Consider the following 111,396-nt stretch of genomic DNA (forward strand, 5'->3'; position numbering starts at 1 on the left):
GGCATAGCGGGCTTTACCCAGGTCCATGCGCGTGTGTTTAACAGGTACGTTCTGCATAAATTTCATGTATGAACTATGGTCGGTGAATATAGATTACAGAGTGTTACAACTGATTTAGGTTAATTTTGCATCACTGAATCCAAAAATGACATCCATTTCTCTTGTGCAGGTCATGTTTTTATGCCAAGTTGTTAAGTTTATTAATCAAATGTTACAAACTTTGCCTACTGCAAATTTAATTGTAAACATTGATAAAAGTACCTGTTAATTGAGTGTTACATCATCATTGCTCAGAATTCAGGGCATGAACCTCCGTTTATTTGAACCTCTAAAGCGAAAATATCTACACGTAAACAAAAACGTGGCCACAGTTCAAAAAGTTGATTTGGATTCAGCACATCAAAACTGTCCAAAATCAGCAAAAAAAAAAATCTTAAGACAAATTTGTCGACAAGTGTGATTGCAAAGCATTACCTCTGCCTGTGATTAAAAAAAATAAAAATTACAGCACTGAAACAATAACGTGATCAGCGTCGAGTCGAAATCGACTCAATTTAGTGTCGACTTACAAAATCTGAAGTCATGCAACCTGGTCGCCAGTCCATCTTCTCACAATAAAGCTTCTTGAAAATAAAGACTTTTCTCCTATATTCGCAAATAACTTTTCTATTAATATTATGACTACATTTTTGTAGTGTTCTGTCTTTTTTCACAAATCCTCAAGTGAACAATTTATTCTTTTCCTCTTTCCCTTTTCTATAGCGCCTGTCTTCATTAGCATCGCAGGTGAGCTGGAGCCTATCCCAGCTGACTTTAGGTGAGAGTCGTGGTACACCCTAATTTTCTTCTCATAACATGACTATGAAATGACTTTTTTTGGTTGGTATTATTAAAACTTCATTCTTGCAACACAATGACTTATTTCTTGTAACATGACTTACTGTTTTACTTTCCAGTGATGGGCTGAAACTGCTCTGTATACTGTGTTCTTTCCACTCTGTACTTAAAAAAACGTGGCTGGAGAAGAAGCGGCATAGCAGTTGAAGAAGCCTCAGTGTGTATGTACAGTAAAAAATGATGAGAGAGTGTCACAGTTTATACATATGGTGATGAGTGTATTTACGCATTGCTCTTCTGGACATTGTCTTCGTTTTTCAGGAGTGTCTTATATTAGCGACTCCAATACAGTTGGTATGTGTAGTCCTAGCACAGGTTCCTTCAACACTTCATTCGCTAGCTTGCAATCAAATGTACATCTGAATATGCAGGGAGAGGATATTAAAGTAAGCAGCATCTTTTGAGGGGTTCCCAACAAAGAGTCAAGCTTGAAGTAGGTCGTGATCGTGGCCTTCAGGGCTCGACCGCTGCATCTGGACCACCACGGTCTCCACATTGACCTCCTCCTCGCTGTTGCTGCTTTCGTCCAGCTCGTCGTCCTCGTACTCAGAAGAGGAAGACTCCTGGCCGCGGTCGGAGCGAGATGCCGCCGACATGGTGCCGAAGGAGTGGGCGCTGGTGGAGGCCAGCGAGCGCAGCAGCGGGGTGCTTTCGGACGCCTCGTCGTTCTCTTCGGCGCCGCTCTCCTCTGAGTCGGAGTCGTCCTGCGAGGGGACCACCTTTTGCTTGCACACCGGACACGTTTTCTTGGTTTTGGTCAGCCAGGGGTCCACGCACTTGCTGTGGTAGGCTGTGGGGACAAATGCTCATTAAATGTGGTTCTTAACTAGAACTGCATCAAAAACCAAGGGAATGAGCTACACTTAAATTGACGTCAACTTGTCGAAAATAACCCTCACCCTGAAGAGAGGAAGAGACTGTGCGAAAAAGGTGGTACGGATCTGTTATTTTGGTTCCCTAAAAGTATTCCCAAGTGGAACACAAATGATCGGAACCAAACTGAACTGTACTACTTGGTGACAGGCCTTGAGAGAGAGTGCCAAAAAGTGCAAGGGTACCCTTACAAGTGTTCCCAATGGAATCATACCGAACTGTACTCTAGAGCAGGGTGCTCAAAAGTATAGTACAGTGCAACCTGTTTTTTTTGTATGCCCTAGCTTTCGTACAATTTGGTTTGCCACAATTATTTTGTCAAAGGTTTTTGACACAGATTTTACAGCCACTCCATTCATTTCTCAGTATCGATCCGTCCATATCCGAGGCATTTCGTAAATTATGTAAAAACAAGGAGGCATCGGTGTAATATCCTGTCCAAAGTCAGACCTTCAAAATAAAAGCATGCAGTATAATCAAACAGTTTTACCACGCCTTCTTTGGCTACATGGGGGCTTCAGTGCAATTTAGCTGTTGCACAAACAAAATGGTTTGAGCACGACTGCTAAATAAGCCACCATTTAGCTGAGGTACTTTTATTTTGAAGGCCTTACCTTTGACAGACTGTTACACCAATGTTGCTCCAACTTGACCGGGAAAAGCTTGTTATTGCTTGGAATTCTTCATAAAAGCTGACATTAAGTCTTCAATAAAGGTAAAGTCATTAATTAGTCATTGATATCTATGGAAAAGTAGTTATTCTATGTACAACCCCAATTCCAATGAAGTAGGGACGTTGTGGTAAACATAAATGTAAAACAGAATACAATGATTTGCAAATCATGTTCAACCTATATTTAATTGAATAAACTACAAAGACAAATTATTTAATGTTCCAACTGAGAAACTATTGTTTTTAGCAAACAATCATTAACTTAGAATTTTATGGCTGCAACACGTTCCAAAAAAGCTGGGACAGGGTCATGTTTACCACTGTGTTACATCACCTTTTCCTTTAACAACATTCAATAAACGTTTGGGAACTGAGGACACTAATTATTGAAGCTTTGTAGGTGGAATTCTTTCCCATTCTTGCTTGATGTACAGCTTCAGCCGGGGTCTCTGTTGTCGTATTTTACGCTTCATTAGGCGCCAAACATTTTCACTGGGAGACAGGTCTGGACTGCAGGCAGGCCAGTCTAGTACTCACACTCTTACTACGAAGCCACACTGTTGTAACGTGCAGAATGTGGTTTGGCATTGTCTTGCTGAAATAAGCAGGGGCGTCCATGAAAAAGACATTGCTTGGATGGCAGCATATGTTTCTCCAAAACCTGTATGTACCTTTCAGCATTAATGGTGCCTTCACAGATGTGTAAGTTACTCATGCCATTGGCACTAACACAGCTCAATACCATCACTGATGCTGGCTTTTGAACTTTGCGTCCATAACAGTCCGGGTGGTTCTTTTCCTCTTTCGCGCGGAGGACAAAACGTCCACAATTTCCCAAAACAATTTGAAATGTGGACTCGTCGGACCACAGAACACTTTTCCACTTTGCATCAGTCTATCTTAGATGAGCTCGGGCCCAGAGAAGCCGGCGGCGTTTCTGGGTGTTGTTGATAAATGGCTTAGAAACTTAGTAGAGTTTCAAGTTGCACTTACGGATGTAGCGGCAAACTGTATTTACTGACATTGGTTTCTGAAGTGTTCCTGAGCCCATGTGGTGATATCCTTTACACATTGATGTCGCTTTTTGATGCAGTGCCGCCTGAGGGATCGAAGGTCACGGGCATTTAATGTTGGTTTTCAGGCTTGCCGCTTACATGCAGTGATTTCTCCAGATTCTCTGAACCTTTTGATGATATTATGGACCGTAGATGATGAAATCCCTAAATTCCTTGCAATTGTACATTGAGGAACATTGTCCTTAACCTATTCGACTATTTTCTCACCCACTTGTGCACAAAGAGGTGAACCTCGCCCCATCTTTGCTTGTGAATGAGTGAGCAATTCAGGGACGCTCCTTTTACACCCAACCATGGCACCCACCTGTTCCCAATTAGCCTGTTCTCCTGTGGGGTGTTTGATGAGCATTCCTCAACTTTCTCAGTCTTTTTTGCGACCTGTCCCAGCTTTTTTGGAACGTGTTGCAGCCATAAAATTCTAAGTTAATGATTATTTGCTAAAAACAAAGTTTATCAGTTTGAACATTAAATATCTTGTCTTTGTAGTGTATTCAACACAGATGATCAAACTACACTATTCAGTGCCAAAAGTGCTTAAAGTGTTGAAATCCTTCAGCTTATGTGTCCAGAGAGTGTACATGGAGACTGGACTCACCATGAGAACATGGTAGGACCCGGAGTTTGTCTGCTTCTTCGTACTCGTCCAGACAGATGGCACAAACATCGTAGATGTCTCCTGACAAACAAAGCACATTTTTTAATTGCTTTACTGGCTTCCACTAACACACTTGGTGTTTTCCATCCGTCCATTTTCTTAATCGCTTCGCCTCATACTGACAAGGATGACTTTCCAAGCACAAAGTGAATATGGAACTCATAGAAACTGATTTGAGAGTAGGGTTGGGCAGCGAGAATGGATTGGAACCGGGACTAATAGTAATTTCGGTTCCCAGTTTCGATGCCTAGTCCGCTGACCCCGAAGAAGCGGCGAAAACCAACGAAGAAGAGCACGCACGAAAACATGCTTGTGCCCAACGGCGGCAAACAAAAGTGTGTCTTAACTTTGTGAAAATGAATGACCAGTTGACTCAGTGCAACACTTGGAATAAGAAAATATTGTGCAAAGGAGGCTTTCACGATGTGTAGCGTCTGACGGGCTCCTTCCCACTCCCAGCCTCAACCTACACCGCCCGGATCTTCAATTAAGTCAACTGTCAGTCAATTGGGTGAGTGAAACAATAAAATACGTCTGTGCCAACATTGAGACAGCTAACAAGGTAAACGGTTGGTTGCACTTTTGCATTGATGGTTTTTAGCGTTTATTTTAAAACCAAACGTAAGAGCCGATGACAGAAAAAATAGCTGAACATTGAGCTAAAACTTGACCGTAGCAACTTTACATCACAATGAATTGGGACAAAATCCACACAAACATCTCACAGTATCACAAACACTAACCTTGTGCCTCATCGGTGGGTAAGGAAAGGAATAAACGTTTTATAGCATTTGGTAAGCATTGGTGTTTCAGTGGTAGAATTCTCGCCTGCCACGCGGGAGGCCCGGGTCCGATTCCCGGCCAAATGCAGCTTGACTGTTTAAAGTTTTCTCCGGGCACTCCGGTTTCCTCCCACATCCCAAAAACATGCATTAATTGGAGACTCTAAATTGCCCGTAGGCATGACTGTGAGTGCGAATGGTTGTTTGTTTCTCTGTGCCCTGCGATTGGCTGGCAACCAGTTCAGGGTGTACCCCGCCTCCTGCCCGATGATAGCTGGGATAGGCTCCAGCACGCCCGCGACCCTAGTGAGGAGAAGCGGCTCGGAAAATGGATGGATGGATAGCATTTGGTTCCATCCATTAAAAAAAAAAATCACCAGTGCCGTGTGAGGTTACTTTCCGTGCCAAAATGCTGAGTTCCGGTGCGTACCCTTCAAAATAAAAGGCTACAAGCTTAAAACAGGAAGTCAAGTTAAAACTTGCACATATAAACCATTTGATGTGATAAAACAGTCCCAAACAACGATTTTAACAATGCTATATTTAACTTTTAGCAACATTAATTAATGAATATTAAGTCAATTGGGTTAGTTCCACCCACACTGCCTTTTAGTTCATAGGTTTGATATTGATACTGGTTATAAAGAACCCAGAGTCAAATGTTCATTTTAGTCTATGCTGCGGGCTGCTAAGAAAATAGATGTTCATAATTTGGACACCCTTTATGAAAACGTTTTTGACCCAGCCCCCTAAAATAGTGGAATCGAGAATCGTTTGGAACCGGAATCGAAATAAGGAACTGGAATCGCTCAAATTCAAATGATGCCCAACCCTATTTGAGAGTCAATGTTTGGATCATCTCATTTGAGATTCATTCATTCATTCTCATTCAAAATAAAATGAGTCAAATCAAACCATAGCTCCACTGTCATGGACACAGTCCAAGCTACTTTGAGCAAAACTGTGGTAAAAAAAAATGTTGAGTGATGCTATTAGACGTAGTCGGATTGTACAGAGCGAGGGACGAGGGGCAAGTGGGGTGTGTGATGGTCATTTTGATTGATCCATGCGCTGGTCGACTCCCAATCTCGGTATTACTTTTCCGAACAAGCCTCTTGAAGAAGTGAGTTTAAGAATTTACCAACTCACTCCCTTTTCAAATTCCACATTTTTTCCTGGACCGGGCTTAAGGGAGGGTGGACTTTTGTGAGCTGCTGTGTTTACGTAAGCTCCAAGTGAGCATGTTTTCCTCTGGTGCCCTCGCCAGGGCCGCATTTGACCTTATATGGACGCCCAGTCACATCCACCACCACCTTCCTCCTCTATCTCCACTTCCCGTCCTCCTTTTTTCTCCCACTGACAGCAACTGAAACTTAAAGAAAAAGTTTTCACTTCATCTATTATTTTCTTTCAGCTCACATGGATCCCTCATACATCTAGGAAGTGCTGAATTATAAGCACAAAGTACAAGACCAAACGTAGCGTTTCAATACCAATGATAAGACTATCCACTGGAATGGATCTCGGCTCTAAATTAACTGATTTGTTGGTTTTCCGTGTTTCAGTTTCATTTCCTCATGAGAAAAAAAACAGTGCAACTACAAGAACATATTCACTTGCCTTTTTGGACCGAGGGATCAAGAAGACTACCTAAATTCCTCATATCGTGCTCAGTTCTTTACTGAGCAAATCAGGCATTTACACACATGGACAAAATTGTTTGTACCCCTCTGTTCATGAAAGAAAACCCCACAGTGGTAACAGAAATAAATAAAAGAAAATGAAAATCAGTCATTGCTTTTGAATTGTGGTTCAACAGAATTCTTAAAAAAAATAAAATCTCATGAAACTGGCCTGGACAAAAATGATGGTACCCCTAGAAGAGATTGAAAATAATTTGACTCATGGCTGTTTTAGCTCAAAAGGGTGCTTCTACTAAATACTGAGCAAAGGGTCTGAATACTTATGGCTGTGTGATATTTCAGTTTTTCCTTTTTAATAAATCAGCAAAAATATTATGGGTTTTTTCTGTCAATATGGGGTGCTGTGTGTACATTAATGAGGGAAAAAAATCAACTTAAATGATTTTGCATGTTAACAAAGAGTGAAAAATTTAAGGGGGTCTGAAAACTTTCCATACCCACTGTATATCAGTGTCAGATCACACCATCTGTCGTCGTTTGAGCCAAACTGGACTTCATGGGAGACGACCAAGGAGGACACCACTGTTGAAAAGAAATCATAAAAAAGCGAGACTGGAATTTGTCAAACTGCATGTTGACAAGCCACAAAGCTTTTGTGAGAATGTCCTATGGACAGACGAGACAAAACTGGAACCTTTTGGCGAGGCACATTAGCTCTATGTTCACAGACGCAAAAATGAAGCATACCAAGAAAAGAGGACTGTCCCTACTGTGAAACATGGAGGAGGCTCTGTTATGCTCTGGGGTATCCATGCTGCATCTGGCACAGGGTGTCTTAAATCTGTGCGGGGGACAATGAAACTGAAGACTATCAAGGTATTCTAGAGAGAAATGTGCTGCCCAGTGTTAGAAAGCTTGGTCTCATTCGCAGGTCATGGGTCTTGCAACAAGATAATGACCCAAAACACACAGCTAAAAAAAAACAAGAATGGCTAAGAGTAAAAGATTGGACAATACTGAAGTGCCCTTATTTGAGCCCCAATCTAAATCCTACTGAACATCTGTGGAAGGAGCTGAAACATGTTGCGGGAGAAAGCACCCTTCAAATCTTAGACAACTGGAGCAGTTTGCTCCAGAGTGGGCCAAATTACCTGCTGAGAAGTGCATAAGTCTCATTGAAAGTTACATAAATCGTTTCGTTGCAGTGATTAGCTCAAAAGGTTGTGCAACAAAACATTAAGGGTCACATCATTTTTGTCCAGGCCTGTTTCCTGAGTTTGTTTTTTTAAATAATTCTGTTGAACCACAATTCAAAATCAATGTCTGATTTTCGTTTATAATTTTCTTGAAATGTTTATTTATTATTAGTTCTGTCAAATTCAAATTATTTCTGTGACCACTGTGGGTGTTTCCTTTCATTAACAGAGGGTTACGAACATTTTTGTCCATGTGTATTTGTTCAAATATACAGTATATTTATAATAATATTGTATATTACTATACATTTTTGTGTATATGTTAACCACAATTAAATGGATTCAAATTTGATAAATTGCAAAAAAATAAATACAACGCTGTGGCATGAAGCATTGTGAACTCTGCAACATGCAAAATGCCAAGATCAGCTTTAACACTCCACGGAGAAATTGTTAACATGAACGGACTTAATTCAAAGATACCCCCAAGCATCTGCTTGAGGTGACATGCTTACTTGTGAAATGAGGTAAAAAAAATAAATACCACATTGCCTAAAACTGCGGCGTCCACTATAATGGACACCAGGTCTCACTCTCAATTAATCCCTGGTTGCGTAATACACTCAACATAAGCGCCTTTATCCCCAAAGGATAAAAACAGGCAGCAACTGCTGCTATCTCAGTTCATAGGTGCTATTGTTTACACAAGGACATTTAAAAGTTAACTGCATAGCCCATTTGAACCATGTTGCTAACCAAAATACCAGCACCTAAGCAGTCTGTTGAATTAAAATGCGGAGTCTTTGTCATGAACGGAACAGAGGATAGGACCCAAAAATGTACGACTCCAAAACAAATGGACAGTTTAAAAAAAGAGAGGTTTCATATACGGGCAGAGGTCGGTACACAGGCAGGCAATCCGAAAAAGGCAACAGTATCCAAAAATGTGAGGCAAAAAGCGAGGTCGATAATCGGAACAGGGTCTAGTCTTACTGTGAGTCTGTGACGTGGAAACAAGGAATGCGACGACAAGGTACAATGAACTGGCGACTAGAAAGAATGAGACACGAGGTTAAATGCAAGGGGTAATTAGGGTGAACGAGGCACAGGTGGTGAAGATGCTCTCAGGAGCAGGTGTGTATGAGACAGTGGGGAAGACAACAACCGGAACACACACACAATTAATCATTAATAAATTAATCCTAATAATAATAAGAGAACAATAAAACATGAATTAAAATGGCAAATGTATGGCAACAATGTTATAATCACGTTCCCTGTGATCATTTTACGTGTTGAAACCTAATTTCTAATATTATCCACAAAATTGTATACATTTATTCCGAACAGAGTATTTTCTGCATTTTTTAGCATTTCTCTTGGCTGCACAATTTCCATCCAGTAGGATGTTCGATTTTTTTGTCTGACTTTTAGCCTTTATGTGTTGCTGCCTTCAAAATCAGGAGTGACGGTTGATGTAATTTAAACTAGTATACTAGCAATGGGACCTTATCTTGTGCGAAATGAGAATTGTTAAGTACAATTTCTTAACATGTTTTCTTATGTAAAGTCATGGCTTTAAAGCCATCAATACACAAACATCTTCTGCAAGCATTGCCGCCACCCCCCCCTGTAAAAGCACCCGAAGACAAATACAGCAAGTTGACATTGATTAAACCTGCCCAGGCTTTCTTAGGACTTGAAAAACTGGTCTGGGGCCTTTTTTAGACTGGGAAGGAATTATAAGATGAGAGTGCTCTAAAACGTGTAAATGCAAATACAAGACATGAATATGTAATAATAAAATAATAATTATATTATATAATAATAATATAACATACAAACACGTCACTGTCCATGCATTTTACATTTTCTTTCGCCACAAGCAGGGTTATGTACAACCCCAATTCCAATGAAGTTGGGATGTTGTGTTAAACATAAATAAAAACAGAAAACAATGATTTGCAAATCATGTTCAACCTATATTTAATTGAATACACTACAAAGACAAGATATTTAATGTTCAAACTGATAAACTTGATTGTTTTTATCAAATAATCATTAACTTAGAATTTAATGGCTGCAACACATTCCAAAAAAAACTGGGATATGTGGCAAAAAAGAGGAATGCTCATCAAACACCTCTTTGGAACATCCAACAGGTGAACAGGCTAATTGGGAACAGGTGGGTGCCACAGTGGTAAACATGAGCCTGTCCCAGCTTTTTTGGAACGTGTTGCAGCCGTAAAATTCTAAGTTAATGATTATTTGCTGTAAACAATAAAGTTTATCAGTTTGAACATCAAATATCTTGTCTTTGTAGTGTATTCAATTAATAGAGGTTGAACATGATTTGCAAATCATTGTATTCTGTTTTTATTTGTTTAACACAACGTCCCAACTTCCTTGGAATTGGGGTTGTAAGTTGTGAAATAATGGCCATCGTGGGGGGGGGAAAGTTAGATTGTATAGTATTCCATTAGATCTAATTATATCACTTTTTCCCATTTTATTTGTTGTGATTTAATTTGCCAATTTAAAAAGCTGTCCTTCACTATCTGTATGCAATCTCAGAAGGCATCTTGGCAACATGTAAAGCTTTCAAATTCCCGGTATTCCTGAAAACAGAACAATAAAAAGGACATACTGTACATCACAACTCATGTCCCCTTCTTTTTTGTTCTTTATTAATCAGCTAGCCTTCCAGCAGCGTCCTCGCATCTCTGAGGAGCCACGCTGTCCCACTGAACTTCAGATGAGCAGTGTGAAGCGTGCTGGCAGAGACATGACACTCAGTGGAAGACAGGCCGCCAGAAACAGCCAAAAGTGTGCAGAGTGGCGCTGAATGAGAGAGCTGTTCTGTGCCCCCAGCCCTGAGAAACTGCAGCTGCTCTGTTCACTGCAGGTTTGTGCGCGTGTGTGTGTGTGTGTGTGTGTGTAGGCATCAGGATAGAAGTCAAGAGTTGAGAAGGAGGGGCTTCCAAATACAGGCACCTCCAAAATGATTGGAACAGCAAGGTCAATTCCTTTGTTTTTGTTTTATACTAAAGACATTTCGGTTTCAGATCAAATGATGAATATGAGACAAAAGTTCAGAATTCCAGCTTTTATTTCATGGCATTTACATTTAGATGTGTTAAACAACTGAGGACAAAGCACCTTTTGTTTGAACCCACCCACTTTTCAAGTGAGCAAAAACGTATTGGAACAGACATTATTAAATAAACTGGAGTTTGCATGTTCTCCCCGTGCCTGCGTGGGTTTTCTCCGGGTACTCCGGTTTCCTCCCACATCCCAAAAACATGCGTGGTAGGTTGATTGGACTCTCAATTGCCCATAGGTGTGAATGGGAGTGTGGATGGTTGTTTGTTTCTATGTGCCCTACGATTGGCTGGCAACCAGTTCAGGGTGTACCCCGCCTCTCGTCCGAAGATAGCTGGTATAGGCCCGCAGTATGCCCGCAACCCTAGTGAGGATAAGCGGTACAGAAAGCGGTACCCCCCTTGTTAAATCATTAATTAACTGTGGCTAATCACAATTTTTGGTTAATTTTGACTGACCACACCTTTGGAAGGTGTGTGTCTCGTTACATCTGGCATAAATGCAGCACAGCATTTCAGAAAAAGAACATCATACCAACAGTCAAACATGGTGGTGTTAGTGTGATGGTCTTGGATAGCTTTGCTCCTTCAGAATCAGAATCAGAATCATCTTTATTTGCCAATTATTTCCAAAAAACACACGAGGAATTTTTCTCCGTTAGTTGGAGCCGCTCTAGTACGACAACAGACAGTCAATTGACAGGGAACACTTTTGAGACATAAAGACATTGACAAAAACAGTCACTGAGCAATAAAGGGTTGCTAGTTATCTGGTAATCCCGGTACATTATTATGTTTTTTTTGGACAATTGTGAAAAATGATGCAGAGTCCTCTAGCACTTAGAGCAGTACGAAAGACTAATATAGCAATAGTCCGGTGCAATGATCATTGTGCAAAGGGCACCGAGACTTCAAGGAATGTATGCAGTTTAAAGTGACTAGTAGTGCGATAATCTGGGACAATGTTGATTGTGCAAATGTTGCAGATACTCCTCAGTCAGTGTGCAAGTGGTGCAGATGCTACTCTGGCATGAGTGGCCAGTATTGGTCAACAATAGATATGCAAATAGTGCAGCGTGGCGAGACTACTACAGTGAGTGCACGAATAATACATAATTGACCTGACAGAAATGTGACAACAAACTCAAGACAAATAAATAAATAATTAAAAATCGGCGGCGGCACGGAGTTCAATCCCCGGTCCCGCCTGTGTGGAGTTTGCATGTTCTCCCCGTGCCTGCGTGGGTTTTCTCCGGGCACTCCGGTTTCCTCCCACATCCCAAAAACATGCATTAATTGGAGACTCTAAATTGCCCGTAGGTGTGAATGTGAGTGCGAATGGTTTGTTTGTATGTGCCCTGTGATTGGCTGGCAACCAGTTCAGGGTGTACCCCGCCTCCTGCCCGATGACAGCTGGGATAGGCTCCAGCACGCCCGCGACCCCAGTGAGGAAAAGCGGCTCAGAAAATGGATGGATGGATGGATGGATGGTATAGTATTATACAATACCCTGTTTCGATAACTTGGCACAATTAAAAAATATATAATTTTTTAGATTAGACAGATCATTTTTAATGGCCAGAAACTATCACACTGGCACACATTTGTCACAAATCATTCTTGTCGACAATGATAGAAATTATTGGCTGCACGCTTACACAACACTGCATACACTTTTGTTTGATACATCAAACAACTCTTTTAACTTATTCAAGGCCATGGACGGGGAATATCTTGCTTTTCCTAATCTATCGCATCATTGTTGTTACTGATTCCTTGTTGATGTTCCTCCATGCTATTGCTGTTGTTGTTTTTTTGCCTTAAAGATCTAAATCAATCAAGATCTCAAACCTAATTGACTACCTCACTCTATTTCCGTCTTTTTTTTACATCGTGTCATCATTGTGGAGGGTATCTGTTTTAAATGGAGGTAGTAAAAGTTAAAAGTAGTCAGAAAATACTCAAGTAAAACATACCTAAAAAAAATCTACTTAAGTACAGTAGTTATACTGTGTTACTTCAAAGACTGTATAATTAGGATGCCTTTTAAATGAAATCTGAAAGTGTCCACTATAATCACATTGATTTTATTTCTAATCCGTCGTGGCGCGGCATAAAGTCAAACTCATAAAACTAACGAATAGTTTCCATATACAGTTCTGCAGCCACTAGTACTACTTGTGGACCGACCAGTGGAGTTGTTGCGCAGATTTTTTAACATATCAACTATAAAGACACAGACGTAACAGTTAACATCAAAGACATCGAAGAAAGAGGACACGTCGTTCATCGCTGAACTCGTGCTTCCGTCCGAACATTGGTGGCAACGTAACAACACTCTGGCCTTTTACCTCCACCACCCGACAGGCAGATGAAGGTATTTGAGCTCTGTTCTAACGAGTTGCGCTTGGCCACGTAGCCATTCTCGGCGCGAGTTACCTCGATAGCAGTTCTGTTCGATTTCGTGCATCGATAGAGTTGATGACGTTCAAAATGCCGCCTTTTTTTTTTAGCGCAACCTTTCACTTGTACCCTTTTTTTTGCGTGGAGTCCACTTAAAAAATGACTTGCGAGTAGTACAAACATGCTGAAAATGTACATTTTTATTCACATAAAAAACAGTTAAGTGTAGTACTTTGTTATAGTTAAAAGTGTTGTAAATACAAAGGACAATGTGACTCGTGTTCTAGAAAAATCACTGGGCGTAATGGTACTTCTATGTCAAAAATCACACGGTAAAGTAGGTCGTTCAAACACGAATGTATTCATCCGCCGTGTGCTATATTACGCAATGAAGCAGGGGGCCAATCACCATCTTCGCGGAGTGATTTAGTCAGGGCTACACCCAAGCCCTTGTCTGGCGGTTGTGGCTTCTCTTGGTTGGCGAGAACAGAAGAAAGCCGGAGGACTTGACAAAGCAGGGTTTTTCCCCCCCCCCCTGCTTGCTTAAGCCACTGACAGCTATTCTCCTGCTTCCTTCGTCGCTCGAGAAGCGTCTGTTTAACTTTCTTGACCCGACTTCCTTTTTATCTTCAGAAAACATGTCCTGGAAAAGCTACGTGGATAAGCTGATGGACGATGGTCTCGCCTGCCAGGACGCGGCCATTGTTGGGTACAGGGAGAACCCATATGTCTGGGCATCATATTGCGGCGGCAAGTTTGGCAGCATCACGGTTAGTTGGCTCATTCTCCCATTTTCTGGGCTCATTCGATACGAAAATGAGCACAGCCGGGCGTGTGCTTTTCTTATGAGCAGGCCTGATCGGACCCTGTAGTTCACAGTTTCCTGTGCTCGGTCTTGGTGTCCCAAAATCTTGTTTTGTTGTAACATATCGTAATTTTTTTTTTTTTTAAATGGGTTAATTGTCAAGTTTTGCGCTAAATGGCACTGACGCGAGCTTCGAAGCGAGTTAGCTCCCTCGCCGAGGCGTCAGCCATTTAGCGTTCGCTAGCGCTTACTTTGCCGGAAGCTGAGAGAACGCATCCAATTGTGCTGACTTTTAACGAGTATGTCGTTGGCGGACAAAGTATACTTTAGTAGCGTGGCAAATGTAACTTTTGAGTAGTCGTTGGTTTAAAGCAGCGATCTGCTAAGCGACATTTGGGCAAAGTTGTCAAATGTTTCTGCCTCCCGCCCGGTAGAACGTCAATCTGCCGCCCCACATCTTCCAAGATGGCGCTTCCACTCAGGTTTTTTTTTTTTTTTTTCTTCTTCTCTCGTTCGGCGTGGAGGCCAAAATCAAAAAGTTTCCGCTGTGGATAGACTTTTTCTTGAACACTTGATAGAATATCTTGTCTGTGGTGTCTGCCTTCTTGCACTTTCTCACTCGTCTTTTCTGTGCGTTGCTACCCAGGAACGACTTTTCAACGGTTTTCGATCCCCAAAAAAACTATCCATCTTTTTGTTAAAAATAAAAATGTGCAAAGCTTTTAGTTATTAAAAATTACATTTATAAGTAACGTGAGAGCTGCTCCCTCTTATAAACCATGCAAGCAGTACTAGCTAACAATAGCGCCGGGGCGTGGAGAACGCTAAGGTTTATGTGAATGTTATTTTTAATAGATAATTGTTATTGAATGAAAGGACATATTTTGACTGGCCACTGTGGAGTGACCTCAAGACCTCTTTATACTTCCGCGGTTGTGCAGGGGACAACGCCCGCATTGCATCACGTGACAGACGAATTGCCCTGCGTAGCTTGATGCGCACATGCCAAAAATTGTTGCTGCGCGTCGAACGCCGCGGAGATAATCTCTCGTGGTTGGTCCGTTTTTAACCTGCTGTGATGACGTACTCTGCGTGCCCCTTGGTTCTACATACATCTACGCTGCCGTCTTCTCGATCGATTTTGCAGCATAAACGTGTCATCTAGGGCCATTTGTTCGAGCAGACACTGTTCCACGGTCACATTGTTGCTTTGTTCCTTTTTACTGAAAGGAAAGTAAAAATGGCTACTGGAAATGGCCAAAAAAAAGCAGAGGAAACTCCAACCCGTGGTGTCCTAACCAATACCAGCCATAACGACACCCCCACCCCACCGACTTGGTGAACTGCAGTACATTTTCAAAACTCTGCGTGTGGGTTGTGCTAGAGTATAAAGGCAAACAAAGTATAAAGAAGCCTTCATGTTTGGCCCCACTTTGAAGCCTGTTGTGTTGCTAACCTCAGGCTAAAGGCTTCTGTATACTCGCAGACAGCGACCGCGCTGACGTCACTGTGGCTATCCCGCACGTAGTTTGTCTTTATACTCGAGCGCAACCCACGCGCGGTTTTGAAAATGTGCTGCAGTTCTCCAAGTCGGGGGTGTCTCTACGGCTGGGATTAGCTAGGACGCAACAGGGTGGAGTTTCGTCTGCATTTTGTGGCCATTTCCGGTAGCCGTTCTTAATTTCCTTTCCGTACCAAGGAACAAAGCAGCGACAGTGGAAACGTCTGCTCGAACAAATGGACCTAGATAACCAAATTATGTTTAATTATGCTTCAAAATTGACCAAGGCGGCGGCGGCGTAGGTGCTGTGTGGAACTGGGAGGAACGGTTAGTACGTTATCACGTGACTAAAACGTACCAATCATGAGATGATCTCCGCCGCATTCTATGCACAGCAATTTTTTTTGCCGTGTGGCGTCAAGCGACACAGAAGGGGCCGCACAGGCCAATTCGTCGGTCACGTGATGTAATGCGGACGTTGTCGGCCACGCAGGCGCGGGACTATAAAGAGGCCTTAACGCTTGGTCGAACTTCCGCTTCCCGAATGCCGCCTGTGCTGCCCTATGACTTTGCACTTCTGTTTGTAGACTTGAGCAGGGCGAGGTCGTTTCACTCGAGTGGGAACTCTTGTTTTTGCACGTTCAACATTGAAGATCCATGTTTGTGCATGCACATGTTTGACAGTGTTCTGTGTGAGCTCAGATTGATACCAGGGGCCTTTACAAAAAGCATAACTTGGCACTTGGAAAGAAGCTCGGTGACTTGAAATGCCAAAGTTGACCCATTTTTTTCAAAAACAATGACATTTTCTTTGGCCAGTATTTGTTGTGAATGTTATAAATCGGTGGGTCTCAACATTTGTCAGTGTGTCCCGCCATTTCCTATTGTCCGTAAGTACCGATCCACTAAATTGGGAATAAAGAGAATTTGCTCAGAAAAAGTCTCTGAAAACAGTCCAAATTTAAATGCATCTGCACACCATGTTCAATGTGCCTTTCAGGTAGGGTAGTCTATTTTTCAATTGATTATTCCCATCAAGTAGTCAGATGTAAAAAAAAAAAAAAAAAAAAAAAAAAAAAATTCAGATTATGGTTTTAATAACTGATTAAAGGGTATGTGCTACCATCTTCAGCATTCAGAAAAACAGATCAAAGCCCTTCCTTCCGGTGTGGGTTTATGGTGGAACCTTATAGCAAGAGACAGTCAAAACACCTGTCGGAACTTTAGATTTCTACGAGCTCTTTGGTTTTACACAAGATGTCTTTAAGAGCTACCAAGAAAACAATATCTGACTTTGTTCGTGTTTACATATTTGCGTAAATAAATGCTATACTTGTATGTAACAGACACCCGCCATAGCAAGTTCGGCTTCAAGCCATGGCATCAACCTGTAGTTATAGTCGTTATCGCGACATACACAGGAAGTCCGCTGATCACGTGGTGTTCTGCAGGTAGCGGATTGTTGTTAGTTTGGTATTGTTGAATGCTTATAGAACCAGGTAAACAACAATTCAGCAATATATGAGAAGGAGTGGTGTTGTATTTGCCAATCTTTCTGAAACAGAGCAATACTTCTTGGGTAGTATTGAATGCAAATGGCTACTAGTTCAATATACATTTCTGAGGGTGCTTCAGATTCAACTACATCAATTGCAGGTTATTCATACTATGGCTGTAAGTAACGATTATTTTTCATAATTATATTATACAATCTATTTGTTTTTCTGTAAATTATGACTGTTATTGGTTTACCCCTCCTGGAAGCCGTCACCTTATCTTGGTGGATAACCAAGATAACTAAGTCCACTCAACATGTTCCATGGGGGAACTTGCTATGGTCCAAAGGTGTAGCATTACAAGATCTAACATTGCTTACCCGTGCCTGTCGTTCTTATTTTCTCCAATAAAGACTCCGACCTGGGATGCATGTGCACAATACCAGTTAATTGCATGCCATTTGTAACCTAAAAATGTCAGCACAGTCATAAATTGAGCAGCTGTAATTGTTTTTGTTTAAATAACCACCTATCTGAAACCCAGAATCACTAACTTGTATTTTTCTTTTGCAGTCTGAAGAAATTGACACGTTGACAAAGGATCGTTCCTCTTTATTCATCAACGGGCTGACCATAGGCAACATAAAATGCTCCGTAATCAGAGATGGTTTGGATGTGGATGGGGATTGGACGATGGACCTCCGGACAAAGGATGCAGGAGGAGGGCCCACATACAATATTACTATAGGCAAATCTGGCAAAGGTACGTGCTGAGATAGGTTGGACTTTGGCTCATTCACAGAAGCCATGATAGCGTTCTTTGATGTCAGCCCAATCCTGATTCTATCCCTTAGTCCTTCCCCGTTCGTCATTCCCCTTAGCCCTTCCCTTGGAGGGCCTTGATGAAGGGGCAAATGGCCCTAAGAATTGGGACAACACGTCAACACCCCTGACGCCCTGCTGGCTGTGTCGTGGGCAGATGTGACGATTACATTTTAAAGATGCCATCTCGGGTCAAATGAATGTTACTATTACAAATGACTTTTTTGTCAGTTTGTGCAGTTTCTAAAGGTGACTGGTATTTTAAAATTGTTTCCTACCGCGTGACGGGGGGGCATTTCTATATTTCATTATCTACTCAAAAAGCACGTTTTATAGAAGGAACATATTGACAAACTGACTTTATGGCCTAACGGCAGCCAATAAGTAGCACCAACAACCATCACAAAACCCATTACCAAACATTTGTAAACAAAAACATCTCAGGATACAATACAAAATAACTGCCACTGTTACAGGAACAATGTATATTAGTTTGGCATTTCACAATTTGTAGCGTTGATAAGACATGAGTACAGTTATCAAATAGACACTTATTATACAGTTATTGAGATTTGGGAGAATTTCCAATTTATATAAAAGTAATGTGGTTATTTACATTTAGGTATTGGGGTTTTCCTTCAGAAAATTTTAAAATGTGTATATAGGAAATGTATCGAACATAAATGCATATGAAATAGAGATGTAATCTAACCACATTTAAATGCATATCTACATTTGAACTGGAAAGCTGGAAGAAAAAAAATTGCTTCAGTGTCTTGGTTCATATTCCTTTAAAAGGAACTCTAGAATTGCAGTTTTGCACTGGGGTTGTAGTTCTGGGGTGTTCTGTGCTGTTCTAGAAGATGGTTGTCTTGTGTTCCTGTGGAGAAAAAAAGCGTTCGGTTATTACATTGACCTCGTGTGTTAAATAAACCCGATGTCTGCTGAGGATATTCACAGATAAATGGTTCATGACGATGAAATACTGCATGACATTTTAAGGCTACACTTTAACAATATGGACAGCGAACGTGACTGTATACTCAGAAGCCACATTACTAGCAATGGTACATTAGCTACGTAGCTTCTGAATGTGACTGAGCTGTCTAATAATTCTTTCCAGTAGTTTAAAAAACTAACCAGTCGGCCACCGTGCCGCCCTTCCCTATATTATTGTAGGTAAATGATACAATCACCGCATAAGTGAGGTGTCTTCACTTTGCTGAATGCATGCAGCTGTCTTCGTGTGTGTTTAGTCTGTAACCTTGTTACTGGGTAGAACTGTCCTGGAACAATAGCAGAAGCTGCTTTCATCACTACCTCCTGTAGCAACAGCAATGACGTGAATGTCAATTACACAGCCCTCATTCACCCTTAAACACTGTGTCTGGGGTTCCTTCTTTCAAAGCAAGAAATTCAATCACAGCTCTGCTTCTGACAGGCATCGAACGACCTCATTTACAAAACTGCTGACAGGAAGAGAAAAAATAAAACAAAAGCAAGTACTTAAACTATAAGCTGAAAATTTCAGAAAAAGTCAATTGGTAGGTTCATTAGGGCTCATTAGTTTTTGACTGCTCCTTGTAGAGAAATTAAAGAAATCATTCCCAAAAGTCGTCTTGGGGTTGTAAGGGTTTTAACATGCTGTGTTGCTATTGTTTTTTTAGTTCATTGTTTTTGTTGGTCCTCTTTGTGCTACAGCATTGGTTTTCGCCATGGGGAATGCAGGTGTCCATGGAGGGAAGCTCCAGATGAGAGTACATGATATGGCGGATCACCTGAGGAAGGCTGGATATTAAAGTGTCCTGTGCCACCACAGCCAGTCAACCCACCCACCCACCTACATACCGTCTACCTACCACCCTGTTTCATTTCACTTCCTGTTCTAGTTGCTAGATACTTTTCTTCTGCTCCCTATTCCTCGCCCAAACCATCTTAAGTTGATCCATAGCCAAGACGAGCTGATGCCTAATGATGTCACTTGACTAAGACCAGCAAAAAGAAAGCCAAACACTTTTTCTTTGGTGCCCACTGACACAAGTCCCACAATATGTGCTCCCTTGCAGAGCAGCCAATGCCTTCTTTTGATTGGGGCGCTTTCGCAGTAGCTCATCACGTCTTCCTCCTCTCACAATTTCTTTTCCCGCTGTTTTACACTGCTCCTTCAGGAAAAAAGACCTTCCCGTTAATAAAACATTGGACACCCTTCCTCACATCTGTGCACCCACATCCTTGTCAAGGTGTAGTTTGGATCAGTTAACAATCATAATGCGGAGTGTTACTGTGCCTGTACACACACCAAAAATCAAATGGACATTCCACAGTTACCGGCTCAGGCACTTAATACTGTTTTTCTTTTGCCAGCTCCTGTAATGTATGAAAGGCTATCATTTTGTAGAACAATAAATCTCTCTCTTTCTAACCATCTGGAGTCTGTTCTTTAGTTTTACCCCAGATGGGACCAAGTACAGTAAAAGCTCTGGTGTTGATAGAAATGTGGTGAGCATGGATCTGGTGTCTTGTTCCCCACGGAAGCGTCACTCAATTTGAAGAAAATCATTTTTCTGTGTTGACAACTAAAACTGGAGTTGCCTTTTATCATGCACTGCGCTCAGTCCCTAAACTGTAACGTCCAACTGATAAAGTAGTGACACTCATTAAGAGATGGGTTGCTTGGAGCCAATATTTGCTGTTTATTGGATAGTGTATTCTTGTGCCATGATGTAGAGATTAATTTTGCCCACCCATAACTTGCCCTTCATTGGCTTTGTTTCTTCTCTAGCTTCAGCTCCACTGTTCAGGCCTTGTGTACTCATCAAATGTTTGTTGTCCTTGCTGATTTCTGTTCACTAGTTTTCGTGCATCTGGGATACACTTTGTCAATGCATTGAATTAATTATGCATAAAACCAAGAATGCCATATATTGATTTATCACCTTGTTTACAGACGATCAAAATAAATTTATTCCAACCAGAGAAGTGTTTTTGTCCTGCCGTTTCGTTTGTTCTCGTGTAGCAAACTGTGCAGTCAACGCGCTCACACTTTGTATACTGGTTAGCAGCCATTTATTTGTTTTGGAACTGTAAATGTACAGTTGACACCAGATGTTTACATACCCAAGTAAAAGACTATATAGACAATTTCATTAGTTGAAATCTGTGAAGTTTATGTACAGTATGTGTCTAAACAATTTTGGGAAACCCAGCTGTTGTCTCCAGGTTCTGATTGGTTTATGGTCTTGACAAATACAGCTACATTTGTGGATGGTATTTGAACTAGGAACATCTGAAGTTGCTTTGTGTAACACAGGAAAGTCAGAAGAAGTCAGCAAAGATATCAGTATATTATTGAATTGTGAACTTGCAAAAAGTCTGGTTCAACCTAGGTTGCAATTTTCAAATACCTGAAGCTACCACGATCCTCTGTTGAAACAATTATATGCAAGAATAAACCCCATGGGAATTTCCAGCGATCATACCGCTCAGAAAAGAGAGTGGTTCTGTGTCCCAGAAAGGAACGTGCTTTAGTCTGAAATGTGCATTTCAAAAGGTAAAGAACGAAAGCAAAAGACCTTGTGATGATACTAAAGCTGTCGGTGAAACAGAGTACTGTATGCTCATGGGCTGATAGGCCACTCAGCCATTATTTCAAATGAAATGTAAGCCAGTTAAGAGTTTCCAAATGCCTTATTTTTGGGACAAATGTCCTGTAGTCTGATGAAATTAAAATTAAAACTGTTTGGCCATAACTGAGCATCGTTATGTTTGGTGGAAAAAGGGAAGCTGGCAAGTCTGTGCTTGAACACCATCTGAACTTTGAAGTACAAGGGGGCAGCATCATGTTGGGGGTTGTTTTGCCTTCAGGAGTGAGTGGATGGGTTAAAAAAAAAGACAAGACTATCAAAAGTGGAAGGAGAGCAGGGAAATATTTCACAACACACAGGTCCATGATTTTCAAACACTGCAAATTCCCACCATGCAGAACCCGCTGCTGTGGTGGCCTCAGAAGGTGGACAGTTAGGCCAAGTTGTGCAATTACCTGGCTGTCCCAGTGGCAAGCACAGCAAGCTTGAGGATTTGATTCTCAGGCTGGAAATACCATCATGGCATAGCGGGCTTTACCCAGGTCCATGCGCGTGTGTTTAACAGGTACGTTCTGCATAAATTTCATGTATGAACTATGGTCGGTGAATATAGATTACAGAGTGTTACAACTGATTTAGGTTAATTTTGCATCACTGAATCCAAAAATGACATCCATTTCTCTTGTGCAGGTCATGTTTTTATGCCAAGTTGTTAAGTTTATTAATCAAATGTTACAAACTTTGCCTACTGCAAATTTAATTGTAAACATTGATAAAAGTACCTGTTAATTGAGTGTTACATCATCATTGCTCAGAATTCAGGGCATGAACCTCCGTTTATTTGAACCTCTAAAGCGAAAATATCTACACGTAAACAAAAACGTGGCCACAGTTCAAAAAGTTGATTTGGATTCAGCACATCAAAACTGTCCAAAATCAGCAAAAAAAAAAATCTTAAGACAAATTTGTCGACAAGTGTGATTGCAAAGCATTACCTCTGCCTGTGATTAAAAAAAATAAAAATTACAGCACTGAAACAATAACGTGATCAGCGTCGAGTCGAAATCGACTCAATTTAGTGTCGACTTACAAAATCTGAAGTCATGCAACCTGGTCGCCAGTCCATCTTCTCACAATAAAGCTTCTTGAAAATAAAGACTTTTCTCCTATATTCGCAAATAACTTTTCTATTAATATTATGACTACATTTTTGTAGTGTTCTGTCTTTTTTCACAACTCCTCAAGTGAACAATTTATTCTTTTCCTCTTTCCCTTTTCTATAGCGCCTGTCTTCATTAGCATCGCAGGTGAGCTGGAGCCTATCCCAGCTGACTTTAGGTGAGAGTCGTGGTACACCCTAATTTTCTTCTCATAACATGACTATGAAATGACTTTTTTTGGTTGGTATTATTAAAACTTCATTCTTGCAACACAATGACTTATTTCTTGTAACATGACTTACTGTTTTACTTTCCAGTGATGGGCTGAAACTGCTCTGTATACTGTGTTCTTTCCACTCTGTACTTAAAAAAACGTGGCTGGAGAAGAAGCGGCATAGCAGTTGAAGAAGCCTCAGTGTGTATGTACAGTAAAAAATGATGAGAGAGTGTCACAGTTTATACATATGGTGATGAGTGTATTTACGCATTGCTCTTCTGGACATTGTCTTCGTTTTTCAGGAGTGTCTTATATTAGCGACTCCAATACAGTTGGTATGTGTAGTCCTAGCACAGGTTCCTTCAACACTTCATTCGCTAGCTTGCAATCAAATGTACATCTGAATATGCAGGGAGAGGATATTAAAGTAAGCAGCATCTTTTGAGGGGTTCCCAACAAAGAGTCAAGCTTGAAGTAGGTCGTGATCGTGGCCTTCAGGGCTCGACCGCTGCATCTGGACCACCACGGTCTCCACATTGACCTCCTCCTCGCTGTTGCTGCTTTCGTCCAGCTCGTCGTCCTCGTACTCAGAAGAGGAAGACTCCTGGCCGCGGTCGGAGCGAGATGCCGCCGACATGGTGCCGAAGGAGTGGGCGCTGGTGGAGGCCAGCGAGCGCAGCAGCGGGGTGCTTTCGGACGCCTCGTCGTTCTCTTCGGCGCCGCTCTCCTCTGAGTCGGAGTCGTCCTGCGAGGGGACCACCTTTTGCTTGCACACCGGACACGTTTTCTTGGTTTTGGTCAGCCAGGGGTCCACGCACTTGCTGTGGTAGGCTGTGGGGACAAATGCTCATTAAATGTGGTTCTTAACTAGAACTGCATCAAAAACCAAGGGAATGAGCTACACTTAAATTGACGTCAACTTGTCGAAAATAACCCTCACCCTGAAGAGAGCAAGAGACTGTGCGAAAAAGGTGGTACGGATCTGTTATTTTGGTTCCCTAAAAGTATTCCCAAGTGGAACACAAATGATCGCAACCAAACTGAACTGTACTACTTGGTGACAGGCCTTGAGAGAGAGTGCCAAAAAGTGCAAGGGTACCCTTACAAGTGTTCCCAATGGAATCATACCGAACTGTACTCTAGAGCAGGGCGCTCAAAAGTATAGTACAGTGCAACCTGTTTTTTTTGTATGCCCTAGCTTTCGTACAATTTGGTTTGCCACAATTATTTTGTCAAAGGTTTTTGACACAGATTTTACAGCCACTCCATTCATTTCTCAGTATCGATCCGTCCATATCCGAGGCATTTCGTAAATTATGTAAAAACAAGGAGGCATCGGTGTAATATCCTGTCCAAAGTCAGACCTTCAAAATAAAAGCATGCAGTATAATCAAACAGTTTTACCACGCCTTCTTTGGCTACATGGGGGCTTCAGTGCAATTTAGCTGTTGCACAAACAAAATGGTTTGAGCACGACTGCTAAATAAGCCACCATTTAGCTGAGGTACTTTTATTTTGAAGGCCTTACCTTTGACAGACTGTTACACCAATGTTGCTCCAACTTGACCGGGAAAAGCTTGTTATTGCTTGGAATTCTTCATAAAAGCTGACATTAAGTCTTCAATAAAGGTAAAGGTGATGTTAAATATCATTTAACCACTTCATTAGTCATTGATATCTATGGAAAAGTAGTTATTCTATGTACAACCCCAATTCCAATGAAGTAGGGACGTTGTGGTAAACATAAATGTAAAACAGAATACAATGATTTGCAAATCATGTTCAACCTATATTTAATTGAATAAACTACAAAGACAAAGTATTTAATGTTCCAACTGAGAAACTATTGTTTTTAGCAAACAATCATTAACTTAGAATTTTATGGCTGCAACACGTTCCAAAAAAGCTGGGACAGGGTCATGTTTACCACTGTGTTACATCACCTTTTCCTTTAACAACATTCAATAAACGTTTGGGAACTGAGGACACTAATTATTGAAGCTTTGTAGGTGGAATTCTTTCCCATTCTTGCTTGATGTACAGCTTCAGCCGGGGTCTCTGTTGTCGTATTTTACGCTTCATTAGGCGCCAAACATTTTCACTGGGAGACAGGTCTGGACTGCAGGCAGGCCAGTCTAGTACTCACACTCTTACTACGAAGCCACACTGTTGTAACGTGCAGAATGTGGTTTGGCATTGTCTTGCTGAAATAAGCAGGGGCGTCCATGAAAAAGACATTGCTTGGATGGCAGCATATGTTTCTCCAAAACCTGTATGTACCTTTCAGCATTAATGGTGCCTTCACAGATGTGTAAGTTACTCATGCCATTGGCACTAACACAGCTCAATACCATCACTGATGCTGGCTTTTGAACTTTGCGTCCATAACAGTCCGGGTGGTTCTTTTCCTCTTTCGCGCGGAGGACAAAACGTCCACAATTTCCCAAAACAATTTGAAATGTGGACTCGTCGGACCACAGAACACTTTTCCACTTTGCATCAGTCTATCTTAGATGAGCTCGGGCCCAGAGAAGCCGGCGGCGTTTCTGGGTGTTGTTGATAAATGGCTTAGAAACTTAGTAGAGTTTCAAGTTGCACTTACGGATGTAGCGGCAAACTGTATTTACTGACATTGGTTTCTGAAGTGTTCCTGAGCCCATGTGGTGATATCCTTTACACATTGATGTCGCTTTTTGATGCAGTGCCGCCTGAGGGATCGAAGGTCACGGGCATTTAATGTTGGTTTTCAGGCTTGCCGCTTACATGCAGTGATTTCTCCAGATTCTCTGAACCTTTTGATGATATTATGGACCGTAGATGATGAAATCCCTAAATTCCTTGCAATTGTACATTGAGGAACATTGTCCTTAACCTATTCGACTATTTTCTCACCCACTTGTGCACAAAGAGGTGAACCTCGCCCCATCTTTGCTTGTGAATGAGTGAGCAATTCAGGGACGCTCCTTTTACACCCAACCATGGCACCCACCTGTTCCCAATTAGCCTGTTCTCCTGTGGGGTGTTTGATGAGCATTCCTCAACTTTCTCAGTCTTTTTTGCGACCTGTCCCAGCTTTTTTGGAACGTGTTGCAGCCATAAAATTCTAAGTTAATGATTATTTGCTAAAAACAAAGTTTATCAGTTTGAACATTAAATATCTTGTCTTTGTAGTGTATTCAACACAGATGATCAAACTACACTATTCAGTGCCAAAAGTGCTTAAAGTGTTGAAATCCTTCAGCTTATGTGTCCAGAGAGTGTACATGGAGACTGGACTCACCATGAGAACATGGTAGGACCCGGAGTTTGTCTGCTTCTTCGTACTCGTCCAGACAGATGGCACAAACATCGTAGATGTCTCCTGACAAACAAAGCACATTTTTTAATTGCTTTACTGGCTTCCACTAACACACTTGGTGTTTTCCATCCGTCCATTTTCTTAATCGCTTCGCCTCATACTGACAAGGATGACTTTCCAAGCACAAAGTGAATATGGAACTCATAGAAACTGATTTGAGAGTAGGGTTGGGCAGCGAGAATGGATTGGAACCGGGACTAATAGTAATTTCGGTTCCCAGTTTCGATGCCTAGTCCGCTGACCCCGAAGAAGCGGCGAAAACCAACGAAGAAGAGCACGCACGAAAACATGCTTGTGCCCAACGGCGGCAAACAAAAGTGTGTCTTAACTTTGTGAAAATGAATGACCAGTTGACTCAGTGCAACACTTGGAATAAGAAAATATTGTGCAAAGGAGGCTTTCACGATGTGTAGCGTCTGACGGGCTCCTTCCCACTCCCAGCCTCAACCTACACCGCCCGGATCTTCAATTAAGTCAACTGTCAGTCAATTGGGTGAGTGAAACAATAAAATACGTCTGTGCCAACATTGAGACAGCTAACAAGGTAAACGGTTGGTTGCACTTTTGCATTGATGGTTTTTAGCGTTTATTTTAAAACCAAACGTAAGAGCCGATGACAGAAAAAATAGCTGAACATTGAGCTAAAACTTGACCGTAGCAACTTTACATCACAATGAATTGGGACAAAATCCACACAAACATCTCACAGTATCACAAACACTAACCTTGTGCCTCATCGGTGGGTAAGGAAAGGAATAAACGTTTTATAGCATTTGGTAAGCATTGGTGTTTCAGTGGTAGAATTCTCGCCTGCCACGCGGGAGGCCCGGGTCCGATTCCCGGCCAAATGCAGCTTGACTGTTTAAAGTTTTCTCCGGGCACTCCGGTTTCCTCCCACATCCCAAAAACATGCATTAATTGGAGACTCTAAATTGCCCGTAGGCATGACTGTGAGTGCGAATGGTTGTTTGTTTCTCTGTGCGCTGCGATTGGCTGGCAACCAGTTGAGGGTGTACCCCGCCTCCTGCCCGATGATAGCTGGGATAGGCTCCAGCACGCCCGCGACCCTAGTGAGGAGAAGCGGCTCGGAAAATGGATGGATAGCATTTGGTTCCATCCATTAAAAAAAAAAAATCACCAGTGCCGTGTGAGGTTACTTTCCGTGCCAAAATGCTGAGTTCCGGTGCGTACCCTTCAAAATAAAAGGCTACAAGCTTAAAACAGGAAGTCAAGTTAAAACTTGCACATATAAACCATTTGATGTGATAAAACAGTCCCAAACAACGATTTTAACAATGCTATATTTAACTTTTAGCAACATTAATTAATGAATGGGGGGCACAAGTCAGTGCAAACTGTAGGCCGGTCCCAAGCCCGGATAAATGCAGAGGGTTGCGTCAGGAAGGGCATCCGGCTTAAAACCTTGCCAAACAAATATGAGCGTTCATCCAAAGAATTCCATACCGGATCGGTCGTGGCCCGGGTTAACAACGTCCGCCACCGGCGCCGTCAACCTGCAGGGCGCTGTTGGAAATTCAGCTACTGTGGGTCGAAGTCGAAGTCAAAGAAGAAGAAGAAGAAGAAGAGGTGGAAAGCGGGTTCTTCGGCAGAAAGAGAAGAGGAAAACACAGAGCCTAGAACTGAATGTGGGGACTTTGAATGTTGGGACTATGACAGGAAAATCTCGGGAGTTGGTTGACATGATGATTAGGAGAAAGGTTGATATATTGTGTGTCCAGGAGACCAGGTGGAAAGGCAGTAAGGCTAGAAGTTTAGGGGGAGGGTTTAAATTATTTTACCATGGTGTAGATGGGAAGAGAAATGGAGTCGGGGTTATTTTAAAAGAAGAGTTGGCTAAGAATGTCTTGGAGGTGAAAAGAGTATCAGATCGAGTGATGAGGCTGAAATTTGAAATTGAGGGTGTTATGTGTAATGTGATTAGTGGCTATGCCCCACAGGTAGGATGTGACCTAGAGGTGAAAGAGAAATTCTGGAAGGAGCTAGATGATGTAGTTCTGAGCATCCCAGACAGAGAGAGAGTCGTAATTGGTGCAGATTGTAATGGACATGTTGGTGAAGGTAATAAGGGTGATGAAGAAGTGATGGGTAAGTACGGTATCCAGGAAAGGAACTTGGAGGGACAGATGGTGGTAGACTTTGCAACAAGGATGCAAATGGCTGTAGTGAACACTTTTTTCCAGAAGAGGCACGAACATAGGGTGACCTACAAGAGCGGAGGTAGAAGCACACAGGTGGATTACATCTTGTGCAGACGATGTAATCTGAAGGAGGTTACCGACTGTAAGGTAGTGGTAGGGGAGAGTGTGGCTAGACAGCATAGGATGGTGGTGTGTAAGATGACTCTGGTGGTGGGGAGGAAAATTAGGAAGACAAAGGCAGAGAAGAGAACCATGTGGTGGAAGCTGAGACAGGACGAGTGTTGTGCAGCTTTTCGGGAAGAGGTGATACAGGCTCTCGGTGGACGGGAAGAGCTTCCAGAAGACTGGACCACTGCAGCCAAGGTGATCAGAGAAGCAGGCAGGAGAGTACTTGGTGTATCTTCTGGCAGGAAAGGAGAGAAGGAGACTTGGTGGTGGAACCTCACAGTACAGGAAATCATACAAGGAAAACGGTTAGCTAAGAAGACGTGGGACACTGAGAGGACCGAGGAGAGGCGAAAGGAATACATTGAGATGCGACACAGGGCAAAGGTAGAGGTGGCAAAGGCAAAACAAGAGGCATATGATGACATGTATGGCAGGTTGGACACTAAAGAAGGAGAAAAGGATCTATACAGGCTGGCTAGACAGAGGGATAGAGATGGGAAGGATGTGCAGCAGGTTAGGGTGATTAAGGATAGAGATGGAAATATGTTGACTGGTGCCAGCAGTGTGCTAGGTAGATGGAAAGAATACTTCGAGGAGTTGATGAATGAGGAAAATGATAGAGAAGGGAGAGTAGAAGAGGCAAGTGTGGTGGACCAGGAAGGGGCAATGATTAGTAAGGGGGAAGTTAGAAAGGCATTAAAGAGAATGAAAAATGGAAAGGCAGTTGGTCCTGATGACATTCCTGTGGAGGTATGGAAGCATCTAGGAGAGGTGGCTGTGGAGTTTTTGACCAGCTTGTTCAATAGAATTCTAGTGCGTGAGAAGATGCCTGAGGAATGGAGGAAAAGTGTACTGGTGCCCATTTTTAAGAACAAAGGTGATGTGCAGAGCTGTGGCAACTATAGAGGAATAAAGTTGATGAGCCACACAATGAAGTTATGGGAAAGAGTAGTGGAGGCTAGACTCAGGACAGAAGTGAGTATTTGCGAGCAACAGTATGGTTTCATGCCTAGAAAGAGTACCACAGATGCATTATTTGCCTTGAGGATGTTGATGGAAAAGTACAGAGAAGGTCAGAAGGAGCTACATTGTGTCTTTGTAGATCTAGAGAAAGCCTATGACAGAGTACCCAGAGAGGAACTGTGGTACTGCATGCGGAAGTCTGGAGTGGCAGAGAAGTATGTTAGAATAATACAGGACATGTACGAGGGCAGCAGAACAGCGGTGAGGTGTGCTGTCGGTGTGACAGAAGAATTTAAGGTGGACGTGGGACTGCATCAGGGATCAGCCCTGAGCCCCTTCCTTTTTGCAGTGGTGATGGATAGGCTGACAGATGAGGTTAGACTGGAATCCCCGTGGACCATGATGTTTGCAGATGACATTGTGATCTGCAGTGAAAGCAGGGAGCAGCTGGAGGAACAGTTAGAAAGATGGAGGGATGCACTGGAAAGAAGAGGAATGAAGATTAGCCGAAGTAAAACAGAATATATGTGCATGAATGAGAGGGGTGGTGGGGGAAGAATGAGGCTACAGGGAGAAGAGATGGCAAGGGTAGAGGACTTTAAATACTTGGGGTCAACCGTCCAGAGCAATGGTGAGTGTGGTCAGGAAGTGAAGAAACGGGTCCAAGCAGGTTGGAACGGGTGGAGGAAGGTGTCAGGTGTGTTATGTGACAGAAGAGTCTCTGCTAGGATGAAGGGCAAAGTTTATAAAACAGTGGTGAGGCCAGCCATGATGTATGGATTAGAGACAGTGGCACTGAAGAGAAAACAGGAAGCAGAGCTGGAGGTGGCGGAAATGAAGATGTTGAGGTTTGCTCTCGGAGTGACCAGGTTGGATAAAATTAGAAATGAGCTCATCAGAGGGACAGCCAAGGTTCGATGTTTTGGAGACAAAGTTAGAGAGAGCAGACTTCAATGGTTTGGACACGTCCAGAGGAGAGAGAGTGAGTATATTGGTAGAAGGATGATGAGGATGGAGCTGCCAGGCAAGAGAGCTAGAGGAAGACCAAAGAGAAGGTTGATGGATGTCGTGAGGGAAGACATGATGGCAGTTGGTGTTCGAGAGGAGGATGCAGGAGATAGGCTCTCATGGAAAAGGATGACGCGCTGTGGCGACCCCTAACGGGACAAGCCGAAAGGAAAAGAAGAAGAAGAAGTCAATTGGGTTAGTCCCACCCACACTGCCTTTTAGTTCACAGGTTTGATATTGATACTGGTTATAAAGAACCCAGAGTCAAACGTTCATTTTAGTCTATGCTGCGGGCTGCTTAGAAAATGGATGTTCATAATTTGGTCACCCTTTATTTAAACCATGAAAACTTTTTTGACCCAGCCCCCTAAAATTGTTGCAATCGAGAATCGTTTGGAACCGGAATCGAAATAAGGAACTGGAATCGCTCAATTTCAAATGATGCCCAAACCTATTTGAGAGTCAATGTTTGGATCATCTCATTCGAGCATGGAATGTCCCCCCCCCCCCCCCCCCCCAAAATAAAATGAATCAAATCAAACCATAGCTCCATTGTCATGGATACATTACAAGCTACTTAGAGCAAAACTGTGGAAAAAAACTGTTGAGCGACGCTATTAGACGTAGTCAGATTGTACAGTGAGGGACGAGGGGCAAGTGGGGTGTGTGATGGTCATTTTGATTGATCCATGCGCTGGTCGACTCCCAATCTCGGTATGACTTTTCCGAACAAGCCTCTTGAAGAAGTGAGTTTAAAAATTTACCAACTCACTCCCTTTTCAAATTCCACATTTTTTTCCCTCCTTTCTTCCTGGAGCGGGCTTGAAGGAGGGTAGACTTTTGTGAGCTTCTGTGTTTACGTAAGCTCCTAGTGAGCATGTTTTCCTCTGGTGTCCTCGCCAGGGCCGCATTTGACCTTATATGGACGCCCAGTCACATCCACCACCGCCTTCCTCCTCTATCTCCACTTCGCTTCCTCTTTTTCTCTCCCACTGACAGCAACTGAAACTTTAAGACAAAGTTTTCACTTCATCTGTTATTTGCTTTCAGCACACATGGATCCCTCATACATCTAGGAAGTGGTGAATTATAAGCACAAAATACAAGACCAAACTTGGGTAGTGTTTCAATACAAACTGTCAATTTCAGTAAATAATCAGTCAGTCGGCCTATTTAAAGGGTGACAACTAATCACTGCTGTTTGGTGACATGGTGTGTACCACACTAAACATGGACCATGGAGGAAACGAAGGAGAGAGTTGTCTCAGGAGATTAGAAACAAAATTATAGACAAGCACATTAAAGGTAAAGGCTATAATACCATCTCCAAGCAGTTTGATGTTCCTGTGACTACAATTGCACATACTATTCTGAAATTTAAGATCCACGGGACTGTAGCCAACCTCCCTGGATGTGGCCAAAGGAGGAAAATAAATGACAGATTGAAGAGATGTATAATATGAATGGTAACAAAAGAGCCAAGAAAAACCTCCAAAGATATTAAAGGTGAACTCCAAGGTACAGTGGGTACGGAAAATATTCAGACCCCTGAAATCTTTCACTTTTTTTATATTTCAGCCATTTGCTAAAATCATTTAAGTTAATTTTATTACACATGAATGTACACACAGAGCCCCATATTGACAGGAAAAAAAAAACGGAATAGTGAAATTTTTGCAGATTTATTAAAAAAAGAAAAACTGATATATCACACAGCCATAAGTATTCAGACCCTTTGCTCAGTATTTAGTAGAAGCACCGTTTTGAGCTAATACAGCCATGAATACTTACGGCTGTGTCATATTTCAGTTTTTCTTTTTTAATAAAGCAGCAAAAATTTCAACAATTACGTTTTTTTTTCTGTCAATATGGGGTGCTGTGTGTACATTAATGAGGAAAAAATCTCCTTAAATGATTTTGCAATATAACAAAGAGTGAAAAATTTAAGGGGGTCTGAAAACATTTCCTACCCACAGTATATCAGTGTCAGATCACACCATCCGTCGTCGTTTGAGCCAAAGTGGACTTCATGAGAGACGACCAAGGAGGACACCACTGTTGAAAAGAAATAATAAAAAAGCGAGACTGGAATTTGTCAAACTGCATGTTGACAAGCCACAAAGCTTTTGTGAGAATGTCCTATGGACAGACGAGACAAAACTGGAACCTTTTGGCGAGGCACATTAGCTCTATGTTCACAGACGCAAAAATGAAGCATACCAAGAAAAGAGGACTGTCCCTACTGTGAAACATGGAGGAGGCTCTGTTATGCTCTGGGGTATCCATGCTGCATCTGGCACAGGGTGTCTTAAATCTGTGCAGGGGACAATGAAACTGAAGACTATCAAGGTATTCTTGAGAGAAATGTGCTGCCCAGCGTTAGAAAGCTTGGTCTCATTTGCAAGTCATGGGTCTTGCAACAAGATAATGACCAAATTACCTGCTGAGAAGTGCATAAGTCTCATTGAAAGTTACACAAATCGTTTCGTTGCAGTGATTGGCTCAAAAGGTTGTGCAACAAAATATTAAGGGTAACATCCTTTTTGTCCAGGCCTGTTTCCTGAGTTTGTTTTTTTAAATAATTCTGTTGAACCACAATTCAAAATCAATATCTGATTTTCATTGTGTAATTTTCTTGAAATTTGTATTTATTATTAGTTTGGTCAAATTCTCATTATTTCTGTGACCATTGTGGGTTTTTCCTTTTCATTAACAGAGGGGTACCAACAATTTTGTCCATGTGTATTTTGTTCAAATATACAGTATATCTATAATAATATTGTATATTACTATACATTTTTGTGTATATGTTAATAACAATTAAATGGATTCAAATTTGAAAAATTCCAACAAAAAAATACAACGCTGTGGCGTGATGCATTGTGAAACCCTGCAACATGCAAACTGCCAAGATCATCTTTACTACTCCACAGAGAAATTGCTAACATGAAGGGACCTAATTCAAAGATACCCCCAAGCATCTACTTGAGGTGACATGCTTACTTGTGAGATGAGGTAAAAAAAATAAAATAACACATTGCCTAAAACTGCGGCATCCACTATAATGGACGCCAGGTCTCACTCTCAATTAATCCCTGGTTGCATAATACACTCAACATAAGCGCCTTTATCCCCAAAGGATAAAAACAGGCAGTAACTGCTGCTATCTCAGTTCATAGGCACTTTTGTTTACACAAGGAGATTTAAAAGTTAACTGCATAGCCCATTTGAACCATGTTGCTAACCATAATAGCAGCACCTAAGCAGTCTGTTGAATTAAAATGTGGAGTCTTACAGGCTTCCACTTGGATAATAATAATAATTCATTTGATTTATAGGCGCCTTTAAGGTCACAGAAACATCGTAAAAGAAAACAAGCAGTACAATAAAATAACAGAACAATAAAACAATTAAAATGGCAACTGTATGGGAACAATGTTATTATCATGTTCCCTGTGCAGTTTTAGAGATCATTTTACATGTTGAAACCTAATTTCTAATATTATCCACAAAATTGTATGAATTTATTCCGAACAGAGTATTTTCTTCATTTTTTAGCATTTCTCTTGGCCGCACAACTTCCATCCAGTAGGATGTTCGATTTTTTTGTCTAACTTTTAGCCTTTACGTGTTGCTGCCTTCAAAATCAGTAGTGACGGTTGATGTAATTTAAACTAGTATACTAGCAGTGGGACCTTATCTTGTGCTAAATGAGAATTGTTAAGTACAATTTCTTAACATGTTTTCTTATGTAAAGTCATGGCTTTAAAGCCATCAATACACACACACACGTCTTCTGCAAGAATTGCCCCCCATGTCCCTTAAAAGCACCCGAAGACAAATACAGCAAGTTGACATTCATTAAACCTGCTCAGGCTTTCTTAGGACTTGAATAACTGGTCGGGTGCCTTTTTTAGAATTATAAGAGGAGAGTGCTCTAGAACTTGTAAATGCAAATACAAGGCATTAGCCTCACTGCCCATGCATTTTACATTTTTTTTCTCCACAAGCAGGGATATGCAAGTTGTGAAATAATGGCTCTCGTGTGGGAAAAAAGTAAGATTGTATAGTATTCATTAGATCTAATTATATCAATTTGTCCCATTTTATTTCTTGTGATTTAATTTGCCAATTTAAAAAGCTGTCCTTCACTATCCGTATGCAATCTCAGAAGGCATCTTGGCAACATGTAAAGCTTTCAAATTCCCAGTATTCCTGAAAACAGATCAATAAAAAGGACATACAGTTCATCACAACTCATGTCCCCTTCTTTTTTGTTCTTTATTAATCAGCTAGCCTTCCAGCAGCGTCCTCGCATCTCTGAGGAGCCACGCTGTCCCACTGAACTTCAGATGAGCAGTGTGAAGCGTGCTGGCAGGGACATGACACTCAGCGGAAGACAGGCCACCAGAAACAGCCAAAGGTGTGCAGAGTGGCGCTGAATGAGAGAGCTGTTCTGTGCCCCCAGCCCTGAGAAACTGCAGCTGCTCTGTTCACTGCAGGTTTGTGCGCGTGTGTGTGTGTGTGTGTAGGCATCAGGATAGAAGTCAAGAGTTGAGAAGGAGGGGCTTCCAAATACAGTCACCTCCAAAATGATTGGAACAGCAAGGTCAATTCCTTTGTTTTTGTTTTAAACTAAAGACATTTGGGTTTCAGATCAAACGATGAATATGAGACAAAAGTTCAGAATTCCAGCTTTTATTTCATGGCATTTAAATTTAGATGTGTTAAACAACTCAGGACAAAGCACCTTTTGTTTGAAAGCCACCCACTTTTCAAGTGAGCAAACTTATTGGAACAGACATTATTAAATTAACTTAAAGTGAATAAAATTTAATATTTGGTGGCATAACCCTTACTTGCGATAATTGCATCAAGCCTGCGAGCCATTGATGTCACCAGACCATTGCATTCTTCATTTGAAATGCTTTTCCAGGCCTTTGCTGCAGCCTCTTTCAGTTCTTGTTTGTTTTGGGGGTTTTCTCCCTTCAGTCTCCTCTTCAGGAGGTAAAATGCATGCTCTGTTGGGTTAAGGTCCAGTGATTGACTTGGCCAGTCTAAGACCTGCCACTTTTTCCTCCTGTTGAAAGTCCTTTGTTGTGTTGGCAGTGTGTTTTGTGTCATTGTCTTGTTGCATGATGAAGCTCCCCCCGATTAGTTTGGATGCATTTTTCTGTAAATTGCCAGACAAAATGGTTTTGTAGACTTCAGAATTCATTCTGCTGCTACCATCATGAGTTACATCATAACTAAAGACTAGCGAGCCCGTTTCAGAAGCAGCCATGCAAGCCCAAGCCATGACATTACCTCCACTATGCTTCACAGATGAGCTTGTGTGTTTTGGATCATAAGCAGAGCCTTTATTTCTCCATACTTTGGCCTTTCCATCACTTTGGTGGAGGTTAATATTGGTTTCATCAGTCCATAAAACTTTGTTCCAAAACTTTTGTGGCTCATCTCTGTACTTTTATGCACAATCCAATTTGGCCTTCCGATTCTTTTTGCTGATGAGTGGCTTGCATTTTGTGGTATGGCCTGTATATTTCTTCTCTTCTTCTTCGAGCAGTGGATTGTGATACCTTCACCCCTGCCCTGTGGAGGTTGCCAGTGATGTCACTGACTGTTGTCTTTGGGTGTTTCTTCTCAGCTCTCGCAATGTTTCTGTTATTAACTGCTGTTGATACCCTTTGCCGACCTGTTCAATGTCTGTTGTTCAGTACACTAGTAGTTTCTCTTTTTTTCAGGACATTCCAAATTGTTGTATTGGGTATGCCCAATGTTTGTACAATAGCTCTGATCGATTTTCCCTCTTCTCTCAGCTTCAAAATGGTTTGTATTCTCCCGTAGACAGCTCTCTGGTCTTGTTTGTTCATGGTTGCTTAACAGCAAATGCACGTTTCACAGGTGAAACCCAAAGCCAAAAACAAGAACTATCTAATATTTAAGCAATCAATCGAAAAGGCAACACCTGAGCAACTAGAAACACCCATCGGTCACATGTTCCAATACTTTTGCTCACTTGAAAAGTGGGTGGTTTCAAACAAAAGGTGTTCCGTCCTGAGTTGTTTAACACATCTTGATTCTGAACTTGTATCTCATCTTCATATTTTGATCTGAAACCCAAATATCTTCAGAATATAACAAAAACGAAGGAATTGACTTTGCCGTTCCAATACTTTGGAGGGGACTGTATGTGCCACAAGCTCTAGGTCTTGACAGAATTTGATGGTGATTCTCGCCACCAAAACTGAGCGCGGATGATGCAAGGCCCTGCAATCACACTGGAACCAACCAAGCTAAAATGGCAGAGTGACGCTGACAGGCGCAGCAGCTGCTGTTACATAATTCTGTATATTGATACAGATCCTTTGTCTCACGCTGCTATTGTGCACCAGTTACTTGGACAATATAGAGTTCACTGTAAACCATCTTTAGACTGTACATTATCTATGGACATGTGAAGCCTATTTTGTCAAATTTATTCAAGCATAATATGAAAATCATATCCATCCTTGTTCTTTTTTGACCATACAGAAGTGATATAAATTTGTATTTGTAGGTTGCACTGCATCATACTGAGAGCGCTCTCAAATAATTGTTTTTTAGTGTCACGTGAAAGCCAAACTTGGCGGCTGTGGCACAGTTGGTAGAGAGGGTCATCCAGTGACCGAATCCCGGCTCCGACTGTCCGCATGTCAAAGTGTCCTTGGGCAAGACATTGAACCCTAATTTGCTCCCAGTGGGCCTGGCAGCGCCTTGCATGGCAGCAGCCGCCAACTGGTGTATGAATGTGTGTGTGAATGGGTGAATGTGAGGCTTTGTAAAGCGCTTTGGGCACTGTGATAGTGTAGATAAAGTGCTATATAAGTGCAGTCCATTTACCATGTAAAAAAAACATTGCGGCACGTTTGAAGTTTGCTAAAGAGCACTTGGATGTTCCACAGCTCTACTGGAAAAATATTGTGTGGACAGATGAAACCAAAGTTGAATTGTTTTGGAGGATCACACAATGCCATATGTGGAGCAAAATGGCACAGCACACCAACATCAAAACCTTATCCCAACCGTAAACCGGTGGAGGGCGCATGGTATGGTATGGGCGTGGTTTGGTAAATCTGGACAGCTTGCTATCAACAATTTAAAAAAAAATGAATTTGCAAGTTTATCAAGATATTTTGCATTAGAACTTGAGGCCATCTGTCCAACAGTTGAAGCTCAAAAGAGGATGGGTGTTGCACCGGGACAAGGATCTAAAACATAGAAGCAAATCAACAACAGAATGGTTTCAGAAGAAGAAAATTCGTGTTCTGGAGTGAAGCAGTTTAAGTCCCGACCTCAACCCGACTGAGATGCTGTGGCATGACCTCTCAAGTGCTATTCACACCAGACACACCAATAATTTTGATGAACTACAACAGTTTTATAAGAAGGAATGGTTCAAAATTCATCTTGATCGTTGTGCACGTCTAATATGCAACTACAGAAAAAGCAAGACCGAAAGAATGTTTGTTTAAAGGTACTGTGAACACTCTGCCATGTGCCGCTGATTCTCTTGTTTGATTGGCTGGTATGTTTGCTATGATGTCTGTTTACATAGCTGACACATCAAGCTTGATCAGGCTTTACTTGAGCTGAACTGTTCCACTTCTGTGTCACCATACAACTCGACTGTTTATCCTCTCAACAGCAAGAAACCACTTTTTTCCCAGTTTGGCCTGAGAACACATTCTTAACCCTCAGTCATGTGTCCACTCTCCACACAGAATACCTCTGATCATCCAGGGAGAGTTTTGAAAGAAAAAAAACCAAACATTGGAATCTATAATAATCCGATTAGCGCCAAGGTGGAAGAATGACGTGTCAATGCACTGGTTATCATGCTCATCTGGGCCAAATTGTGAGAAAGCACATGGAGTATAAATATAAATCCCTACAATAACAGGACAAAGAATGGGAGAGGTACTTACCTTTTTTAAACTTGTGTATCGGAAGTTTCTTTAACTGATCTTTGCGCAGGCGGCTCCTCCGAGCCCTGTGTCGATCTTGGACAAACTTTGTGATCTAGAAACAATGAGACCATAAAAAGTGTCCATTATCTTATCATCATATCATATTGCTCCAGTAGCGCAGCCAAATTGATGAGGTTTGACCTTCTCTGAGGTCTAGGTCAGTGCAATGCGGACCAAAAGGACATTGGTGTTGGATGTGTCTCATGGTTTGTATTTCTTCGCATTGGAAGTTCGGGACATTTGCATATTCCCATTAGTGGAACCCCGACTTATGAACACCTCAATTATCGAACTATTTTATTTACAAACCACAGTACAAACAATATATTTCCCATTGGGCGAACCCTATCGCAGTGGGCATATGTTTCATTCATCACGTTTGGGCTGGGCGGTGCGCCGATTGTGGGGAGGCGATCAAAATTGGTCCAAGAAAAGCAATGGACAAGTGTGGCAAGAGGGAGGGACTATGGACTAAAAAAAAGTACAGGTACTGTATATCAATGGCGCGTAAGTATAGAAGAAACAAGTCCAAAATTGGTTTTTTTTGCTGACATGGCCAAGGGAGTGAATTATCTTCGAAAGGACCAAGAGAGACTTCTGCGCCAAGTTGAAAAGCTGTTGCTTTTAAACAAAACAAAAACACAGCTAGCGAGAAATTTGCAAGAAAGCGAGGCACAACACAGACTTGTCGTCAATAAAAGAACCTCCAAGCTGCATATTTGTAGAAACCTTTTTTTTAAAGTTGAGGGTTTTGTGATGTCCGACTGGCTGTGCGTGTCGGCAGGCAGCTGCATTTGAATGAGAACAGTTCTGCTTGTTGTTGTCGATAGAGATTTTTGATTGAACACCCCTTGTCATGTTTCATATAAAGTACTGTATAGCCTTTAATCGTGTTCAAAGTGTGCAAAGTTTACAAAATAGGCACTTGTTGAGGCTGGAACCAATTATTTACTTTTACATTATTTCTTATGGAAAAATTATGTTTAATTTACAAACCTTTCAATCTACAAACCCTGTTCAAGAACCGAATAAGTTTGTTTATTAAGGTTCCACTGTATGAGTGGCAGGCCACGCATTTTCATCTATTGTTTGTTTCTCTCTCACACTTCTGGTTGCTATCTCTCTTCTGATTGGTGGTGGTACAATCGTGGCCACTCAGTGGGGTTAGGTTGTAGCATCCCTGCTAGTATTCTGCATGTTTTGTTCAACTCTCTATCAGACTTGGTCGCATCTAGGCCTGTCACAATAACTACTACATTGACTTATTGTTCAATAGATAAAATGGACACGATTGTTTTTCCGGACTTGATAAACTGCCATTGTTGTGGTGAGCCGGTGCGCGGCTCACACAGTGAGCCGATGGTGAGTTGGATGGCTGTGTCATTAGCCACTAGTGGGCTCGTGGAACGCCAGCGGACCGGTGTTGGCTGCGTCCATTACTCCACAGCCATGCTCCAAGTACAGTGCGTAGCACACAACAGAGACACTTAGGGGAGAGTTAAATATTTATTATGTTGGCTAGCCCGCAAGCTAACAAGCTAGCAAGCTAAGGAGCTAAACAGTCCGGTCCACCACAGCGACATCATTTGAAACATCACCGCCTTGCTCCAAAATTTTGTGTGTGTTGGTCCCTAATTAACACACGCACACACACACACACACACACACACACACACACACACACACACACACACACACAGGAAAGTTAACTGTTTATTAAGCATAACCTCAGCAGCACACAACCAGTAGTTGACTACAGTGAACTTATTTGATGGACGGGTGAAGGGCTTTTCTCCAGTGCCTTCAGCAGACCAACCACAGTCTTGCAGCTCGAGGACGGGCCTTATTCTTCATGATTTTGGAGGCATAAAAAACAACAACGATATCATTTATCATGATAGTTTTTTGAAAAATGTATCGTCCTAAAAAATATCTTATCGTGACAAGCCTAGTGGCATCACATGAACGGAAGCATACTGGTGCACAATACTCTGCAGTATAGTAGCATAAATCAAACACAGACTGTTTTAGAGTCAGAACCCCAGGTTTTCTACATTCTCTTAAAGGTTAGAGTTCGATCTAGGGTTACCACACATTAAACTGGATGGGTGACATTCTCCAGTCATTATTTAATGATCCCGTAGTATCCATTTATTTCATCTCAACTGATTTTCTGACTTTATACAAGGCTTAATTCCTTTAAATTAATTCTACTTCTTGACAGTATTGGACTAAGCATTAAATAAACTGCAGTTGCTTGATTTTCTAGAGTCTGATCTACTGTATTAGATGAGGTGTGTTCCAACTTGGAATCTGGACAAGACACCTACCATGAAGACAACAATAAGGATGAGGCAGATTCCAACTATAATGAGGAATGGGATCAAGTAGTACTCTAATGGCAGGCTGAAGTCTGGCATGAGGATCACATGGCCCCTGAAATAGATACAAATTCAAAGAGTGAAGGCCTCTTTATACACCCGCGGTCACGCAGCCGACAATGCCCGCATTGCATCACGTGACCGACGAATTGGCCCACGCGGCCCCCCTGTGTAGCTTGACGCACACACGGCAAAAATTGTTGCTGCGTTTCGAACGCTGCGGAGATCATCTATTGTGATTGGTCCATTTTAGTCACATGCTGTGATGACGTACTCAGCGTGCCCCTTGGTTCTACATACCATCTACTCCGCCGCCTTCTCGATCGATTTTGCAGCATAATTAAACGTATCATCTGGTCATCTAGGTCCATTTGTTCTAGCAGACACTGTTGCACGGTCACCATTGTTGTTGCTTTGTTCCTTGTTACTGAAAGGAAAGTAAAAACAGCTACCGGAAATGGCCCAAAAAATTCGGAGGAAACTCCCCCCTGTGGTGTCCTAGCCAACGGCAGCCGTACCGACACCCCCGACTTGGAGGTGAACTGCAGTACATTTTCAAAACTGCGCGCGTGGGTTGCGCTCGATTATAAAGGCAAACTACGCGCGGGACAGCCGCAGTGACGTCAGCGCGGCCTCCGTCCCCGCGAGTATAAAGAAGCCTTGAGCGTGACAGACAACAACCGTTAATATACTCTCCGTATATTACAATTAACATCAACGTACCCTTTGTCAAACAGGTAGTCGTCTTTCAGAGAGGTGGCTGTATCTTCGCTTACAAACACAGAAGGAATATCAATCTGCTTCATCACGTCCACTGGAAACAAGAAATGGAAATTTAAAAAACAAATGAGTTGAGTCCCCTTCAACTTTATCACACTGGTTATACTGAAGTCCTATGCTAAAACAGGCATTAGTTAGGTGGTGAGTGGTGCATGGCTTCCTCCACACATTGTTTGGATTTGAAGCTCGAGTGTCACCGGTTCTGCAATTATTTCTTGATCAAGATGTCAAACTTAAGTTATTTACATGCATTCCTGAACAGAAACAATACTGTTCAGTGGTTGAATATTATTCTTGATTAATTTCTAATTTTTCAATTTCGAGCATAAAAAGGTGAATTCATTTTGAAATTCCTCATTCGTTTTGCGAAATGGTAAAGATGTCAAGAGTTAACTCAAATTGAGAGTCCATCCATCCATCCATCCATTTTCTGAGCCGCTTCTCCTCACTAGGGTCGCGGGCGTGCTGGAGCCTATCCCAGTTATCACCGGGCAGGAGGCGGGGTACACCCTGAACTGGTTGCCAGCCAATCGCAGGGCACATACAAACAAACAACCATTTGCACTCGCATTCACACCTACAGGCAATTTAGAGTCTCCAATTCATGCATGTTTGTTGTGATGTGGGAGGAAACCGGAGTGCCCGGAGAAAACCCACGCAGGCACGGGGAGAACATGCAAACTCCACACAGGCGGGGCCAGGGATTGAACCCCAGTCCTCAGAACTGTGAGGCTGACGCTCTAACCAGTCGGCCACCGTGCCGCCAAAATTGAGAGTCCACATTAAAGCAATTCATCATGCTGGATGGTCACTTGAAAATGTGTAAAGAACTGAATATTGTCCAAAAATAAGCTCAATCTAAACTGTAAATTTATTTTGAATGATATTGAATCAATTAGAAATAAAATATAAATTGAAGAGTTATGATCGCGGGCTCATGTTGAATTATCAAATGTTGGAAATTTTTTAACATGAACCGAATAAAACGGCCTTGAATGCGGCGGTGGCAGCAAGCAAAGTGAAGAGCATATAAAGGAAGTGATGATCTGTAATTAACCGTGTAATTATTGGCCTCTGCACAGCAGACCAGCCGCTATACATGAATTTCCAGCAATTGCAGGAGCTTCACTTTCAGAAACTACCAGGAGCTGTCAGGCAGGAGTGAATGAAGGGATGATTAAATGTGGCATGACTCTACTTAGGTACAAGAAGAAACATGCCCGGCAGGTATGCAAAAGAGGGTGTGCCGTATTTGAGCAAAAAAAAAAAACACTTCCACAATGATTCATGACTCAACTGCGCACCTTCAAGTGAGGACAGGGGACAGATACTATCACGGTGACTAAAGTGGGCTGTGCTCAGCTGCTGCGGGGCATTACAACATTCCAGGAAACATCTTGGGACTTGAGAGGGATTCCTCAATTCAACTATCCTAGGGCTTGGTAAGCAAGCAGATGTGGAGGATGATGCATGCTTATGTACGGAGCAAGGAGAAGGGAGTGCAAGTGCACTTACGATCATTGGAGCCCATGCTGATCAAGTTTTCAGAGTCCACATTATGAACAATGGCTGCCTTGTACCCAGCTTTCTGTGCATTGAGGACCTGGGAGAAGACATTTGCATTCTGGTTAGCAGAGAGATTTATCTACAGTGCATCTGGAAAATACTGACAGTGCTTTATTTCTTACACATTTTGTTGTTACAGCCTTGATTTAGATCTAAACCCTTTCCCCATCTCAAAATTCTAAACACAACACCCCAGAATTACAGCATGAAAATCGCTTGAGATCTTTGCATATGTACTAAAAATACATTTACAAAAAAAAAAGAAATAAAATGTACACGAGTATTCACAGCCCTTGCCAGGAACCTTAAAATTGAGCTCAGGTGCATCCTATTTCCACTGATAATGCTTGAGATGTTCCTCTAGCTTAATTGGAGTGCATCTATGGTAAGTTCAGTTAATTGGGCATGAAATGCACACACCTGTCTATATTCAGTTCCACAGTTGACAGTGCACATCAGCACACAAACCAAGCTAGAAGGCAAAAGAATTGTCTGGAGACCTCTGAGACATGATTGTCTCAAGGCAAAGATCTGGGAAAGGCTTCAGAAAGCTTTCTGCTGCTTTGAAGTTCCCAATGAGCATAATAGCCATCATAATTCATAAATAGAAGAAGTTCAAAACTACGAGAGCTCTTCCTGGAGCTGACCGCCCATCTAAGCTGAGCAATCGGGGGACCTTTGCCAGGGAGGTGACCAAGAACCTGATAGTAACCCTGTCAGAGCTCCAGCATTCCTCCGTGGAAAGAAGAGAACCTTCCAGAAGGACCACCATCTATGCAGCAATCCACCAATCAGGTCTGGATGGTGGAGTGGCCAGACGGGAGCCATTCCTCTCATAAAAGGCACATGGCAGCCCGACTGGAGTTTGCTCAAAGGCACTAGAAGAACTCTCTGACCATGAGAGACAAAATTCTCTTGACTGACGAGACAAAGACTGAACACTTTGGCATGAGTGCCAGATGTCATGTTTGGAGGAAACCAGGCATCACTCATTACCTCGCGGAAACTATTCAAACAGTCAATCCCTACTTTCCAGATGCATTGTAAATATTCTATTGCAAAACTGGTGACGCAGGTGGCTATGTAAAACCAAACGGGCTGAAACCATCCATATGAACTGTCAAATTATAGCATTTTGCTGAGAATTAGGTAGGCTGCCATTTTACAAAAGTCCATCCATCAATCCATCTTTTGTAACGCTTACCATCACTAGGGTGGCGGGCATGCTGGTGCCTATACCATCTATCTTTGGGGGAGAGGTACACCCTGAACTGGTCGCCAGCCAATCGCAGGGCGCACATAAACAAACAACCATTCACACTCACATTCACACCTGTGGGCAATTTAGAGTCTTCAATTAACCTACCATGCATGTTTTTGGGATGTGGGAGGAAACCGGAATACCCGGGGGAAACCCACGCAGGCACGCGGAGAACATGATGCAAACTCCACACAGGCGACCCGAGAACCCCAGAACTGTGAGGCAGATGTGCTAACCAGTCGTTCACCGTGCCGCCAGGTGTAAAAAGTCATGAAAGACTATAGTGATGCAGGCAGCCCATTCCCCAAGAGTCTGTACAAGAAACAACATGTTTGGTTCACACACACCCAAGACCCAGGGCACTCTCTTCGGCACAGTAAACAGTCAACCTGCCCTTACATGTCCCTACTTCACTTGTCCCCTCTCGAAGCCCAGGAGACATTCATTGAAGAAAAGCCATGGATGCTCTTTTGGACCGCACGGAAAAACAGGACTTTGACATGCAGTAAAGCTTAAGCTTCTTATATTAGCTTTTATTTCCCCAGTTACAAATGCATTGGAAAACTACACGTTATATTCCCCCCCCCACCACACGCATACACACACACACAGCGGCTGAAATTAGCATTGAACACGTCACCATTTTTCTCACTAAATATACTTCCAAAGGTGCTATTGACCTGAAAATTTCACCAGATGTTGGGAACAATCCAGGTAATCCACACATACAAAGTAGAACAAATACCGTAATTTCTCATGTATAATGCGCACCCCCAAAGTTGACCTCAAAATTCTGGTAAATCCTTCAACCAATATATAATGCATTTTTACAATGCATGATTTTGCTTCTACCGATATGATCATAACGAAGTATTATCTCTATTTTGTCAGTTTTTTTAAAGAATTGAAGCTTTATAGGTGGACTTCTTTCCCATTCTTGCTTGATGTACAGCTTCAGCTGTTCAACAGTCAGGGGTCTCCGTTGTCGTATTTTACGCTTCATAATGCGCCACACATTTTGAATGGGAGACAGGTCTGGACTTCAGGCAGGCCAGTCTTGTACCCGCACTCTTTTAGTACAAAGCCACGCTGTTGAAACAAGTGCAGAATGTGGTTTGGCATTGTTTTGCTAAAATAAGCAGGGGCGTCCATGAGAAAGACGTTGCTTGGATGGCAGCATATGTTTCTCCAAAACCTGTATGTACCTTTCAGCATTAATGGGGCCTTCACAGATGTGTACGTTACCCATGCCATTGGCACTAACACAGCCCCATACCATCACAGATGCTGGCTTTTGAACTTTGCGTCCATAACAGTCTGGATGGTTCTTTACCTCTTTGGCCTGGAGGACACGACGTACACAATTTCCAAAAACAATTTGAAATGTGGACTCATCGGACCACGGAACACTTTTCCACTTTGCATCAGTCCATCTTAGATGAGCTCGGGCCCAGAGAAGCCGGCAGGGTTTCTGGCTGTTGTTGATAAATAGCTTTTGCTTTGCATAGTAGAGTTTCAGGTTGCACTTACGGATGTAGCGCCAAACTGTACTGACATTGGTTTTCTGAAGTGTTCCTGAGCCCATGTGGTGATATCCTTTGCACATTGGTGTCGCTTTTTGATGCAGTGCCACCTGAGGGATGGAAGGTCACCGGCATTCAATGTTGGTTTTCGGCCTTGCCGCTTACATGCAGTGATTTCTACAGTGATTATGGACCGTAGATGATGAAATCCCTAAATTCCTTGCAATTGTACGTTGAGGAACATTGTCCTTAAACTGTTCGACTATTTTCTCACGCACTTGTTCACAAAGAGGTGAACCTCTCCTCATCTTTTGCTTGTGAATTCAATTCAGGGAAGCTCCTTTTATACCCAATCATGCCACCCACCTGTTCCCAATTAGCCTGTTCACCTGTGGGATGTTCCAAATCGGTGTTTGATGAACATTCCTCAACTTTCTCAGTCTTTTTTGCCACCTGTCCCAGCTTTTTGGGAACGTGTTGCAGCCATTAAATTCTAAGGTAATGATTATTTGCTAAAAACAATCAAGTTTATCAGTTTGAACATTACATATCTTGTCTTTGTAGTGTATTCAATTAAATATAGGTTGAACATGATTTGCAAATAATTGCATTGTTTTTATTTATGTTTAACACAATGTCCCAACTTCATTGGAATTCGGGTTGTACATGGTTGTTATCAGACAGCAATGTCATGAAAGTCATCTTGTTTTTTTATGGACTAGGTTGATTTCTACTGACTGGAGCCTTCAAACTCTGCCTTTGCTCAGACCATTTTCTTTACGCAAAATTACCATGTTGTGATACAAAGTAATCCATACAGACCTGTGACGGGCCTATGTGCGTGTGTGTCCTTGCATGTACGAAGACATGCTCGGACGCTTAGGTAGAACAGTCCTGTCTTTTGTCTGCGCCATGTCACTGCAATTGTATGAGCGTGCACGCATACGTGAAGCCCGACTGCCATACACACTAGGAAGGGAAACACGCACACTTCTAGGTGTGTGTGTGTATTTGTGTGCGTGTGCGATTTGATAAGGAGAGCTGACTAACACCCTCAGTGTTGTGTAATTCCATAGAATGTATAAAGATTAAATTAGCTTCATTGAAACACGGACAGATAATGTTCATTTGCATACCATATATTCTTCTATCATTAGATTACACAAGCGCCATTTGTGCACTCTGTCTGTGCAAGAGGAATTCAGCCTCTGCGGAGATATGGACATTTGATACATTCTTGAGACTGAAGGGGTGAGGCTCAGAAAGGAGAGCAGAAGTGAGAGACCAAGAAAATGAGAAGTGGAAGTTCACAGAGGGAAAGAAATAGTGAATATGAGACTAGAAAAATTCATGCAATTCTGCATTGCTGCTTTTCCACTTGCAGACTAGCATATTTCATTAGTGTCAAGTTAGCACAACAAAATGTTTGCAGGAACCCTCGGCTGGGTATACATTACATTATTAACACTGTCATACTACACATGAAACATACCTTACAAGGTTTGATTGAATAACCAGTTTCCCTAGTAGTTTTTCACTGCTATAGTAAGGCCTAGATCATTCTTCATCCATCTCCTTTGTATTAGAAACAAGCTATGACAGACAACATAACTGATTGCCTTCACTTTGGTTAAATGGAGACAACCTTGGATTAAGAACGTGAATGTTTTGATGAGACGATTGACAGTAAAAGATACATTTTCACTGAACTCAATCTGATTGATGCAGTCAGCTAAAAATGAGGTGTCTAAATTTACCATTAATGTATGAATTGCACGGCTTTCAATGTAAAACCAGTCAGCCATTGACACCATTATAAGTACTTTTCCACTGGAAGTGTGCAACAAAGGGAGTCCATTTGTGCATTTGACTTTCAGCTGTTTGGAGGGCGTCACCCTGGAGGGCGTCACCCTGCGACTGTCTTTCCATTCAGGAGTTAATGTAAAAGTAAAAGTTAAAGTAAAGTTACCCAACAATGAACCGCTTATCCTCATTTGTCATGAAAATAAAATATCTTGGTATAATGGCAGAGGGATTACTTTTAGGGACTGAGGGCCCGTTTCATCAGATCGTGGTCAGATCAGGTCAGGGAACATCAGCAAGAGCATCGCTTTGCTGTGTCTATCATGTGCCTCAACTAGGGTTGGGAATCTCTGGCACGAGGCCGATTCGATACATACTCAGGTAGCGATTCGATTAAAAAAAACAAAAAAACGATATCTTTACGGGTGGAACGAGTCGATACGATTCGATTCAGTATGGGAGCGATACGATTCTCAATTAGATTCGGTGCAGAAAAAATTTGATCGTTAACATTTGCACATGTGCTAACCATAAAGAACCTTGACTTGAACCAATTCTATAAAATTACATTTGTCTAACCTTATTTTCAAATATGTACAGTATAAGACCACTTAATCATGAGCATTCTTATAAATTATATATTATTTTATTTAAATAGACCACAACAATACAACAATTAATTTTAAAGATTTTCTCTCCACAAACTCTGCACAAACAATATTTAAAGAGCCATGGGGTGTCTCGCACACCGTGCCATTCTAGCTAGGACCAACACTGCACACACGCACTGCTTTTTTTTTTTTTGCTGCTTACTGAGTGCTGACGGACTTTTAGAACTTTTACGTCGTGTTAACTAGTTTAGTTCAACTGCCGATTGTTGTCTCAGTTTCGGGTCACACCTGGCTTTGTGTCCTCTCGGTAGTTTCTTTTTAGGGTTGCACAGAGCAAGAGACCTCTCGCGCTTGTTTTATGAGATGAAAACCATAAAGCCTCAGGCAACCGATTCCTAGCCTCAAGATATCCATTCTGCAGCCCTACAACCGATGATTACTGGCAAATTTTGTATCGATGGAGTCTGCTACTGATACAGTCGTATCTCTCACCTTTACGAACGGCTAGCCGGTCGCATCAGTTCATCGTTCCCAACCCTCGCCTCAACGCCAGGGGATCCCAAAGATGGCACACGGGATCACAACACGAGAGGTCAATCTGTCCCAGCCAGGGGTTTTGTGGGTGCTCTGTAAGCAGCAACCGCCGATAAAGTGCCCTAGCAGAGAGGTATCGACAAGTCTCAAGCCCTCACATCGTGCTGGACAAATCATAACACTGAGTTTGTGAAACTTTCCTGAGTTTGTGGGATTTGAACTGGCTGAGTCGGCAGGTCAACTTTACTACTTCGCATCGACATTTAAAACTTGAGGTCAACAAATTGCTAATTACAGGTTTTTGGCATCTCGTCTTACAATTGGACAATTTACAGAGGACTTTCAATTACCCGTTGCCGGACTAAAACGCTCTCTGGAGCAGCAAATTGTCCAGCCAACAAGGCGACACGGTCTTCACACATCTGCGTGGGTACAAGAGTCGGAAAAAAGGATGGCTGTGGATAAGCAAAGCGTAGAGCCTCACGTCGTTAGCTTTGGCTAGCCATCACCAACGGAACCACGGGACTGGCGGTGAGAAATGAGGACACCGGTGCGAAACGATGTTCCATCTTTGTCACCAAAATGTTATGTATGTCCAATAATGCACAGACAATAACTGTGTGCAAATAACTCAGCAAAGAAGTTGTATGATATTACACGCACCAACATAGTTAAACTTGTGTTGCTTTACGACACTGTGGCGTAACACTTCGCAGTACGGCATAATGCCCTACTATGCTACAAGCATGTGGATATGTTTTCCTGAAAATGAGACCACAGCACGGTCAATTTTGAAATACGCAAGTCTATCCTCAAATACAGTACAATAAAAGCAAAAAGTGAACTACTAACGGTAAAACAGAGAAATTATTCAATTTTTAACAATAACTGCACAGGACTCCCAGTAATTACAACTGCAATTAGCATAATAGTTGTATTTTTAATCATTAGTTTTTTTAGTTTGTATTTTGGTCCATTGAAATATGCCTGTACGTGAAACTGGTCTGTGGCACAAAAAAGGTTGAGGACCACTGTACTGTGCTGGAAAAAATAATGGCATCGATTAATCTACTTCGACTCTACTTTCATGACATTGCATTCGAAAATTCATTAGTCGTTAAACCCCTGCTGTACGCATGCATAGAAAATCTTTCAGTTGTTCAGGTTCTTCAGGTTTACTATATGCAAAGTGGTAATTATCATTATTAACTGCCGGTAGGAACAATCACATACATTATCCAACTTATGAGTGAGAACTCATTCCACCTCAAGGCCCACCTCTTTCAGTGGTGTTTGGCCACGTGGGCCAATTCGTCGGTCATGTGATGCAATGCAGGCGTTGTCGGCTTCGCGAGCGAGGGAGTATAAAGAGGCCTTTAGGGGCTTCAAGTTCTCACATTACTTGTAGATGACCGTGGTCAGCAAACAATTTTTTACATCTGTCATGTTTTATCCTCGATCATTTTTGATTATTGCAAAACCAAAATGCATCCATATTTCTGATTTAAGCGTCGTAGGACGTTCAAATAGTTAAGTTTAGCACTCCGCTCAATGTGCCGTGATATTTCCTGCACTGCGCATGGGTATCTGGTTGCTTCATGAGGTTTGCTTCTCAGACCGGCCCACACAGTAGCACCAGAAAAAAACTACAGTTTGATACTCCCATGAGCCCCTGTGACATCACAGACAGGAAAACTTAATCATAACATCTTCATCAATAAATGTGTTAAAAAAACACACACACACGCACGCATCCCTATTAGGTCTGCTGGGCTTAAATCCAATATTTTATTTCCTAGTATTGATACAATTGATTGATAACCTTTTAAGATGATTTAAATCAAAATATTTACATCCAGAAGGATAACTAGCCAAGGACAGATCGATCCAATTGGCTTGTAAGAATATAAATCGATACATTGATATAATGAATGAATCGTTACACCCCGAGATGGTAGGTTTGTAAATTTTGTGTCTTTTTCCCCATAGGTTGGTTTCTTTTCACAAAGTTGAAAAATAATAATAAAAAATGCAGCAAACCATGGGACATCACTTTCTTCTCTAATTGGTTAAAAGAATGCAAACAGGAAGGTAGTGAGTGAAAGAGGAATAAATAAAACATAACATAGAGCAAAACTAGCCTTTGGTAAGCTAATGATGTGTTTGGCAAATAAAAAAATTTTCTATTTGTGGTTAAATTAACATTTTTGTGTTAAAAGCTGTGCCACTTTGGCGACTGGAATTGTTGATTGAACATTTGAACAACATCACAACAAACCAAAGGCTGCTGGAATAAAAACATCCTTTTATTATGTAATCAGTCAAATACAGATGCTGTACGCATGCATAGAAAATCTTTCAGTTGTTCAGGTTCTTCAGGTTTACTATATGCAAAGTGGTAATTATCATTATTAACTGCCGGTAGAAACAATCACATTCATTATCCAACTTATGAGTGAGAACTCATTCCACCTCAAGGCCCACCTCTTTCAGTGGTGTTTGGCCACGTGGGCCAATTCGTCGGTCATGTGATGCAATGCAGGCGTTGTCGGCTTCGCGAGCGAGGGAGTATAAAGAGGCCTTTAGGGGCTTCAAGTTCTCACATTACTTGTAGATGACCGTGGTCAGCAAACAATTTTTTACATCTGTCATGTTTTATCCTCGATCATTTTTGATTATTGCAAAACCAAAATGCATCCATATTTCTGATTTAAGCGTCGTAGGACGTTCAAATAGTTAAGTTTAGCACTCCGCTCAATGTGCCGTGATATTTCCTGCACTGCGCATGGGTATCTGGTTGCTTCATGAGGTTTGCTTCTCAGACCGGCCCACACAGTAGCACCAGAAAAAAACTACAGTTTGATACTCCCATGAGCCCCTGTGACATCACAGACAGGAAAACTTAATCATAACATCTTCATCAATAAATGTGTTAAAAAAACACACACACACGCACGCATCCCTATTAGGTCTGCTGGGCTTAAATCCAATATTTTATTTCCTAGTATTGATACAATTGATTGATAACCTTTTAAGATGATTTAAATCAAAATATTTACATCCAGAAGGATAACTAGCCAAGGACAGATCGATCCAATTGGCTTGTAAGAATATAAATCGATACATTGATATAATGAATGAATCGTTACACCCCGAGATGGTAGGTTTGTAAATTTTGTGTCTTTTTCCCCATAGGTTGGTTTCTTTTCACAAAGTTGAAAAATAATAATAAAAAATGCAGCAAACCATGGGACATCACTTTCTTCTCTAATTGGTTAAAAGAATGCAAACAGGAAGGTAGTGAGTGAAAGAGGAATAAATAAAACATAACATAGAGCAAAACTAGCCTTTGGTAAGCTAATGATGTGTTTGGCAAATAAATTTTTTTTCTATTTGTGGTTAAATTAACATTTTTGTGTTAAAAGCTGTGCCACTTTGGCGACTGGAATTGTTGATTGAACATTTGAACAACATCACAACAAACCAAAGGCTGCTGGAATAAAAACATCCTTTTATTATGTAATCAGTCAAATACAGATGCTGTACGCATGCATAGAAAATCTTTCAGTTGTTCAGGTTCTTCAGGTTTACTATATGCAAAGTGGTAATTATCATTATTAACTGCCGGTAGAAACAATCACATTCATTATCCAACTTATGAGTGAGAACTCATTCCACCTCAAGGCCCACCTCTTTCAGTGGTGTTTGGGTCAGGAAAGTGATCGTGCTTTTGCCTGGATTGGAGTGCTCATGCTAGTGAAACAAAGTGGCTTTTATGTGTTAAGCATGCCCAGACATGGTACAAATTGCCCAATGTGAATGTGGCATGAGTTGGCGTGATACCAACAACACTTTGGTCCCCTACAACAAGTTGGTACAAGAGGCCCTTTCACACAGACTTTCCCCAAATTTGGTGCATCGGAGATATCACAGTAGGGCCACCATGAATTCGTCTGTACCTTTGTCTGTACAACATTGCTGTCAGTGTGTATGTTCACACAGCCAACACCATTTCCCACAAACACCTAATGTAAAGGTCTACAACAGTCGCTATGTGATAGATACAACACTTGTCGAAGAGCGACAACTGCTTTCAACACAAAGGGGCGGGAGACCTGAGTGTCGCGTGTTAAAACTTCACACCCCATTGTCCAGGTCATAGGTCATATTAATGGTGGACAAAGTTTTGAAATTATTTGTCTATGTATCATTTTTTTACCCCACCAATACCTGGCCTTTGATCAGGGGTGTGTAGACATTTCCACTGAACGTTATCTGGAATGCCAAACACTGACTCAATTACCCTTCATGCTCAGCCCAGAAGTCTATTGACCTCATGAGCACAGTCACCAGGAAAATAAATGCTGCAAGCAAGGTAAATTATTCTTGCAATGCTCATAGACAGTATCTCTTCACCCACAGACAAAGCTGAGAGCAGTGTCCAAAAGTCATCTGATGCCTGGATTTTGGATCTTGAACCAAAACACACACAGTCCAAGGGTTAGCACTTGGATCCTTTTCTCAGGTACTCCATACAACAAAAAGGATTTCCATGGACTCAGAAAAATTTATTATCTTTATGACATGTAGTAAAAATAAATCCTACTAAATTATCATGTGAATATTTCAATAGAACAAAAAACAGTTTTAAGGCAATTCTGACATAATACGAAATGGCACTAATGTTATTTTTCCGTGAGTGTTAATTGCATAAGCAATTACAGTATGCAGCATGTTTGCACTTCTAGATGTGTTTAAACACAACTGGAGCCCTGCTGGTCACAGCTCACTGCAGGTCTGTGAACAGCACAACATGGACCTGCTGGTGGATTTAACCATATGGATAAAATGTGAAAGAAAAATCTATTCTTTTGACAAGTTATCAAACACACTGAGGAGTTACCAACTAAGAGAGACAACTGTATGGAATAAGAGGCAAAATATGCCTACGTGCACAGAGTAACTGCCTTTCTATTCTTCTAAAGCAACACCTGTGTAGAAATGGACCACTGATGGCATCATCGATCATTGCTACATCACCACCCTGTGTGTGTGTGTCTCAATGATAACCACAGATTCCTCCTCTCAACATCTCTTCCCTGATACAGCACTGCAGCTACATCAGGTTGCCTCTTGCCCTGCTTTGTTATTTGTTATACCATACTATCAAAATCCATCCCCTTATCCCCCTTCAGCTCACGTTCAATCAATTTATCTTCTATGCTCCTGCCGTGTGTATTATTTACATTTGGATGCAGGAAGATGCTTGGGCTGTTTTGCTCTCACAAATGGGTGCACACCTATAGTTCACTTTCTACCGTCCAAATTAGCTGGTAGTAGGGGGTGTAACGAAGCGTGGACGACTGGTTAGAGCATCTGCCTCACAGTTCTGAGGACCGGGGTTCAATCCCCGGCCCCGCCTGTGTGGAGTTTGCATGTTCTCCCCGTGCCTGCGTGGGTTTTCTCCGGGCACCCCAGTTTCCTCGCCCATCTCAAAAACATGCATGGTAGGTTAATTAACAACTCTAAATTGTCCGTAGGTGTGAATGTGAGTGCGAATGGTTGTTTGTTTGTGTGTGCCCTGTGATTGGCTGGCAACCAGTCAGGGTTGTACCCCGCCCCCTGCCCGATGACAGCTGGGATAGGCTCCAGCAGGCCCGCGACCCTAGTGAGCAGAAGCGGTTCAGAAAATGGATGGATGGATAGGGGTGTAACGATTCATTTTAACAACGATTCGATTTGTATCACGGTTCGTGGTTGCCGATTCGAATGAAGGACGATATTGGTTCATATAGAAGGATACAATCGGAAACGAGTCAGTGGATTGAAATCGATTCAGTAACTTTTTTGCCAAAAATTCAACCAGTGTGACTGTGAAATAAATACCTGGATACTGGACAGTGCAGGTGAAATTTCCTAAATTCCTTTTGTTTCTTGTAAAGGTATCATGTAAAATGAATTATGGATATACAGTAAACAAGCATTAATGGCAAATGCATTCACACTATTTGAATAAATTGCAACGAACATCTCTGCAGGTTGGATTAACAGTCGGTTTACCTGCTACTTTTGATGTTGTTTTTCAATATAAAAATTAAAAACAAATGTTAAGAATATGCACACTTACTGTAACTGAACACAAACTACATAATGCTAAAATGTTCTACTTATATTTATTACTACCCTGCAGTGGTTACGTAGCTCTGCTTAGCTAGAGATATACAACTATCTGTTGTGTTATACTGCAATTTTTTCTGAGATGGAAATGTGTACTGTCATGCTGAAAATGTGCTTGAAATGTCTCACAAATTGATGTTTGCCTTGCTAGCTTCTTGGATCCCGGTGATTGGACATCGACTAAAGGCTTTCTATTCGCACGGGCGGCTGACGTCACTGCGGCTGTCCCACGCGTACTTTGCCTTTATAGTCGAGCGCTACCCACGCACGCAGTTTTAAAATGTACTGCAGTTCCCCTCCAAGTCGGGGTGTCGCTACAACAGGTATTGGTTAGGACACCACAGGGTAGAGTTTCCTCTGCATTTTTTGGGCCATTTCCGGTAGCCATTTTTACTTTCCTTTCAGTAACAAGGAATAAAGCAACAACAATGGCGACCGGGGAACAGTGTCTGCTAGAACAAATGGACCTACATGACCAAATGATACGTTTAATTATGATGCAAAATTGATCAAGAAGGCGGCGGCGTAAATGGTATGTAGAATCAAGGGGCTCGCTGATTACGTCATCACAGCATGTGACTAAAACGGACCAATCATGAGAGATGATCTCCGCGGCGTTCTATGCGCAGCAACAATTTTTGCCGTGTGCGCGTCAACCTACGCAGAGGGGCCGTGTGGGCCAATTCGTCGGTCATGTGATGCAATGCAGGCGTTGTCGGCTTCGCGAGCGAGGGAGTATAAAGAGGCCTTTAGGGGCTTCAAGTTCTCACATTACTTGTAGATGACCGTGGTCAGCAAACAATTTTTTACATCTGTCATTTTTTATCCTCGATCATTTTTGATTATTGCAAAACCAAAATGCATCCATATTTCTGATTTAAGCATCGTAGGACGTTCAAATAGTTAAGTTTAGCACTGCGCTCAATGTGCCGTGATGTTTCCTGCACTGCGCATGGGTATCTGGTTGCTTCATGAGGTTTGCTTCTCAGACCGGCCCACACAGTAGCACCAGAAAAAAACTACAGTTTGATACTCCCATGAGCCCCTGCGACATCACAGACAGGAAAAACTTAATCATAACATCTTCATCATTAAATGTGTTAAAAAAACACACACACACACACGCATCCCTATAAGGTCTGCTGGGCTTAAATCCAATATTTTATTTCCTAGTATTGATACAATTGATTGATAACCTTTTAAGATGATTTAAATCAAAATATTTACATCCAGAAGGATAACTAGCCAAGGACAGATCGATCCAATTGGCTTGTAAGAATATAAATCGATACATTGATATAATGAATGAATCGTTACACCCCGAGATGGTAGGTTTGTAAATTTTGTGTCTTTTTCCCCATAGGTTGGTTTCTTTTCACAAAGTTGAAAAATAATAATAAAAAATGCAGCAAACCATGTGACATCACTTTCTTCTCTAATTGGTTACAAGAATGCAAACAGGAAGGTAGTGAGTGAAAGAGTAATAAATAAAACATAACAGAGCAAAACTAGCCTTTGGTAAGCTAATGATGTGTTTGGCAAATAAAAAAAAATTCTATTTGTGGTTAAATTAACATTTTTGTGTTAAAAGCTGTGCCACTTTGGCGACTGGAATTGTTGATTGAACAATTGAACAACATCACAACAAACCAAAGGCTGCTAGAATAAAAACATTATTTTATTATGTAACCAGTCAAATACAGAAGGCTTAACTCAAATATCTTTCTGTTCTTGTTTAAAATCTGTGATTAGTTTTTGCCTCATCTATAATGGTGACAAATATTTTACTCCACCCGAGTGATGACAACCCACAAGAAGCTACTACATACATGTCTTTCTTTGGGTGCCAACGACTAGCCTGGCATCCTCGTTAAAACATTTACTTTTGCAGTTCAGTGTGATAAGAGATCCTTTTGACAAATTTGGCATCTGCATGTCACAGTTTTCAAAATTGAGAAAAAATGAAGAATATAATTTTGTAACTTCTAGGTTGCTGTCATAAAAATAAATCGCAAAAAAAGCAGGTAATCATCTTTAATTTGTGTATTTTTTCTTTTTGGTTCCTTTAATTTTTTTATTATATCTTCTCATTCTTTCTTACCATCTCAATTCTGACCAACCTTTGCTCTGATGTTACTAGCCTTGCGCCATTATTCCCTCACTTGTCTTCCTCCTAACCACCCAACCCCCATTCTCCACCCTCTCCTTGGGTTTCAGAGGAATCTCACTCATGTTTGTAGCTCCAAGGTCCAGACAACTGATTAGACAAAGGGTTCAATAAACCTGCAAACTGCAGGGAGGAGTCCAGTTCACTGATAATCCTGCACAGCTGCAGAGTTATTTTATTGTGTGAAAGATGATCATTTTATTTGCGGTGTAACCACAGAGAGCTGTAATACATTTTAATGAGCCTGGCACCAACATATTCTTATCCTTTCACTTGACTGTATGGAGAGAACCAATTGGATGCATTATCATATTGGGTGTCGCAACAGCTTGCTTATCAGATCTGGTAAGACGTATCACACTCAGGGCTTTATTTGGACTCTGCAACACGCATGTGCCGATTTGGCATCACTGGCTCTAACAAAGTACATGCTGTATACATTTAATCTACAAGTATATGTAAAGGTCTTGCTTGTACAACCCCAATTTCAATGAAGTTGGGACGCTGTGTTAAACAAATAAAAACAGAATACAATGATTTGCAAATCATGTTCAACCTATATTTAATTGAATACACTACAAAGACAAGATAGTTAATGTTCAAACTGATCAACTTTTTAGTTTTTAGCAAATAATCATGAACTTGGAATTTTATGGCTGCAACACGTTCCAAAAAGCTGGGACAGGGTCATGTTTACCACTGTGTTACATCACCTTTAATCTTTATACATTCTATGGAATTACACACTTAGGGTGTTAGTCAGCTTTCCTTATCAAAACGCACACGCACAAAAATACACACACACCTAGAAGTGTGCATGTTTCCCTTCCCAGTGTGTATGGCAGTCGGGCTTCACGCATGCGTGCACGCTCATACAATTGCAGTGACATGGCGCTGACAAAAGACATGACTGTTCTACCTAAGCGTCCGAGCATGTCTTCGTACATGCATGGACACACGCACATTGGCCCGTCACAGGTCTGTATGGATTACTTTGTATCACAGCATGGTAATTTTGCGTAAAGAAAATGGTCTGAGCAAAGGCAGAGTTTGAAGGCTCCAGTCAGTAGAAATCAACCTAGTCCATAAAAAAAACAAGATGACTTTCATGACATTGCTGTCTGATAACAACCATGTACAACTCCAATTCCATTGAAGTTGGGACATTGTGTTTAACATAAATAAAAAAAGAATGCAATGATTTACAAATCATGTTCAACCTATATTTAATTGAATACAATACAAAGACAAGATATTTAATGTTCAAACTGATCAACTTTATTGTTTTTAGCAAATAATCATTACCTTAGAATTTAATGGCTGCAACACGTTCCAAAAAAGATTGAATAGGTGGCAAAAAAGACTGAGAAAGTTGAGGAATGCCCATCAAACACCTGTTTGGAACATCCTGCAGGTGAACAGGCTAATTGGGAACATGTTGGTGCCATGATTGGGTATAAAAGGAGCTTCCCTGAATTGCTCAGTCATTCACAAGCAAAGATGGGGCGAGGTTCACCTCTGTGAACAAGTGCGTGAGAAAATAGTCGAACAGTTTAAGGACAATGTTCCTCAACGTACAATTGCAAGGAATTTAAGGATTTCATCATCTACGGTCCATAATATCATCAAAAGGTTCAGAGAATCTGGAGCAATCACTGCATGTAAGCGGCAAGGCCGAAAACCAACATTGAATGCCCGTGACCTTCAATCCCTCGGCGGCACTGCATCAAAAACTGACATCAATGTGTAAAGGATATCACCACATGGGCTCAGGAACATTTCAGAACACCAATGTTAGTAAATACAGTTATATATGCTATATCCGTAAGTGCAACTTGAACCAACCCTCAGGTGGCACTGCATCAAAAAGCGACACCAATGTGCAAAGGACATTACCACATGGGCTCAGGAACATTTCAGAACACCAATGTTAGTAAATACAGTTAGGCGCTATATCCGTAAGTGCAACTTGAAATTCTACTATGCAAAGCAAAAGCCATTTATCAACAACACCCAGAAACGCCGCCGGCTTCTCTGGGCTCGAGCTCATCTAAGATGGACTGATGCAAAGTGGAAAAGTGTTTTGTGGACTGACGAGTCCACATTTAAAATTGTTTTTGGAAATTGTGGACGTTTAGTCCTCCGGGCCAAAGAGGAAAAGAACCATCCGGACTATTATGGACGCAAAGTCCAGCATCTGTGATGGTATGGGGCTGTGTTAGTGCCAATGGCATGGGTAACTTACACATCTGTGAAGGCACCATTAATGCTGAAAGGTACATACAGGTTTTGGAGAAACATATGCTGCCATCCAAGCAACGTCTTTTTCATGGACACCCCTGCTTATTTCAGCAAGACAATGCCAAAGCACATTCTGCACGTGTTACAACAGCGTGGCTTTGTAGTAAAAGAGTGCGGGTACTAGACTGGCCTGCCTGCAGTCCAGACCTGTCTCCTATTGAAAATGTGTGGCGCATTATGCAGCGTAAAATACGACAGCGGAGACCCCGGACTGTTGAACAGCTGAAGCTGTACATCAAGCAAGAATGGGAAAGAATTCCAACTTCAAAGCTTCAGCAATTGGTGTCCTCAGTTCCCAAACGCTTATTGAATGTTGTTAAAAGAAAAGGTGATGTAACAAAGTTTTTGCCTCGACTACTGTCAAGGTGCTCTTGAGCAAGGAATTGTACCTCAAACTTAGCTCAGCGGGCTCGGCAACGTTTCCGCACCTATTCACTCTGGGATCTCTCCTTACATGTCTTCATGAAATAATAATAATAAAAATAAATAATGTTATTCATAACGGACCTTGAGAAGCAAGTGTGCTTCTAAAGGTGCATTGACAGAACCAGACAGGTGAAGGACTGAGATCAGTATAGCATTCTTGAGACCATTCCACATGTGATGTTTCTCAGTTAAGTGAGAAAGTGGTAAACATGACCTTGTCCCAGCTTTTTTGGAACGCTGGGACGTTCCAACGTTGCTGCCATAAAATTCTAAGTTAATGATTATTTGCTAAAAACAATAAAGTTGATCAGTTTGAACATTAACTATCTTGTCTTTGTAGTGTATTCAATTAAATATAGGTTAAACATGTTTGCAAATCATTGTATCCTGCTTTTATTTATGTTTAACACAACGTCCCAACTTCATTGGAACTGGGGTTGTATTTACTTGAAATCTTGATCTCATGCCTCTTAAGACATTGAATAAAACAATTTATTCATCATCATCATTTAATCATTTGTTCTCCTCATGTCCTATTCAGCAGTGTATGTAGTTATGTAGGTCTTTGTCTGATGGTATGTCTTACAGTCTAGTAGAAGAAAACACATGCCGTGGAAATTGATATTTAAGGAAACAACAGTACCAGTGACTCTGTGTGTTCTCATACAAAACTCTGTGTGTGTGTGTGTGTGTGCGTGTAAACAAACCCATAGGAACAGACTGTAATGTTTATTGCCACAACGCCGCAAGACAACTCCACACCTTGGAGAATCAGCGCACACACATTCACGAGTCATACATCCAGTCAGCCATAGTCAGTCATAGTCATAAGACTGAGTGAGCGCATGCAAGAAGCTCGATCATCACATTATTAAAAGCTAGGTCTGTATGTCTGTGCTTGTTATTGTGTATAGCTCCGGGGCTGTGAGGTTAGTGCAGCAAGAACAAACTTTGCTTTCGTAACAGTAGACAGTGAGAAGAGGTTTATTTAAAAATAAATAAATAAAAAGGTGAGATGACAAATTGTAAACTTTGGTTGCTACAAGCAGTCATATGGTTTCAACTCACTTATAGATTAGACTGGATCTGAAAAGTTGCCCGTCTAGGCCACACCTTAGTCAAACAAAGCGTTTCAGAAATGTGTGATCTGCCGATAAAAAACTGAGGAGGAAGTAACATTGCCACTCCCAACGATCTGCTGAAGTACTTTTTTGCTGCCCTGCAGACACCATTTCAATAGACAGATTGTCATACTGAAACTTGCCATGGGTGGAGATCACTATATGATTTCATTTAATGAAAGCCTACATGTTTTTCAGAATAAAGAACAAAGTAGTGAGCTGTGTGCTTGATTAGTTCACTACTCTTTTGGGCGCGGTCCCTTTAAGGGTTCAAGGTAATGAGAAAGAGAAAGCGAGAGAGCGCTACACATTTAAGTGTTGTTAAAAAGTCTTTCATGGTACCGAGTGTTAATATTACAATAGTAATTTTTTCTGTCACTCCCCTTTAAAAACTTTGTTCTGTTCGACTGAATGACTGTAATTCTGAATATATATCCATCAAAATACAAATAAACCACAGTGGCAGCTTAAAATGTCCACTGTGACACAGTAAACCTGTTCCGGCATAAAAGGGATACAGCTCTTCCTTTCTGCTTGACCTGACAGTCGAACAGGACTAAAAAAAAACTAAAAAAAAAATTGTACACTTGCATCACTGAACATTGCCTATCTATTTAATACGAGTTTTATGACTGGAGATCACACTGTTATGCATATTGAGTTATGATAGACTGGAAGCTGGGCAGTGATTGAAATAATTTATTTTACTTCCTTACTATAGTTACCTAAGGCTGCACAAAAGGCCTTCACAGGCCAGGTTATTGCTGCGAGTAAAGTTGTACCTAAATCCACCATTTATTGCATCATCAAAAACTTTGAGAGAATCTCAACAAAGAGGTTTTCAACAAACTTTGGAAAATGTCACGTGATTTAGCTGTGAAATCAGGGGCACCACAAGTGCAGATTTCGGTACATGTGCATCCAAAGTGAGGAAAAGACAAAAGACTGGTCTGATGTCAGGAAGGGGAACAAGTAAGCCACTTCTCTTTGAGAAAAAGTATCAGGGACAGACTGATAGTCAACAAACGGTAGATGAATTGGACTACTGAGGACTACTGAAGCCATTGTCTCTGATGTTTTGGGGAATCTGGAAAACAGGTTTGTCCAGAGAAGAAAGGGGCTTTGGAACTAGAGTGTCAAGGTTGAGGCAAAAAAAAAATATATAATAAAATAATAATAATAAAAATACAATAGTAACTAGTTTTTGCCTCGACTACTGTCAAGGTGCTCTTGAGCAAGGAATTGTACCTCAAACTTAGCTCAGTGGGCTCGGCAACGTTTCCGCACCTATTCACTCTGGGATCTCTCCTTACATGTCTTCATGAAATAATAATAATAAAAATAAATAATGTTATTCATAACGGACCTTGAGAAGCAAGTGTGCTTCTAAAGGTGCATTGACAGAACCAGACAGGTGAAGGACTGAGATCAGTATAGCATTCTTGAGACCATTCACATGTCATGTTTCTCAGTTAAGTGAGAGTGAGCTAATTCACAATAGAAAAAGAAAAAAAAGAACCATGAACAAAGCCATGAATAGAGAAGGGTACCAAATATCCACCGAATGCAACTTCTATCAACCATCCTAAAACCACCAACACAGCACAACACACACGACATAATGTCAGTCATAGTACCAAGATTGACCTGTGAGAGGTAGCGTGTTGTCACAGGGCATTAGGACTACTAGAAAATACAAAGAAAAAAAGAATAATAGTAGAAAAATAGAAGAAGCTAGGCTAACTGTTGGCTTATCACACAGTCTTCTCCTTGTCATTTTTATTGTCTTGAATGATTTGTGAGACACAATATACAAACATAAATAAATGTTGGTCCAATGCCAGCAAAGCTGTGTATCAAAACTTTTGGCCTCTGCTGCACATGTTGCATAACGAGAACATTATGTCTCAATGTCTATAGACATGAAAATTCATGCAGTGGGACAGGCATTCACTTTGTAAAGAATGTGACAATGAAGGTAGAAAGGGAGCTATGGAAAGGGGGGTTGGGGGGTTGGGTGTCCAGTTTCCTGTTCAACCCCTCTCCTACATAGAGGTCCATGTGCCGCTGCACGAACCCCAAATAAATAAAATAAAATTTAAAAAAATCCCAGTATACAGGAAGTGCAACCCTTGTTTCTGAGAGATGTATTTTCTAAAAAGGAATCAGGAGGAATGTCGACTCGCAGACACGCACATGCACACACGCACATGCACATGCACACACGCACACAAACTCTAAATGGTGTGACACCCCATCACTTGATCCACTTCTTCCCGGCCCTTCTCTTGACAATCGACCTCTTCTTCTGTCTCAACACACACATTCACATGCAGTAACACACCACCCACACCTTCACAAATGAGCACGTATAGCCACGCGCACACGCACGCAAGAAAGTGCTCACACTTAACAGAAGGTTAAGTGGGCACAAGTCTCTCATATTGTAACAGTTCCAACAAAGTGGTGACTCATTGGATGTTAACAAATAAGGGGGAGGCTATATGGAAACAACATGTGGGTGGCATGTTGAATGCTGACACATGCATACTAACATTCACACTAGGAGTGGGACAAAATAAAGATATTGTGATACTATACAGTACATAGCGCTATTATCTCTTTACAGTACAGGCTCGCCAACATCAGGTATAGCAACTATTGCTTACCGATGTGAAAGTACCCTGCCCGATACTAGCCTGTTTGAAACTTGTACGACTGTATACGTTTCTGTCCGCCCTGAGCGTGCGGAGTGGAGTTTGGCAGATAGCAAACAGTTCTTCAAAAAGCGTCAATGTGTGCTTGGTTCAAGCTGCTTATTAACGCTACAGTTAAAGTTTACTGTAAAACTAAACACACAGAGAATTACACACACTGTATATTTAACCAAACACATGCTTTGTCTCACAAACACATAGCTTCGTCCACACTTTATGCTAACACATAATACAAAACACCACAGACGAGCTAACAAAAACAAACCGGAATTCCAATGAAGTTGGGACGTTGTGTTAAACATAAATAAAAACAGAATACATCCATCCATCCATCCATTTTCTGAGCCACTTCTCCTCACTAGGGTTGCGGGCGTGCTGGAGCCTATCCCAGCTGTCATCGGGCAGGAGGCGGGGTACACCCTGAACTGGTTGCCAACCAATCGCAGGGCACATACAAAGAAACAACCATTCGCACTCACATTCACACCTACGGGCAATTTAGAGTCTCCAATTAATGCATGTTTTTGGGATGTGGGAGGAAACCGGAGTGGCCGGAGAAAACCCACGCAGGCACAGGGAGAACATGCAAACTCCACACAGGCGGGACTGGGGATTGAATCCGGGTCCTCAGAACTGTGAGGTTGACGCTCTAACCAGTCGGCCACCGTGCCGCCAAAAGAGAATACAATGATTTACAAATCATGTTCAACCTATATTTAATTGAATACACTACAAAGACAAGATATTTAATGTTCAAACTGATAAACCTTATTGTTTTTAGCAAATAATCATTAACTTTGAATTTTATGGCTGCAACACGTTCCAAAAAAGCTGGGAAAGGCTCATGTTTACCCATGTATTACATCACCTTTTCTTATAACAACATTACATAAAGGTTTGGGAACTGAGGACGCCAATTGTTGAAGGTTTGTAGGTGGATTTCTTTCCCATTCTTGCTTGATGTACAGCTTCACCTGTTCAACAGTCCGGGGTCTCCGTTGTCGTATTTTACGCTTCATAATGCACCGCACATTTTCAATGGCAAACAGGTCTGGACTGCAGGCAGGCCAGTCTTGTACCCGCACTCTTTTACAACAAAGCCACGCTGTTGTAACACGTGCAGAATGTGGTTTGGCATTGCCTTGCTGAAATAAGCAGGGGCGTCCATGAAAAAGACATTGCTTGGATGGCAGCATATGTTACTCCAAAACGTGTATTTACCTTTCAGCATTAATGGTGCCTTCACAGATGTGTAAGTTACCCATGCCATTGGCACTAACACAGCCCCATAGCATCACAGATGCTGGCTTTTGAACTTGCGTCCGGATGGTTCCTTTCCTCTTTGGCCCGGAGGACACGACGGCCACAATTTCCAAAAGCAATTTGAAATGTGGAGTCGCCGGACCACAGAACACTTTTCCACTTTGCATCAATCCATCTTAGATGAGTTTGGGCCCAGAGATGCCGGCGGCGTTTCTGGGTGTTGTTGATAAATGGCTTTTGCTTTGCATAGTAGAGTTTCAAGTTGCACTTAGGGATGTAGCGCCAAACTGTATTTACTGACATTGGTTTCTTAAGTGTTCCTGAGCCCATGTGGTGATATCCTTTACACATTGATGTCGCTTTTTGATGCAGTGCCGCCGAGGGATTGAAGGTCACGGGCATTCAATGTTGGTTTTCGGCCTTGCCGCTTACATGCAGAGATTTCTCCAGATTCTCTGAACCTTTTGATGATATTATGGACCGTAGATGATAAAATCCCTAAATTCCTTGCAATTGTACGCTGAGGAACATTGTCCTTAAACTGTTCGACTATTTTCACACGCACTTGTTCACAAAGAGGTGAACCTCGCCCCATCTTTGCTTGTGAATGACTGAGCAATTCAGGGAAGCTCCTTTTATACCCAATCATGGCACCTACCTGTTCCCGATTAGCGTGTTCACCTGTGGGATGTTCCAAACAGGTGTTTGATGAGCATTCCTCAACTTTCTCAGTCTTTTTTGCCACTTATTCCAGCTTTTTTGGAACATGTTGCAGCCATAAAATTCTAAGTTAATGATTATTTGCTAAAAACAATAAAGTTTATCAGTTTGAACATTAAATATCTTGTCTTTGTAGTGTATTCAATTAAATATAGGTTGAACATGATTTGCAAATCATTGTATTCTGTTTTTATTTATGTTTAAGACAATGTCGCAACTTCATTGGAATTGGGGTTGTAGATTTAATGTCATATAAACTTTTAAATAACACGTTTTTGAGAGAGAGAAAAAACGGCACAGCAACATCCACAGAAAGACAATATAACGATAATCAAATGCATTCTGTATATATTCTTTCTAATCCATGAAAGATTAGTTGCATTAGTGAAACTCAATGCTACTCTCTTCTTCGAGTCTTTTCATCAAATCCACGTGTTGTCTAGATGTGTACACCACACTGCCCCCTCATAGTGATGGGCATGGCAGTTCTTTTACGTGTACTGAATCATGCAAATCAGTTCATTAAAAAGATTCGATCAAAAGATTCGTTCACCGAATTGTTCAGTTTTTTTTCACAAAATCATTCAAGCGCTTCCTCATTCAGTTAATGATCCATCCCTGAGGTTCACGGTCACTCAACACTTTCACCGAAGGACTATGCGTTGTTGTTGTCATGTATTGTAAACTCGGAAAAGCGGGGAGATTTAAAAAAAACATTTAAAAAACAGCTAAATTACGGCACCTACCGATCTCTCTCTCAGCAAGCTCTCGAACACCTGGCTTCGGTTGTGAGTCGTGAACATGCGTGCAGCGAGCTCAGCTACCCAACATCCTTCCGCATACCCTGACGTCCAGCTAGGCTCTCCGCAGCCGCCGTGACTTTTCTACATTCTACCGCGGTGGAACGTCGCTGTCACCAGCCCCCGGCATCCCGGCTTTCTGCTCACTCACCTTACTGTTATTGTCATCTGATTAGTGGAAAGCGTCTTTGAGTGTCTTGAGAAGCACTATAGAAGTTTAACGTGTTGTTATTATTAATATGAAATAAAAAGCTTGAATAATCGACACTGAGAATGATATGTATGTGTACGTATATACATTTATTATTAATTTACATTTTAAATATGTGCGCTTGTTTTCATGTGCTTGACTGACTCAACATTAGCAGTTATCTTGAAGAAACGGCTTCTAGTGAAAGCTATCATCTCGCGAGCACGTCTGGACTTCCGGTTTAAATCACTCATGAGTACGTTCACTGCGTAGTACGTCATTCCTTGCTCAAACGAATCACTCATTCGCCAGAGTGAGTGACAACGCTGACAAATCGCAAATCACATGGCAGTACATTTAATGAAGTCCAGCCCCCGCCTGCACGCTGGCTACTCATTGGTCATTCGTCAAAGATTCAGAAGTGAGTGACAGAACGCTTCAGCAGTTCAGTTTCCGCTCCCAGCCGACTTGCTTGCCTGACGGCGGCGGGTGGCAGCCAAGATAAAAGAACGAATCATTTCATAAACAGATTCGGTTCAGTTCGTTCACTAACAAGATTCGGTCTTCTGAACGAAACGTTCGCAAACGAAACAACACTACCCACTTGGAGGCCAAGGTGCATGGTGACACTACTCGCACTCTCCACACCCAACCTTGCCAATGGTGAACTGAGACAGGATCCAGCGATGCAAATATTGCCCCTTTAGCCACGGTGGCGCATCAAAATTGCCCACATCAAAAGCCCTGCGTGATAAAAGTTAAAGTGAGTCCACTCATTCTGACATGTGTGAACAGTGGTAGTGGTTTAGTTTTTCTCCCGCGTTGTAAAATGTTTCAATCCACCATCCAGCCGCTGCTGGCTAAGTAGACAAGCTCACAGGCTTTTCCAGCTTTGGGGGAAGACCTGATCAGATCGGTGAAAACTGGAAAGTCTACATGTTAGTTCATTATAATCTAAACTGGACATTGGTGTGAATGTGAATGGCTGTTTGTCTATGTGTTGGCGACTAATCCAGGGTGTAACCTGCCTCTCACCCAATTTCAGCTGAGATAGGCTCCAGCTCACCTTAGACTTTATTTTTATCTGTAACAGGAACACATTTTTGTAGCCGTGTTTAGTAGTGTTGTGTTTCATGCAGGAATAGACTATAGAAACAAAAACACTAATCTCAGCAAAGGGGTGAGGAGTTTAAATGACAATGATCAAGGAACGTGTCTGTGTGTGTCTCTGTGCAAATCAGATATGTGAAGAGGAATCTCGTTATACTTCAGCCTATGTGTCTGTGTTTTAGGTCAAACCTGGTCATGGAAAGATTTTAGGAATGTGAGGACATTTGGGCTAAACTCTGACTTTAAAATGTGGAGTGAGTGAGTGTGTGTGTGTGTGTGTGTGTATGAGGGGTGGGGGGCAGTGGTGGCCCTGCCTTGAGTAAATGGTTTGGAACACTGGAACAATAAATGTCCTCACAGGCAAAAGACAACAAAAAAAAATGTCAAATCTGTGTGTGTGTATATATATTGAAGTAAGACCTTATAAGGCTATATGGCTGGTTGAGTCACAAAAGACGAAATGAGTGAAACAAGCTTCATTGTTACAAAGTAGCTTCTATCAAAGTGTAAAAAAAAAAAAACAGTAGGGGTGATGTGCATGAATGAATGAATGGATATGAATTAGGGTGGGTGAAGCTCATCCAAGGGAAAAGGTGCAATTCAAGAGCAAACAACTCAGACGCGACAGGGATGAGGAGAGGCTGCCAAGATGCAGCATGCTTTGCTCGTCCCTCCACAATTACTCACACCTCTTCCCGTTCTTCACCCTTTCTCCCATTCCCCTCTTAAATCACATCTCCGGCCTCTCTGTCCCTTCATCCTTTTTACCAGAGCAATATTAAGACAAAACAAGGAAACAAAGGGGACATATTATAGAAAATTAAATATTTGGGTCTCTGGAGTGTCTGCTCATTCATCAATGTAAAATTATACAACCAAGTAAGTCTTATAGTATGTTCCCATTACTGAAAGTGTTTCTGTGATATGCATATCTGTCCCACTGTTACATAACACCTTGCGATTGGCTGGGAACCAGTTCAGGGTGTACCCCGCCTCTCGCCCAGAGTCAGCTGGGATAGGCTCCAGCATGCCCGCGACCCTTGTGAGGATAAGCGGTGTGGAAAATGGATGGATGGATGTTACGTAACAGTGGCACTAATTTACCTAATAACCATCCCCACAGTAATTTTCGACACCCAGGAAATGGTCAGCTCGGCAGGGTGAAGATTCAGAACCACTTTCAAGTGACGGCCGTAGTCTAGCCTGCAGACTACACAGTCTGAAACACAATCTTGCAGAAGCAACTACATCCCTAATGAGTGCTACGACCCTACTAGTATCATGTCAAAGACAAAATGGTAAGCAAAGATGCCTATAGTTTCGTTAGATGCACATATTAACATTAGCTAACAGCGGTAGCTTCTGATAATCAGCATATATTTAATTGCTCGGTACAGTTGTCAACGCTGCAGTGGGGGAGGGGGGTTTATTTGTGTGTTGTGTATGAAGTCCTTCCTCCACGAGTAAAAATGCTCAGGTGTGCTTTTAATCTTGATCCTTGGTGTACTTTGATGAAAGCATGTTGCAAATGTTATTAAAAAACCTGTGAACTCTTAAATTGTGAAAAACTGCATGTCTCGCTTGAAATACAAAGTAAAGTCAAACTGAGCATTAAGTAAGGCCTCTGAATTCCATCTGAAATGCCATCCAAATCTTTCTTTCCTTTTTGGCATCTCTCTAATCAGGTTTCCACAACCAATCATCATTTTCCATGTCTTCCTATACTTTGCATCTGATTTTACTCCGTCAACTCCATCCTTCTCCCAATACATGCACTGTCCCACCTCAGCATGTGTCCAAACTATCTCAATCTGGCCTCTATTGCTTTGTCTCCAGATCTTCCAGTCTATGCTGTGCCTCCAATGAGCTCATTACTACTGTCTCTATTCAATACAAAATGGCTTGTCTCACCACCGTCCTAAAAACCTTTCCTTTTACTTTAGCTGGTGCTCTTCTTTCACAGATCCCTCCTGACATCTTCCTCCACCCACTCCCTCGCTTATTCACTTATCTTCCAACCTCCCTGCTACTCGTAACAGTTGATCCAAAGTCCTTGAACTCCCGCACCTTCTCCTCCTTTACTCGTAACTTCTCATTCCACTGGCCTCCCATTAACTCAAAAACATAACTCTGAAATGCCATCCAAATATCTGTCAGCAATCAGTTACCCGTTTAAGAAAACATACAGTGGAACCTCGAAATTTGAGACTTATGCTTTTTGTTTTGATGCCACTAAAGAAGGGTATCGGTGATGGCAAAGACTGAAAAATATAACCATAAAACCTGAGATTTGGCACAATGTGGAAAAAGCGGGACACACGTCTCAGTCCTGGCTGCTCAGGACAACCCATTTTTTTAATATAACCAGGCCCTCGTTGCCAGCACGCGGCCCCACAGTTAAGGAAGGTCTTTGATGCAAATTACCCATGCAGCCGATTGTTTGGCCCACACATCTCTTTCCAGGCTGCCTAGTACAATATGGCTAAGTCAACAAAAGGTTGACTATAATAATAACCGAAGAATTAAATTCACACGCTCATCTCAATGCTCGTCATTTTGCTTCTTGTTGTCTTGCTACTGGTAATGGTTAACTACGATTTACACTTGTATGAGAGGTACTGTTAAGAGTTTTCTTCGCTATGCCAGAGCTGACATCAGCTAGAAATTCACTTACAGAACAATTTGTCCAAATATGTCTGCATTACCATATTTTCACATTTTTGTCAAGAACATTACCACGGGACCGTTATTGCAGTATATTATATAATAGGATCAAAATAATTCTGCATACTGTTCAATTGCACAACATAATCATTACTCTATAATTGTAATCGTTAATAAATTATGGCTTAAATATTTGTTATTTTTGTTTTGATTGCATCAACCTTGTAATGGTGGATGCATTTGCAGCCTGAATCAAAGTAGATGACATTTCAACACGCCATCATAAAAAATAACTGTCTCTGTGGATTAATACGCCTTTTCCAATTCTGTTTTCAACCTTGGTAAAATAAAAAATAAAAAGTCTATTAAATCAGATTAATCAGCTCTCAAAAGCCAATTAAAATTTAGCAATGTATTTTGCAAACAAACAAATAACATTGTTGATAGATTTAAGTGGATACTTTATGCATGTCACATTTGGTCCAGTCATTGTGGTTGACTTTGTGTGTGTGTGTGTAAGTGTTACGATTTTAATTGAGGTCATCCTTGCTCACTTCTCCTTCAACAGGTCAGCATCTGTCTCCTCGCCTCAGGTGAACGACAACTACGCTCACACATATGCACACAACTAATGTACGTTCACCACCGTTTTGCATCAATTGCATATGCAAGACAGTACGAGGAAAGAAACAAAATGCAGAGACACATATAGAGTATGTGGGGTTGAGAGAAAAGCCCACTTCCTGTTTTTGAGCTGCTGTTTCAGACAAGCTAAACCTCAAACATTGAGAGCTGACAAGCAGGACAAGATGGCTGTTGAAATATTTTTTTTTAATTTTTTTTTTTAAAACACTTATGAGTTTGCTTTTCAGTCACACCACAAACTGGTCAAAGCGTTGATATTGGTGTGCAAGTGTTTTAATGATTATTCTGGAGATGGTGACGTACTATTGTGTAATGAAAATAAAAACACTGTCGTTAATTAAAGCTAGCGGCAGATATATTGTGCAGCGGTATCTTGTCTTACAAGTTTAATTTATTCCGTGATCAAGCTCCAAACTCAAATTAGTCATATATCAAATCAATTTTCTCCATTGATATGCCATTATTCGGTTCCAGACAAAAAAATATATAATAATTCTATTATAGAGGACACGCGTTATTGGCAGGGCTGGAAAGCGAAAATCCACGGAAATTTGACACCCATTATAATTGGATTGAGAGAAAAAAACTATTTTTTTTTGTATGTATTTTTTTAAACTCCTCAAAATCTTGAATAAGCGGGGATAAACAGTCAATAAGGGTTTTGGGGGTTCAAAAAACAGGCTCACACTGTACACAGTAGTAGTCACCCATAGCTACTCAAAATTTGTACTGTACTTACTAATGGTGGAATGCACTTTTGTCAACAACTATTTTATCGCCGTAATAGTAACGCAAAGTGATCCCATATAGCAGACCTACGGGGGTATGGAAAGTATTCAGCCCCCTTAAATTATATTACACCCATTTGCTAAAATGATTAATTAATTTTTTCCTCATTAATGTACACACAGAACCGCATATTGACAGAAAAAAACAGAATTGTTGAAATTTTTGCAGATTTATTAATAAAGAAAAACTGAAATATCACACAGCCATAAGTATTCAGACCATTTGCTGTGACACTCATATTTAACTCAGGTGCTGTCCATTTCTTCTGATCATCCTTGAGATGGTTCTACACATTCATTGGAGTCCAGCTGTGTTTGATTATACTGATTGGACTTGATTAGGAAAGCCACACACCTGTCTATATAAGACCTTACAGCTCATAGTGCATGTCAGAGCAATTGAGAATCATGAGGTCAAAGGAACTGCCTGAAGAGCTCAGAGGCAGAATTGTGGCAAGGCACAGATCTGGTGAAGGTGACAAAAAACATTCTGTTGCACTTAATACAAAGCGAAAAAAATAAATAAAAACATAAGAAAATGAATTTTAAAAAATAAATAAATAAATAAAAAAATAAATGAAAAATCAACTCAGGGTCTTAACTCAAATTACTCTGAACATGGAGCACCCGTAAGTCAAGGTACCACTGTTTTCAAAGAGCCACATACTGTCCAAGCGGCAAAAAAAAGGGTGTACCTTAACATCAAAGTTGCAGTCAAAGCGTTTGATAAGGACAATGAAGGCACCCGTCAGGTTGTCCCTTGGGGGGGGCTCAATGGGCTCGCATGCATTCGCTGGTCGTGCCCCGATCAGGAAACCCTGCGGGGATGACAACATTAGTATCTTTGAGATCATCACATAAAAAACAAAGGCCTTATAATGCGGCGCGCCTTGTGTGTGCACAGCGTTCCAAAATCTGTAAATGTTGTGTGACTTTGATGAGCACGCCGCTTGACTGACTGGGATCATTTCCTGCCGACAGGCTGCTTATATAGAGGAAAGGCGGACCGTGACTGGGGACAGCATGCGGACGTTAAAGGGGGAAGGGTGCACGTGAAAAAAGCAGATACAACACTGGGTCAAACAGAAGTAGCTGTCAGAGGGGCCTTTTCTGGACACTCCCACAACAAAATCAAGGTTGTTGTTTTTTTTGTTTTGTTTTTTAATGAAATTAACACTTTTATACTGACTCCATGTTAGAGAGTCCTGCCGAAAATATGGGACCTTTAAAATCTCTTTTTTGACCCATTTTACCCAAAGAAAACAAGCTGCCTAATATTTACGTACACCTTTATATAGGATGTTGATCTCCTTGGGCCACACTCATTACACAAATACACACCACCTGCTATGCTTAAATCCATTAAGCATTTAGGTTTATCCAGCTGGGAGTTAGGAAATATGTCTAGAAGTCGTGATAGTCAAAATACCTCTAATGTAATCTAATAATCCTGCACACAGTGTACACACATATATACTGTACATACATACACTATGGTTATATGTATATACATATTCATGAATACATATATTCATAATACACTATTTGTATCTCAGAAGCAGGGGATGTGTCATGTGTATATTAAGTGTACACTGTATAAGTGTCAGATGCTGTTTCAACAGGAAGTGTGGGGCAGTCAAGCACCCTCAAGATAACGGCTCAAAAAACCACCATGTATATCAGCACTTCCTCTTACTCTCTCTCTCTCTCACACACACACTTTTTCTTTAAAACCTACAAAAATAAATAATTTTCACAGAAAGTGAGCATCGGAGTCAATGTGTAAAGTGCACATCAAGCACAGGATGTAAATAATTACCAGCACCCTGGCCACCCTCACCCCCGTTGCCTCCTCCACTGGCGCTCCATGACGTCACTGTGCTACTGCCTTATTGCCCTACTGACTGTGGAAACTGGAGCAAACGCGCCCTCTGTAGGCCAAATAAGGCTATACAGTTGGTAGAAAAGGCAGCGCGCCACCGGGCCGTCTGTTGGCCAAATATGGATATACGTGATGTAGCAAGGAAATGACGACAAAGCAGATGAGCCCGGGTGCATTATGGGGGGAAAAAGCGAGACGGTGGAGGGGGGAGTAGTAATAAAACGCATCCCTGTGCTTCTATTAATAAGTAAATAGTCACTTACACAAAGTATTTGATATTTCCATGGATAAATCTGAAAAGGGCAAAGAACTCATTGAAAACCACACGCGGTAAATCTAAAGCAACAACAAAAGCATACCCAATAAAATCAGGTCTAAATAGCTACATTAGAGGTCTGTTTTTTGGACATACTTGGCAAATAAAGATTATTCTGATTCTGATTCTGTTGATCAAGAAATAAACAAAATTAATGCCAAAGGCGCCAGATGGAGTTGTGTAGAGGTTCACCTCATTTAAATCAATGCGGACGGAGGGGTGAGCCAGACAGAGAATACTTTTGAGACATAAAGACCTAAAAAACACAGTCACTGAGCAATAAAAGGTTACCAGTAATGCAGGTAGTTATTATTATTATTTTTTACAGACAGTGTCTTAAAGGTCAGTACCCAAAAAGCCGACAGTCAGCCATTTAGTGCCTGGCTTCCGACAAGTTGTGTCTCTTTTTTGGAAACGGAATGGGTGGATGCAGGGAAAGCCTGCATGCGGCAGATCTTCTAATGACCTGTAAATTGTTGAATATTAAGTACAGCAGCTTAATTGGAGCTCGAAAAGTTGCAAAAACAGCACTGATAGGACAAGTACCTTGACGCTCACTTCTCCCACCATTGTTGCATTGAAAGCAATGTCACTGACGTGTTTTTGATACTTGCCATTCGACACTGACGGTGACGACGTCGTGTCAGGGGTAACTGTAAAATGTGCAGTTCCTCTTAATGTGTGTGTGTAATGTCGTCGTGTCAGGGGTGGCTGCTGCTCGCTGTGTAAAAACCACACACGTCCAGCAATATTGCTACTCTACAGAGTTGTGTGTAAAACGTGGAGTTCCTCTTAATGAGGGACTTTTCTGCTGCGGCTCTGATGTAAGGTCCCTGTATAAAAGATGCTGAGAGCATGATACAAAGGCCTCGTGGATGCATTGGTTACTCATGTTAAGGTCCTTACACACTGTACTTTGTTTATGTGGTGGCCACCGCGGGGTGGGGTGCAGGACGGAACACGGACAGTGGTGGCCTAGCGCAAGCTTGACCATATTTGCCACTGGTTTGCTAAGCGACCAGACCGAACATGAAGCAGCCTGGTGCCTTTTCCCACCGACTTGGACGTAAAAGTAGGCCGCAGCTGAGCAATATGTATTTGTCATTGTTACCATGGAAAAGCCCTGGCAGCAGCTAAAAAAAGGATCCATCCGATTCTAATGGCACAGCAGAATCTGGGGAGTTTAGGCTTGTCGATGAGTTATAGCCCCATGATGGCGCTTTGCTGCGTACCTCAGACTAAGCAGATCAGTGTCATGGTAAGAATGACATTCCCAGACCCTTTCCAAAAAATTGGAATATCATGGAAAAGTTTATTTATTTCCATAATTCCATTCTAAAAGTTAAACTCTCATAGATTACAGATTCAAGGCCCACAATTTAAACAATTTCAAGTATTTATTTGTTTATTTTTACATAATTTTGGCTTCCAGCTCATAAAACCCCATCTTCTCCTGCCATGTTTTGTCCTTCCACTAGACTTTCCATTGATATGCTTGGACTCAGCACTCTGTGAACAGCCAGCCTCCTTAGCACTCTAAACCTTTGGGGCTTACCCATCCGATGGAGGGTATCAATGAAGGTCTTCTGTCCAGATGTTAAGTCTGCAGTCTTCCCCATATTGAACCCAACTGTGACAATTGTACCAAAACGAAGCAATTTAATGACACCTGGAGAAACCTGTGCAGGTGCTTTGAGTTTAGGAGGTGATTAGTGTGTGACACTCAGTTTAAAACATTTATGGCCTGAAACATTTGGGCTGATTTCTTCACAGTATTCAAATTTTTGGAATTCCTGATTTCGTAGGTTTTATGAGCTGGAAGCCAAAATTATGTAAAAATAAACAAATGAATAACTGAAATTGTTTAAATTGTGGGCCCTGAATCAATATTCTATGAAAGTTTAATAACTTTTTGAATGGAATTTTGGAAATAAATAAACTTTTCCATAATAATCTAATTTTTTGGAAAGGGTCTGTACTTGTGCCCAATGGCTTACGGCACTGGGACGGCACATTCATATATTTTTCCTCAATTTTTTCCAGCTGTTTTCAATGCACAGCTCTGCCAAAATCTCTTGCTGTTGTCACTGAAATCACTCCGGCACCATCTGTACAAAAATCTCATCACAGGACGCTGCTGCCCGAATTAAAATTTTTTCAATTCAGACACACCAGTGGGCAGCCGCACATACACAATGAACGGGTTGGTTGGTGGCCTAGTGCCCTGTGACAATTGAAGCGTGACAAGGCCTTAAATCCCTTTAAAAAAACACCAGGACAAAACTGTTACTTTCCATTTATTTCAACTTGACGCATTTTATTTCTCTACATTATATATTTTCTGATAACTGTGTACTGTCAGGCGGACGACTGGTTAGAGCGTCTGCCTCACAGTTCTGATGACCGGGGTTCAATCCCCGGCCCCACCTATGTGAAGTTTGCATGTTCTCCCCGTGCCTGCGTGGGTTTTCTCCGGGCACTCCGGTTTCCTCCCACATCCCAAAAGCATGCATGGTAGATTAATTGAAGACTCAAAATTGCACATAGGTGTGAACGTGAGTGCGAACTGTTGTTTGTTTATATGTGCCCTGCGATTGGCTGGCAACCAATTCAGGGTGTTTTCCTGCCCGATGATAGCTGGGATAGGCTCCAGCACTCCCGCAACCCTTGTGAGGATAAGCGGCTCAGAAAATGGATGCATGGATGGATGGATACTGTCAAATATATTTAAACACAAACGTCATCAATTGTGTACTGCTTATCCGAGGGCTAGATTTAGTATGTCCCGGAGACCACATAAAGCCCGTTCTGTGCTTCAGTCTGGCTCACGGAGTATTTACATTATTGTTGGATTAAAAAAATATTTCCTAAAATTGGTTATGCAAATGTATTTATTTATCATTCATTCATGGCATTAAAAAAATGGTTAATTGTTATATTGTAAATAATAAAATTTAAAATATTAATAAAATAAACAATTTTAAAAGGTACATTTAATATTTTAAAATTGTATTTAATTGGTTTATTCTAAGTGAGAGTTGCTGAAATGAAAGTTGTTTTTTAAAGCAATAACAAATTAATGAACATTTCTATCTAATTACATTAATTATACATATAGAAAATTATACATTATATAACTATGAAAAATAATTATTTTATTATTAAAAACACTTTCAGGTATTTTGCTATTATCTTCTATTATCTCACACACATTTTTTTTTAATCCAACACACACATTGAAACTTGTTTTCCATTTTTAACCTCATCTGCAAATCACCTGGCCCAGCTCGTCATTTAAAAAATAATTCCTCACAAAGTTTTCCCACCCCTGGCTTATTGTGGTCAAGGCTACTGGAACATATCCTAGCTGACTTTACCAGTTGAGGTAGTATGAACCCTTTTAATCACAGGGCACATAAAGACACAGAACTATTCAGTCACACCTATAGACATTCTCAAGTCTTCAAATAACCTACCATGTATGTAATTTGGAATGTGGGAGAAAATCGGAGTACCCAGAGACAACATGTGAGCACAGGGAGACTCGAACCCAAAACCTCTGCCTTTTAGGCCAACATGCCAGCCAAACACTCCACTGTGCCACCTCTATTAAAATTATTATATTCAATCAAAAAATTGTATGGAACATGGTGTTTTACAAGCTGCTGTTTATAAATGCTGTCCAATACAAAGCCTCTATCACCAAATGTTGCAAGATGATCTTAACGTTAGGCTTACATTTTGTTCTTTGATCCCCATCATTCAGCTACAAAAACAATCAGTTGGTACAAAGAGGAGTGTTGTGTTCAATGGGCTGACAGTAGTGATGCTGTTTTGGAAACGTGGAGCAAGTGTACACAGCAGCAGTTGTGCAAGTGAAAACAAAGAAGGCTTTGTTTGGCCGCCTGCTAGCCTGAGGGGAATCCTCAGTCTTGTGTTGTCTTGTGATGCAAGAGGTGTGGGGGTGTGCTGGAGCCTATCTCTAACCAGTCGCACACCGTGCCGCCCCTTCTACCCATGTATAATGCATTTTTACAATGCATTATTTTGCTTCAGATGCTTTCAGACTCACCTTCAATCCATCACTTGGTAGTCGGTACCCAAACCGTGAAGGGAGGTCATCAAAATTCTTAGTTTTGTTGTCAAATGAGTACTGAAAGATGCCAAAAGGGAAGAATTTCTTATTTAGGACACTAAAATAAGGCAGTTAGTTAGTAAAAAAAGGCTACGGACAAATCATCACTGTAGTCTTACGTAAGACATTCGCATTGAGAGTTACTCACAGCTGCAATGTTGGCTTCCACAGGCAGCAGGTTGAGGAAAGCAAAGAGCTGAATGGTGAAGATGGTGTAGATCTGCGTGGCCGACAGCATCAGCATTCCCAGAGATAGCAGCATCTTGGCATCACGTTGCAACGCTCACCTGCTACACTGGTCACTCATACAGATACAGTGTTCGAATCTACAGAAAAAACACAAACCTTTTTTTGAGTAAAAGTAAGTACTATGAATGGGCATGATAATTGCCAATTAGTCACTGAGGTTTATGATCAACTGTGTTTTAAAGAACATTAAGTAACAGTGCACCACTTGACTACAGTCTTAACTGTGTGGTTGCATTCCACAGCAAATTTTACGTAATTGCATTGTAAAATGATTTACTTACTAGTGCAAATAATATTACTATAACATTATATATATTATAATCTATCTATGCCAGAAACACAGTGAGAAAACAAATGTTTTTCCACTAGATAGCAGAAGGTCCATTTAACCTGTGCAAAGTCGTATATGAAGTCTGGCCAGCTGTGCTTGGGCAACATGTTACCCATCTTTCTAGTACCAGCATACCGCTTATGATTGGATTCCAGTCACTAACTGTCAGCTTATCACTAACTTGAACAGCTGAAACTATTGACACGTCATCGCAGCTAATGTGGAAGTATGAGTTTATTAAAATACTAAAACTAAAACAATTGAATGCAAGCAATATTTGACAGTGACTAGCTAGAAACTATTAGCATGTTTAAAAAACAAAACAAAAATCACTATTTATTTTAAAAAGAATATACGTAGTCTTTCTGGGAACTGATGCATACGTATGCCTCCGGGACGAGTGGAACAGCCTACAGCCACACAACAAACCATTTGGATAAAATTCCACTTACAAAATGGCAAAACCTGGGAAAAGCCACCACAATTAACCACACGCCTATGGGGGGAATGCAAACGCTGGGTAACAACATGTTGCCGGAAAACCATGTGACAATTTAACCAATGACAGCAATGCGGTGAGTTCATGGTAGGTTTCTGATATGGGTTATATGGGCAGCTGCCCAGGGCGGCATTTTCTGAGGGGAATACACTCCAACCTCTCACCCCATCCCACCCCTTTGACGATCGGCTGAGGGTTGCGCAATGTTTGCATGTCGCACAGGGCACACCGGCAGCACCCCCACCCACTGACGACCAGGCCGTCACTGGGTGAGTTCACAGATTGTCCAACCTTTATCATACTTTCAACCTGTGTATCCACCAAGGCTGTAAAAGATAGGGGGTTTTCATTTAGTTTGTTTTTATATCATTTTAACTTTGTTTTTCAAATTCTGTTAGTTTGAATTAGTTTTTAAAGTAAGTTTGGTAGATTTTATTAGGTATTTTTTGTAATGTTGGGTTTTAGTTTAGTTTCTTAGTTTTGTTTAATATGAGGTATTTGTTGGGTGCAAGATTAAGAAAAAGTCATAAGTATTGTGAAATAAAAACTCAACAAGATGCAATTAAAAAGAAAACATTTCATTACTAACAACTAAATGATGAATCGAATACAGCTCCTGTATAACAGTCCATAGAACCTGAAGTCCAATAAGTGCAGTGCATAACACTGCTTTTAAGGTAAGCTGCATCACAGCGTACAATAAAGCCATTCAGGAGGCTCATGATGTGTGTGTTTTGTTTTTATGTTTATATGACATAGGCTGTCCATTAATTTAAAAAAAGAAATCTTTGGAAGAAAATTTGTTGGGATTGGTTGAGTTGTTCACATTACATAACTTCAACAAATTTAACAGTTTAATTAAACAATATAAGACAGAAAAGAATATAAGAAGAAGACCGGACAAGTCTCTTCCAATATATATTTTATTGATAGTCTTTTTCTTTATTAGAATATTTGGTATTTTAGCAATGAAAAAGTATTTGAAAGTAATCAAGTTAGATTACTTTAATATTACAGCACTTGGATTTCATTACTGACTACATTTTTAGGTAACTAGTAACTACCAGCATACATTTTTAAAGAAACCCTCCAAACCGTTATTCCCCTTGAAGTATTCCACACAAATCTGCCGCTTCCACAGCAAGGGACCTCTTTTATCAGTAGCAGACATTAGGTAAAAAAAAATAATCTTCTACCACTCTCCCCCATATCCACACATCTTATTTATCTTATCCTCATCATTCTTGTACCAATATACTCTCTCTCTCTCTCTCTCTCTCCCCCTCTCTCTCTCTCTTACCTCGGGATGTGTCCAAACCATTGAAGTCTGCTCTCTCTAACTTTGTTTCGAAAACATCTAACCTTGACCGTCGCTCTGAGCTCATTTCTAATCCTGGTCACTACTAGAGAAACCTCAACATCTTTTTCAGGTCAGCTGTGGCCCAATGGTTAAGATCACCGCCTGCCACCATGGGGACATAGGTTCAAGACCCCGACTAGGACCATCCACAAACATCTCCAGGACTCACGGCTGTGGTGTCCCTGAGCAAGGCACTGATTCCCCAAACTGATATCCCAAGGGGCTTAAGCAGCCCCCTGTTCCAGTGTGCTCCACCAACAAGTATGTGTATTCTTTGTGATGGGTAAAATGCAGAGAACAAATTTTGTGTGCGTACATGCATTTTCATGACAATAAAGATGATTCTTCTTCATTTCCGTCAACATTAGCTTTGCTTCCTGTTGTCTCTTCAGTGCCACTGTCTCTAATCTGTAGACCATGGCTGGCCTCACCACTGTCTGATAAACTGCCCTTCATCCTAGTAGAGACTCTTCTGTCACACAACACACCTGACACCTTCTTCCACCCATTCCAACCTGCTTGGACCCATTTCTGCACTTCCTTACCACACTCGCAAGGAGGCAACAAAACATGTAGCCCAGCAAGCTAGTGCTAGCACTAACGGTTGTACGTAAATATGCCGCCGTTCTGTGGAATAATACTCTAAAGTTTCAGCGTCCGTGAAGTAATTAAAGTCATTTAATTACAGTAAGTTGGCCCCCATTATTTCTTTCATGTTGGAATGTTGGTTTGACCTGACTGATTAAAATACTTTTGAAGATACTCTGTATACAGTCCACAAGTATATACGGTAATTGAACAAGTCATTTAAATAGACACATTGCTCCATCTTGTGATCGAATTGGTGATCGGCTATCGTTTTTTTTAAACTCGCTGATCGGCCCCAAAAATCATGATTGTGTAAAGCCTACTATCCTTAATCAACCTAACCTGCTGCACATCCTTCCCATCTCTATCCCTTTATCTGGCTAACCTATATAGATCTTTTTCTCCTTCTTCAGTGTCGAACCTGGCATACATGTCATCATATGCCTCTTGTTTGGCCTTTGCCACCTCTACCTGCGCCCTGTCACATCTCCATGCATTCTTGTCTCCTCTCCTCAGTCCTCTCAGTGTCTCACTTCTTAGCAAACCTCTTTGCTTGTATGATTTCCTGTACTTTGAGGTTGCACCATCAAGTCTCATTCTCCCCTTTCCTACCAGAAGATACACCAAGTACTGTCCTGACTGTCTCTGATAACCTTGGCTGCCATAGTCCATACTTCTGGAAGCACCTCCTGTCCACCGAGGGCCTGTCTCACCTCTTCTTGAAAAGCCACACAACAATGTTCCTTTCTCAGCTTCCACCACATGGTTCTCTGCTGTTTTCTGCCTTTCTCTTCTTAATCTTCCCACCACCACAGCCATCTTGCACACCACGATCCTATGCTGTTTAGCCACACTCTCCCATACCACTATCTTACAGTCAGTAATTATCAAAAGAGTCAGATTTTTAGATAAGCTCAAAATTCTGGATCCTTGGGGTACTGATGAAACCATGTAAAAGACATTAATTCACTCTGGAACTGCTTAAAACTGGAAAAAAGGCATATTTCTCCTTAAAACCCATGCAATCCACACCAAGGAGTGCTTTTATATTTAATTACACACCAAGGAGTGCTTTTATATTTAATTATTTCAGTCAGTGACCATAACAGTTTTACCAACTGGGAGACTTTCATTTTCAGTTATGTAAAAAAAAAAAGAAGGACATCTCTCTAATCTAGATTAAAATTATTTTTAATGATGGTTAATTTTAGCCAAAAATAATAATGTGGAATGAAATAAAATTTTTGTGAGTTGCATGTTTTTCTTAGTGGACACTCCCAAGTGTGTAAAGTGTCAACAGTATGTGCTAAACTGTCACACATATTTATATATGTCACACTTTTGATACTTCTGTGTCATGGAATGTCAATGGCAATTGATCGCAGGCAAAGAGAAGTAAGATTATGCATTGTATCACTAAATTTAAAACAGACCTCCTCCTATTACAAGAAACGCACCTTATTGAGTCAGAAGAAAAATGACTCATTGACTGTAATTTCACTCAGGCTAGCTTGGCCTTTTATAACAGTAGACAAAGAGGACTCTCAATACTAGTCCATAAAAGACTAATTTTTGCAATAAATAGTACAGTATCAGATCCAGAAGGCCGATACATAATTATAAATGCTACAATATTTAACAAACTTTACACAATTGTCAATGTATACGCCCCTAATAACGATGATCCAGTCTTTTTTCACACGCTCTTTTCACACTTGTTAAACTTGTCAGACAATTCTACAATGATCATGGTAGGCAACTTTAACTTTACGCTAAATCCCCTAATAGATCGTTCAAATCTCAAAAATAGCAATCTGCCACAATGCGGCAATCTATTAGAGCAATATATGGACAACTTTGGACTTGTTGACATGCGACTGAAAAAACGTAAATTTTTCTCGTTAGTTCATCGCTTTCTGAATAATAGATGTTTTTTTCTCTCATCAATTCGGCAGCTCAAAGAATTACCTCCAAAATACATCCAATCATCATACGTGATCACGCACCAATTTCTCTCAATCTAAAAATTTAGTCAAATCTGGGACCTCCACCAACATGGCACTTTAACACGTCCCTATTAAAGGACCCAGACTTTGATTCTTTCGTGAGGAAGGAATGGGACGAGTTTTTGAAATTCAACGACTCCCCAACCATATCCACATCTCTGCAGTGGGAAACCGGGAAAGCTGTATTGAGAGGTCGAGTCATATCATACAGTGGGTATGGAAAGTATACAGACCCCCTTAAATTTGTCACTATTTGATATATTGCAGTCATTTGCTAAAATCATTTAAGTTCTTTTTCCCCCTTCATTAATGCACACACAGCAACCCATATTGACAGAAAAAAACTGAATTATTTACATTTTTGCAGATTTATTAAAAAAAAGACAAATTCCAATATCACACAGCCATAAATATATTCAGACCCTTTGCTGTGACACTTATATATTTAACTCAGGTGCTGTCCATTTCTTCTGATCATACTTGCGATGGTTCTACACCTTCATTGGAGTCCAGCAGTGTTTGATTATACTGATTGGACTTGATTAGGAAAACCACATATAAGACCTCACAGCTCCAAGATGAAGAAATGCTTGCACATTATCTGTAAAGATTTGCTTTTCCAATTGTTTCTGTAAAGGTTTATGCTGTGGGGGGAAAACTGACAGAAAAGAATTTCAAAGCTTGTTTGCTATTAGGAAAAATAAAGAAAATCCTAAAAGGAGGGGGAAAAAAAGAAAAACTTGGTTTAAAAAATGTAATTGACATTTGCTTATGCTAAAGCAAGGGGGATTGGGGGGGGCAATGAAAATCAGAAATCAAATTACTTTGAAAAAAAAATCTAAGGTCATGTCGCGCAGTTTTATGATAATCCATTATCACAACGATGCACAACTATTTGAAATTGCAGCACACAATATTTGACACTAACCGTATAACCATATTATTGCAAACAAGTAATGTAGAAATCAAAACAATCCTCAGTTGCATTACAAAATAAATGTTCTTAATTTGGTGGCACAATAAAAATATATATAAATACACCTATTTACTTGGAAAAAATAAAAGGGAAGCGAAAGCTACACTCCATATGACAGCGGCGAGCAGATGACTAAAAATCAAGTGACTTGCAATTATGAAATATAGTAAGATAACAGTAACGGTGTGATTTATTGACGTCAAAACGTGCAAACAGTCCAAATCATAACCTTAAATATTATGAGGCGAAGATGATGATGACAACCAAATCTCGGACGCCCATTAACAAAACGACTACATATGTGCAAATATGAAATGACAAGGAGTGTAAACAAGACGAGACAAGGTTGCTTATTCTGGACTGGTACACACAAATAAATGGTAGTGGACGACGTTAAATATGATAGTTCACGAAAAACAAACTGAGCGTCCTTTAATTGTTACGCGAGCTAGAAACATGCTAACGCATGACAGCTAACAAGTGGTCTTTACCTCGATTTCTCCGCGGTGGGTTTTTTTTCTTTGTTTTTTTTCTTATCCTTTTGGAGCTCCAGGCAGGGACATTGCTATATTTCTCTACGAGTCATGTGAAGGAGGGAGTGCAACGGCATCGATTGGGCCGCACTCATGCCGTTCGAATGGTGGGGCCGAGCCGCTTATCCTTTGCAGACTCCAGTCCGCTATCTTCACTTCATGGGTGAGTACAAACTTCCGCCACACGCTCAAGCGGACGTGCGACCCCTGATTGGGCAAACTTGCTGTCAATCACGTTTCTTTCCGGAAATGAATCCAGAAGTAAACACTTCACACGTGACGACTCAAACAACAGTGTGAGCTGCGCATACTTCAACGCTGACGAAATGGCATACATTCATTCGTTTCTTATACGCCTATTGCCTGTAACTGTAGAAAACGTATTACTGTGGAAAAAGGTTTTGTTTTTTACGTTTTTGCCCTGATTTTATGTATGTATAAAGGTATAAGTAAACTACACTTGTGGGAAAAAAGGACAGAACAAACTTACAAATAAAAGCAAAGTACCAGTGAAACAACAAAAGAGAAAGTAAAACATTAGTCAACCCAATGATTGGTAATAAATGACCGGCTTACACACATGTTCGAAAGGGACTGTCGGAAGAAGTATAAATTTATCTGTCCCTACTCCTTTAATCTCTCTTCCGTTATCAATATATCAACAATATTTTGGAATTTTCATACACTACTTCTATAACATAAGATATAATATTATATACAATGTACATGTACTACATGAAATCCACTTTCCTATCTGCTAATCATGTTTATACATATGTAGTTATGCATAGTACTAGTAGACTTACCGATAAGATAGCTAATATACTAATTATTAATAATAAACAACCACTATTTCTATAACAATAACCTATTCATGCAAACATTATGTTTAGCAATATAACATGTGAATGTAAGGTAGTAGCTGAACGTTGCCACAAGAAGTGACTGTTTATTATTGTTTGTGAGAATTTTGGCAACTTGTTTTTTTTACCCGTTGGGTAGCAGGTGTCTAGACGCGGGCAGCCATCTTGTGGCATTCTCCTCCACGTGTTTAAAAAGTGAGTGTCAGTCACATCTCAACACGACATGCTCCGCTTCAACCGCTCGAGCATTGTGACGTCATCACGTCATACAGAACGCCAATTTAACACTTACTACCGTTACACATGGAGCAAGAGCGGACCCATAGATCAGTACTTAACAGTGAGCATTGCTGATAATATCATCTGTTCAATATTGCACATTTTACAAGCCATTCATAGTAGGTCTTCATTTCATTGTTCAATTTAGATGAGTATTAACGTGTGAGGGGTTTGAGGCTGAATTCTGTGGATGTTGTATTTTGTGTTTGTCATTGACTTGTAGAAATTGACATGTAATCAAAATATTAAATGCCCTTTTTTTACGTCACACGTTATTTATTTTATGTTAATTATTTGTAAAATAAAAATATTATGGTGGCAGTGGTTGACTTAATGGCAGCACCGTGGACAATAATAATAATAATAATAATAATAATAATAATGGCAGCACGGTGGACAACTGGTTGGCACATCTGCATCACAGTTCTAAGGACCGGGGTTCAAATCCCGGCCTCGCCTGTGTAGAGTTTGCATGCTCCCTCCGTGCCTGCGGGGGTTTTCTCCTTTTACATACCTACATAAACAACCTTATGCGCCTTACCTTATGTCATGATGTCACATCGTTGTCAGGTTTATTTCAGTGTTTTACTACCGTGTACAAACAGTTTTGTTTGCTTACCTGCTAAATGCAGTCTCTACATTTTACAGTGTAGCTATTTCAAAAGTGATACTTTGTTGCCTCACAATATAATACAATACATCTGTCAGGGTATGTGTCCTGCAGTCCCCTTATTGGAGCTTGGATGGTGCTCCGCACCTCTCCATCTCCCTCTCTCCCCCCACCAATCAGCACCACCTTGGCCGCGCACCTGTCTTCTATCAGCAATCTTCACTGCCTGTATTTAAGCCTGCCTGACCCAAGGACCGGACGCCAGAGTATTCTCGCTACTATGCGGTACAACGGCCTACGTTTTACTCCTTTGAAAATAAGATTTATTCGCTGACACCCGTGCTTGTACCCACCCCCTGCTGTTTCTCCTTTTCCAGTGTCCTCCCGTATCTCCCGCTCCGCTGCCCGCTCCAGCCATGCTGTCAAGCCCTTCCACCCACTCACGCTCCCACTTCCTGGCCGCTCCTTGCTCTCACGGACCACCATAACGCCTTGGAAACCCAGACCTTGAACTATTCGTCAATAAACCATTCTAAACTACTTCCTCTACCTCCTTCTTCGTTTGGGTCCAGTCCAAAACCGTATGATTACTAATCATGACAGAATACTCAGGCCAAAACATGGACCCAGTGGACACCCGGGCCACTTCATAGCCACCTGTACAATAAAATCAAAAGAAAGGGCTCCCCACAAACTGAGAGCGCCGTGGTGAGCCAAGCCAACACTTCTCCCAACTCTGCCTCCTGCATGACTGTTCCCTCGTGTATTCTTGGTCTTGTTCGCAACACCCCTATTACAGCCCTCATTGACTCCGGTGCTGATGACAGTTTTATTTATGAGGGCTTGGCGTGTAGGCTTCAGCTTCCCCTTGAGCCCCTCTCATTCCCTAAGAAGGTTACTACGTTGGACAGGCATCTCATCTCCGTCAAACTGCACCGTTCACCCTGCTCATTTCCGGTAATCACTGTGAAACCATCAGCTGTTTGTGATTCCCTCCCCGGGTACTCCGTTAGTCCTTGGAATCCCCTGGCTCCAGAAACACAACCTTGTCACCTGTCCATCACCGGTTGGAGTCCGTTCTCCCACTTCCATTGTCTTCTCTCGGCCGTTCCCCCCTCCAGTAAACCTCCGCCACCTGCCATACCTGTCGATCGCTCCCGGGTTCCGGAGGAATACCACGACCTCTCTCCAGTGTTCAGTAAAGATCTTGCCATCTCACTCCCCCCACCCCACCGCCGATATGACTGCGCCATTGACCTCCTGCCTGGTGCCCCTCTCCCCTCCAGCCACCCTATTTAACCCATCACATTCAGAAAAGGAAGCTATGGCAAATTATATCTGCGAATCCCTTAGCTCCGGACCCATCCGACCCTCCTTTTCTCCACTGGGGGCAGGATTCTTTTTTGTTGATAAGAAAGATGCCACTCTCCACCCCTGAATTGATTTCCGAGGTCTCAACGATATCACAGTCAAGAACAAAGCCCTGCTGCCCCTCATTGACCCTTCTTTTGAACCCCTCTGCGAGATGTCCCTCAATCAACGCTGTATATTTCTTTTTTTGTGGCGCAGCTTTGATCTTACACTTCACATCCGTTTATCTGCCCGCATGCATACTTTACGTCCCACACAGACAGCAGGCCCCACCATGCCATCTCTTCCACTTAGTCAAGATAATCCAATCTCCAGTATAGCAGTGTACGATTCAGGATGACTCTTTTTGACCTGGTGGAGGAATTGCTGTCCATAGGTTGCCTGGAGGTGACTCTTTGTGGCCCGAATGACGTTGGTCAGCACGGGTAAAGGGAAAGAATATTGATAATCAGAAACGGGGCTGAGAAAAGCTGGCACAGTCTTAAACTCTTTCCCAAACACATTCAAGTTAATGTACAGGACAGCCTGGTAGGACACTCCCTGCCCAACTGCACCTTTAATGGGTATTTTGGAGGACAGTAACTTTTGTCTCTGAATTTCAGGGTGGGTGCTCCAGAAGCCGTGCATGAGACTGGTTATCTGACAGCCAGAGTCAATGAGAGCCACGCATTTGACTTCCACCTCCCCCTCATTCCTGGGACCCACCAAGGGCGTGTCCCGTCCTCCGTCGCCAATTATGTTCACATGCAGTGGGGTGTCTTTCTGCTCGCCCATGATAGCCCCGGTAACCACAGGCTCTAGCAGTTTAAATACTGAGCTGGGTGAGATGCATTGTTCCCTCCAGGGGTCTGCAAGGGGTTGGCGAGGCCAGGAACAGTGGTGGGCAAGTGTGCCTTCTCTTGAAGGAGTGGAGGAGGTTTGTGATAAGGGATGGTATCATGTACCGCTGCATCCAGGATGGCCAAAGTGGAGTGGTGGAGCAGCTAGTCCTGCCAGAGAGGCAGTCAAGACTGCTCTGCATGACGACTACGGGCATTTAGGATTGGAGAGGAGTTCAGTTGAACTAATTCATTAATTTGCCTCTACCAATTCTGTTTTCAATCCTGGTTTAAAGAAAAAGGAAGTCTATTTAATAAGATTAATCAGATCTCAAAGACAAATAAACTTCAGCACTCTAGTTTGCAAACAAACAAATAACATTGGTACATTCACCTGACTTTGATGCAGGCAGCGTGGTGTGGCTTGGGGGCATGGCTGGAGCAGGCAGCGAGGCGGGAAAGGCACGGAAGCTACACTGGAGGTGGGAGAGAATAAAATCGGTTGAGTACAGATGCGGGTCGTCGGATAATTAGTTGCATACCACAGAAACCTGGAAGTCCTAGCATCGGCCAGTGAGTCACAGACAAGTGTCAATACTCAGGCAAAGGCTGCAGGACTTGACAGGCTTAAATACAGGCAGTAATCAGTGCTGCTTGAAGACAGGTGCGCGGCACAGGTGATGCTGATTGCTGGGGAGAAAGAGTGTGAGAGGGAGAGACAAGGCGCAAGGTGCCACCCAAGCTCCAAAAGAGGATCTACTTTCGTTCATTGAACTTACTCAGGGACAACACTGAGTGCTAGCAATACTAAGCTAGCATTAGCATTGTAAACAAGCCAACATTAGCCACGGCTGCTACGTTGGCCATATGACTAGTTATTCGTAAAATAGAGTTTTTCTGTAACTGTAACTCTAAATGTTATTGGGTTAAAGTTTTATTCTTTCGAATATACAATCAGTGTAAAATCAAAAAGAGTAGAAAAGTGCTAAGCATACCTTTCAAGCAGAAATGTGGCTAATTCCAGGTTGCTTCTAAATCCTCTCAGCTGCATGAGGTCCCTTCGCTCTGCTTCAGTTTGCTAGTCTTATGCTTGGTTGTTGGCAAATAAGGGATGGGCATTTTTTTTTCATTTTCCAGAGGTGGATATTATGCCACAGTTTCAGTAAAGCTCCTGAACCCCAGGGTAACAGGTCAGCACGAGACCATCACGGTGTGCCCGCAAAGAGTGTGTTCGTGAGTGCATGGCAAATGATTGATACCTCATCAGTCACACCTTCTGTTTTTGATTGGGTGTTTTTCCTTGGGCATGGTGGTTTCTCAAAAATCTAATTGGATGTACTATATGGAGCCAAAGTGGCCAGATTTTTTTCACTGATAATTTGACTAATGTAGGACTGCAAAACAAAACTGGCAAAAAGGTTTTTTTTTTCCTGAAAGTTGCACACTTCCATTTTAAATGTAAAAAACAAAGCACAATAAATGTAACAAAAAGTGAAAATATTGTTGAGCAACATATTTGTGTTTGTTTGACAATCTTCAGGGTGAGCAGGCTACTTCCTGGTTCATGGAGTACATCACTAGAGACGTTAGGAATAGTTGGACAGGACTCTACCACTTGCTGAGAGAGAGAGAGAACACTTCAGTTGTGACTTTTACGATGAAAAAAGAAAATGTCTTTGTCAGAGACATTTTAACCATGTCATTTTTGTGTAATCCAACAAATGCAAAAATGGAATGGAATGGGAAAATAAAAAAAATCCATTCATTGTTTCTGTCTTAGGTGCAAACCTCCATTTGGATATCTGGGATGGGTGAATGGAGTACAGAGCAACAGTCCAGAGTCATTTATCAGAGGAGAGGCTTGTAATCATGTCTCAGAACCTTTAATAAAAATCTTACTGTAAATCTGCATAAACTATTCCTCAACTTTTTGCAGGTTTCAACTGCGGGTAGCGCTCTACATCGCGGCCTCCTTTGGCCACGTAGTGCTGGGAGATTGACTGCTGCAGAGGGGTGCGTATGCTGATTACCCAGTGGGGGTCCATCCGTACTGCCAGTGGTGCCACCAGACCGCCCACAGAGACATGAGAAGATGCCCCATCCATGTAGCTGCAGAGAGCAGTCAGCTCCTCATCCTCAAGCTCTTTGTCACCAAGAATATTATGACCTTGGCATGCTGGGATGTAGCTGGACTAGACCCTTTGAAAATTGCCATTTGGCATGGACGCAGAGCGTGTGCGTGCTACTTAGCAGAGAAGCTATTTTCAGTGGTCTGCCTGGCAAATTTGCCCCTCCCCATGCAAATCTACCATCAGATGAGACGCTGACTACGCCTAGTGCAACGAAGGATGGCTTCAAGTTGCTATCAGTATGCCTTAAATCGCAAAGTGCTGTTGATTGATGGCTTCACTGAACAAAAGATGTCATCCAAACCAAGGAGAGCGGAGACCAAACGAACTACCAGCTGCTTAGTTTTCTCCACCAACAAGGTGTTGCCACATCTTCATAGCATGCTGCCTATGAAACCTGCTGGTTTAACTAAGGAGACCCAGAGCAGGCCAAAACATAGTCAGATGAAGGGCAGAGAGGACAGTGCATTGGTTGACATCATGGAAGGACCCAATGTCCTATGTGGTGGCCAGTCTTCACTCCCACCTCTTACCAGAAAACACATTCCATGGCAAGCATTTGTTGGCGCATCACCAACCTCCCACTGCTTATCCAACTCGCCTTTGCATCCCAGAGGCCGAATGGCCAGAGAAAAAGCAATATACTGCTTGACAGTGGCCGGGTTTCTATCCTTCCTACCTCATGTCTTAAAGCAGTGTTTCCCAAACTTTATTGAGGTATGCTACATATTTTACATGAGAAAAAAAATCTCACGTCATATCACTAAACAGAAATGTCACAAATAGTGGATACAGAGGTTAACTGTGTACCTTCTGTCATCTCGTGGAATAGCATTTAATTGTTCTGCTTGTCAATATACATTGCTGGCATAGATAGCTAAACAAAGATCTATAGTGAATAATGTCTGGAACAATAAGGTAAAATTGGACAATTGGATGATTTTCGGCGGCATGGCAGCCCAATGGTTAGCACATCTGCCTCACAGTTCTGAGGACCGGGTTTCAAATTCCGGACCCGCATGTGTGGAGTTTGCATGTTCTCCCTGTGCCTGTGTGTATCTGTATCTCTATCTATAACAAGAAACCCTAAACACATGAAGGGCAAATAATGTCATTTGTCTTGACGGAGTAATGTTGCAGATATCTGAAATGACAATTGTGGACAGGAATAATGTATTTGTACAATAATCTGAAATGTTCTTTCTGACGAGACAAAACTAAATTACGGATATCTGCAACACATATCCAGTTGAGCGGCTGTGGCTCAGTAGATAGAGCGGCTCATCCAGTGACCAAAGGGTCACCGGTTTGAATCCCGGCTATGACTGTCTGTATGTTGAAGTGTCCTTGGACAAAACACTGAACCATAATTTGATCACAGTGGGCCTGGCAGCGCCTTGCATGGCAGCAGCTGCCCACTGGTGTATGAATGTGTGTGTGAGTGGGTGAATGTGAGGCTTTGTAAAGCGCTTTGGGCACTGTGATGGAGTAGATAAAGCGCTATATAAGTGCAGTCCATTTACCATTTTTACCATCTAGCTGTTTACTGTTAAAAGGTCTTGCAATAGAAGTCTGCCTTTTGCTTGAAGTCAGCTGGGATAGGCTCCAGGTCCTGAACAGGATGCTCTCTCTCTCTTTATAAATATTTAAATGCAAATACATGATACAGATATCCATCCATCCATTTTCCATACTGCTTATCCTCACTAGGGTCGCAGGCGTGCTGGAGCGTATCCCAGCTGACTCCGGGCGAGAGGCGGGGTGCACACTGAATTGGTCGCCAGCCAATTGCAGGGCACATATAAACAAACGACCATTCGCACGCACATTCACACCTAAGGGCAATTTAGGGTCTTCAATTAACCTATCATGCATGTTTTTGGGATGTGGGAGGAAAACGGAGTACCCGGAGAAAACCCACGCAGGCACAGGAAGAACATGCAAACTCCACACAGGCGAGGCCGGCTTTGAACCCGGGTCCTCAGAACTGTGACGCAGATATGCTAACCATTCGTTCACCGTGCCACCCTAATAGATAATAATAATAATTTATTATTATCTAGATAGATAATAATAATATAGATAATAATAATAATTTATTATTATCTATTAGTGGCAAGGCTAGCCCTATTTTGGGTTGCCCACCAAATGGTCTTGTTCAAAGTCTAAAAAGTTTGATCAAATTTCAGAAGGGTAGAAGGGTACTTTCCAAAATTAGGCCTACCTAAAGTACTCGACCTAGACTCGCCCTTGCGTTAATAGTTGAATTACACTGTATTTATAATCCTATGCGTTCTGTTCTGCTAAATCTCCCTCACTGCCCCAAATGTCAATGTGGTAATTAGGGATAAATTTACTACCTCTACCACGCATGTATTTTTAAACAAAATTAAATGTATTCATTTTTTTAATTTTTTGTTAAAAAAATAGTCCCTTTAAAAATACATTTATAAATGCACATTTGTTTTCCAAAACGAAAAACAACACTATCAGGCGGTTTAAAAAGGCGAAACCCAGCACAGTTTAGAAATGTCAGAGGGACTCAAACGTTACACGACACTCACGTTTTCAAAATATCGCGATAAAATGTCCGTAGTCCACCCGCTCCTCAGAGCATAGTTTCCCCGCCAGTCGTGAACCAACAGAAGAGAAATGTGCTCCTCCTCCGTGGATCCTATAAAGGGTTTTCCTGAACGTACCGAAGATAGTTGAGTTCTGAAGGCGAGCATGTTTGTTCCACTCTTTGAGTACTGAGAGGGAGAAATTGTCGAGGGGATCAACACCTGCGGGAGCGAGCGAGCCCGCTTTGACAGGCAGCCTGCGTGTGGGAATGGCAGCTCCGCGGCCGATAAAAGGCATCCTGAAAAACAAGAATGACACCGGCAGCGTTCATTCTACGCCTGGCGAATTTCTGGGAGATAAACCGGAACAAACTCCCGGACTTTCAGATGAAGACCAGCAGTGAGTGGTCCCTGTAGCCGTCGTGTGCGTGTGCGTGTGCGTGTGTGTGTGTGTGTGTGTGTGTGTGTGTGTGTGTGCGCGCGCGCGCGTGTGCGTGCGTGTGTGTGTGCGCTTGTGCGCTTGTGCTTGTGTATGTGTCTCCTACATGACGACAGCTAGCTTAACAACAACCACGCTCATTCATAGATTGCAGCGATTCTTAAGGCATAGAAGCCATATAATTTCCCATTCCACCTGTTAAATGAACCAATCAAAGTTGATATTGACACCCAAAGTATTAGAGGTCCCTTTTATGGCCCAGTATTTGATATTGATTGGTCTCTCATATTGTCACATTGACTTTACTCACTGTCACGATGTTATATCATACCCCCTTCTCACCTGTCTTGGTAACTGAGTTACTAATGGGCACAGAATCTATTATTTAACACATCCTTATTTTGCAACCTAAAACACATTTGGTATTTAATTCCGAATCCTAATTGAATACTGTACATACCATCTGCTGTCAATAAGTACCCACCCCCTCCAAAAAAACAAACAAAAAAAAAAAAACCCGTTGTCATTAGTCGGTGTCGAATGGGTGTTGCGGTGCAATTCTACACTATTGTAAACGACAATAACACTCGTAACCATATGTTTACTACATGCTTGACTAGCGCTGTGCGATATGGACAACTTTTTATATCCCGATATAGGTCATTTTAAATCCCAGTAGCCATATTAGAGGTGTTTCTTAGAGTAACAACCTTAACCTTATTGTCATTAGGTTTAAGCAGAATTGAACCGTTAAAAAAATAATAAACCACTAATGACGAGCGTAATAGAGTAATGACCGTCGTAGTGGGGATGCACCTAGCACATCAAATTTTTTTTACATTAATTGTCACACAAATTATAAAATCAAATCAACCACGTCCTATGATTTCCCTTGTTATTTGCACTGTTGAATATTTTGGAGGGAAAAACCTACTATTGTGCTCCATCACTGTTCGAAGAAAAACAAAAACCTGACTCAGTGATAATGACTATTATTATTTCATCTATTTCGTTTGATCTAACTTTTCATTTTACATACAACTGCATATTTTTCAACTAGGGAAGAAACTCTCTTTGCCCTGCCTTATTCGTTTAAAAAAAATCCGTTTACAGCCTTTCAGCCCAGCCCTATCACCATTCACCGAATAGCTAAAACCATTTCCATTGCTCACAAAATGTTTGTCAATACCAGTTCCAGCAGAGAGGTCTAGGAAGCTGGGAGTGTGAACGAAAACTGTGCTTAACATGTCTTTCCAGTTTTTTTTCTACCATCCTTAGTCTTTCTTTTCTGTCAAAAATACAAATTAGGAACAAAGATGTCAACTCTGCTTTGAATTTTAAATTATGCTCATATTTGTCTTGTTGTTATTAAAAAATGTAACTTCTTTTGTTGATGAATGTACTGTAAATGGGCATTTAGAGGCCTGATGTAAAATTGTCCACACAGCACAATTTTGGGGGAGAATATACATTGTAAAGTAAACTGAACCGAGTATGTGTACTGTAGACTGGTCCAGTACTTCCGTCGTCATCACAGAATTTTCTTAAGGAAAATCCTGTTTGTGTGCTTTGCTAGGCATTTATTTGTCTAATTGTGTAGGAGACCATAAAATAAAGACTACCGGGAACTCACTGGTCTTACCGCTCTATCAGTCATTTTGTGATTAGTGAGTATCAGCCATTGTGCCACCTGCTAACCTAGCCAGCAGCTCTAGACATGAGCTACTAATGTCAGAGCATCGCTCTGTGAAATTAGGCCAGAGATGACAGCTATTAGTGAATTCCATTCCCAGCAGTGAATCAAGCTTTTTTTGCGTTGATCCCAAAATAGCCTCTGTAAGTGAGTGAGGCGGTAAAGGGGAAAAAGACTATTCTAAAAGGTTCCTGGAGTGGAGCCAAGCACCGAACTCTGAGCACCATGGTTGAACCAAATCCTTTACGTCGAGACAGTTTTCCCATAGAAATGATGGAAACCTAAGTGTACAGTCGATTTCTTGAGTCACAGTTGACATTCTTAAAAGTCATACAAGAGTAAAAATAAGTGACCCTAATCTGAATGGAGCTTGTGAGGAACATTGAGGCACAAGATATGGTGAAGTCTTGTGATGTCAACCTTCATGTTGCCCATTTTTGGAATAAGTGGTGCATAATGAACACCCAAAGTTGCATAACAAACATGTCGAAAAATAAATGTATTAATCCTAAAGTACTACTGTCAGCTGCTTAGGACGCACAATAACTCACTGGTTTCCAGAAAAACTATCTTACTGATTTGTCTTTACGTGCACCAGTTCCTGATGGCTCCTTGCCATTAAAAAAATATTTTTTCACAAGACCCAATATGAGCTTTCCCCTACGCGTCGTCTCAACAATGATCCTCCTGTACACTCATTCATTTAGTTTGCCAACAACTTAAAACACATTTTCCTGGTTATGTGTCTGACTCTTGTCAGTCAGATGAGTTTGAATCGGGTGTGAAACGGGCTTAATTGCCACAGGGCATGCCCAGCTTTAGTATGTCCAAATGTCAAACGTTACAAATAATCAATAAACAAATCTGTTTTATGGCCATTCTTAGTTTAAACCACTACTTGATTCATGTGTGCTTGTACGGTGTGACCAGCATCTATCTCCACAGTAAACCACTGCCCACTGCTGTTTTTGAATGGTTCATTTCACAGAACTTAGTAGGGCAGAACTTTCCGACTCTGTCACCTGATAGTGCTGCTCACCTCTCTCTCATGACTCGCTTTATTTAATTGGGTATCTCCAAGTGAAATGTTGCCAGCTGTAGACCTCCGGGTAAAGTCATCAGCATATGAACCTATATTTATCTTGTAACTGTGGTTGGTTGTGTTCCTTTCCCCCCTGTGGTTATGCAGGTTTTTATGACAGAGCAGAAATTACCTGACTTGCATCTCTGCTAAAATACTGTCACAAAATCAAATATTAAGTCATTTTCATATACTGATTCAGAAATTGATGCTCATGATATTTTCATGCATTTGGTCTTGAGTGATCACAAAATGATGCAGTCAAAAATAAAAACTGGGACATGTTCAGCCCCAGTTTAAATGTGGTCGCTTTCGGCCCTGGAAAGATCTTTTGGGATTGAGGACGGCGGTCGGTAGCAGTGTGTCGTGGTCACAATACTCTAGTATATGATTCACTTTGTCAATGCTTTTGCTCTGGTCTTTTTTTACAGAAAGAAATCCCAGAAGTGGGATGAGATGAATATCCTGGCCACATACCATCCAGCAGACAAAGATTACGGCCTGATGAAGATAGATGAGCCCAGCACACCTTATAACAGGTCCCCCTTTATCAAATTTTATCCCAGTGATATTTTACTTGGGGGGGGGGGGGGGGGGGAAATTACAGAATATTTATGTAGCATGTTCACAGCCCTAATAAATCATACTATAGGAAGGTTTAGGTATGGGGTTTGTATGCATTAGAATGATTCTGGAAGGTTGCATGACATCCTTTTCACCTGTCGTGACTGTCAAGTTTTTGTCTAGAGGAATTTAAAATGTGTTTTTTTTTTAGGATGGTTGGGGATGACGAGGATGAGGGGGCCTTGAGCGACTCGGAAGGTCGGACTGCACTCCAAGTGGATGACCTGACGTCAAAGTAAGAATTCAGTGAGCATGCAAGGGATGTGAAGGCGACGTGGTCAAAGTTTGTGAATTAAAAAAACTGAGGGCTAGTTAAGTTGGTTCAGTTTTGTACAACCCCAATTCTAATGAAGTTGGGATGTTGTGCTAAAAATCATGTTCAACCTATATTTAATTGAATACACTACAAAGACAAGATCATTCATGTTCAAACTGATCAACGTTATTGTTTTTAGCAAATAATCATTAATTTAGAATTTTATGGCTGCAACACGTTCCAAAAAAGCTGGGACAGGTGGCAAAAAAGACTGAGAAAGTTGAGCAATGCTCATCAAACACCTGTTCGGAACATCCCAGAGGTGAACAGGCTAATTGGGAACAGGTGGGTGCCATGATTGGGTATAAAAGGAGCTTCCCTGAATTGCTCAGTCATTCACAAGCAAAGATGGGGCGAGGTTCACCTCTTTTAGAACAAGTGCGTGAGAAAATAGTCGAACAGTTTAAGGACAATGTTCTTCAACGTACAATTGCAAGGAATTTAGGGCTTTCATCATCTACGGTCCATGATATCATCAAAAGGTTCAGAGAATCTGGAGAAATCACTGGATGTAAGCGGCAAGGCCGAAAACCAACATTGAATGCCCGTGACCTTCGATCCCTCAGGCGGCGCTGCATCAAAAAACGACATCAATGTGTAAAGGACGTCACCACATGGGCTCAGGAACACTTCAGAAAACCAATGTCAGTAAATACAGTTCGGCGCTACATCCGTAAGTGCAACTTGAAACTATTAGGCAGAGCAAAAGCCATTTATCAACAACACCCAGAAACGCAGCCGGCTTCTCTGGGCCCCAGCTGATCTAAGATGGACTGATGCAAAGTGGAAAAGTGTTCTGTGGTTCGACGAGTCCACATTTCAAATAGTTTTTGGAAATTGTGGATGTCGTGTCCTCCGGGCCAAAGAGGAAAAGAACCTTCCGGACAGTTATGGACGCAAAGTTCAAAAGCAAGCATCTGTGATGGTATGGGGCTGTGTTAGTGCCAATGGTATGGGTAATTTACACATCTGTCAAGCCACCATTAATGCTGAAAGGTACATGCAGGTTTTGGAGAAACATGCTGTCATCCAGGCAACGTCTTTTTTATGGACGGCCGTGCAGCAAGACGATGCTAAACCAGATTCTGCACGTGTTACAACAGCGTGGCTTCGTAGTAAAAGAGTGCAGGTACTAGACTGGCCTGCCTGCAGTCCAGATCTGTCTCCCATTGAAAATGTGTGGTGCACTATGAAGCGTAAAATACGACAACGGAGACCCCGTACTGTTGAACAGCTGAAGCTGTACATCAAGCAAGAATGGGAAAAATTAGTTAATTCAACAATTAGTGTCCTCCGTTCCCAAACATTTATTGAAGGTTGTTAATAGAAAAGATGATGTAACACAGTGGTAAACATGACCCTGTCGCAGCTTTTTTGGAACGTGTTGCAGCCATAAAATTCTAAGTTAATGATTATTTGCTAAAAACAATCAAGTTTATCAGTTTGAACATGAAATATCTTGTCTTTGTAGTGTATTCAATTAAATATAGGTTGAACATAATTTGAAAATCATTGTATTCGGTTTTTATTTATGTTTAACACAATGTCCGAACTTCATTGGAATTGGGGATGTAAGAAAGTTGAATGGAAGGCTAGATGTGAGGAGAAACACGCCCTTATACTAGTGGTAAACCTTTGGTCAGATTAAAAATGCCAATGTGATGAAACGTTTAGTGAACCAGGACCAAACGTGTGATTTAAAACACACAAAGTAGTTTGGTTATAGATCCAAGTGTGAATAGTCTAATAATTAATAACACATACTGATGTCTTTGCCTTTGTTCAAGAAGTTTGTTTACTCAAGACCACAAATGTGTTAGGTGTCTTTTGATCATCCTAGTAAACACTGCTTCACTTTGATAAAGCCTGACTGGCTTTGCTGCACACATCTTGACAAACTCCCAAGGTTTTACAGCTGGTAAAGAAGAGGCCCATCAAGAATAATTTGCACATTGCCTATGTTTTCTATACAGACGTTAGCCGGCATCGCTGTTGGCTAGAGCTCACCCTGTAGACAGTCTTTACTTTTATGGAAATGCTTCTTGTTTTGTCTTGGACTGCTGATAAATAATCAATGGGTGTTTATCCTCAGCTGTTAATTCCATAGTAGAAAATAACAACCGCAGTACAAATGTAGAAACTTTAAGCCAATTCCGCTTTACAGCAGTCAGTTTTTGTAGATTAGAGCATCAGTGTGAGCAATTAGGTTATAGAAAATGAAAACTTGTAGAACTTGCGTGGCTTTTTCATAGCTTTAACTTTAATTAAATTAATTAATTAACTTTAATTTTATTACAGGCTGACAGCATGCTGGATTTTATCTTTTTAGCCTGAAATTCACATTAAAGTTGGCAACATTTACGAAATCGCTATCAAACTCCTTTGAATGGTCCCTGATCTAAAACATTTTTTGGTAGGATGAGCAATACTTACTTTTTGAGCCCCTTATCTTGTGTGAGGCCTGTGTGATGGGGGAGAAGTGGGTTTGTTTTCTGCTGTCTAATGGAAGTGCATTAATGCAGGAATGAGACGAGCTTCAGTGAGGACGGTGGTTAGCTCCAGGCTAGCAAGTCAATTAGCCTCCTTTGTCTATTTCCTCCTGAGACCTCTAGATATCAGCTGCTCTTTTCCTCCTGCATTCTCTCATCGCCACCCGCTCAGCCAACAAATGTTAAAGGTCCCATATTTTAGCTATTTAGACCTCCACAAAGTGACTCTCCAACATAGACTTGGTATAATGGTGTCAATTAAATTTTAAAAAACATCTTGGTTTTGTCATACGAGTGTCCAGAAAAGGCCCCTCTGACAGGTACTTCTGTTTGACCCAGTTTTGTATCCGCTTTGTCCATATTTGGCTAAGACCGCCCCATTTCCTCTGATTGGTTGCCTCCGTGTAGAAGACCCACTTGTGAGCGCACACGTGCTTACGTTGACAGCGCTGTCTCAGGAGCGGAGATGGAGGTGGAGATCTTCGCTCGTGACGTAGATAATCAGAATTGTCTTTATTTGCCAAGTATGTCAAAAACACACAACGAATTTGTCTCCGGGAGTTGGAGCCGGTCTAGTACGACAATAGACAGTCAATTGACAGCGAATACTTTTGAGACATAAAAACATAAAAACACAGTCACTGAGCAATAAAGGGTTACCAGTAATGTGGTAATGCCGGTACAAAAGTATTTATTTTATTTATTTTTTAAGCGCGAGAAATCCAAAATGACATGAGGACCAAGGCCCCTTGGCAGAAAAATGTCTGGAACTCAGGAATGCGTGAACAATTTTAATTTACATTTCACATGTTTACTGAGGCACCATATTGCAAATATAACATCCCAAATAGTAGAAAAAGATGGTTTGGTAAAATACGGGACCTTTAACATATTTTTGATTGATTCACCTTGTCTTTGTCCACATCTTATGTGAAGATCAGATTTAAGATGACAGACTGAATCAGGCCAGTTTTGTTGGAGAGCAGTAGTACAGTATTATAAATGGGAACTTCCCCCACAGTCATTCACCACCATCCACTCAGCCATAAGCCATTATTCATTTTGTCCTCTGCTATTGTGTGTGAGAGATGGCAATGGTAACGCTGTTATTTTTGCTTCATGCGCGAGGAGTCACATGCTCGCTTCTTCTCTTCTCTCTCTGTGCCTGCTCTCTCCTCCCCCTAACCTCATCTTCATTTCTCTCCCTATCTGCTCTGACTCCAAATAGGGCCTGTTTGAAAGTTTCCCAGATATTCACAACTGAACTTCAGTTGAGGTGTGATTGAATGTCTCAAGGTAATAAACTGAAGAAACTTCTACTGTTTTTGTCAAGGTTGAAAGCAGCAGAAGGCTCAGAATCTCGATTTATGAAAGAGGAGGAAGAAGAGGAGGAAGTGGAAAGTAGTGAAGAAGAAGAGGAGCTGTCCCCCGAGGAACAAGGTGAGCAAAGACATCTGCTAAACCTTGACCTCACTATTGAATATAATTGTTGTCATTGAGATGGTCATATTTTTTCATCTGCAGCTCAGGCAAAACTTAACAATTGATTGACAATTTTGTGAATGCTGTCTGGCACATTTTATGGTAAGATTGACTCTCTCAGGATAAATGAGTGCTACAAATAATCTATCCATCCATTTTTCTATACCGCTTGTCCTCATTAGGGTTGTTAACATTGGGCAAGAGGCAGGTTTCACCTTGGACTGGTCGCCAGCCAATCGCGGGCCCTACAAAACACATTTTCATATACAGTCAGGTTCAGAAGAATTTAAGTTCTAACGATTTTGATGTTTTACACACCACAATGAATCTGACATAAAATCATAAAAGTATGTTTGAAGTGTAAACTTTCAGCTTTAAATTAAAATGTACAGTATTGATTTCAGAGACTAAATGTAAGGCAGTCAGTAGCTGCAAAAGATGTTCATCAAAGTACTAAAAATCATTGTTATATTCAACGCGCATCTGAAAATGTGACTGTAATTCCTAAATTAATAACTAACGTGCAATTCTGGAAAACCCTTCTACCCATGTGTAATGCATTTTTACAATGCATGATTTTGCTTCTACCCATATTATCAAAACGAAGTATTATCTGTATTTTGTTAGTTTTTTTCAAATAATTATTCTGAAGTTAAGAACTTTATTTGAACACGTAATACTTTATTTTTATTTACTTGCTCTTCTTTTTATTCACAGCCCTGCTTTATTTCATAATTGAGAAAACAGAGTTGTGCTCATATGTTTATTGCCCAGGCAGAATTTGTAAAATGGGTACAAACATGAAAACATGAAGGAACAGGTGAAACACATTAAATTTTATTTTAATAGGATTCAAATAAAACTGTTATCCATTAAGCAAAACATAAATCATAAAAAAAATAATGGTGGGTGTTGTTCAGTCATGAATTGTATTTTTAAAAAGTCGTATTTAAAAATAATATATATATTTCACAAATTCTGCCTGGGTATATAAACTTATGAGCACAACTGTACATATATGCAGTCATACGTACCCCTGTCATATTGGAATGAAAGTGTAGGCTACACCTGTTTCCTAACCTCTAGGTGGCGGTGGCATATTAAAATTAAAGTGTACACCTTTTTCATAACCTCTAGGTGGCGGTGGCGCACAAGAATGAAAGTGTACAGATTTTTCATACCCTCTAGATGGTGGCATACATTTATAAAATGTGAAAGTTTTTTCCCCATTTTCCCCTATACCTATGTATAATACGCACTACTAACTTTTGACAATTTTGAGGGGGGGAATGCTGATTATGCACAAGAAATTACGGTAACTGTGTAGCCCTAGTTTAACGGTTCCTGTGCAGTATGTCTTCTGCTTGATCCTCTTTGACACTACAGAGGGATGAGCTCTTGGGGGAACCACTTCTGGAAAAAAGTTAACCTTAATGTTCTATTTCATCAGGGCTAGTCATTGCCAGATGAATGCGTCAATTGTTTTTATTTTTTAATGAAAAGGTTTTCATTTTACAGTGATATTTATCCCACTTCCTTTGCAGCAAAAAAGAAACATTTTCAAATGATGCGGAAGAAGCACTACAATGAGGGCCTCAATATCAAGCTGGCTCGACAACTTATCGCCAGTGAGCTCGAGGAGGACGAAGACGAGGAGATGAGGGATGAAACCGAGGAGGCAGAGGAAATCAGTGTCGACCCGCCGCAGGAAGGTAATAAAGTGTTAGTGTTGGGTTAAAGTAGCTATTAAGCTCCTTCAGTGAAGAAACTGTGTTCACTTATGTAGCTTAGCCACTGCATGGTACCTCTGCTCACCATTTGCTATTGACACTTTTCCATTAATAAAACCAGCCATGAAATGTACTCTTTCGGCATTTACTATATCCAGATTTTTTTTCCACAATGAGGATATGTGTCATGTAAGCATTAGAGAAACATAACAAAACGCATACAATCGGATATCTTTAGATCAGAATCTTCTTCCACCTGTTGTAAAAAATCTGATACGTATTGGATATGTGCGCATTTGCTAATGCGAGTGCAAACTAAATGTGCACATCAGATAAACCCATCAGTGTGAGCTTGATGTCATCAAAATACACAGATTGGTTATACACACTAGGCTGCATAATATTTTGTTGGAGCATCATCATCGTGATGTACATGTGCGGAAAAGTCACAGGCTCTGCTCTACAGTGAATCAACTGTAATATTAAAAGTGACCAGCAGAAGGACCTGTTTGGACATGCTCAAGAGATTAAAAGATTTTATACCTACTGCATTTCCTATTTCGCTCTTCAGAATGAAACTAGGCAGGCATGCAGCAGCTGCATGAGTGGGTGAGGTGCAGTCAAGGACACTACGTAAATGGGAGTGAATGTGTTCTTATGTAAAACCGAACATAATTGTGCAAATGGATTACTAGGAAAATTATTATTTGAATCAGAATGCTTTAGTTAAAACACTCTACGATCACACTGTGATAATATGTAATTTATTTTGTAATATAAGCGTAGATAAATTATTTTAATATAATCAGAGCTGTGAGGGATGCAAAGTTATCAATGTCCTTTCACCATCATTCCTGCCATACTGTGTTGTGTGTTTTTGTTTGCACATTAAGGACAAAAGCTCTGTTCTTGTTTTAAATCCTCATTAAAAAAAAAAAAAAAAAAAGCTTTACGCAATCAGGATTTTTGGGGCCGATCAGCGAGTTTAAAAAAAAAAAAAAAAGTTGCCTGATCGCCAATCCAATCACAAGATTTAGCAATGTGTCTATTTAAATGACTTGTTCACTTACTTGTGTACTGTATACTGAGTATCTTCAAAAATATTCTCTTGTCATGTCATATATTCTAATCTGTCAGGTCAAACCAACATTACAACATGACAGAAATAATGGCTGATAACTTACTGTAATTAAATTACTTTTTTGTAATTAAATTACTTCACACACACCGAAACTTTAGAGCATGATTCAACAGAACGCTGGCATTTTTACATACAACTGTTAGTGCTAGCACGAGCTTGCTCGGCTACATAACATTTTGTTGGCTGCTTGTGAGCAGTATCGTATTAAAACTACGTGAACATACCTCAAGCAATCTTTGAACGAATGTCTTCTCCCAAGCACCGGTGACCACTAACACACGTTTTTCCCCATTTTGTTCTTTTTTGACCAACACAATAGACGCGCCGATCCATTGTTGTTGTTGTGGGCGTGGTAACAAGTGTATCCGGTCAATAATAATTATGAACTACTTCGTCTTTGGACCAGTGAACTTAGTTCAAAATTTTGAATTATGAACTAAGAACTGAACTAGTTCATTTTTGGAACAATGACCTGAACTTTGAACTAGTTCAAGTAGAAAATGAACTTTCCCACTGATTCTGTATTTTTTCACATCGCAATATATATCGCAGATTAAAAAAATAATAATTCCAATGTGATTTCCCCCCCCCCCCCAATATCATGCAGCCCTAATACACACCCACGTCTGCTCAAGCAACACAAATAGACACATTGAAGAGCATCTACTGTAAATCTAAACAACAGCAAAAACAGAAAAGTATGGTCAAAATTTGTCACATTAGAGTTGTGGAGGTTACCCTCATTGAGATTAATGGTGGGATGAGTCACCTCTGGCAAACCAAATGTTGAATATTTTTATTATTGACGTATCATTGTTTATAATTTGGGCATTTGTGCATGTGGGTTGTTTCAGTTGTTTGTACTCAGTCAATGTAGTCGAATGTGTCACTTGAAATTTACACGTTAATTTACTTGGGTACGGACATTAAATCGGAATTAGCCATTTGGACCAGCAGTGTAAATCCAGTTTTACTCCAGTCTCTTTCCTAAAGCTCCTCATATACAATTAGTCTTCTTACCGTAGCCAAGAGCCACATATTGTTGAGGAGTAAAGACAAACCCCAATTCCAATGAAGTTGGGACATTGTTTAAATTGTAAATAAAAAAGAGAATACAATGATTTGCAAATAATGCAGCCCTATGGGGGACACAAGCCAGTGCAAACTGTAGGCCGGTCCCAAGCCCGGATAAATGCAGAGGGTTGCGTCAGGAAGAGCATCCGGCTTAGAACGTTGATGAGCCACACAATGATGTTATGGGAAAGAATAGTAGAGGCTAGACTCAGGACAGAAGTGAGTATTTGCAAGCAACAGTATGGTTTCATGCCTCGAAAGAGTACCACAGAAGCATTATTTGCCTTGAGGATGTTGATGGAAAAGTACAGAGAAGGTCAGAAGGAGCTACATTGTGTCTTTGTGGATCTAGAGAAAGTATATGACAGAGCACCCAGAGAGGAACAGTGGTACTGCATGTGGGCGTCTGGAGTGACAGAGAAGTATGTTAGAATAATACAGGACATGTTTGAGGGCACCAGAACAGTGGTGAAGTGTGCTGGAGGTGTGACAGAGGAGTTTAAGGTGTAGGTGGGACTGCATCAGGGATCAGCCCTGAGCCCTTTGCTGTTTGCAGTGGTGATGCATAGGCTGACAGATGAGGTTAGACTGGAATCCCCGTGGACCATGATGTTTGCAGATGACGTGATCTGCAGTGAAAGTAGGGAGCAGGTGGAGGAACAGTTGGAAAGATGGAGGCATCCACTGGAAAGGAGAGGAATGAAGATTAGCTGAAGTAAAACAGAATATAAGTGGATGAATGAGAGGGGTGGAGGGGGAAGAGTGAGGCTACAAAGAGAAGAAATAGCAAGGGCGGAGGACTTTAAAAACTTGAGGTCAACAGTCCAGAGCAATGGTGAGTGTGGTAAGGAAGTGAAGAAACCTGTCCAAGCGAGTTGCAATGGGTGGAGGAAGGTGTCAGGTGTGTTATGTCACAGAAGTCTCTGCTAGAATGAAGGGCAAAGTTTATAAGACAGTGGTGAGGTGAGACAACAGGAAGCAGAGCTGGAGGTGGCGGAAATCAAGATGTTGAGGTTCGCTCTCGGAGGGACCAGGTTGGATAAAATTAGAAATTAGCTCATCAGAGGGACAGCCAAGATTAGATGTTTTGGAGACAAAGTTAGAGAGAGCAGACTTTGATGGTTTGGACACTTCCAGAGGAGAGAGAGAGTGAGTATATTGGTAGAAGGATGATGAGGATGGAGCTGCCAGACAAGAGAGCTAAAGGAAGACCAAAGAGAAGATTGATGGATGTTGTGAGGGAAGACATGAGGGCAGTTGGTGTTAAAGAGGAGGATGCAGGAGATAGGCTTACATGGAAAAGGATGACACGCTGTGGCGACCCCTAACGGGACAAGCCGAAAGGAAAAGAAGCAGACAATGATTTGCAAATCCTTTTCAACCTGTGTTCAATTGAATACTTTACAAAGACAAGATATTTCATGTTCAAACTGATAAACTTGTTTGTTTCAAATATCCACTCATTTTTAATTTGATGCTTGCAACGCTTTCCCAAAAAACTGGGACAGTGGCATGTTTACCACTGTGTTACATAATACTGTGATAAAACCGAACCGTGAGATATAGCAAACATTTTAGTGCACTTGACCGAACAGTGCAAGCTCAGTTTGCCACAGGCAAGCAAAAATGTTAGGGCACTTGCCTGAAGGGAAAAAAGTTAACTTCGAGCCCTGTATTTGCTCTCGCAGTTGTTCACAAAGTGGTGAACCTCACCCCGTCTTTGCTTATGAACAACTGAGCCTTTCTGGAACGCTCCTTTTATACCCTGTCATGACACTCACCGGTTTCTAATTAACCTGTTCACCTGTGGAATGTTCCAAACAGGTGTTTTTATTTATTTATTTATTTTTTTTTTTTTGGCGCATTCGTCAACTTTGCCAGTGTTTTGTTGTCCCTGTCCCAGCTTTTTGGGAACATGTTGCAGGAATCAAATTCAAAATGAATAATAATGAATAATATGAATATTTGTCAAAAAAACAAAACAATGTTCATCAATTTGTGTTAATGTATCATTAAATACAGTATATTGTCTTTGTAGTGTATTCAATTGATAATAGGTTGAAAGTGATTTGCAAATTGTTGTATTTTGTTTTTATTTGTTTTGCACAATGTTCCAACTTCATTGGAATTGGGTTGTGTACATTGTTGTGTGTTAATTTATTGTTGGATGCATTTAATGCAATGTAAGCACAGATAAACAACATCACCCGGTCTGCATCCTTTCACTTACAAAATATCAATCGTCTCCATCTATCCCTCACCCTCCATACTGATGCTGTCCTTCCTCATAGCCTCGTCACTTCCCACCTGTATTACTGCAACTCTCTCCTGTATGGTCTCCCTCACAAGTCACTGAAAAAAACTACAGCTTCTCCAGAACTCTGCTGCCAGTATTATCACAAGGACACCCTCCACTCATCACATCACTGCAGCCCTGCAACAACTCTATTGGCTCCCTGTCCAATATCGTATTCCAATATGAAATACTGAACTCCTTTCGAAACACGGACTCATTAACCCTCCTCAAATCCAAACACTCAAGACACACCTATTCCGGACTGCCTTTTCACATTTGCCATATCATTTGCCATTATCATCATCATCGTCATCTTCATAGTCATCTCATTATCATCTTATCAATCAAATATTATTATTTCCACCTTCAAGGCGATTAACAACCTCGGCCCGCCATATCTTTTGCACCTCCTTCATATTGCCATACCACCTCGCTCCCTTAGGTCTTCGTCTTCCACCCCCCTCACCGTCCCTTCTGCCCGTCTATCCACCATCAGGGACCGAGCCTTCAGCCGCTCTGCCCCGAGTCTTTGGAACTCACTACCACCGGACCTCCGAAAACACAGACTCATTAACCCTCTTCATATCTAAAATCAAGACACACCTATTCCGAACCACCTATTCACTTTAACATTCCCCATATTATTTTTCATTTCATTTTCATTTCATTGATGCTTTATGTTATGTTGTTTTTATTGTATTGCTTGATTTCTTTTAACTATGTTTGTATTTTGACCTTGAGTGCCCTGTAAGGCGCCTATTGATAAATTGTATTATTATTATTATTATTATTATTATTATTAATGTGCTTTTTGCAGTTTTGCACGGTACTAACAACAACCTGCTCAAACTAAATAGAGCTGTGCTGAGTTGGTACTGTGCAGCAGCATTAGTAATGTAAATATTTGTGTCTTGTTCCCTCTAGCTCATTCTCTGGACTCGTAGATGAGGTGTCTCTCCCCGCTTCAGTGTGTGTCGGCTTGCCACGCTGACAATCGACATCACTGCGTCGCCTTTTCAATAAGCAGACACTGCTGCACCCATTTAACTCCCCTAAACAGCCAGTAACCTTCAATTCACCTCTTTCCACTATTCCAAAAAGTGAAATAGAACCCTCAAACCTCATAAAAAATGTCCTAACCTGAAGTCATTTAGGTCCCAACTCCCTGCTTCCCTCCTCACTGAACTGGCACGCACTAAATATAATACGAATGTGAAAGGAATTGAAGGGCTTTGAGGACAAAAAGCTGGGACTTCCCTCGCTACAGGCCTAAGCGCTAGAAGGTCAAGCAAGGGGAAACCCCATCAGATGACTGTGCATTGTACCAGCTGCAGTGCAGATGGACTTTCAGTCTGTGACTCACTGCTCTGGTTTGTTTTGATATTGTTGACAGTTTTAATTTGACGCGCCCATATTTGCTAGACGTGGATGCTGCAGTGTCAAACAGTAAGTCGAAAACTGTTTTTCTTAAAGCAAATCAACCAACAGATTTTATTTGATATTTTTGCTCTTTACAAAGCACCAGCCAGACCTCACTTATAATTTTGAGAACAATATATCTCTATCCTCTTGAGTGAATACATTTTCTACACGCTGAAAGATATAAGGGGTTTTCTTTAAAAGAGCAATTTTCCATGATTTTTTTTTCTCTCTCTTTTCTTTCTCCCCCCCTGCCCCCTGCACCTCAAGCTGATGAGTGTAAAAGCCAGGACTGACTCAATTCCAGCTCCCTGTTGTTCGTGGGTGGAGTAATAATGTTATCTAACATCCAAGGACGGAGCAGTATAATAATATGAAGTACAAAATGGTGGACTAGCACATGTCCATAGGATGGTGAAATTTTTCTTTCACAAGGCTCCTCTGTCAGCTTGAATACAATGTTTACTGCACATTTGTAATTTGGACTTTCTATCATCATTTCATCATAAAGAATTTAACAGTTGATTCTCATGAAGAACATACAATTAAAAGGCCTACTTGATTTTGTGCTTTCCTAATAATGTCCAACCAAGAGAAAATAATGCTACGGATGAATAAATGAATATGTTGGCTTTATTATGTGTTCCTAATATGTGAAATTATCATTTTGATTATCAAGGGAAAGGTGGAAAGTTAAGTGTATAGGAGCCCTGACCTTGTCTTGTGCTGTATCCTTAATTTCTTTTTGTTTGAACCATTAAATTCTCGTTGTGACTGGTGATGTGCTGAGCATTGTGTTATGGAAATACAGTACAGAACATCCGGACCTATGCAAACTGACCTTTGCAATTTGTTCATGTCATTCTGAATATAGCGTTTTCAGTTTTTGATGGATTAACCTGTCCACCATTTGCACAAGTTGGGCTCATTGTGCCACAGGAAAAACAAACAAACAAAAAACAGGCACAACCTGAAGAAAAATGTTACTGTCATGACCACCTCTTAGTTGAATCAAATGTTTATTCACCATTGAGTGCGAACAGACAGTGTATCATGTAAATTTCTTCGTCTTGTCTCATTTTCTCCACCGTATTGCATGTTTCCCCTTATGTTGTAATGATCAGTACTACTGTCGTATGTGAAAACTCTGGATGTGTCAGCTATTTTGGGTTTCCTCGAGAAACCCCACCCCCAAGGTTGTACAATTAGATCCTAATCATCATCATCTGTGATGAACACAGGATGACAGGAAATACTAAAGCTCAATAAGCATCTTGGTTTTATGATGACCAAAAAGAATAGTACAAAGGAGACAAAAAGTGACGATAAGCACGGAACTAAAAATGGAAACCGCTGCGACATTGGAAAGGATCTCTGTGCTCGGTGTCGGTACATGAGTAATACAATAAAGTATCACGTATACTATTATTATTTTTAAAAAAAATTGCCAAACAAATGCTAATGTAAATTACATAGCTGAAAACACAGTCTCTCCCCCAAATTCAAAAATAAAACAAGAATTCAGAACACATTCCTTTTACGTGAACGTGCAGTGACGATTGGCAACTTGCAATATTTCTACCCACCAGTTGGCAGCGCTGTTCAACAGCATATTGAATTTGTCCCCTTTGGATTTGTAGCAACTAAAAGCGGATAAAAGCCACGATCGAGGTCATGCGAGGATACTTCTTCCACGTTCGCTCTGGTAGTGTGAGATTTACAACGAAACTGCAATTCACAAACTCACGTCCATGCATGCAATGCAATGATTTAACAAGTCTCTCAAATCATCGGAATGCTCCAGTGCTTGAGTACAAGCTACCGATATACATATTTATTGAATGCAGGCAATCCCCCAAATGGATTCAATCGAGTAATACGGCAAGGAAAGAGCTATCATCAGTAATTCCAACGGATCAGGAAGCCTGTCACTCGGTGCAAAGATATTAAATACCAATAGTGACAACTCACTCGGAACGCATATGTTGCGCCTCATTTTCCATTGCTGG

At 41.2% G+C, this 111,396-nt stretch overlaps 4 protein-coding genes and 2 non-coding genes across 10 annotated transcripts; 4 read left to right on the plus strand and 2 right to left on the minus strand.

Moving 5' to 3' along the window:
- Window positions 1-170: 170 nt before the first annotated feature.
- LOC133480391 (E3 ubiquitin-protein ligase RNF13-like) lies at window positions 171-8,889 on the minus strand. The gene is made up of 5 exons (XM_061778307.1): window positions 8,789-8,889; window positions 7,370-7,440; window positions 7,101-7,181; window positions 4,115-4,195; window positions 171-1,687 (listed from the first exon to the last, which is right to left on the minus strand). The coding sequence occupies exons 2-5, from the start codon at window positions 7,410-7,412 to the stop codon at window positions 1,320-1,322; spliced, it is 573 nt and encodes a 190-aa protein (XP_061634291.1). The 5' UTR covers window positions 7,413-7,440; window positions 8,789-8,889; the 3' UTR covers window positions 171-1,319.
- On the plus strand, window positions 4,973-5,044 carry trnag-gcc (transfer RNA glycine (anticodon GCC)). The gene has a single exon. It is a non-coding gene; the product is annotated as a tRNA-Gly (tRNA).
- A 4,821-nt stretch (window positions 8,890-13,710) lies between the features above and the next one.
- LOC133480389 (profilin-2-like) lies at window positions 13,711-20,902 on the plus strand. Its single transcript, XM_061778305.1, has 3 exons — window positions 13,711-14,069; window positions 17,675-17,864; window positions 19,625-20,902. Exons 1-3 carry the CDS (start codon window positions 13,938-13,940, stop codon window positions 19,720-19,722), a joined length of 420 nt encoding a protein of 139 aa, XP_061634289.1. The 5' UTR covers window positions 13,711-13,937; the 3' UTR covers window positions 19,723-20,902.
- Window positions 20,903-22,198: 1,296 nt separating this feature from the next.
- On the minus strand, window positions 22,199-89,484 carry rnf13 (ring finger protein 13). Of its 4 annotated transcripts, none has more exons than XM_061778298.1 (11): window positions 89,308-89,484; window positions 78,579-78,756; window positions 78,368-78,448; window positions 72,793-72,915; window positions 43,226-43,313; window positions 41,654-41,744; window positions 40,880-40,985; window positions 38,508-38,601; window positions 27,381-27,434; window positions 26,165-26,245; window positions 22,199-23,715 (listed from the first exon to the last, which is right to left on the minus strand). In XM_061778298.1, the coding sequence occupies exons 2-11, from the start codon at window positions 78,690-78,692 to the stop codon at window positions 23,348-23,350; spliced, it is 1,200 nt and encodes a 399-aa protein (XP_061634282.1). In that variant the 5' UTR covers window positions 78,693-78,756; window positions 89,308-89,484; the 3' UTR covers window positions 22,199-23,347. The 4 variants fall into 4 exon arrangements, with proteins under 4 accessions (XP_061634282.1, XP_061634281.1, XP_061634283.1 ...); XM_061778297.1 differs by lacking the exon at window positions 89,308-89,484 and adding an exon at window positions 84,931-85,146; XM_061778299.1 differs by lacking the exons at window positions 27,381-27,434; window positions 89,308-89,484 and adding an exon at window positions 84,931-85,145.
- trnag-gcc (transfer RNA glycine (anticodon GCC)) lies at window positions 27,023-27,094 on the plus strand. The gene has a single exon. It is a non-coding gene; the product is annotated as a tRNA-Gly (tRNA).
- Window positions 89,485-93,613: 4,129 nt separating the features above from the next.
- Window positions 93,614-110,166, plus strand: ppp1r2 (protein phosphatase 1, regulatory (inhibitor) subunit 2). Of its 2 annotated transcripts, none has more exons than XM_061778301.1 (6): window positions 93,614-94,003; window positions 97,248-97,355; window positions 97,592-97,675; window positions 101,579-101,685; window positions 103,272-103,439; window positions 109,658-110,166. In XM_061778301.1, the coding sequence occupies exons 1-6, from the start codon at window positions 93,873-93,875 to the stop codon at window positions 109,681-109,683; spliced, it is 624 nt and encodes a 207-aa protein (XP_061634285.1). In that variant the 5' UTR covers window positions 93,614-93,872; the 3' UTR covers window positions 109,684-110,166. The 2 variants fall into 2 exon arrangements, with proteins under 2 accessions (XP_061634285.1, XP_061634286.1); XM_061778302.1 differs by having other exon boundaries at window positions 93,618-94,003; window positions 108,893-110,166.
- The last annotated feature ends 1,230 nt before the right edge of the window (window positions 110,167-111,396 follow it).

The sequence above is a fragment of the Phyllopteryx taeniolatus genome, chromosome 7, assembly GCF_024500385.1.
Source record: "Phyllopteryx taeniolatus isolate TA_2022b chromosome 7, UOR_Ptae_1.2, whole genome shotgun sequence".
Lineage (NCBI taxonomy): Eukaryota > Metazoa > Chordata > Actinopteri > Syngnathiformes > Syngnathidae > Phyllopteryx > Phyllopteryx taeniolatus.

Coding starts and splice junctions, on each gene's coding strand:
- LOC133480391 (XM_061778307.1), bottom strand. CDS start 7,412: ATGGATACCCCAGAGCATAACAGAGCCTCCTCCATGTTTCACA. Junction 7,182..7,369: donor AGCCTCCTCCATGTTTCACA/GTAGGGACAGTC, acceptor TCTTTTCAACAG/TGGTGTCCTCCTTGGTCGTC. Junction 1,688..4,114: donor GGTCCTACCATGTTCTCATG/GTGAGTCCAGTC, acceptor TTGTCCCCACAG/CCTACCACAGCAAGTGCGTG.
- LOC133480389 (XM_061778305.1), top strand. CDS start 13,938: ATGTCCTGGAAAAGCTACGTGGATAAGCTGATGGACGATGGTCTCGCC. Junction 14,070..17,674: donor GCAAGTTTGGCAGCATCACG/GTTAGTTGGCTC, acceptor TTTCTTTTGCAG/TCTGAAGAAATTGACACGTT. Junction 17,865..19,624: donor TATAGGCAAATCTGGCAAAG/GTACGTGCTGAG, acceptor TTTGTGCTACAG/CATTGGTTTTCGCCATGGGG.
- rnf13 (XM_061778298.1), bottom strand. CDS start 78,692: ATGCTGCTATCTCTGGGAATGCTGATGCTGTCGGCCACGCAGATCTAC. Junction 27,435..38,507: donor GATACACAAGTTTAAAAAAG/GTAAGTACCTCT, acceptor TTTATTTTGAAG/GGTACGCACCGGAACTCAGC. Junction 23,716..26,164: donor GGTCCTACCATGTTCTCATG/GTGAGTCCAGTC, acceptor TTGTCCCCACAG/CCTACCACAGCAAGTGCGTG.
- ppp1r2 (XM_061778301.1), top strand. CDS start 93,873: ATGGCAGCTCCGCGGCCGATAAAAGGCATCCTGAAAAACAAGAATGAC. Junction 101,686..103,271: donor GCTGTCCCCCGAGGAACAAG/GTGAGCAAAGAC, acceptor CTTCCTTTGCAG/CAAAAAAGAAACATTTTCAA. Junction 103,440..109,657: donor TGTCGACCCGCCGCAGGAAG/GTAATAAAGTGT, acceptor CTGCACCTCAAG/CTGATGAGTGTAAAAGCCAG.